General features: G+C 36.9%; 1 protein-coding gene and 1 pseudogene across 1 annotated transcript; one reads left to right on the top strand and one right to left on the bottom strand.

The window, feature by feature from the left end:
* Positions 1 to 25,072: 25,072 nt before the first annotated feature.
* On the bottom strand, positions 25,073 to 125,653 carry LOC129238438 (TWiK family of potassium channels protein 7). Its single transcript, XM_054873463.1, has 5 exons — positions 125,380 to 125,653; positions 124,149 to 124,305; positions 97,094 to 97,190; positions 96,077 to 96,203; positions 25,073 to 26,633 (listed from the first exon to the last, which is right to left on the bottom strand). Exons 1-5 carry the CDS (start codon positions 125,651 to 125,653, stop codon positions 25,876 to 25,878), a joined length of 1,413 nt encoding a protein of 470 aa, XP_054729438.1. The 3' UTR covers positions 25,073 to 25,875.
* LOC129237824 (protein aubergine-like) lies at positions 42,355 to 44,113 on the top strand (annotated as a pseudogene).
* Positions 125,654 to 144,179: the final 18,526 nt, after the last annotated feature.

Here is a 144,179-nt window from a genome sequence, read left to right as displayed (position 1 = left end):
TGCTTTGATTTCCTATAAATAAATACAAATTGAAACAGACACACTTAAATACATGCGCCGTGTGCCGTGTGCCATTTATCACTTGCGAAATTACTTTGGTGTTTAAACAAGTTGGTACTCCTGCTGCTGCTGTTGCTTTTGTTTTTGCTTTTTGAACTACATTTGAGCACAATCCCAACAGCGCCTTCAACTAATTTCAAGTAAAATTTTGTATTTCTGTATTAAGTAAATTTGTTCCAAAAGTGGTTATGAGTGTGTTTGTGGGCGTGTGTTTATGCTAATGAATTAGAATACATCGCCGCCTGGCGCATTCTTCTTCTTACCCCTGAGACAGCGATGTCATATGCATAATGATTTAACGAAGCGTTTAACAAAATTAGTATGCAATGAACGCATACACAAGCGCGCACACACACATAAATATGTGGTACTTCTTTAGATGCTTGCACACATACACATAAATCTTCACCAACTTTTACACCTTGCGCGAAATTTGTGTCACCCGTACACTGCTCAACGAAAAGGACTCAGAATTTCTCATTTAGACAGACGAGGCTTCAGATACGCTTAAAATATATTCTATTTGGGCTAGCACAACTTCCAGCGCAGTAAATGTTTCAAGCTTCCCCAACCAACCTACTTCGATTTAAGTCATGTATGTATCTGCGCAAGTTTTTCTCCGATTTCAAGGATATGTTGTGCGTTAGGAAAAAGTAAAAAAAAAAATTAGATGTTTTGAATACAAATCAATAAAATTCGTTCAAAATTTACAATGCTCCAAGTTTGCTCAGCTAACCCACTTCGGCAAAAGTCGTGTATCTCCGTGATTTCTCCGATATGTTGGCACAGTGTGCAGGAAGCCTTATGCGTTGGAAGAAAGTGAAAAACCAAAATTTGATGTTTTGGAAATAAATCCATAAAACTCGTTTCAGCTTCTTCAACTTTCTCCTACTTAAACTAACAACAAAACTAACTGCGCGCTTATTTAAAGGCCCTCATAGAAAAAATTTTGACTTGGTCATGTTATTTCGGAAGGAAAATTATTAGCAAGAACAAGAAATACACAAAAAAAACTTTAAAGCACAAAGTACATTTTCATTCCAATTCTAGGGTAGACTAGATGGTGGTCTCCACGTATAAGAGGGCTCACTCGGACGATAATTCCAATTAGTAAATTGTGGCAGTACTCTACTTGTACTTGTACTTGTCTACGTCATACATAGGGGTTGGTGTCGAAATTCTGTATGTACAAAATTCTAAAAACAAAATTCAGCTTTTTAAAATTCTGCTTTTTAAAATTCTGCTTTTTTAAAATTCTGCTTTCTAAAATTCTGTATTACAAAATTCTGTATTACAAAATTCTGTATTAAAATAATAATGTTAACAATGTTAAAAAAGTGCGCACTTTTCCAAAATAATTACATTACCTCTTTAACATTGTTAACATTATTATTTTAATACAGAATTTTGTAATACAGAACATTGTGGGATATTCATTGTCAAATTTAGGTATGGTTATTTGTTAGTTAAACTTTTTACACAATTTGAGTATATGCGCCCCATTGTTTTTAACATATTCGTACATACCTATGTACATACCTACGTTAATTATAGTTGACAACATTTATACATTGGTATGTACATAGGTATGTACATAGGTATGTTTGCAATCAAATATTACCTGGAGATGAGAACTTCTATCACAAATGAGGAATTACAATTTCACCACACCTGTCTACAACGGTTCTTATATTGTTTGTTTACCTTCTGTTAAGTGCTGACTTTTTGTGAAAGAGCGTGGTTTAATATTATATTGATAAAAATGTCCGAAATAAGAATTTTGAAAACAAATAAAAATAAGGAAATGTTGGGTGTTGATGGGTTTTTTTATTATTTAGAAAGAATAACAAAACAAAGGACATATAATTGGTCGTGTTCCAAGAGAATAGCGTGTCACTGTAAATCTCGATTGGTGACTGAATTAAAAGACGGTATCCATTGTGTGATTAAAAGGTCCGGTGTACATACCCATAGCCCTGAGGCAGTGGAAGGTTTTGTTCGCGATGCTAATATAAAGCTTAAAGAGTTATCTAAAAAAACATGCTTGCCGGCTAGCCAGATAATTCGAGAAACCATTGTGCTAACTCCGAGCGATAGCCGTGATGCTTTACCTTCTAAAATGGCCCAAAAAAGTAAAATAATGCGGACTAGAAAAAAGAAATGGAACATGAAAGAACCAAAAACTGTAGATGATATTGATATGCCACTTAATTTATATGTCCTTGAAGGCGAGCTTTTTGTCTTAGCAGAAAAATGGGTCGATGATGAACTTTTTATAATATTGGGGACAAAATCTTCATTGGAAATGCTGAGTAGCAGTGACTGCTGGGCTGTTGATGGAACTTTCCATGTTGTTCCTCGCGTTATGAGGCAACTTTTTTCCATACATGGCAGAGTACATGGCGAAATCGTGCCTCTCGTTTTTTGCTTGATGAGCAAAAAAACGTTGAAGTCATATGTCGCTGTTTTTAACGAGTTGCTGACGATTGCAGGTAACCATGAACTAAATTTATACCCTCAGCGTATAATTTGCGATTTCGAAATGGGTATCATATCGGCAATTAAGCAATGTTTCCCAAATACTGATTTACGCGGCTGTTTGTTCCATTTTGGACAAATAATATGGCGAAAGGTTCAGAAGGAGAGGTAATTAAAGCCTATTTTATGGTTGTGTATGTATACTAAGTATGTTCTTTTTATGTATAGATTGGCTCAAAAATATGGGACTTCGGTGGAATTCGCACTGCAAGTCCGAATGATTAAAAGCTTAGCTTTCGTACCGCCAAGCGAAATACCGAATTACTTTCAAACATTACTTAATAACTGCGATGATGAAAGTGTAAAAAAATTACTAGTTTGGTTTGATAAAAATTATATTGATATAAATAATAATAATTCCAAATATTCTCCCGAGTTTTGGTCAGTGCATGACCATAATGCATCGCAAACAGAAACGTTTCCTAGAACACAAAACAATATTGAAGCGTGGCATCGGCGGCTGAAAGTTATTGTTGGAAGAAGAAATTCGCAATTTTACCATCTTGTGCTAAGTTTGCAAAAGGAACTTATTTTAGCGAAAACTCAAATATCAAGAAAAGAAAATGGAGAAAGAGTTAGAAGAAAAAGGAAAATAATTAAAAAAAACAAACAGCTGCGAAGAATTATTAAGAAAACAAATGAATTAAGTCACACTACATATTTAAAAAGAATTGCAAAAAATATTGTAATTGGCTAAACTAAAATATTGTTATCGCTTAAACATATATGTATATTTATGGAATAAATGTTTATTTTGGTACTTCTTGTATGACGAAAATCACAAAACTTGAATAAAGCAGAATTTTTCGCATTAAACATGTAGAATTTTGAAAAAGCAGAATTTTAGAAAGCAGAATTTTAAAAAGCAGAATTTTAAAAAAGCAGAATTTTAAAAAGCAGAATTTTTTTGCAATTTACAGAATTCACAAAATTTTGTAATACAGAATAATGACACGCTCCCCATACATAGCAGTCATTAAGCTAATTATCATTTTTCCTATCTGTTTCTACGAGCGTTTAGAATTTGTTATAACTTTTCGACTTTCCACCTCTCCCATATACACAAACACGGCTATGCAGACGATTTCCTACATAATCTGTTTTCGTAGGTCTTTCACCCATTTCGCCTTTCAGACGCAGACATACATGCAAGTCAAGTATGTTTGCTGTCTTAGGCGCAGCAATAAAGTTGCATATAATTAGAAAGTGCAACCTCTGTTGATGGCTTCAAGTGCCAAGTTGATGCTGTTGCAAAATAAGAAGAAGCAGAACGAGTACAAAACGGATAATAGTAACAAGAAGAAGAAGTGTCTGTGCACTGTACTTGAGTAGGCAATGAAGGTGAAATTATGCCAAATAGCTGAAGGGGCAAAATGTTGTTGGCAATTGGCGTTGCGAACGGATGCTTTGGAAGTGAAGTGTTGAAGGGAGTGAGAGATATGAAAGGAAGAAAAAAATCAGTATGTATGTATGTATATATATGTTTCTATGCAATATGCTATTGAATGATTGGATAGTTAAGCTTTCACTTATTTTTTTCTATTTTTAATTGCTAGTCGAATGCTTGAAAGGAAGCTGCACGGTACCCATTTCGCTAACTAAATATAGCTACTGAGTTTGCTTGTGTAAAAAGAAGAAGCACGACGAGCAAAAACCAGCATATTTTTTTAAATCACTAAGGGCTCAGTTATATTTTTAACAATACAGTGTATTTTAAGCGCATCTGGCCAATCAATGCAAGCAAAAAAGGAAAGAAAAATAGAGCCAGCGTTTGGTACCAGAGAGTAGGGCTCAGCTCATCCAAGTAGTTACAGATATTTTTTTTGCCAAGATTAATGATCTTCTAAACTAATTCGTGGTATTTTTTGACTATTTCGTAGAGCCATTTTGAGTATATTCTTTATATTCTATTCACAATAAGTAACTTCATACATTCATACATATGTATGTATCTTAGTCATACGAGCGAAATAGTAAATATGTAAATTGAAGCTGAAAATTTTCTTTACAATTTTTTTCAAAGCATAATTTTTGAGGTTTTTAGCTTTCTGGAATTCAATTTTCCTCATGAAAGGTGAATATATAGTTATTGCCGTGAATTGCAGCTTGTTTTTTATAACACCCATACGCGCGATGTGCCGAAAAGCTCTTCTATTGCAGGAATTGCCACTTTTGTTACATTGCAAAAGCACAAAAACTGCATAAAAGGGTTGTTTAAACAAGTAAACATAAAAACAGAATAAATTCTAAGAAAAAATAAGTGATTTCTGGTTATTATGAACATTTACAAGGTGGTGCCAATTTAATCATCGGTTGTGTTTTGAGTGACGGAAATCCATTTCAACCTTCACGTGCTCCACTGTTTGTCTGTTCGTATACTGCATTTGTCTAGTTCAAAAGTATCAAATATGATTAACATAAAACGCCACTTCAAAAACTATAAATCTTTCAACAGAGTGACGAATTTTGCGCCACCTTGTACATAGTTATAGATTATGAGTTTATACCCGTGTTTGAGTATGTTTAAAAATGTACGGACTTATTTCAACGATATAACCAAATAAAAATTCAAATATCCTTCATCTTTAATATTAGCTTTTACTTGGTTTTGCAATATTTTAGTTTAATTCAGGCGCTTGAGTGTCTATTGCACCTCCAGGCATTCCTATTTTTACCCGTATGTGCGCGGTTGATTTGTACATCAAACCATGCCTTTGCCTGCCACCTCCATTTAACCCAACCCGGCTTTCGTAGCCAGTTCGTCAATTCGTCATTTCATAAAATGTCACTCAAACGCACTTAACTTGCAGTTCAATGTAATTATTACACGTCAGCATAAAGTAATGCATACTTTTGTGCGTAGTGACACACTAATGCCAGCTATCAAATGACATCAAAAACTCCTAATGTTAAAATTAGTTTTACAAAAACAACAACCTATTTAAATTCACTACTGAATTACAATTTTAGAAAATTACTTACCAGTCGAGTTAAATTTTTGTGTTTATTCAGCGGTTTTTGTGCTAATTGGACATGTCACCCAGGCCACCTGTTGATTTGTAGTGACACAAAATATGTCATGAAACCAATTTAAATGAAAGCGAAAATGGAAAATATTTAAATTATGCTAATAATTTGTGATAATTATAGACTTTTACATATATTTTTACCTACACAGATAAATATTTAGGTGTTTGAGCATTGATTATCAGGCAAATATTTCTCAAATTTCGCAAAGACCACACGCGAAATATTTTGGTAAGCGAAATATTTTATCTAAAGCATTCACTTTGATATGACGGTATATTCAAGAGTAAGATATTTAAACTTTTTTTGAACTTTTCATTTTTTTCTATTTTAATGAATTCATGACATTTTGACATCTTAGGATTATATTCAAAATTTCATGTCGGTCGGAGCAAAATTTACGGAGTTATAAGTGAGCGTCGGTTGCTCCAGGCCGGGTTACTTTACTTGACCGACCTCAAAGTGTTTTTCCGGAGACTGTTAGTTTTGAACTCTGCGCACGCCATAAATGAAATTTTACTCAGCCAGTGGGAAATTTTGCACAGTAATTCTTGTCATAATTCGCCCGGTATCAGTTAATACGAGCTTCAAGCTCGAAGAGCTTTTGTTAAAAACATGCCTACTATACGATCTAAAGTCATATCAATGTCCCCTACCTTAATCGACCCTTTGTCGGCTCACCGTATGCAAGCTTCCTCAAGCTTGCTTCTAGCTGGCTTAGTAAATACTCTGAAAATCACAAAGAACTGCCAAGCATCTTTAAATTTCCACTTCATGCACCTGCAAGACAAATGAATAAATAATTTAAAGAAACCACAAAAATGTAAATCTCTGCCTTTCAATTTCAATGCCAAACTGCGAATGGATGTAGAGCAACAAAAGCGAGGCGAAACAATGCAGAACGCAGCGGCGAGAAGCGAACAAAAAACAAATTAATCATAACAAAGCATCGTTGACGTTCCTTTCTCTTATTTGTTGTAGCAATTAAAAAGAAATTACGAAGCCAAAAAAGTTTTCATCTCTTTCTATGTCAGCAACTAACTTGGCGTGGCAGTAATAAAAATGCGCACATACACACATCGCATAATCGCACACTTATCTGCATATTTATCCGCGCCCACCCCAACCAACGCCCTCCAACGTTTGGCTGCATTCGACAGTTGTAATGCTGCCGAGTGGCGATTATTTGGACATAATTTTGTTGCTGCCATTTTTACCTACTCGTATTTTTCAATTTTAAGCTTCCAATTCCCAATTCCCAATTCTCATTTCACTTTTGTTTTCTTTTTTTTGTGTATTTTGTAAATTTTGTTTGTCTTCTTTACAATGATTTTTAAAATTGTTTACTTTCCTTGTTCGTAGAGAAACCAAAGGGAATTTATGCGTTGGCCAAGTTCTGCTGACACACAGCTCGGCTGCGCGACTGCGCGGCTGCCAAAAGCAAAGCATCAAACGAGCATGTGCTTGTTGTTGTTTTTTGCGAAATCTCAGTGAATTTATTTTTACATATACATGTACACTTATATGCAGAAGCATGATTTGCATGTGCAGAATTATGAGTGAGCTCTTCTTTAGTTGGCGAGGATGCCTAGAACTATTCCATCTTTGTGGTTTATACTTGGCAAGGAAGTTAACGCGAGTGCCCATTGAAGCGTATACTAGGAAATTCGCGCAGAATTGCTTACGAGTTTAAGCAACCCAGTGCCTAAATGCGGTGGCCGGCTTCGAGGTCAACGGAGGAGCCTTAAGGGAGTATTGCATTAGGTGAATAACTTTGAGAAAATTTTATTATAATTTTTAGAACTTTTATATATTTTGCACTGGGCTTAAAACTTGGATTAATATGATCTGTATTAGAAAAAGAACTGTAAAAAATAAGTAAATAAAAATTCAAAACTGGCCAATGTGACGTGCCGTTATAATTTTGTCTTCATCTTTATATTAAAGAAATTTATTTATTTATATTCCGGCCGAAACCCTCTGCTGCTAGTGCTGCGTTTGCTTTAGTTTATTTAATAGTTTGTTATTATATATTATATGCTTTATGAAATAAAAATAATAAAATTTAGAGACGGCTCTACATAACCTTATTTACACGCAGAGAGTTCACTGCACAAACAGGAATTTACTTTAGCCGCTTTCCTTGATATTGAAGGGGCCTTTAACAATGTCGAAAGAGGGGCAATTACTGCAGCACTCACTGATCTTGGGGTAGAACCGGGCTTGGTAGGAGAATCGGTGCTCAGGAGATTGGTAAGTAGAGGTACACCGCAAGGCGGAGTCCTCTCACCGTTTCTATGGAACGCAGTTGTAAATAAACTTCTTTTAATACTGGAATCGGTGGGCTGTAAGGTGATAGCTTACGCCGATGATGTTGTCATTGCTGTCTCTGGTAAATTTTTATCTACATTAAGAGACCTAATACAAAATGCTCTAGAAATACTTTCTAGGTGGGCAGGAAAGTGTGGTCTAGGAGTCAACCCAGACAAAACACAACTTATATTGTTCACTAGGAAACACAAAATCCCTCAACTAAGTCCAATTATGCTCAAGGGGGAAGGTCTTGTGATTTCGGAAGAAACCAAGTACTTGGGACTAATCATAGATAGGAAACTGACTTGGAAGTCAAACATCTTAGAAAGAGTCAGGAAAGCGAACCTAGCTTTTTATGCCTGTAAGAGAGCTTTAGGTAAGACCTGGGGAATTAAACCTAAGGTTGCTCATTGGCTTTACACTGCTGTCGTCAGACCCATTCTTCTATATGGAAATGTTGTCTGGTGGTGTGCTATGCAGAAAAAAACCTATTCTAATTTATTGAATAAGGTGCAGAGATCAGCGGAACTAGCAATATGTGGCGTCATGAAAACCACGCCATCCATGGCTTTGGATATCATACTACATCTGCCACCCCTAGATCTCTTCTGCAAATACTTAGTGGCCTGCTCCGCTGTAAGGCTCAAAGCGAGCTCACAATGGAAGACTGTCGGACAGGGACATTCAACCATCTTAGACTCCTACACGGATATACCCAGTGGCTGCGATTATCATCCTCCCATTCTCTGCTTCGAAAGGAATTTCCTAATGAAAATCCCTTCTAGACTGGAATGGTCTGAAGAAGATCCAACACCCAACACACCCGTTAAGATCTACACGGACGGGTCTAAAATGGATACCGGTGTAGGATCAGGGTTATTTTGCGAAGAGCTTTCTATTAGTGAATCCTTTAAACTACCGGATCACTGTAGTGTTTTTCAAGCGGAAATGAACGCTATTCATGAAGCCTTAAAATGGCTAAAGATAAACAGAATATCATCAACGGATATCTGCATTCTATCAGACAGCCAAGCTGCCCTACGAGCCCTGGATGCATTCCAAACAACATCAAGGAGTGTCTTACGTTGTCGCCAATCTCTAAATGAGATGGCCAAACAATATCGTATAATCTTGTGCTGGGTTCCAGGCCACAGAGATATACCAGGGAACTGTAGGGCAGACCAACTTGCAAGAGAAGGTACCTCTTTGCCAGACATAAGTAATTTTATGGAGATACCTCTCGCAACTTGTAAGCTTCTCATTAAGGACGCATTAATCAGGTCTACAAATCAGAGATGGATTAGCGTTAACACCTGTGAAATTGCTAGGCAAACATGGCCAAGGGCATTATAAAACTGAATAGACTTCAAATCAGGACCTTAGTAGGGGCCCTCACAGGACATTGTCTCATAGGAAATCATGCAAAGAGATTAGGCGTTTACACGCATGATTTCTGTCGTAGCTGCAGAAATGAGGAGGAGTTGGCAACAATTGAACACCTTTTTTGCACGCTTTGTCAAAAGCTCAGGATGGTTTAATATGGAGAGGGAAATGTAGCTCAGCCCCCGCGGCTTCACAACGGACCCATTTCGTGGTCTAAGTGGCATCGTTGTCTCTATGTGCGATGCGGCTGCCAAACCTAACCTAACCTATTTATATAAAGTTATTGGAGAAAAAAGTATAATTCTTACAAATGTGCAACTTTTCTTTTACCGTTTTCCGATAGATGGCTGGAGTGGGTTTGAGAGATAGCGTTTTGAGTGAACAATTTTAACGCCGGCTGACACAAAAAGGGTAAGTGAAAGCGTGGTGTCTTATCTCATCTTGGAGTCGATTAACGTCTCAGGGCTCCAAGCCAAGGGCATCGAAGAAATTTAGAAAAATCGTTGGATTTTAAAAATATGATAAGCCGGACTAAAAAAAGTGAGGAAAAAAACTTAAGTTGGAACAACAACTACAAAAGCAGACGCTGATGTCGAGGCAATTTTTTTGTTTTCTGCTTTTGAATGAGAGTGAGAATTCTTCAGTCATATCATCGGAGCGCGAGTTGTCTTAAATTGAAAGCAAAGCAAATGCGTTGAGTTTATCTTCGTCGATTGTGTTTTTAAATCATTTTTACATAGTTAAGCCTCAAACGATCTTGCATCGCAAAAACTAGTGGCGAACATACACAAATATATTCTCAGAGCAAGTTCAGAATTTATAGGCCACAATTAGTAGCCAAACACACATTTTATAATTGGAAGCTGAAACGGAATGTTATAACTGGCGCATACCTCTCTCTATCCATTGCGCCGTACTTTCATCTCCTTGCTTTTATTATAAACAGCGTTTTAAAAAGTTATTTAAGGGCAAAAAACTCTTGCTTTAGGGCATGCGATAATAAGACGCCGCTGCGGTGAACGAAATGGCAGGACCTTGGGGCATTTGGAATAAATTACCGGAGCAACTGTGCCAAGAAGAACGGAAACTGACAAACTTTCGTTTTTCTTATTCAAGGCGTATTCTCTCACTCGAAATCAGTTTGCAGGGTTTACTCAACACAGAATATGATTTGTCTTAACTTTTAGCTTAAAATATACACAAATTTCCTTAAATTCAGCAAAAAAAAATCACGCACACGCTCTTCAAAGTATTCGCACTAACGAGTCTGTCTACGGATGATTTGTTGATTTGAAATTTTTTTTGGCACATCAAAATTGCTGTTTTCCTTTGTCGCAACAGTTAACGTACTCAAATTTAAGCGTGTGTGTAGTCTTTTCATGATGACCTTGGGCGAGAAAAATACACAGAAGATGTAAGTCAAAGTGTTGAGCTAAGGAAAGCAGAAATAAAGTGCGAGTCAACACCGAATTAAAAACCAAAACAAGAAAAGACAAAATTCAGAAATACAGTTAAAAAAGACTGAGGCTTACGAAATGTAGAGCAAAAGTGCGCACCAGCCGCGAAATTAAAAAGAAAAGAATTTTGTGAGTCCTCTCGCACCGAGCGACGAATAGCAGTGAAGTATGCAACAACAAATAGAACAGCAAGTGAAAGCCTGAAACTAACGTCATGCGGCTGACAGGACGCCAGCACTTTCCGTACAGAGTCTATTAGACGCGCGTAGCCAGCGGAAGGGTGCGTAGAAGCGGCAACATGATATATGTCTTTCTTGTAAACACACACATACATACAAGTATATGACTACATACATGGCTTTATACATTATTGGAAAAGTGCGAGAGTCAGCATGCTGTATGTGTGTGCGTGCGTGCCTGTAGTTTGCTATACACTTTGCTGTTTCTGCACGCAACACATCTCGTTTTCGCTTGCCTCGGCAGTCACTTTGAGAAGTCGCTGTCGATTTCGTAGTGAACTTTATAGAGCTGTGTCAGGAAAAAAACTGCTGCTGTGCCTAAAGTTAAAAAAAGAAGCAGACGGGAAATAATAGATTAAAAATAAAAGGAGAAGAAACAAGAACAAGGAAAAGCGGAAATATTTATGAGCACAAAGTAAACAACAGAGTGAAGAAAACAAAGAAAACAGCTATAATTGTGCTTCTGAGTATGATGGAAAAACAAAGGAAGTGCGAAATCGTACAAATTGAATTTGACAAGCATGCCACTTCACTCGCCCAAGACTGGGGCATCATCAATTAGGGTAATTTATTTTATTTGACTCAATCTGCCAAAAATAGGTCAGTAGTTTGACCCGAAAAAGTTATTTTAATTGCCGAAGAAGCTGGCGGTCACCAGATGGACAGTAATTGGGCGCAGCATTTTGGCTGTGGGCCTGAACGCAATTTAGCGAACTTTAAAAATCAAAATGCTAGAAAAAAAATGTTTAAAACCGCTCGACGTCCGATAGGTAATGGAAGTATTGTGCAACTACTTCATTTCTAGAAAATTAAAAAAAAATTAAATTAAGAAAAAAGTAAATAAATAAATATTTCATTATTTATTATTTCATTAAATAAATGTTACATTTATTTATTATAATAATGTATATTACAAAAATACAATGGCAGCCTTGTTTGCGGCCTTTAATTAGCATAAATAGATTAAAGAAATTTCAAAATCATTAAAATTTGGAATATTTTCGAGTTCATCCCAGCTGTCAGAGTGACCATTATGCACCTATTTTTACTCAAACAGATTCCTCTCCCCCGTCATCATCTGGAGTATGGAATGAATGGCGTGTAAAAACTGCAGACAGAGTCCTGTGTATAGCTATACCGGGTATAAATCCGGATCGTTCCGATAACGTAGAACCGAGTCCCGTGGGAGCAATAGTATACCTGCTTTAAAGTTTGATGAGAAGATTATTACACTGGTATCCTGTAAGAAACTCCTCACAGAACTTAACAGTAGCTGCTGGCAAAGAAGCAGTCAGTTGGTAACTTTCTATAGATAAATGAGGTAGTATTTCAGCATGTGCGCGTCTGCTCTCCGATTACCCTGAGTTCGGGAGGCTAGGATTCAGCGCTATATCAAAAAAAAATATCATCCTTCAGAGACCTGCTAATTTCCTTACCAACACCTAGGATTTTCATCCTTCACAATTTTTCTGTCTTCATTGTTGGTATATAATTTTTATCCCTTCCCTGCAATTCTCTCTGGTTACTTTATTTGTTGGGGGCAATAAACATAAAATGGGTTTTTTCTTGATAGCGGTTGGCCTTTATAGGCAATGTTACATCTACGCGTATACTTTTATCATACAAAAGCTACTGATAGGAAATTATTTTTGCCCATCGACGGCCGGCATGAATATCCGAAGAATTTTGATAAAAATTGCTGTTTAAGATATGTATAGTAGAGCTTAAAGTATTCGCATTGACAGCAAATTGAATGTTGAAACTACAAAGTAAGACTTAACTATTTGATGGTTGCGAATGCCAGCTTCTTTTTACTCGGTTTTTTCAATACGGACAAAACCCTCTCACAGCTTGACAGAAGCCAGGCTTGATTTAATTTTTTAAATGTCGGGTTCCAAGCGCAGCGCTCAACGGCATTCTACAACAACTCGATTTCTAAATAGACATGTTTATATGCAACAACTTATTCGCTCCAGAATAGACACTGCTTCCCTAGTGAACAGATGCTATTTGTCAGGGTTGGGCATTATGCACTACCACTAAATTGCACTGTCACTAATTTTTAATGGTAGTTAAAACAAATGTTTCATTATCACTAAGTCTTTAATTGTTTACTGTTTTAAGTATCCGCGTATTGCATTAATTATTTACTGCACTATGCCCAACCCTGCAATTTATCAAGGTGAGCTCTTAGCCAAACACGACTGGGTCAGAAGCAAGATTTTTATTCGGAATTTTTCTGGAACTTGTCATGACTCAAATGTATACTGGCCACGTTAGAGTCAGCTAATATCAGAAATTCTAAACTTTCTTGATAAGCCAAGAAAATTTACTCACCTGTAAATTTAACTGCTCCTGGGTTACAAATAAAACTTTTTTATTTTTTAATTGTTTTTATTGATTTGAAAACTTTTAGTTTTATTTAAGATTTTGTTCTCTTTTGCGTATCTGTATTTTCCTAATTAACTTATTTACTGTTTTTTATTTTGTTTTCTACGCTAATATTTTTTTCACTTGAAATGCATTGAATTCCATTTCAGTTGCCATATTTTACTCATTTTCGCTATTCGCATTTTTTATCGCTTATCTGGGTAAGCAGTTTGTGTACTTTACAGACTTACCGTTAATATAAATGTGTGTTACTAAATTGAGCTTTAGTTTTATTCTTAATTAGACTATTATGCTAGTCATAAAGTTATTTGCCTAACTTATTTATAAACAATTGAATTAGCCTAAAACTTAAAAAATACTTCTTATTCAGTTTTCTTCCCCTTGAAATGTTCATTTGGCATTTGATTTCATAAATATATATAAACATTCATACACATATATGTATATATACTGCTAGGTTTTTACTTACATAAATCGAAACTGCTGAGTTTTTCATTTAGTGCCAAAATATTTATGATGATAATTTTTTTCATGCATTTCATTTCCACTTATTTTATTCTAAATATTATTTCCATAATTTGGAATAAATTTAAAATATTTTTGCTTTGGAGTCATGACATCTTTTATACAAATGCATAGTTTTCCTTATGCCTATTATTACTACTTTTTATTCGCAGTAATTACATTTTTTCCGTTCTTATATTTCACATAAATTTAATGATTTATTAACAACTTTGAGCTTTTGTTATTGTTTAAACTTTTTACTAAAATAGTTTTCATTTTATGACTTTAGTTTTTTTTTTTGAATTTTCATAATATTTATTACGGTGAATATTTTTTTCTCTATTTACATTTTCTTTTAAATTTTATAATTTTTTTATTGGATTTTATTTTATTTTACTTTAATTATATTTCATGGTTAGGATTTGTTTTAATTGGAATTTCTAAAATGTTTCTTGAATTTAATAAATTAAAAGAATATTAGAAAAAAATGCAATACACAAAAACTTTAAAGATGCATACATAATTTTGAGAAGCCTCTACTAAAAACTACCAAGAATATTATATATATATAAAATGATTTAAAAAGCGAGATTAAAAAATTCTGATAATAAAAAAAGATTTAATTGTGAAAATTTCGAACATCCCTTTTTAAATAAATTTTAAAAGGGATTTGCAATAAATAATTATTTCCAATTTTGAAGTATTTTTAGTTGAAAGTTCTGAAAAATCTGTTTAAAGTCTTTGAATTTCTTTTGAGAAAAGCTCTTCAAATTCTCAGAGACTACTGTTATATTGCACATGATTTAAAAAACTGGGAGGACAAGGGCATGCATGTACAGGGGCATGCTGGAGGAGTGACATTCCTTGGCCGGATATAATTCCGGGTCGTGTCGGTTACGTAGAACCGACTGTCTGGAACAAAATTTCTTCCACATTTCGCATTGGTATAAAAAATTTGCTACAGCAATTCCCAAATAGTGCAGATTGTTACTCCAGGTGGTTCCAGGTACCAATATTATAATATATATAAAAAAAACACTCACATTGTAGAAAAAAAAAATAATAATAATAAATTCAATATTAAAACTTAGTTTTCAACAAAAAAAGTTTTTCTTAATGTTTTCAAGCTTATTTCGCCAAAGCTAGTAAACTATTAAATATCATTTATTTGGATCCTTTTCGTATACTTCAATGAGTATGTTTTGTTTTTTTCATTTCAAGTCGTCAAAACCTATTCGCCACTAATACGGTGCTCCGGTATATTTTCAGATTTTTCTTTGTTTGCTTTTGGCAATAAATGAGGCATTTTGTTTGGTTTAATGCGATTTTTGTCATTTTCCCATTTATTTACCATTTAATTTATTATTGATATTTTTAAATTTTAATTTAATTTAATTTTTATACTTTTTGTATTCTAGTAATTCACTCACTCATATAAGTACAATCAATTTATTTTACTAGCTCATTATTATTGTTTAGTGATTTTATTTAAACTTAAATTTTTTTGTATTAAAATTTGCTTTTTTTCCTGCTCATTGACTAGAATTTTCCTACACTTTTTTACAATGATTTTTCCACATCCATTTGCTAAATACTCACCGCAATTGTTTTCACAAATATTTGGCTTAATTTGCACACATTAAATTCCTTTTTTTTATCTTAGACTAAAAACTGTTAATCTCATTTAATTTGCTGTTTTTTATTTTTGTTATTCGATTTATATCCAATTATTACTGCTATAAATTTATTTAATTTACACAAGGTGCTGCTGCTCTAATATTATTTTATGTATAGCTAAAAAAAAACATTTTTTAACTCTTACCTACACACATACGCTCGTACTCGCAAATACATACAAATGTAATACATACTCATTTGTGTATAGTATACAGTTATATACAGGAAAAGTATTATTTAACTTTACATTAACATATTTTTTTTCTATTTTCATTATTATATGGAAAATTAAATAATTACGCACACACATATACAAGTACATATTTAAATACACATATGTGTATTCAATGTATGTGTAAATACAGTTATGGTTTAGTTCAATCTCAACATTTTTAATTTCTATCACACAAATACACTCTCACTCAGCAACTCAAGTACGACAAAAGAAAATTTGAAAAAAATCCACAAAGTACTTTACAACAAAAAAGGTATTTTACGCTCTCTAGCATTTTAATTCACAAATTAAACTTTTTGCTTTTGTTATTTTTAAGCGTTGAAATTATAGCTACAGCTTTAAGCAAAATAGCCCAGTAAAGTTAGAGTAAAAAAAAAAAGTACAAAAAAAGTAGAAATGGCGTCAAATAGTCAAAAAAGTGTGCCAAAAATCTGCGAAAAAAATTTCCATAAGAAGGAAACTAAAACAAAAGCTGTCACACCAAACTACCAACATGTCCGCGAATAATGGTGCAAATTGTGTGCGTGGATGTGTGTTTTGTATTTCATGTTATGTGGTGTCTTTCTTTGTTCTGTTTTGCCACAAGTATGTATGTAAGTAAGCGCTCTTGTATCGAGGGCGTCTTCCGGAGCAGCCGCCACAGCAGTGACACACATAATTTCTCGGCTGTCGGACATCTGTCGTCGCCGCCAACTAAGAAGTAGGCGAGAAATTTATGTTGGTGTTTTTTTATTTGCCTTAAAGGATGGAACAAATTTGGTACATTGGCAGGGCGGTTGATTTTGTGGCTTTGCTGAGTTTTTTTCTTTTTTTTTTGTGTGTTTTTTCGTTTTTGCTGTGTGAATATGAAAGAAAGAAGCGCTGAAGTTGAGATATTGCTTTGCTTGGTGTTAACTACTTAGATTAAGAGAGAATAGTGAAAATAAATGTTTTCCGAAAAGTAAAAAATATGTTAAAAATCAGTTTAAGAATTATTTTCCTACTTTTTAATTGCAAAAATTATTTAAAAAAAATTTTTCTTGCTAATTTTTGAAAATATCAAAAAAATTAAAATTTTTTTAAATTAATTTGGAAAATTTACAAAATACGTTAATAGTAAAAAAACAACGATTTAACTGAGGAAGCTGCGCAAATTTGAGAAATACAAATATAGAATTTGTTTGAAATTATTAAAAAATTAAAATGGTATGATATTATTTGCAAAATTTGAAAAAATCGATCAACTAAATCTTGAGCAACTTTGAAACTCTGAAATATAAAAAAAGTTAAAAAATGATTGCTGAGCACCCTACAAGTGATTAACAAAAAATACAAATTTATTGGAACGAAATAAAACTGAAATGATTTGTAAATTCGTATGCCCGGTTCCACTACAGTATGTCAAGAACAAGGCGTGGCATGGAAATTAGAGTCCTTTTCTATCCGATCAAACAGTGCTTTTCTGAACTCATACTTTCAGCCTGCGTGGCCATCACCATAAATATTCATTCAAATGATTAAACTTTTCTATCACAGAGAGCGCCCAACCTGCAGCAACTGAGTCATCCCACTATTCAAGCACAATCTTGCATAGCTTCGGCAAACTTCAGTAACGAATATATTGGTGGTACGAAAAAACCCCATTGATATTTCGGGAATGTTTTTATAGTTATTTTAAATTTCTAGCCTCCAACCAATTTTTCGCATTCTCTGGTTTGGTATGCCAGCGTTCTTTGCTTGTTGTCTTCATATCTGCTGTCTGAAGCAGTGCATGCAAATTTACTCCAACTCTTATGACTCGTATTTCAGGCAGTAGCAATAGTAGCAGCAAAAGCATCAGAAGCAGTGGTAGCACATCACATCACATCACTTCACTCGTACTTCACCTCTTTTGCACACCGAAAATAGCAAAGAAATTGGAGCACTTCTGGTTTTCAGCAAGCACAATACCCTCATATAAGAATGCACGCAAAGGATTGTAACTTTACTTGTTCACACTCGCCAGGCACTTGCATTCGAGTAAACCTATTCCTCGCCACGTCCGTACGCCATGTCGTATACGCAATCAACAGCGAGCTTAGGTGTAGTTGTTGTCTCTGATTCTCAGTGCAGAAGTAGCCGCAATACGCTTCTACTCCCGCCGTCAACAGTATGTGCAAGTTTAGCCAAACCAAGCAGCTTTCATTTGCTTTTTCTTGAATATTTGTGTTCAGTATGTCGACTCGCAGTTGATTTTCTTGTTGTTGTTGCTGCTGCTAGTGATGTGGTAGTGTGGATGTGCATATCGCACAACCACTTGGAATTCGCTGAGTGTGATATTTTTGTCCTGAGTGGTATTGCTGCTACAGTGGGTCAAGGAGTGCAGTGGAGTGGTGAAAAAAGGAAGCCTCCCGAAGGCACTACCTCGGCTACTTATCGCAAAACTTTGCTGAATGTGGGAATTACGCATTTTACTTTACACCCTGATTAGGCTTTTTTGCGGAAGTTCTAATAAAGTTAAGTGCTTTTAAAGTAATAGATCCATTTTGACTCGCCTGGTTCAAAGTCCGAAAACTTAATTCCAAAAGGCTATGGAGAATAAACTCTTGCTGCAAAAAAAGCAAAAACTCATTTCGGACATTTGCCCCCCTTTTAAGGGAAGTTTGTGGGGGAGATAGGACACTATTTTCTCATTGAAGACTTTTTCACACTAACAAAAATTTTCGTAATATATTTCTAAATTTTGTTATGAGGAACAGACAATAAATTTTAGAGACTAACTTGTATATGAAAAGCCCAATTTGAAATTTGAGGCAACTCAAAATTTTTTAAAAGAATTGAAATGAACAAAAAAAACTATCGGGAAATAAACCAATGATAAGTTTACGAAAAAACTTTACTAAAAGATGCATTTGACACTTTTCTAATTATTACTATTTTGGCGAAATCCGACTCTCAAATTGTTGAAACTTGGAGGAATTCAAAACTTATCTTTGGAAAAATTTAAAGAAATTTTAAAACATATACCAAAGGCATTTAAGCAATCAATGTTATTTTTGCAAAAATACTTTGTTTGTAGAAGATTTTTACTTTTTGTTAAATACTTTCAACCTTTCGAAAAAGTTTCCTTTTGGTCTCTTCTAACTTATAATGTCCATTTCTTCTTCAAATCTAGGCGCTTCTCAGCATTTGTTTGCTGTGACAAATACAGCAAAGTTTGCATGAGGAACCATAATTAAATATTATTTGATATGAAAAAGTGAAATGTATAATTAATTAAAAAAAAACACTACACCGTACACATTGTTTAAGTCCTCAACAAATCTATTTTAAAACCATCTAAAAATACTGAAAACAAATTATAAAAATTTGCTTCATGTCACATAAAATTTCTTAAATGACCAGTCTTGCAAAGCTATTTAAATATATATCTTCTTCTTAATTGGCGCTATAACCGCTTACGCGATTTTGGCCGAGTTTAACAAAGCGCACCAGTCGTTTCTTTCTCGTGCTAACCGGCGCCAGTTGGACACACCAAGTGAAGCCAAGTCCTTCTCCACCTGATCTTTCCAACGCAGAGGAGGCCGCCCTCTTCCTCTGCTACCACCAGCTGGTACCGCATCGAATACTTTCAAAGCCGGAGCGTTTGTATCCATTCGGACGACATGACCCAGCCAACGTAGCCGCTGGATCTTTATTCGCTGCGCTATGTCTATGTCGTCGTAAAGCTCATACAGCTCATCGTTCCATCGTCTGCGATATTCGCCGTTGCCAACGTGCAAAGGTCTAAAAATCTTACGCAGAATCTTTCTCTCGAACACTCCAAGCGTCGCTTCATCGGATGTTGTCATCGTCCAAGCTTCTGCGCCATACGTTAGGACGGGCATGATGAGAGTCTTGTAGAGTGTTAGTTTTGTTCGACGAGAGAGGACTTTACTGCTTAGTTGCCTACTTAGTCCAAAGTAGCACTTGTTGGCAAGAGAGATTCTACATTGGATTTCAAGGCTGACATTGTTATCGGTGTTAATGCTGGTTCCTAAATAGACGAAGTCTTTTACAACCTCGAAATTATAACTGTCTACAGTGACGTGGGTGCCGATACGCGAGTGCGCCGACTGTTTGTTTGAAGACAGGAGGTACTTCGTTTTGTCCTCGTTCACCACCAGACCCATTCGCTTTGCCTCTTTATCCAGTTTGGAGAAGACAGAACTAACAGCGCGGTTGTTAAGGCCGATGATGTCAATATCATCGGCATACGCCAGCAATTGCACGCTCTTATAAAAAATTGTGCCTGAGCGATTAAGTTCTGCGGCTCGTACGATGCTCTCCAACATCAGGTTAAAGAAGTCACACGACAGCGAGTCACCCTGTCTGAAACCTCGTTTGGTATCAAACGGCTCGGAGAGGTCCTTCCCAATTCTGACGGCGCTGCTGGTGTTGAGCAACGTCATCCTACATAGCCGTATTAGTTTTGCGGGGATACCAAATTCAGACATAGCGGCATACAAGTAACTCCTTTCCGTATTGTCGAATGCAGCTTTGAAGTCGACGAAGAGATGGTGTGTGTCGATTCTCCTTTCATGGGTCTTTTCCAAGATTTGGCGTATTGTGAATATTTGGTCGATGGTAGACTTTCCAGGTCTGAAGCCACACTGATAAGGTCCAATCAGTTGGTTGACGGTGGGCTTCAGCCTTTCACACAATACGCTCGCTAGAACCTTATAGGCGATATTTAGAAGACTAATACCGCGGTAATTGGCACAAATTGCAGGATCGCCCTTCTTATGGATTGGGCAGAGCACACTTAAATTCCAATCGGCAGGCATGCTTTCGTCCGACCATATTTTGCATAGAAGCTGATGCATGCACCTTACCAGCTCCTCGCCGCCATGTTTGAATAGCTCAGCCGGCAGTCCGTCGGCGCCCGCGGCTTTGTTGTTCTTTAGCCGCGTTATCGCTGTTCTCACCTCGTCATGATCGGGTAGCGGAACGACAATTCCGTCGTCAACGATTGGGGTATCGGGATCTTCACTTTCTCGGTGACATGCGCAGCTGTCACTGTTTAATAGGTTCGAGAAGTGTTCCCTCCATAATCTAAGATTGCTCTGTACGTCAGTCACCAGTTCGCCGTCTTTGTTCTTACAGGAAAACGCCCCGGTCTTAAAACCTTCTGTAAGCCGCCGAACTTTCTGGTAGAATTTTCGGGCGTTGTTCCTGTTGGCCAGCATCTCAAGCTCTTCGCACTCACGTATTTCGGCCTCTCGTTTCTTCTTTCGGATAATACGTCTCTCTTCCTTTTTCAGCTCTCTGTAGCGATCCAACATGGCTCACGTTGCGCCCGATCGCAGCGTGGCTCTATAGGCGGCATCCTTTCTTTCTGCGGCAGCATGACATTCCTCGTCGTACCAATTGTTTTTTCGGGCTCGCCGGAATCCGATTTCTTCTTCGGCGGCGGTACGTAGGGAACGAGAAATGTTGCTCCATTGCTCGCGCATGCCGGGTTGTTGGGCAGTGCTCTCCGAGAGCAGGAGTGAGAGTCGAGTGGCGAATCTTCTGGCTGTCTGTTGTCATTGCAGCTTTTCGATGTCGAACATTCTTTGCGTAGGTAGATGTACGTTTTTTGCTGCACAGAGGCGGGTGCGCAGTTTGGCTGCAACAAGGTAATGATCCGAGTCGATGTTGGGAAATATATACTATATATACATATATATAAATGGCGCGTACACCCTTTTTGGGTGTTTGGCTCCTCCTCCTATTTGCGGTGTGAGTCTTGTTGTTGTTCCACAAATGGAGGGAGTTTCAAGCCGACTCCGAGCGGCAGATATTTTTATGAGGAACTTTTTCATGGCAGAAATATACTCGGAGGTTTGCCATTGCCTGCCGAGGGGTGACCGCTATTAGAAAAATGGTTTTCTTAATTTTGGTGTTTCACTGAGATTCGAACCTACGTTCTCTCTGTGAATTCCTACCATAGTCACGCACCACCCACTCGGCTACGGCGGCCGCATTTAAAATATACTTAACACAATTTATGAAAATAATTTCCATATTTTGGGTCGCTTTTAATAAACTACAAATATTTCGGCCAACCATTTTTCAAGTAATAAACTTGACTGGAACGCTCTATAACTCAGAAGCCAAGTCGACACACTCAGGCGCATTACATTGGAGGAACTTTTACGCACACACATACACGCGCACACGCGCACAAGTGCATACGTAAATATGTGCATGTATGCATGAGAGTAACGCTGCTAGCAGCGTCTTATCGCATGCGGTCCATAAATCTTTTCATATCTTGAGTTCAACTGGAGCCTCGTATGCACAACTGCACGTGTGCGTGTGCGAGTGTGTTTGTGTGACTACCAACTAATAAGACATTTCAAAAGACAGCAACATCATAAAATAACAAAAAACAAATGTGTCAAAACCACTACGGCAACAATGTAGACAGTGCGCCACAAAAGTATGTACAGACGCAAAGATGATGTAGTCACAGTACAGCGGCAAGGAAGCAGATGGATAAATATAATCTAGATATAAGTGTACCAGGGTATATGTATGTATGTCAACTCGAGCCTTTCATTATCGTGCACATGACTAACAGCCAGTTTGTGCGGCAACTCAAGTGGTCAGTTGGTAAGTGTGCGCCACAAAGTATGCTGCAATGGCAAATATATGCAGTTGAGTATAAGAGTTAGCAGATTTGCCAGTTCGAGAGTCAGTACCGCAGAAATATGCTTTCACAGCCCACTCTCGACTCTCGGCTGTCGCTAGCTCACCTCATTACTGGCATACAAATGGCACTAAAGCCGAACGGTCAACTAAGGCAACTGTGCTAACTGTCATTGACCAATCAGTTGACCGACTTCAACAACTTTTAACTAGTTTCGGTTTCGGTTTCAGTTATTCAATTTAATTTAATTTATGCAAGCATTTTTTATATGTCTGCCTCCAACAAATGGCCACGTGACACATATGTAAGTATATTTACATAAGTAGATATACACACACAGAGGCTTACGTAAATGCGCTTACATACATATGACATTGCTTTGTTAATACTAAACACATGGCTTTTTAATTAAATTAAATGTGGCAAGTTTAGTAACTACTAAATGTGTGAAGCGTTGCCAACTATCTCAGATATTGCTGCTTATTATTTGTGGTACATCATTCGGAAAATATACGAGTACATGAATTATGCAACATATTTCCATGTACGATTTCTCACTGCTCTAATGTGTGCTGAACAGACTCTAATTGCAATTGTAGTTTAATTAATTAAAAATATGCCTTTATCAAATTTTCAGTTTACATGATTTTCGTTAATTAGAAAATTGTTATTCAATTTTGGGGTGGGAATTGGCAGTTTAGAAAATTAATTGAAACAAAATTTTGGTTAAAAATGCGTATTTGGAAAATATGGTATATGCGTGTTTAATGAAATAAAAATATCTGCCGTTCAAGACGCACGCCACAAATAGGAGGAGGAGCTGGGCCAAACACCCAAAAAGGGTGTACGCGCCAATTATGTATGTGTGTATGGTTATGTAAAAATTAATGTATTACAAAAACTAATAGTTTCAGCTGTTCACATATATAGCGTTTTTCAATAGGTGCGCTTCAACTTTTTCCGATAGGGAGGGCGAACGACGCAATATTTTTTATTTTTCGCTTGTCATTTGTAAACTTCATTAGTATACATTTCATCATGGAACGCTACACACTTGAGCAAGGATTGCAAATCGTGCAAATTTTTTATGTTGCTGCTACTTTAAGACTACTTTTTTCCAAAAAATCATCTTCAGTGATGAAGCTCACTTTTGGCTCAATGGCTTTGTCAACAAGCAAAATATGCATTACTGGGCAGAAAGCAATCCACACGTGATTCATGAGGCACCGTTGCATCCCGAAAAAATCACTGTTTGGTGCGGTTTACATGCCGGCGGCGTAATTGGCCCATATTTTTTCGTTGACGAGAACGATCGCCACGTTACTGTGAATGGAAATCGATACCGCGACATGATAAACGATTATTTTTGGCCGCAATTGAATGGTATGGACTTAGACGACATGTGGTTTCAACAGGACGGGGCCACAAGCCACACAGCACACGCTACAATTGATTTGTTGAAGAGTAAGTTCGATGAGCGCATTATTTCCAGAAATGGACCGGTCGAATGGCCGCCGCGCTCGTGTGATTTGACGCCTCTAAACTATTTTCTTTGGGGCTATGTGAAGTCATTGGTCTACAGTAACAAGCCGGCGACGATTCAGAGCCAATATTGAACGTGAAATTGCTGGAATTTCGGCCGATTTATGCAAAAGAGTGGTCGAAAATTGGGTTCAACGATTGGACTTCGTAAAGCGTGCACGCGGTGGTCATGCAAAAGAAATCGAACTTCATACTTAAATGTATATATTCAAACTCGATAATAAAAAAAAAATAGTTGAAAAAGTCAAACCGTTTGTGTTTTATTCAAAAAAAAAAGTTGAAGCGCTCTTACTGAAAAACGCTTTACATACACATGCATAATCTACAATCCTCAGTGTGTGCATCGTAAATTAAAAATTTCAGTTCAAGTTGATCGTTGGTCGTTAGGCGCCATTAAACACAAACAAAAGCTGTGCCGCGGTCATTTTCTTTACACTCCTTGAAACAAAAATCACATCTTCAGTTTTCACTGTCAAACACGATTCAGCTGACAAAAATCTTAAAAATTATGCATTTCTTCCTCATAACTCTTTAATTAACTAAAAAAGTCATGTGAAGAAATTTGAAGAATTATTAAACATTATTATTCAATTTAAATTATTAAGCACTCCACTCAGTCACGTTTAGCTAAAATCTTAAAGCGTAGTTAATTTTTTTAGACTTTTCCCTTAAACCTGCAATTAAACATTTGACTTACATTTATTAGTCACCAACTTGTCGGTGTAGTTGTACGCAACTGAGCTTTGTCTACCCAAGCGTGCGGCGTTCTTTTCATTTTTCTTACTCCCTTACACTCAAACCTGTACTATCCGACCCCTCTCACATCTGCTTGACTTACACTAAATTGAGTCTGGAAACTTTGACGTAGAATGTCCGCTTATCTAGCTTAGTATAAAAAATGGCCTCACTCTCTATTGCGGCACATTCCACTCACACGCGTATCACATCGCCTGGTGTTGATTTTGGAAGTTCACCGATACTTCCAGTTAGCGAGTCACGCTCATTGTCGCTATCTAAGCCAGCGCTCAGCGCACGCGTGCCCGTCACTGATGTTGAAGTAGCTGTTGTTGCCGTTGTCGCTGTGATGCCACCAATTGCACCAGCACCTCCGATACCGTCGTCGAGCATAGCGGCGGCACCCATTGCAGCATATGCTGCTGCCGCGTCGTCGCTAGCTTTGTCGCTTAGCAGCAGACTAAGTGGTCACCGCAACGATTCGCGTCACATAAAAATATCTGCGCCACCGCCAACCATGCCGCCCGCCTTGCGTGGCGTCGTCGGTACGCCGTGTGGACAATGTGTCGCTGTGCTGGCGTTTGATGTGGTCACGCCTGCTGCCGCCGCCACCGCCGCTGCATTCATTGCCTTCGATTCATCCTCAAAGGTGACCATTTTTTCACGTGGCTTCATTAAAATCTGCATTTGCTGTGGCGGAGGTGGTGGCTGTCCAGTACAAATGAGCGTCTGTGGCGGTCCCAGCTGCAGTGCATGCGGTAGTCCCACAGCCATGCCCATGCCACCGCCGGTATGTTGTATAGTGGGTGAATAACGGCGCGGAGGAGGCAACGCCAAGTCGCCAACGCCTGACAAATTAAATTCGCTTATGCTTCGCGGCACAAAGTACTCCATGTGGTGTTCGGGTATGCCGGTGGAGCGGCGTATGGGTGTGTTGCGTTGAAAAGCTGATACTGCTGAGCGACGCGGTAGCGAACTGTATTGTGTGAGTGTATGCGCTGGTCCGAAAAACATGGTCTGATGATGACCCAGTGTGTTGCCGCTAAAGCCGCCAAGTGGTGCCGGTACACTTGAATTGACATTGCTGCCGCCGCCGCCGCTTCCCCCACCCATGGCAAGCAGCTCAGCAGCCGGCCGTTGTCAGGATGATTTTGGCGTAACCGCCACCGAGACGAGCGCAACATCCTCGCCCTGCGGCATCACATGATCCTGCACGCTGAATTTGCGCAGCCACATCACAATCTCTGTCTGTATGAGGCTGAAACACATCGCCACCACTGCCATGCCGACGAGTATGTAAGCGGAGGCAAGATATAGCGTGAGATTACCAGTGGGCGCCAACTCGCCGAAACCAATTGTGCCCAGCGACGTGAAACAGAAGTAGAGCGCCTCCAGTACGCTCCAGTTTTGCAACTTGTGGAAGAGCAACGCGCCCGAGGCGACGTAACATACCAGCACCATTACGCAAATGGAAATGGGTACGCTGGGACCATGCGCCGAAGAGTGGCTACCCATAGCCACTGAGCTACTGTGATGATAGGCAGACTTTGGCAGTCCATAGTGATGAGCAGCCGCAGGATGCAACTTCCCACTGCTGCCGCCGCTGTGATGATAATGCTTGTTTGTGCTCTTGCCGCTATCATTTGGTGGTAACTTACCATTGCCGCTATTAGAACCGCCATTCCCGCTGCCGCTACTACCACTATTGCCGCCGCCGCTGCCACTCCCGTTACTGACAGCGCTTTTGGATCGCGCTTTGCGAAAAAGGCAACGCATGCCGGCCGAAAGGCCCTCACCCATGGCGGATAGATAGAGCAGAACGATGGGTATGCCGAAGAGCGCGTAGATGAGGGCGGCAATGCGGCCCCATTGGGTGCGCGGCGAGATGCCGCCGTAACCTGTGGAGAGAGGCAAGAGGAAATAATGCCTTGATTAGTAACTTTGGAAAGTTTGAAATTTATGTAAATTTTGTGGTTTTTGCATAGCTTTCCTTTTGAATAGCCAACTGCCGTAGGCTCTTACCCCCACTTCATTACCTACAAGATTACGCTCGCAAATAATACAACGACTAGCATGCCATATGCCTGAAAGTATCTAATTGTGCGCTGAAAAGTAGGCAACAACGAATACAAATGTCAATGGTTGCTTTGGCACGTCCCGCTGAAGCACTACAAAATTCCCTATAAGCGCCAAGGCACAGGCGTGTGCTGATAATTGAAATAATATTTAGCTGTAGCCAACAGGAAATGTTTCACATTTGTTTAAGATTTCTTATATACTATGAATGTTTGTACTCATCACTATACAGCAAAAATTGACGCTAAGCGAGAGCGACCTCCTGTATTCTATAACACATCTTGAATTAAAGCGCGCTGGGGCCAGTGCCTTGATCGCTGCTTGAATATCGACCAAAATGGTAAGGTTTGACAAAGGTAAGTCCATTAGTCTTATCGTTAAACCGTCAACAAGACACATAATTTTTATTGTTGCCCGACTATCTTTGGCCAGACGTGCTCGAGGTGTGAAGGCTGAAATTTATTTTCGCTAAATTTACATCGCCAATAAATTTATCAGTTTCTCTCTTGATTCCCAAGTTACGTTTGCTTTCAATATCGGGATTTCCCTTGTGTTCCGAAACCCATAGATTAGATTAAATTTATTGAAGCTGTGCATTTCAACCTCATGGCCCTTTGTGCGCTCTACTCATCACAGTACCTCATCCAAAAGTTGCGTTAGTTGGTTATCACAGGAAAAGAGGGGCACTAGAATCCGAAAGCTATTTGTATCTCGTATCGTAAAAATTTCCAAACAGCCATTTATTACGTGTATGTGTGCCCTGTTTGTGGCTACCACAGTCGGTTGTCTAATCGCTAACGTGCACATACATACATAGTATGTAAATATATGTAGGTATGTTTGTGGAATACCATTTCAACTTCCAACGAGCTGCAGGCCCATTTTCGTCAGCGAATCTGCCACTTAAGCAACTGTTACTAAATACCATACTTTGCCGTAATTTAGCCACCGGGGCAGTACACTATGAACACAGCCAACAAACAGGCACACATATACACTTATATACATACATATACACATACATTTATATGCATATATTTGCATACCAGTGACTCTAACTCACACACACACATGCATACAAATTTGGTCAGTTGGGTATATTTTGATGAGATTTAACATCGGTCAACTGTTGCAAAGTTACAGTAACGCCGTAGGAGCAAAGTTGAGCACTAAGTGTTAAGCGCAATTTATGTGAGCCTGTATGTGTGAGCTGGTATGAGTTTGCACATATGAGTTGCCGGCACTTAAGCGCATCTCTGGCTCACACCAGCACACTGTCATGTAAACGCGGCCCTAACACGTGCGCCTCGAGGCTGGGACCGCACGTTCCACTATATCCGGACCCTACATTAGCTTTTATGCTAATACTTAATTATACATATTAAGTGTATGTGTGTGTACGCATGCGGCTTTGAGGAAAATTTTAGTTTCTACGTACGCCACTGGTGGATGTGTGCGTACACACGTCTCAATTGCTGTGCAATTCCGTATGTGGTGTGTCACTTCGAGAAAACTTTTGAACCAAATTACCTCTAAATAATGAAAAAGCCGGTAGAATGGATTTCTAGGAAATTTTGGCACTTAATACGCAAATTTTAATTTAACAGTTTTACGTACAACTATATGCTTGGAGTTTGACTCATATGAGCTGAACTATGATATCGGGTGTAATCAAAAGCTTGCTTAGAAAGGAGATCGCTTCATTCTCAAGCCAGTATGAACGACGTTGGACTAAAGTTGGACCTCTTGCTTCATGAAATTACAGCAAGGCCAGTGGTGTCTAGTGCAGTAAACGAAACGATTTCGGCACCTTGAGAAATTAGTTTATTAAAATAAGACAAAGGGGATACCGAAATACGTTTATATCAAAATATCAAAGCGTCTAGGTAAATCAGAAAACTGACAAAAGACTTTATAAAAAAGTGAGCTTTAGCAGCAGTGAGAATGTTGGATCAATATTACATTTTTTTATAAAATTCAAGCCACAAACTTTGATCAAAAACCCCATCAATGTCTATTGTTTTTTTTTTTTTTGTTTTTTAGATTCCCTGTTTGTACCAAAAAGTTCCCAATTTTATAAATTTTTTTTCGAAATTTTTTCTCTTTTTTTTAGAAATTTATTTTTAATAATTCTCTTATCCTCAGCCCATACATAGCAAAAGTCTATCGAAATCTTCTTTGAAGACTTTAATTAGCAAATTGTTAATCAAATAATTTCAGAAACTAGTCGCTGGTACGAAGTTTTGAGTTTAAACCAATCCATTTAATCTCAAAACACGAGCAGAAAAATAAAAATAAGTACAATAAAAATACAAAATTAAAAACTTTCTCCCGTAAAATATTCTTGTGGACTACATAATTTTCTGAGTTAGGTTAGGTTAGGTAAACGGTTGCCCATTCAAGAGATGGGCCCGAGCAATACAGATTTCGTTCACAGTGATAAGAGAGGATAGAAAGCAAAGGATAGGCGGAAAGGGGTTGTCTTTGAGACTTGTGGAGAAGACCGAACGATAACTATTTACGTTTGTATTAACCGCTTCACACCTCTGATGAAATTCGTCAGGTGTGTAATATCTAAACCTATCATGAACGCAGATGTATCATAAAAGCCGTAAAATAATTTTGCATTCTAAGAAATTTTTAATTTATATAACTTTTCATAAATAAAATATAATAAAATAAATTCAAATATTTATCTCAACAATTTTCCAGTGTATTTTATTATTTTCTAACATAACTTCGGAAAAAAAAATATTTCCGTTTCAAAATTTTTTCGGTTCAGCATAACAATATTTGTTACAAATGATGTATCAATGCTCCAATAAAATGTTATTTGTCCCAAAAATGCATGGAAAAATATATTTGAAGTTCTTACTTGTACTTAATTTTGAGAAAAATTTCTTGGAAAATATTTCCAAAATATTCCAAAAATATTTTATTAAAGTATAAAGCTATTGGTGCTAAAAGATTTGAAGTATATAAAATTGCCAATTTATAAGTATGTGTGGTACAAGAGTTTTTAAAAATTTTAAAAATCTATTTCTATCTATATTATCTATTTTTCGCTATTTATTTATTTTTTGATATTACAATTGTATTCTTGTAATTCCAATACATTTTCCTTGCTTTATTTTCGTAATAAAATTCAAAAAAAAAAAATAAGAAAAAGTTAAGACATAATAGCACAAAATATGCCTTTGCATACCAAAAATATTTTAGTAGAAAGGAGTGAACGAAGACTTCTGTATCGACTGCAGTGGGTGCCAAAAAGGGTCGAAATTTTCCAAACTAATATTTCCTCCAAAAGAGTAATACTGGTAAATTTTGTAAAACAAAAAAATCGAGTTATTCCCTCGAAATCCAAAAAACCATTAATAAAACTACTTCAAACTGGCCATAAGTTTACGCTTCACATGCCCTTCTGGGTTGCATAGCATAGTCCAAATAAAAAATGTTGCTAAATGCTTAAGCAAATAAATATGGAACTAAAATGAATTGTGCCTTTAGTTAGCCGGAGTCATTGGAAGGAGTCATTTTCGGCATTAAAAGAATGGCAATAAACACAACCACACCTAAATAGAATATATGCCGCACACCCTCACTCTCTCCCTCACACACACACATATACATTAAAGTGAGCACATTTCACAAGCTGCCCGCAAAGTAACTACTTTTTATATGCTTTTTATCACCTCTGCTGCCATTTCAGTAACGAATATAAAATATTTAGAAAATTGTTATAGTTGTTGCACTTGTTTTTTATTTCTTTTCTATGTGTTTTTGTTGCAACATTATTTGTGTAGTGGTTATTGTAATTGGAATCGCTACGCTTGTTATGTGTTTTTATAGTCTTTCCAATCTAGTTGGCTAACAATTTTGTGCCACGAAAACGCAAAAAACACGAAACTGGAAGGGAATTCAAATTCGTTTAAATAAAAACCGAACCTTTTCATAACAAAAAGTTTTACGACATTCACCGCTCCACTCATTCATTCATTACAGCTGCTCGTACTTTGATTTCAACAGCCAGTACATCTAAATTCTGTACCTATACACACACATACAAACATACGTAAACATATACATGTGTATAGTTACGAGTATCACATATCAGCAGTTGGCGCTGTGGTTGGACCCCTTTGGTTGGATTTATTTTTTGGGCTTTGCTGTTGTTGCTAGTTTTTCAGTTTTAATGTGTAAACTTTTATAATTGAGTAAAAAATTTGTGCGTCCTCAAGTTATCCAAACATGCGGGCATTTACACACACGAACATATTTATGTTCCCCGTCATTTTTAAGTTACACCAACAACTAAGAGATAAGAGACTCAGAAATTATGTAGACTACCTTTACGCCTGTATGAAAGGATGCTTCAAGTAACAGCCCAGTGAATAATTTAACTGTAAAAAGTGGTTAAAAAATGTTTCCTCTTGAATACGTAGCTGGGGGTGTACTTAAAAAAAACATAGAAATTGTAAAAAAGTAATTGCAATAAATATTTTTTGGGGCCGAATAGTGTTACCCAATTTTTTAATAATTTTTGAAAACTCTTTGGAAACTTTTTGTAAAAAATATGACAGAGAATATTTTTTGAACAAATTTAAATTCCAAACAAAAAAACAGTTTTTGGGGCATGTATTGCTTAGGACAGAAAAACCCTAATTCAGTCTTTATTAATAATTTGTGATAAGCTCACATTTGTAAAAAAAATTACAAGCAATACATTTTAAAATTCGTAATTTACACAATGTTAATTTAAAATGTTTTTTTTTTTTTAATTTTTTGGGACAATGTCTAATAATTTTTTTAATACTTTGTAATAAATTCGTTTTTACACAAAAAATGTGACAAAAAAAACTTTTTGAACCAATTTAAATCTTTATTAATATTTTGCGATAAACCCTTTTCGGTAAAAAGATATACATACGTACATATATATATATATAAATAATTTACGTTATGTACGGAGTAATTTACATTAAAAACACTTTTTTGGGACAATAGCTAATAATTTTTTTAACGATTTGCTATAAACTCACTTTTGTAACAAAAATGTGTGAAATAATACTTTAACTGTTTTTGGTCATCTAAAAATTAAAGCTTTTGAAATAAATATTTAATACAAATATATGTGTATTTAAGACAAACAACATTTAGAATACAATTTTTAAGTAATTTTTAGGGACAGACGAGTTTTTAAGACAAAAACGTTAGACTTATAATTTGTTGTTGCAAAAGAGTTTGTGTGGCAAATGAGGTATATTTTCCTCAGAAACTTAGGCAACTAGGACTGGGCTATTGGTGGGCTGGACAATCCTGGTTTCGTACCTGAGTCCTCTATGTGGGAAATCCCAAAAAACTTGCGTCTTCATCTACACCGTCAATCCACCTGAGCGGCGGACTGCCATTTCTTCTATTTCTGTGGCACTATCCAAGTAGTATTTCATGCATAAATATAATATTAAGATGGGTTATAATACTGGGTTACATATTTTTGTCAGAATTTTAACAACAATATTTTTTTGGATTAACTAAAAATTTTTGAAAAAAAAAAATAAAACCAAAAATCTTTACATAACGAAAATTAAAGTATTATAGAAATTCGTGAGAGCTTAAAATAAAAATTAAAAGTTGGTCTAGACGCCGTAATGTCTATTTCCGAAAAATTACTTTGGCCTAGAAGGAGTTTATGAAAATGAATTTCATATTTTAGCATTTGTTATTGCTACACATTTCATCACTGGGTTATAGTTTGACAAGCACTCGTAGAGAAGTAAAACTTTTCCAACGAAGTTCATATCAATGCAAATATTTGACCAGAAATGTACGACGATTTGGGTGTAAATGACAGCGAGCATATGTAAAGTGGGGACAAAAGCATGGCGAAAAAGCAAGCGATAACAGTATAAGGAGCACTGATAATGGCGTATGAACAAAGCAAGTTTACATGTGTAGGTGTGTATGTACATATGTATATATGTGTACTTTCATGTGCGCTAAGGACCTGCCTAGCAGTTGGCCAGAAATCCACTTACCAAACATTGTATGGTTAAATGGAAAATTCACAATTTACGAGAATTTGTTTCTGACGCCTTTTTCACCCAAAACTTACGTGAGTATGCGTTGCATGCGTACAAACCACAAAAAAGTATTTTTGTGCCACTTGCAGTGTTAAAAATTTAGCAAACCTACACTTATACAAAGGTACGTAGTTAAATGCCAACACAATGGGGCTATAATAATTTTAGAAACTTTGGTATTAAACTTTTATGTGAAGGCTTCTTTATTCTTCGGTTTTTTGTTAATTTTTATAATACTAGAGATTTTTAGTATGCAATTAAGGGTTGCCAGGTTTAGTTATAGCTTACATTTGAAATGACAAAAACTAATTCAGACCCAGAAAATCTGAATCGGGCAAGAATGTTTCAGTGCAGTTGAATGCGGAATGGGGATACAAATTTTGCAAAAATTTATGAGCTGCAATACATATATATTATATAATACATATATACAAGAAGATTTGTGTAGGCAGTGGGCGAAGCAAAATCCACTAACCTTGAATAAATGTTCACATCCATTCTTGGGCCGGATTGATTTAAATCTAAGGGCTATTATACTCAACTGCTTTCATCAAGTATTCAGATGCTCTGACACGGAAATGGACTTGAAGACCTGTAACTTACTTGGGCAGATAATCCAACGATAAACTGTAGGGCGTTAGCAGAAGGCCACCTTCGCCTTTTTAAGATAAGTGGGTAAATGTTTTATCGTATGCATACTTTATGATTCATACTTCTAAAATAATTTCAGGTATCGCCACCACATATGAGCAGCCGCCTAAGTTGGCCTAGCGCTAAATTCCGAAATTAATATTATATTTATCCACCAGCACCTTCTGAAAGTAGCTGAATTTATTTTTAGTCTTAAAACCGCGAAAAAGTTTCTCACAGACTTTATAACAGACAGAATAACTCAAAAGTTAATTATATTATGTGTCATAATATTTGTGATAAATTAACTCAATTATCAGTCAGAAATAAATTTCCCTCATTACGCACAACCCAATTTGCAAATGTGTGCTAAAAATTTATCAAAGCAAAAAAAAATACGGAAAAATTGAATATTTCACAAGCAATCTGCGAAATTTTTGTCAAACGCTCAGTAATATTAAACTATACATGCCATAAGTGCCACGATGACGCTTAGGTGTCAAGAAAAGCGAGGACGCCATCACTTATACGTTCTGTTGCTCCGATTTGATAAATGTTGCACATATACTAGTGTGTTAGTCTGCGTGAGTGAGGTGTTGATTTAGTAATAAAAGAATCCTTTATTTTCTTGGTTTTCTTCTTTGTGTAAGACAAAGCCAAATTTTGTCTAGACCAATTGCAAAAGAAATGCCTGGTAGATGGGCACAGACATTGAGCTACAAAAAAGTATACACATTAAACTATAGACTATAAATACAATACATATGTGTGTGTAAGCAACTGCTGCCGCGTACATGTTTGTCAATTGGCCGTCGTGTGTGTTTTCCAAAACTTTTAGGCTTACTTGAGTGCTTCTCAAAGGGTTAAACCTATGCAAGTGTGAACGACACTCTTCTTTTCTGCAGACGTTTTGTTTTCGCTTTCGTTTACCACTTAATTTTTTTCAATTTTCGCCTTACTTGTGCACTTTAGGGTTTTGTAAATATTTACAGTTTGACCAGAAGATGAAACTTGATTTATGATGCGAATCACTGAGCGTAAAAAAAGGAGAGATAACTTCAGAAAACAATAGACAAAATTAATACACATTTGGTCGGAAAATTCCAACATATTAATACCCAAATGAGTCAATGACTTAAAGACTATTTTTTTTTGTTTCGGCATAAGCTATTTTGCAAAAATTAGATTTGATAATAATTATTCATGTATTTTACTTTTATCTTTGTAAAATGGTGCAAAATTATTTAACATAAACTAAATAAAATAATAATATATAATAATAAATTGGGACACATAATTTTAGAAAACCGTTTTCTTTGTACCCTAGCAGCCATAAATATGCACCTTTATTAAATTCGCTCCAATTGTTTATACATTTTATATTTTGCAGAGGTTTATATAATTGAAAAAAGATTTTCGGGGCACCAGTATTAAGGATTTCAAATTTTTCGATTACGAAAGTGATTAAAAGCATTAAAGGTGTTAAATTGTTATTTTCAACAAAAATGTAGAAAAAAGTAAAAATTGTGAACAAAAATTTGTTCCAGAAAGTTTGTCACAATTTTTGTCCCAAAAATGTTCTTGTGTAGATTTCTTTGAGCAGTAAACATTCGGCCGCCGTAGCCGGGTTGGTGCGTGACTATGGTAGGAATTCACAGAGATAACGTAGGTTCGAATCGCGGTGAAACACCAAAATTAAGAAAAACATTTTTCTAATAGCGGTCGCCCCTCGGCAGGCAATGGCAAACCTCCGAGTGTATTTCTGCCATGAAAAAGCTCCTCATAAAAATATCTGCCGTTCGGAGTCGGCTTGTAACTGTAGGTTCCTCCATTTGTGGAACAACATCAAGACGCACCTCACAAATATGAGGAGGAGCTCGGCCAAACACCCAAAAAATGTGTACGCGCCAATTATATATATGTATATATATATATATATATATACAAAAAAAATATTGATCCAAAATGTTTGTTCCATTTTTTTTGTCCTTACAATTTTCTTGTATAGCCTTCTTTGAACAGTAATTTTTGTATTTATTGTATATTTTCTATCATACGTTTTGCAAAAAAATGTGTGCCAAATTGTTGTCCCGAACTTTTTTTAAATAAATTTCATTGAGCTTTCTTTGAATAGCAACTTTTGCATTCATTGTATGTTTTCCATAAAATTTTTTGCAAAAAAAAATTTTTTTGGGACAAAAAATTGGGGCAACCTTTGTTTTGCAAAAAGTTTTATTGAACAATAATTTTCGTAATCATAATAGGTATGGTTTTCAAGCTACCAAAAAGCATTTGTCTTCGTTTGTCCCGAATTTTTTTGCGTGAAACCCGTTGTGTACGTATTTCCTAACACCAGCCTACTCATTACAGTGATACTTTTTCTTCAAAGATTCCCCGGTTAGCTAGGACCTTGTCACAATTATGACTATATTTAGAATCCGTGCTATTGAGAAATTGGAGTTCTGAAACAAAATGCACTCTTATACGCCCTAACAAAGCCTTTATTCAATTATTATAAATAGTAGAGTGTTTTGACGACCTGAGGAATGGTTTCATCCAAAAATTTTACACAGTTTGAAAGAATAAAGTTTTGGGACACCCAAATGCCGAACTGAATTGAACGGTGTGAACGGTTGTCTCTCATTTTTTCTGCGCGCAAATGTTTTTGAAATTTGTTCATAATTAACTTTTGTAAAACTATACGCGCATTTACTTGTATAAGCAACTACATAGACATGTGTGAACAGTGTCAACTATTACGGTACCTAAATGCGTTGACACAATATTTTTTCAGTAGCATTCATCATTTTAGAAAATACTATTTTATGGGAAATGATATAGTTATGTAAAACCAAAACAAAAATCCAATAGTAGTCATTATTTCACTTTTTTTTTTGCAGTAAGAAAAATTATATTTTCAGTTTTAACAAATTAAGCATTTCTAAATCCCTACCGATTTCCTTCTACACTCTGCTCGCCAATTTTCTCTAACTTTTTATTGATAGATTTTTTATTTATTTTTTTTCATTTTTTTTAGTTTTATATACATTTTTACACTCTTAATTCGCATTATATGTTTTTGATTTTTGTTTTCTGTTGTTTTTCCTTTGGCTGCTCGGCTTACGCGTGCAATGCAAAGGATCAGCTGTCAACTGTGAGCCAAAATACCCACATCAATATCTAAATAACTGATACATTTATATACCGCGGCACTGTCGCTATTTAGCTTGACCTGCTGGCTCTGATTGAGAAAAGAGGCAAAATATTTTTTTATTGCGCAAAAACGCAGAAAATGCACTAAATGATTACCCACAAAGTGAAAGAATTTGATTTTTATCGCTTGGGTCAAAGCGCACAGCCATCGTTAATAGCATCTACATATTTCAACTGTTACACTCAAATATTTGCTTTCGATAAATATCTTTAAAAAACGACAATCTGCAGACAGCTCTAGCGCCCCTTTGCCCCTGCGCCTTCGTTAAGGCGACCTTAAATCATTTGTCTTTTTCTTCTTTGCGTCCTTTCAACTGCTTTGTTCTAACTTTGCCCAGTTATGCTATTATACAAATACATTTACAGCTCACTTGCGTCTTCAATTCACTGATACAATCGGAGCTGACACGAAACCGACAGTCAATCATAACTCAGCGTCCCTAATGGACAGTAAGGCAGTGAGTTGAGAAGATTTTCACTTTTGTTTGCTTTTGGTTTTGCTTTTTGTTTAGTCACTCTTTAGCTATTGTACTGTTTAGCTAAGCATAAAGGTCGTCTAGCCGCCCCTGCTGACTGCGCACATTGAGGTCACATACTCATGTCAATTATACTTCTTCAAATGAGTGAGAGGAAGTATTAACCAAATGGTTAACTGCTGGTATGTTAAGCCTGCTTTTTCATTTCCCACGCCATACTCATGCGCACATCTATTATCGGTGCATAGGTATCCCGCGAGTCTCTTTCTTATTTCGTTTGCAGCCCCTTGAGCTCCGGCTTATTTTTGTCGACAAAGTCAGAATTTTTGCTCCTTTTTTGATCACTTTTTTTTTTGGTATTTTAGTATGAAAACCCAATATATAAATTTAAGGCCGGAATTCAATCAGGCTTGCCATACGACGAAGCCTTAAATTGAATTAATGCCTCATTTTCTGATGACCTGCGAGAGGATAGCGGAAGAAATGATGAAGCGAAATAATGAAAAGATTACTGTTTATTACTTATTGGACATGTATGTGTGTGAGGGAGAGCAGAAAGCACAAGCAAAGCGGATGTATAATCCTCGAACGAGCAGTGCTTTATGGAAAACCTTTTTCTTGTAATCACCAATTAAGGTCAGAGAGAAATATGGTCATTAATTGATGGCAGTAGGCTAGTATTAGGTTGCATTTTCCTAATATTTTACACTTCTGTGATGTGGGGCATTTTCTCTTAATTTATGATTCGGGTTTTTTTTTTGTAATGCAAATTTTTAAATAATTTAAAATTTATTTTCCGATTTCCCTTTATTTTGCTGTCTTGATTTTAAAATAACCTCGTAAGTAATATATTTTACAATGATATTAAAATCCTTGCGACGCCTGATTTGTTCTTTGTCAATAAAAGATAAAGAGGGGCTACCAAACAAATGGCGCCACTTCTACATTAAAAGGAAATTTATTACGTTCTTTTAACGCTCAAGGTCACATAGTGTTTTGTGTTTGAGTTATTGCGTGCATTAAGGCTTTCCAAAATCACCAAAAAAAGTATAAACTGATATGTGATACCGCCGAATTTGAGCATTTACTTTATATAAAAGAAAAGGCGTAAGGCGTGTATTTACTTAAAAGTTGAAAGTTTTGATAAAACCTTCAAGAAATTTTAGCAATTTAGCGGTGTACAAACAGATGTTTTTTATGGTTTAAAATCAATAACTAGTTTAATTTTTTAATTATGTTATTTATTTATTAGAAGTAGCCGAGTTGATGCGTGACTACCATTTGCAATTCACAGAGAGAACGTCGGTTCGAATCTCGATGAAACACCAAAATTAAGAAAAACATTTTTCTAATAGCGGTCGCCCCTCGGCAGGCAATGGCAAACCTCCGAGTGTATTTCTGCCATGAAAAAGCTCCTCATAAAAATATTTGCCGTTCGGAGTCGGCTTAAAACTGTAGGTCCCTCCATTTGTGGAACAGCATCAAGACGCACAATACAAATAGGAGGAGGAGCTCGGCCAAACACCCCAAAAGGGTATACAGGCCAATTATGAATAATTATATTATGTCACGAAAAGCATTAGTAGCTGAGACTAATTTTCAATTAATTAAAATTCACGTTCAAATCATACAACTAAGGCTTGAGGTTTCTGTCTTTAATCTTCTAGTAACATGGCAAAGAGACTGACTGAATCTGTTACAGTTTTCACAGCTAAATTCTTGTGCAGATATTCATTACGCACCTACCAGGGAGCTTAAGCGATTTTTTAACGTTTTTTCTGATAATGATATATTAATTTTCTTTGAGTTTATTAAACAAAAAATTATTTTGATGACACTTATTTTAACTAAAACCTGCCAGGAGTTTCATGTTAAAAAAAATGTTATGATTTTTTTGTATTTCTTATGCGTTTCTGATGAAAATATTATTAGGTGTTCCACTAAGTTCTCGCTGTTTTTTTTTATGAAAATACAACTTTATTCTGAAAAAATGGTTACAAGTGAATCATTGAAAGTATTGCCCATCGCTGGCTACTACTTTTTTCCATCTTTCTGGTAGATCTCGTATATCGTCGCGGTAAAACTATTCACCTTTTGAGGCTTTCTACGGATCAAGCCATTTTTTGATGTCTTCATATGAATGGAACTGCTGGTCAGCTAGACCATGTGCCATCGATCGGAACCGGTGATAATCGGATGGCGCAATATCTGGAGAATATGGCGGGTCGGGTAGGATTCCCCATTTCAGTGTTTACAGGTAGATTTTAACGGGTTTGGCAACGTGAGGCCGAGCGTTGTCATGCTGTAGAATCACTTTGTCATGCTTCTCGCGCAGTGCTCGGCTCAATCGCATCTATTGAAGTCGATACCGATCCCCAGTGATGGTTTCGCTTGGTTTTAACAGTTCATAATAAATAACGCCAACTTGGTCCCACCAAATACATAGCATAACCTTCGAGGCATGAATACTTTGCCGAGACGACGACGTAGAAGCATGACCGGGCAGTCCCCATGACTCTCGACTTTCTTTATTTCGAATGAAAGAAGAAAATCAACACTTCCCGCAAATGACGATTATTCGGCACAAAATCAAACATTTTCACAAAACCAAAAGTATATGATACTAAACCAAAATCACTACTGTGTCGAAGCAGCTTGTTTACCATATGTCTAAGCTTGGTTTATGACGTTTAGGTTATGTTAGAATAGACTAACACACACTGCTGGCGGCATCTATTGACAAACAGCGGGAACTTACTTGCGCACCTAATACATTCTTTATATATTAATTATTTAAATTGAGATTTTCTCAATGTTTAATAGAAGTTAACGTGTCCCGCAGGACATCGTTTAAAAAATTAAAGTTGGTTGGCCACCACTTGGCCCGTTATGTTATACTTACTTTCCGGATCCTGGAATTAATTGTCCGTTCTTTGTGTATTACAGTTTACTTTATTGTATTCCTGAATATTAGCTGGTTGAAGATTACCGGTTAAAGCCCACTGGTTCAAGACTGCCCCCGCGGCGGCACACTCAGAACCTTTTATACTTAAACTAGCCTTATTCCTACCCTAACTCTGCTGACACAGCGGTTCCCACGATGTTGTGCATTTCGGGTGAAGTTGCTGTCTGCCGGATGCGCGTGTGGATCACGTTGCATTAAGCAGACGCACTGTCAGCATATTTCAATACACGGGTGTGCTTCTGCTGCAGGTGAGCGAGTTAACTGTGGTGTTAACTGCCCCCCTCTAAATATCTGCGTCCCGCAGATTGACATACGTATTCCGGACATTCACTTATTATGCCGTACGTTTCTTCCTTGCTGACCAACATTTTCGTGTAGTTTGCCACTACCCTCATACCTGCATGAACCGCAGCTCTTGTCATCAGAAAGCGGAATTCATCTGTTCTGACCTTAGGGATTGCGAGTACATAAAGCAGCAGTGAGCCGTTTGAAAATAAGGAGGGCTTCGCATATTCAATTGCCTCAATGGCATTTTGATAGGGTAAAGCCTCTTCTTCAGAAATTAGCTGATGTAACTCAACCGGGTTTAAGAGGTTGGTGTTGACTATGCCCGACTTTGCCATTTGACATGCGCGTACTACCGCACTTATTTCTTCCTTGAGGATCTGTATGCGGTTAAGCAGTACGGTTTCAGCAGCCGTAGTGCCAAACTCTTTCCCAATAGTGTTCACGTAACGTGTCATCTGATTGATCTGGTTCATAGATTCCCGAGTGGCATTGAAGAGTTCCTCATTTATTTTAAATTGGTGGTTGCTGTTTGCGATTACATCATCCTGACTTCTGAGGATTGTGTCCCAGTCTGTTGCGTCAGGCGAGCCGGCAACCCATTTCCAGGCCGATCCAAGCCAATTGATTGACCGGATTTTACGGGGTTTAGTGGCCCGAAGTTCGGCGAGGCGTTGGCTAATGTGGTTCAAGTTGTATGCCGCGAAGGATTTTGCGACATCATTCCTCATGCCCTTTGCAGCCGTTTCGAATTTCTCCAATGCTTCACTGAAGAGATTCAAATCAATCTTATGTATCAATTTAAAATGGCCATTTACTATCCAGCCTTGACCTTGATTTATCGCTACCAATGGGGCATCGTAGCCGAAGATGTTGAATCCGCAAACGCAGGGGATTACGAGTAATCTAGCTTGATAAAATTTTCAATAAAAATGTACAAATTTTCTTAGTGTGGCAATAAAATAACATAACAAAAATCGGTAACTTCTTGTTTCAGCCTTAAGTTAATATTGCCAGTTGCGCGTGTTCTTTTCTTGAAAGCAACTTGTTCCTAATCGAATATCTTTCGAAAGGAAAAGGGAGAAAAAGCATTTCATCGTTTATATTAAAACAAGTGGCTTTTAGGAAAAGAGGAGCGTTACAGATATGGCAAAAAATTTTTTTTTTTTTTTTTTTTTTACAATTTACAACGCCTTACATTATTTGAATATATTTGGCGTGTTTTTTCCCCCTTTTTTCTGTCTTTTTTCAGTTTTTTTCTCTTTTTTCTTAAATATAAAAAATTATTTCATATAAAAATATTTGTTTTTCTTCTTTTTTTTTATATAAAAAATTGTTTCATATAAAAATATTTGTTTTTCTTCTTTTTTTTTTAAATATAAAAAATTGTTTCATATAAAAATATTTGTTTTTTAAATTTTAGTTTTACTTTATAATTTTGTGTATTAATTAATTAATTAAAATTTTGTGTATTAATAATAGTTACAAAAAAAAATTTTAATTAATATATAATTTTTTCTTTCTTTAAAGTGCCATTCTTTTTCTGAAAAGCTCTCTATTCATTTCATCATTCCCATGAAGAGTCGAACCCCGATATTCAAAGAATATCCACCAATTTTATGGGTTGAGAGAGTTATTTTTATTGTATTTATTTTTTATTTCAACGTCGCAAAAAATATTTGTATTTATTTATTTTTTTTTTGTAAGTGCCATTCTTTTTCTTAAAAGCTCTCTATTAATTTCATCATTCCCATGAGGAGTCGAACCCCGATATTCAAAGAATATCCACCAATTTATGGGTTGGAAGACAGCTGCTTTTCTTTGTACTGTGCCTCCCCCCATAAAAATCGTGAGGGTGAAACTATCCAAAAATTAAACACGTTGGGCAATTGGAGGTGACTGATTCACAGCAGCTACAAGTGCTAAATTTTATTTTACGTCGTGCTATGGCAGGGCTGAATTTAGAACTTGTTGGGCGTAGTTTCTTTGATCCGAAGGCAAAGCATTGTCTAAACAGTTTTTACCTCGAATTATGACCTGGATATCAAACTTCAATACGACAACATGAGCAAGACATTCTCTTATGTGCTGAAATTGCTCATAAAGTAATGCGCACTGATACGTTATATAAAATTCTACAAGATTGCGTCGGTAAACCAGACTACCATGATGCTTTTAAAAGAGAAGTCGTTGGAACAATAATCCTTACCGACTATAATAATAAAACATATTGGATAAATGACGTGGATTTCCAACAGTCGCTCAAGTCGAAATTTCAAACCAAAGACGGAGAGATTTCGTATATTGACTATTATAAAAAACGTTACGATTGCAATGAATTTGCAGATTGGACGCGATAATTTCGAAATAATTCAATGTACAAACACGTTGACATTAAGAGGTGGTACGTGATTACGCCATCACGGAATTTACGTGAAGTTCAAAATTTCGTACAAATGTGTATAAGAGCGGCTAATGGAATGCGTATGGGCATTGCAGAGCCTATATATCAACAAATTAGTGACGATCATAGTGGATCTTATTCACAAGCAATCAGTTTTCTACTGGAGATCCTCAAATCGTGATGGTACTTCTGGTATCTGGAAATGAAGAAAAAATATGGTTGCGTCAAAAAGAAGTGTTGCGTTGACCGTCCAATGCCATCTCAGGTAGTGACACTACGTACTATTGCCCCTCATGGAGACAAAGCCGCTGGTTTGATGTCTATAGCCACTAAAGTTGTTATACAAATGAATGCAAAACTCATGGGAGCACCTTGGTTAACCGAAATTCCAGTAAGTGGTCTAATGACTGTTGGTTTCGATGTTTGTCATTCTCCCAGAGATAAAACTAAATCTTACGGCGCATTAGTAGCCACAATGGATCTGAAGTCGAAGCCCATCTACTTCTCTTCAGTTTCAGAGCATGTGAAAGGCCAGGAGCTATCAAACGAAATAGCATTGCGCATGGGCTATGCTTTGAAAGCATATCAACAAGAGCATGGTATGTTACCAAAGAAAATCCCCTTCTATCGTGACGGAGTCGGTGATGGGCAATTGCATCAAGTTTTCAGCACCGAAGTGAAATTTTTGATAGAAAGGTTAAGCAAAATGTATTCTGATTATGAGAAGAAACCTACGATTTGCCCCTTGGCGTTTATAGTAGTATCGAAGCGAATTAATACTCGTTACTTCATTAATGGCAGGAATCCACCTCCAGGTTCCGTGGTTGAGAAACTCGAGCAAGAGTATAAGCGTGTGGGCTCTGAAAAACCACCTATGTTTGCATATGTTGTGGTACCAAAAAGTATTAATACCCGACTCTTTGCACGAGGCCGAAATCCGCCTCCTGGTACAATAGTCGATGATGTAGTTACGTGTCCAGAACGTTATGACTTTTTCTTGGTATCTCAGTCTGTGCGACAAGGAACAGTGTCCCCAACAAACTATAATATTGTATACAGCAATATTCGTTTAACACCAGATCAAATGCAGCTTTTAACATACAAAATTACCCATCTGTATTATAATTGGAGTGGCACTTGCCGTGTACCTGCCGTGTGCCAATACGCGCACAAACTTGCATTCCTTGTTGCTGAGAGCATTCATCGTTTGCCAAGTAAAGCTTTAGAAAAGCAACTTTATTTCCTTTAAACAGTTTGAAAGTTTATATATTTTATACATAATGAGATAAACTAAATTTTATCCATTTCAATTTTTCCTTGGGACGATTCCTTGGGACAACTACCTTATTAAAGGTGTTAGCGTGGATAAGGGTATTCCAACATTAAAAAGAAAAATTTGTTTAAATTTACTTTATATTGTTATTACAAAAGTTTTCATAAATAAAAATAAAAAGGAACAAAAAATTAGGAAAAAATAAAAAGGTAAATATGTTGGGTTTTTTCCTCTTTTATGTTTTGTTGATAACGATTTTTTCGTTTTTCAAAAATTTTTTTTTTTTTTTTTTTTTCTTTTCTTCTCCAACGGATTATGCGAAGGAGGCATTTTAAATTTTGTTTAGGACAGAGGGCCATACTGTTCTCGAACCAGCTACGGAGAGATCGCCAGAATCCCGTTTGGAAGTAGTGTAGCCATTTGTCAAATTCGATGGCACTACGAGCCTACTAAGGCACGATTCATCCCACTAACAAGCCCGCTCTTGTAGTAATGACCATTTCCTTTGTACTAAGTTTACTTTCTTATTTTAGTTTATTTCAGTATAATTCTTTATTATTTTTTATTGTAATGTTTTTTTTTGTTTTATTTTATTGGTTAAGGTCACGGAAGGGACGCGGGAACCCTTTTTAGTCGTCCTACAATCAGATTGCAGGCAACCTACTTAGGACGCTTCCTTCACACGATTCTCGGAAGCCTAAACAACCTCTAATTTAGCTGCCAGAGGCCAGAAATAGTTGGCATGTTCCCATGTGAACGACAACGTGCACCCAGATAGGGCGTATCCAGTCCACTGGCTGCAGCTGCTTTATCATGCCGAGATCGTTGACGTTACCCAATTTACTTATGAACATGGCTGTAATTACACTAGGCAATTAACATTTTTCCTTTTTTTTTTTTGATATTTACGAATCCGGGCAAGGAGTCGAACCTTATGCCAATGGCACCCACCAATTCGCCACAGATTTAAAATATGTAATTTTTCTCAAGCATCTTTTTGTATTCTTTTTTATTCTTTTTATATTCTTTCCTTCTGACGAGGAGTCGAACCTTGCACTATGAATGTATCACGGTGCCCACCAATTTGTCAGGGATTTTAATACGATTCTCTGCGTAATTATCTTAAAATTTTTTATTTTTGCAGCCTTAAAATAAGGCATTTAGTTAATTTACAAGTACTTGGCCCCATGCAATCTCCAATGTGGAAGGTGTAGCATGACTACTATTGCGGGCACACAAGACTGTAACCGACCGACATTATAGTCGTAGGAGTCCGTCCTCGTAGGCGTAGGCATACGGCCTCCTGTGGCAATTCTAATGTCACCGAGCGCAGACGAAAAATTGCTGTGGTGCAGTAACAAGTAACATTTTGTTTTATTTCCTTGACAAATTTTAGCCATCTTCTTTTATCCTCGTGAGTAAATTGCCAGGAGGGTCCCCCCGTAGGTAGTGAATCGCTGAGCAATATCCTCCGAGTTTTATATTTATTTATCGCAGTAGTGCAGTTATAAGTAATGTTTTATTTAATTTACAAATTTTAGAAATTTTTTTTTTTCATCCTCGTGAGTAAATTGCCAGGAGGGTCCCCCCGTAGGTAGTGAATCGCTGAGCAATATACTCTGAGTTTTATATTTATTTATTGCAGTAGTGCAGTTATAAGTAATGTTTTATTTAGTTCACAAATTTTAGAAAATTCCTTTCATCCGCGTGAGTAAATTGCCAGGAGGGTCCCCCCGTAGGTGGTGAATCGCTGAGCAATTTACTTCGAGATTCGTATTTATTTTATAATTAATTTTTTTTTTTTTTTTTATTTGAGCATTCACCCTTCACTGCACCTCACAAACCTTTCATCCTCGTGCTCCGCTCCATTTTGCCGGATATTCCCTTACTAAACAAGGGAATCCTTTGTGAAGCTCGCATTGCGGCTGTTATTCTGCACAAGTACGGCTTCACATTGTGGAAGGGCATTTTCAAGTGATTGTTCGTTTTGCGCCGTGAACCGTCGGGAATTTTTTTCAAACACTTAATTTGATTTGAATTTATTTCAAATTCAGTTTTAATTTCAGTTTATTTGGTTAACTCCGTTTTTTAATTTATTTATTAAATTTTATTTCATTTGAACTTAATTTATTTTGTGTTAATTTACATTAAAAAATTTAGCTATGATCCCAATTTTGGTTTCTTGTCTAATTTTAATTTAATTTTAGATAAATTTGATTTATTTTATTTTATCAGGTTAAATTTTATTTTACATTTTTTTTTTTTATGACACGGCGCACTCACTTTTTTATTTTAACTTTTTTCCCACTTCCACTATAGCATAAAGACTCCCTTGCGGAGATCCTTGTTAGGTACCCCATCTTTTGAAAAAAAGAGGGGTCCCTGCTCGGGCGCCAGTTAACGTGTCCCGCAGGACATCGTTTAAAAAATTAAAGTTGCGGGCCAACCACTTGGGATCCTGGAATTAATGGTCCGTTCTTTGTGTTTTACAGTTTACTTTATTGTATTCCTGAATATTAGCTGGTTGAAGATTACCGGTTAAAGCCCACTGGTTCAAGACTGCCCCCGCGGCGGCACACTCAGAACCTTTTATACTTAGACTAGCCTTATTCCAACCTAACTCTGCTGACACAGCGGTTCCCACGATGTTGTGCATTTCGGGTGAAGTTGCTGTCTGCCGGATGCGCGTGTGGATCACGTTGCATTAAGCAGACGCACTGTCAGCATATTTCAATACACGGGTGTGCTTCTGCTGCAGGTGAGCGAGTTAACTGTGGTGTTAACTTAGATAATACCATTGGCACTTGTTTTTTTTGTACATCTATTGCTTTTATGCTATTATTTGCAAAATATTGTAGAATAAAATATCACAAACAAGACAACTAGAAATAAGAGGAATTGTAGTAACAAGACAATTTCCGATAAAAACTTCCTCAGATTTTTTCTTAATCTTCTTTAATTTGAGATCCGCATAATCGCATCAAGACCTTTTATAAATTTATAATTTTTCTAATTATGGATTCAAAGTTAAACTAATCGCATTGTATTTGTATTAATTTCATACCATAAAAGAGTTCATATTTCAGTTTTCCCCGCAAAAAACTATGGCCTATTTTTACTACTTTTAAGCCCACCCTTGTATCAGCGCATAGTAGTCGACATACCCTATTCCTATGCATATATTTCTCATAGCATTTATTCAAACTCAATCTCTAGGAAGTCTATTATTCCACATAGAAGCTGCATATTTCCGGGCCCACATTTTTGAAGCGAAAAGAAAACTTTGGTATTGATATAGTCGAGCACTTAATAATTAATTTACTAGAATGGTTCATTCTCCATTATTTTCGCAAGTTGAATATAAGTAAATATAATCATTACTAAATAGCTGTAAATACGAAGCTGTAATTTATTTAAAAACATAATTATAAAACTATTTTTTCTTATTGTAAGCCCAACAAACGAAAAATGCTGCACCAAAATATAAGAATTCATATGCATTTGTAAGTATCTGCATATATTCCACGCCCCCATTGATTTATGAGTCAATGATTGTAAATCAACGCATGACTTTTCTCCTTCGCGCTCCACATAAAATATGGAAGTTAATAGTGAAATTTAAATGATAAGTGCATATATGGATTGTATTTTATTGCACATATCTATACAAGCATATCCGCACATTCGTATGGACTTTATTAATGCACAAGTAAAAGGGAAAGTCACTGCGAAATATGGCAGAATTTAGCGCTGCATATAGAGGGTAAAGAGTACGAGTAAGTAAGTAAGTAGCGCGATGGCGAGTGTGGAGCTATGGACTGCCGAACCCAGTCGCAACCATACTTACCATTTTAAAGATATCCAGCGGCCACAGTGAAAAATGTAATTGGCTGTTGTTCGCGTATTTCTTGTAGCAAATAAGGGAATCTGTGCTTTAAATGGCAAGCGAAAGATGTGAAGTCTATTTGGTCAATAAATATGGCAGCATAATCACGTATCGTTAAAAAATATGTATGTGTGGATATGCATACTTACAGGGGCCGTTGAGCCATCAGTGAGTTAAGGGGAATAACATGCTTTTTTTGGAGCGTGCCGTAATTGACTCTCTGATGGAAGCCTGAGCTATCACCTCCACGCGGTAACGGCTGGAAACTTCTGTGTATTTGTTGGTTGACGTAGTTTGTTATTTTGTTAACAAATGCTTTAATCGATAAATACGCAGAAGGCTAAGATAGACAGACTCCTAATCCAAGGCGGAACAGCATATGCCGAGGGATGCGTGGCTAAGAGGATGCTTAGTCGTGAATATGCGAACTCCGGATACCTGGTGACCTCCGGTTTTAATTAAATGCCTTCCCGCGGTACAAGGGCTCTGCCGTGGGTGACCTCCCTTCCCTAACACTCGTGGGAATCACATGGACACAAAACAAGAAAAAACAAAAACCAAACACGACGAATCTGCTGCTGGGCAATCGTCGTCGGTTAACTCGACCGAATCAGCCATCGGGCTGAATAACCCTCTTTCGGCTGCGCGCAGCGTTGTTGGACATGCGCCTAGTCAACCTTCAACAGCATCTACTTTGGCAGGTGTTGCTGATAAGAAAATTCCCGCATCAACATCCACACAGTCTAATGAAGACCGACCTTTCCTGGCTCCTAGGCCAACGTCGGAACATTTAGAATCCGGTCATGAGTCAATGGACTCCTCTGATACCGACACCCTGTGTGGAGACAACAATAGTGTTGTCTCAGAAAAATCTGGATGCACGGTCATTGGTTCAGACCTTGGTAAACTGAACCTAACATCTGGCTTCGTCAAAATGAAGTCAGCTGAGAAAAGGCGTTTCAAGCAAGCGATGGCAAGTGGTCACTCTAGAGAGAAGGCTCTGGAAATAGCAAGAAATGCCTCCACGGCGAAAAGAGTGCGCTCGGAAGAGTCAGCCAAAGAAACGCCAGGTGGCAAAAAACCCAAAACGCACGTGGAAAGGCCAACTTTTAGCCAAGTGGCTAGCATTGTTCGGCTGGGTATTGTCCCTTCTGATCTAGCTAAGTCACCTTTTAACAAAGAACAATTGGTTCTCATTCAAGAAACGGTTATTGACGTAATGGTCGAGGTCGACGACAATAACAAGCCAGTATTTGAGGGTGCAATACACAGGAACGGTTGGTTGCTGTTTCTTTGCTCCAATAATGACACGGCCAAATGGATACGAAGCAATTTCGATCTTATTAAGAAGAAATGTGGGTTAGAAATGATGCTCGTGGAGGAAAATGATTTTCCTAAAACGTTCATCGTGAGGGGTTTCTTCCCACAGAGTATTGAACTCTCTAACGAGAAAATTCTTGCGACCATTGGGGTCCAGAACAATCTGGCAGCCAAACACTGGAAAGTGATTCAAAGGTCGACCGAAGGTGCCTCACTTCACCTTGTCATGACGGTTGACGACGAATCGCTGAGTAAGCTAACAGAGCTGAAAGGCAAAATTGCATATCGCTTCGGCCATGTGCGCCTTATTCTCAAAAACAATAAAGCGGGGGTAAAGGCAGAGGAAAGCGTTGGTACAGCAGAGCCACTAGGCGCGCAAGAAGTACCTGCCGCAACATCCATAAGTAGTGCTGTTGGGCATACTGATGAAACGGCACCCGAAGAGGTGGAGAAACCCTCAACAAGCAAAGCGGCGTTAGAGCGACAAAACGCGATAAAGGTCGTGAAAAAGGCTACCGCTGCAGCTCGGCACACACAGGTGCCAAAGCAAGCAAAACCACGGCCGGTGGGGGTCATAAGGACCACAAAAACAAGGGACCTCGGGGCGCAAGGCTTCAGCACGGCAGAAAATAACCAAAAATGAGCACATTGAAGGTGCTACAGGCGAACTTGCACCATGCCACAGGAGCATCAGCCACCATGTGCAAGAGATTCGCCGAAGAAAAAATATCCATAGTGTAGTATGATTATAAGTCGGATATGCCTTAACATTAATATTCATAAACATTTTGTTTTGGTTTTTATTTTATTGTCCACTTATGCATTCACTGTGCTGTGCCGTTTAAATAAAGTATCATATTTCTTAAAAGGTTCATTACACTTGAAAGTAAACGCAAATATAGCTAACGTAATTATTATATGCGCGGCGCGTGAATGCTAGAATCATATTACACAAGTAAACACCGAAAAATTGTTGTTGGCTTGCATTGATAAAAGTTACTATAAAAACGCTTGTAATTAGTATGTAAGACACAATAAAGAAAATAGTCGTTCGCCAAGCTGGATGCCTAGCTTGGAACGACAAATAAATATATTTAACAACTCAAATAAATATTCTTTCATTACATGGCGATCCTGCCAGCTTGGTGCTAAGATTTTTTTGCACAAGTGGCGGAAAGCTCAAATGCTTATTCCAAAGTCCAGCTTGGTGCTAAGATTTTTGCACAAGTGGCGGAAAGCAAATACTAATAACAAAGTCCTGGTATTGATCAGCCAATAAGATCTACCAGTTGCGTGAAGTTCCTGGTCTGGCCAATAGACCAGAAGATAGATGACCACAGAAGGGCCGAAAGCTATCTCCATTGAGGAGTACAGGAGAAGAAACCATTTATTAAAGAAACCAGCCGATCAAGAACCAGTCATCCCAATCATAAAGAAGCCAAAGCGCAGAGGCGGCTATACCCAGCGCATTAAGCGAGAGATTGGATATCTCCTCCGAGAAGTCAACACTCAGCCACCACCACCTTGGAAAAAGGCTTGCTCCATTTGGGAACGCATCTCAAAATTGGAATTCCTGCTGCAACAGCGTAAGCAAATTAAATAAATAAAAACAAAAAAAACTGTGCGTGTTTCACGCAGACAGTATAGGCTGACAAGCGTTAACCGCTCGCAGAAAAAAAAAAAAAAAAATACAATAAATTATTTCTTTACATGGCGAGAATTAAACCACTTTGGTTTCTGTTGGTTATATGTTTGCCTTATAAAAATTTAAAGATGAAACTGTAAATGAATATATTAAGCAAAAAAAAAAAAAAATGATTCGGAAAGTCATTTTAAATTATGAAAATGTTTGAATTTGATATAATATACTTTCTAATATGCTTACTTAATAAATGAATTAACTTGAAAAACAAAAAATTTTAAATCCAATGTAAAAAAAAAAAAAAAAAAAAAAAAAATTTATACATACATTATATACATATATACATTATACATTATTACATTGCATAAATTATTTGATTTACGGTATAAGGTCCCCAATAGATAATCTTTCAGAAATGGGAAAAACCTTATCAAAAGTTGATAAACCCAATGCCAATGTAGTAAACGAAGTAGTCGTTAACACTGGCTTAAATTTAGTAGAAATTTGCTTAATTGTAATCACAGTCGTAACCTTATTGATATTAGCATTAAAATTATATGCTATGCATAATAAAAAACTAAAGAAAAAGTATATGAGTAGATCTAATGAGTTAGACAAAATATGAACAAATGGTCCGAAATTCATAAAACTTTACTGATAGAAAAGGAAAATTTCAAAAAATCGTTTAAATGTATAAATAAAAATATACAAATAAAACAGGAAACAGTTAAAAAACATTTAGAAAATTTAGTATTAGCATTAGAATCAATTAGAAATTTAACTTATATAAATTTCGAGCGACTCACAAAGGATCATCAAAAAGAAGCTCTTGACATATTTTGGCAACTACGAGATCAATTAGTAAAAGTTTTAGCCAAATACAACATCCAACAGGAAGTATCTCATTCAATTAATGAGAAAATTTCAATAAATATTATTGAAAACCCACCAGCTAATCTATTAACAAAGCTTGAAGCAGTTTCCTCAGAAACAGATTGTCCAATTACTAATTCAGAAATAGAGTCAGAAGAAGAAGGCGAAATGACACAAACAGTTGTGGAATTTCTCAGCACGGCTGCAAAGCTAGTGACTGAATTCGATGGTAAACCAGAAAATCTACGGTCATTCTTAGATTCCTTAAAATTAGTTGAAGTGATCAAGGGTGAGCACGAAACTGTTGCTGTTTCACTCATAAAAACAAAATTAAAAGGGAATGCCAGAAATCTCATAGACACAGAAACAACAATCTCTGAAATAATCACAAAACTTAACAGGTCAGTTAAAGGAGAATCGGTAGAAGTATTAGCTGCAAAAATAATGAGTATCAGACAGAACAACAAACCAGCTAATAGTTATTGTAATGAGATAGAAGCTCTTACAAAAAACTTAGAAAATGCCTATATCACAGATGGGTTGTCGGCAGAACTCGCAAGTAAATACTCGACACAAACTGCAGTAAAAGCATTGACCAAAAACTGCAGCATTGAAAAAGTCAAATTAATAATGGAAGCCGGCCATTTTAACAATATGAACGATGCGATAAGCAAATTCATTGGTAGCTGTACTGAAGCTACAGGACAACAAAACACAATACTACATTTTGGTCAACGACCATTTAATGGACGATTTGCCAGAAATGGAAGGTTTCAAAGAAGAAACAACTTCCCTAGAAATCAAAATCGTTCAAATTTTGATAATTTAGGAAATAATAATCAAAATAGATATCGTTACCGACAAGGCAGACCAAATTTCAACCGGAACATGACACACAATGTACGAGTTGCCCAATCGGACGAAAACAACTCGGAAAACTAATCTATTCCTCTAAGATACATACGCTTAACCTTAACTTTAGCATTTTTGTACAACTTAAAATAGCAGATTTAAATACAAACATTACACTACTTGTAGATACTGGCGCAGATATATCACTTTTAAAATTCAATAAATCCACTTTTCAAAAAATAAACACAAAACACATTACAGCATTAAGCGGTATAGGGCAAGGCAAAATCAGTTCTATTGGTACAATATTTTTTGATTTAAAATTTACGAAATTTTTAATTCCACATAAATTTCACGTTATCCCGGATAACTTTCCAATTCCATGTGATGGTATAATAGGCATGGATTTCATGAAAAAATTCAATTGTGTATTAGACTTTACTCAAAATTACGATGCTCTAATTCTGAGACCAGATAATTTAACACAAATTATAGAAATACCAATAACAACAACATGTAACGACGAAATAATCATTCCCGCAAGGTCAGAAGTTATACGAAAAATAAACTTACCTAATACCTTGGATGAAGCACTGATTCCAAATCAAGAACCACACCCTGGAATATTTATAGCCAATACCTTGGTAAAACCTGACAACGCCTATATCCGCATTTTAAATACAAATTATAATACAGTATCTTTAAAGCAAAGCAACATTTTAACTGAAAATGTTTCTGATTACGACATAATAAACAATAACACGGGAAATGCACAAAGAAAAACGGACATTCTCAACAAATTGAGAAAAAATTTTCCTAAAACATATGAAAAACAATTGACAAACCTATGTTCCGAATACAGTGACATATTTGGGTTAGAAACAGAAACAATAACAACAAATAATTTTTATAAGCAAAAGTTAATGGTTAAAGACAAACAGCCGGTATACATAAAGAACTACCGTATACCCCACACACATAAGGATGAAATTGAGAGACAAGTAAACAAACTTATAGAAGACAAAATAGTCGAACCATCATTTTCAGAATACAATAGTCCAATACTATTGGTACCAAAAAAGTCTCTACCGAACACAGTAGAAAAAAGATGGAGATTAGTAATCGACTACAGACAAATCAACAAAAAATTAATTGCAGATAAATTCCCGTTGCCGAGAATAGATGACATTTTAGACCAACTCGGAAGGGCAAAGTATTTTTCATGTCTCGATCTAATGACTGGATTTCATCAAATAGAACTTGATAAAAATTCAAGAAATTTCACATCCTTTTCAACCAACAACGGTTCATACAGATTTACTAGACTACCATATGGCTTAAAGGTAGCACCTAATTCATTCCAAAGAATGATGACAATTGCTTTCAGTGGTTTAAAACCAGAGCAAGCTTTCTTATATATGGACGACTTAGTAGTCCTTGGTTGCTCTGAAAAACATATGCTTTCAAACTTGAAAAATGTTTTCGATTTATGTAGAACACATAATCTAAAATTACATCCTGAAAAATGTTCATTTTTTATGCATGAAGTAACCTACCTCGGGCATAAATGTACAAACAAGGGGATACTTCCAGACGACAATAAGTACTCGGTAATAAAAAATTATCCTACACCCACAGACGGAGATAGTGCAAAAAGGTTCGTCGCCTTTTGCAACTACTACCGCAGGTTTATTAAAAACTTCGCTGAATATTCAAGACACCTAACAAGGTTATCTAAAAAGGGAGTTGCTTTCGAATGGACAAAAGAATGCAATGATGCATTTGTGTACCTCAAAAGAGCATTAATGAGTCCTACATTGTTACAATATCCCGACTTTAAGAAACCATTTTGCTTAACAACAGACGCAAGCAAATACGCGTGTGGTGCAGTACTTACTCAGGAATATGAAGGAAAACATCTACCAGTAGCATATGCCTCCAAAAGTTTCACAAAAGGAGAAAGCAACAAGTCGACAATTGAACAAGAGTTAGCTGCCATACACTGGGCAATAACCCATTTCAGACCTTATGTCTATGGTACAAAGTTTTTAGTTAGAACCGATCACAGACCCCTGTCTTACCTGTTCTCAATGAAGAATCCAAGTTCAAAACTAACACGAATGAGACTTGATTTAGAAGAGTATGATTTCGTAGTAGAATATCTTAGAGGAAAAGATAATCACGTTGCGGACGCTTTGTCTCGCATTACAATAAATGACTTAAAAGATAATCACGTCGCGGACGCTTTGTCTCGCATTACAATCAATGACTTAAAGGAAATAAATGAAAAGAATCAAAATTTATACAAAATAGTGACTAGATCAATGTCGAAAAATAACAACAGTCCAACTACACAGCAGCACATTAAAACATATGATAAGCCCAAAATATATGTCCCAATTAATAACACTGACGTCAGGAAATACAATAAATTAAAGATTACACCCACGCGATGTTACATCAAACGAGGAAAATCTATAATGGCATATATAAAAATTGATGACTTATTTGTTAATGGGAAAATTGACTTAGGACAATTCTTCTCTAGGCTCGACGAAGTGGCCGACAAATATGGCATTAATAATTTACAAGTGGCACCTAGCGAGAAAATTTTCGAATTTGTCTCGATAAATGATTTTAAAAATAAGGGCAATATGATATTAAATAAAGTAAAAGTAGCGCTACTGAATGAGGTGACCCAGATCAATGATGCTAAAACTGTAATGGACATTCTAAAAAGATACCACGATGACCCTATAGAAGGCGGTCATTGCGGAATTTTCAGAACACTTATGAAAATTAAAAGACATTACTTCTGGAATAAAATGTCAAAAGATGTTGCTAAGTACGTAAAAACTTGCGAAAAATGCCAAAAAACCAAAATAACAAAGCATTTAAAAAGCCCAATGACTATAACACCAACACCTACAGGTACATTTGATACAGTTATTGTAGACACGATAGGCCCACTACCTACAACAATTAATGGCAATACTTATGCAGTCACAATAATATGCGACATGACAAAATATTTAGTCACGATACCCATCCAAGACAAAAACGCCAAGACAGTGGCGAAAGCAATATTTGAAAAGTTTATTCTTACCTACGGTCCAATGAAGACGTTCATTTCGGACATGGGTACAGAATACAAAAATTCAATACTAACAGAGCAATGTGAATTGCTAAAAATAGAGAAAATTAATTCAACTGCTTACCACCACCAAACATTAGGAGTAATAGAAAGATCACATAAAACTTTCAATCAATACATAAGATCTTACATATCGATTGACAAAAACGACTGGGATGAGTGGCTACAATACTTCACATACTGTTTTAACACCACTCCTTCTACAGTACATGACTATTGTCCGTATGAATTAGTTCTTGGAAAAACACCAAACATGTTTCAGCAGTTCAAAAATGTAGACCAAATTACTCCATTATATAACATAGATAACTACGCTAGAGAAGTAAGATTTAGGCTAGAAGTAGCACATAAAAGAGCTCGCAATATGATAGACATAGCTAAAATTAAGCAAAAAAACATTTTATGATGAAAATAGTTTAGATCACAATTTTAGCATAGGCAATTTAGTTTTACTTAGAAATGAAGTGGCCCATAAACTGGAACCCCAATATTGTGGGCCTTATACCATTAAAGCAATAGATGATAAAAATAATGTTACTATAGTCGATAAGTTATCTTTAAAAGAACAAATAGTTCACAAAAATAGGCTTAAGATTTATCAACAATAAGTAGTTTTAAAGACCGGTCTAAACTTAGAAAATTAATACAATATATACATATAAATAAAATTAAGATTACTCTTATGTACATTTTTATTTTAACAATTCAATGTAAAAGAATGTTCATACAAAAAAAAAAGTTGTATGAGCATTCTTCCGAAGAAGGGAGGTGTAGTATGATTATAAGTCGGATATGCCTTAACATTAATATTCATAAACATTTTGTTTTGGTTTTTATTTTATTGTCCACTTATGCATTCACTGTGCTGTGCCGTTTAAATAAAGTATCATATTTCTTAAAAGGTTCATTACACTTGAAAGTAAACGCAAATATAGCTAACGTAATTATTATATGCGCGGCGCGTGAATGCTAGAATCATATTACACAAGTAAACACCGAAAAATTGTTGTTGGCTTGCATTGATAAAAGTTACTATAAAAACGCTTGTAATTAGTATGTAAGACACAATAAAGAAAATAGTCGTTCGCCAAGCTGGATGCCTAGCTTGGAACGACAAATAAATATATTTAACAACTCAAATAAATATTCTTTCATTACAATAGCTCTACTACAAGAGCCGTGGGTATTTGGTGGTCAAGTTAAAGGACTATCTAGCAAGGAATGTAAGTTGGTTTATTATCATTGTCCGCGTCCAAGGGCTGCGATAATGGTAGACAATAACACTAACTACTTTCCACTTTCAGAATTTACCAGCCAGGATCTGGCAACTATCCAAATAGAAATCGCAACGGAAAAGGGGGCACAGGAAATTGTTTGTGCGTCTGCCTACTTCCCGGGCGATTCCAACGATATACCTCCTGTAGAGGTGCAGGCGCTTATTGAGCACTGTCACTCACGGAACATACAGTTCGTGATCGGATGCGATGCAAACGCGCATCACTGTATCTGGGGCAGCTCGAATGTCAACAATAGAGGTGAGTCTCTCTTAAATTATCTGTTAAGCAAAAACGTAAACATTAGTAATAAAGGTACTAAACCTACGTTTATTAATGCTATTAGAGAGGAGGTACTAGACCTTACTCTAACAAGCCCATACATTGCTAACTCTCTAACTCTGCCTCTTTGTCAGACCATCTACACATAAGGTTTGATCTACCAGGTAGAAATGATCTCAGAAATGAGGTCTTCGATCCTAAAAGAACAAATTGGAAACGATATCAGGAATTACTAGAATCAAAGGTTGATTCACTGCCTATCAACATAAGTTCTGTTGGTGAACTAGATGAGGCAGCGTTTCAACTAAGTGATACAATAATTTCAGCATACCACGAAAGCAACGTAGTCAAAACACGTAATGTGACTAGAAAGGTCCCATGGTGGAATGATAAGCTTGCCAAAATGCGTAAAGCAACAAGACAACTTTTCAATCGTTGTAAACATACAAAGGTATGGGACGACTACAGGGTTACTCTAACAAATTACAACAAAGAATTGAGAAAGTCTAAACGCGAGTCATGGAGAAGATACTGTGAAAGTATTACCGAGGCGCCAGAGGGCGCCAGGCTCCATAAAGCTTTGTGCAAGGAACACTCAAACGGTGTTACAACTTTAAAAAGACCAGATGGGTCGTATACAAAAAATCGGAAAGATACTTTGGAATATATGCTTCAAGTACACTTCCCGGGATCTATAGATACGTCATCGACAGTGAGGGATGATCAGTTAACACCAGACCAAGGGGTCGTGGCTAACAAAAAATCCTGGAGTCTGTCAGGACGTATCTTTACCCCAAACAAAGTACGGTGGGCCGTTGGGTCCTTCCAATCATTTAAAGCACCAGGGGTAGACGGTATTTTTCCAGCCCTCCTCTTACGAGGGATAGAAATACTAATAAAACCACTTGTTGCTATTTTTAGGAATAGCTTTAGTATGGAATACATACCAAACGTTTGGCGTAAGGTCAACGTGATATTTATTCCAAAAACGGGCAAGAGGTCCAGTGAACTTCCAAAGTCATATAGACCTATTAGTTTAACTTCGTTTCTCCTAAAAACAATGGAAAGATTGGTGGATCTTCACATTAGAGAAAATCTAGAAAAGAACACACCTTTGCATAAATCGCAATACGCATATAATAAAGGGAAATCTACAGAAGGAGCTCTTCACTTTCTCGTATCAAAGATAGAGAAAGCTCATTATTCCAAGGAAATCGCCTTATGCGCATTTCTAGATATCGAGGGTGCATTTGATAATACAGATTATCGCTCGATTGATACAGCATTACAAAATAAAAACATTGACAAGCCGACCATAGGGTGGGTAAAGGCAATGCTGGAAAGCAGAGAAATCAGCTCATCTCTAGGAGATGTATCAGTCTCAGTCAAAGTATTAAAAGGATGCCCCCAAGGTGGTGTTTTGTCACCTTTATTATGGTCCTTGGTTATTGACGACCTCCTAGTCAAACTAAGTGAGTTAGGCTTGGAGGTAATTGGCTATGCTGACGATATTGCAGTGATTATTCCTGGCAAATTCGACAGAACAATATCCAGCATTATGAATCAAACATTAAATTTCATTCTAAACTGGTGTCGTGCAGAAGGACTTTCTATAAATCCCAGCAAGACTATTATTGTACCTTTCACAAACAGATATAAGTTGGACCTTGGTTCAATTACTGTCGAAGGAACAAATATAAACTATTCCAATGAGGTCAAATATTTAGGAGTTGTTCTGGATAAAAGATTAAATTGGAACTCTCACCTTAAATCGGTGATAGATAAAGCCACCAGAGCCATGTGGGCATGTCGCAGTCTCCTGGGGAGAACATGGGGTATTGACTCCAAAATGATTCATTGGATGTATACAATGACGATTCGACCAATCATTACCTATGCGTCCCTTGTTTGGTGGCCCAAAACCACACAAGAAACAGCCAAGAAATTACTGGCAAGTCTTCAAAGGCAGGCCTGTTTGTCTATAACAGGTGCCATGCGAAGTTGTCCTACAACTGCAATTGAAGCGATAGTAGGATTATCCCCACTGCATATATTCATATGGAAATGTGCAGCTAGAAATGCACTAAAAATGCAAATCTTGTCAAATAAGGAATACAGTGACTTTGGTCATATGAGTATTCTAAGAAAAATACCGGATAGGGATATTAGCTGTTCAGTAACAGACTACATGATTCCGAAACGGGTCTTCAATAGAAATTATGAGATAATTATCTCAGACCGTGATGAATGGGAAATTGGAGGACCTTGGGTTAACCCAAAAAGTCTGAAATGGTTCACTGATGGTTCAAAAACAAATACTGGAGTCGGTGCCGGGACCTTTGGACCCAACACAAAAATTTCAGAACCCATGGGCAAATGGCCCAGTGTCTTCCAGGCCGAAATCCAAGCGATTTCGATCTGTGCACTGACAAATCTAAAAAGGGGTATCAAAGGGGCCCATATAACTATATATTCGGACAGCCAAGCGGCACTGAAAGCACTAATGTCTCATTCTTTGGAGTCGAGACTAGTGGAAGAATGTGTAAACAATCTTCAAAAATTAAGTACAAAAAATACGGTTGTACTTTGCTGGGTTCCAGGTCACTCTGGAATCGAGGGTAACGAAATTGCTGATGAACTGGCAAGGGCTGGATCGACATCAGACCTTATAGGACCAGAACCATATTGTGGTATCAACTGGGCGGAAGCTAAATCTAGGGTAGACCAGTGGGAACATACTCTCAGAATAGCTTACTGGGAAGATAATCTGAAACTTCGTCAAGCCAAGAGGTTGGTTAGACCTTTTACCTACAAAAAGGAACTGATTAACTTACGGAAAGTAGATATCAGGAAAATAGTAGGCTTTCTTACGGGCCACTACTATCTAAACTATCATCTTAACAGAATTCAACTTCTCAGGGACACTGAGTGTAGACTCTGTTTTGAGGATGATGAAACAACGGAGCACTTATTGTGCGAGTGCGTTGCACTGGCTAGAACCAGAATGCAAATTTTCCACCGTGATCAACTGGATCCGGAAGAAATAAAGAAAGCTCCTATTACAGATATACTAAGGTTTATACGTATAGCAGAAAAATTGTTGGAAGAACATGGCTTTCAACCAACTCCTTTCCAAAGGCAGAGAACAACTAGGCAAACTAGAACCTGATGTAGTGGTCGGGTAACTTTCGCGGATGATCAGAAGGATCATCCATATTAAATTAGGTAGCTTGACACAAACGATCTTTTAGGTCGCAGTGTCGGTCATTGGACCACCTACTAGGATAAATTATTTTTTTTTTTTTATATGCATACTTACATATCTTTTGATTTAATAGTTGTAAACTAGACAAATTAACTTTCTGAAAGACAACACCTGGAACAGCATTTCCATAAGTAGAATTTTGTTTATGCAATTTATTTGTTTGAATAAAACTTTAATAGTAATAATAATATTTTTGTGACCATTTCAATTCGAAACCGCGCGATTTCTTAATTTAACACATTTTCAGAACGAAGTAAGTTAATTTTTTTACATACATTTTATTTCATATTTTTCTAATTTACTGCTAAAGCGGACTTAAAATTGTAGAACAGAACGGATTGGGCCAGAATTTCCATCTCACCACGTCAGCGCCCCACACATGCTTTGCTTGGCCGAGTCGCTTCGCTACACTCATTTGTTGCCACTTTGTTCATTAATCTCAATTAATGCTATCATGTCAGCTCAATTAAAGTTTTTGATGCGAGTGTTGGCTGCTTTCGACATTTTTCACTTTCCACCTAGCGCGCTTCAATTATTTTTTGTGGCGCATTTACCAATTTCAAGCAAAAATGGTCACAAACTCTAACCCAACCACCGATTTTAATCACTCATACGCCATGACGATCGGCACGTGTTGGTCTAAAGTTGACCGCAGCAAATTAAAGCAGAAAAATGCTTAGTCAAAATTAGAAGCAATACGACCAACCCAAAACGAGCATGAAAACGTGATGTGTGGGCATAACATTGTAAACCATTTCAATGAAACAAAATTCAGTAGCCATCCATAGCGTGGGCGAAAATATTCTGACGCATTTCAACTGCAATCACACATACATATGAATACTCCGTATATTCAGGGGGGAAGGGACCAATATTAATACTTAGAGTTGTTTGTGTGGACCATTTTTCCTGTTTTGTTTTTGTTGCATTGGTGCCACAGGTTTCGAGTGAATGTGCAATATATACATTTTTAGAATTTTTTCTCAACTTTTTTAAGTTTGCACAGGCAATGCCATTCAGTGTTAATCTGGCGAGTTTTTCCGCATACAATTTTTGTTGTGAACTTAATTTATAAACACAATATTTTCTAAGTCTATTTTTCGCAAATTTCAAGCTTTTCTTTGCTTTGCTTGTTCTACCACAATTTGCCACAGCTGGGACTCAATTGTATAAGTGAATATCAAATGCCAGGGACAATACTTGTGGTATTATTCTATAGAGACCACACCCTGCAGAGAAACAGCTTTCAAGCGAGTTGCTTTGCTCTTCGGTCACAATCATTTCTAAACACAAATACTAGTCGCTGGATTCATATTCTTAAGTGCCATTAAGTGCCATTTAAAATGGCTGGACACGAGCAAGCGGCACTATCAGCATTGAAGTTGCTCCTCCTAGTGCAACCTTGGAGTTATTGTCGTTAACTTTAAGCCATACAGGCATACGTCAGAAGGACACTTTTGATCGCTTCAAATTCTAAGAATTCTATAAAGAATTATTTCACAGTGTATTGATGAACGCTTACAAATCTTACATCTAATAATTTCCGTTGAGAACATTGGGATGAGAGAAGAAGGGAATTATATAAAACAATTGGAGTGAATTGCTCTTCTACACGAACTGACATTTTTGTAAAGACTTCTATGATTTGAAGCCTAAAAAATTCGAAGCCTTCTGAAATCTGTACTAAATCCCAACTTGGTTTAGGTAAATAGAGGTAGATAGAGCAGCTCCTTCCTCCTAACCTAAACTACGTGGGGTAATGTAAATAAAAAAAAAAATAGAATTTCTGCTGCTCTTTTCTTACCCAAAAGTTCAATGGAATATTTGGAATAAGTAAAGAGTTCACTCCAACGACGTTTACAGAATCTGTAGGCATATAAGCATATCGTTTACTCTGCGTGTAAAACTAGTGTGGTGAACAGTAAAGAATAGAGTAGAAATCTAGCTAAAGTGAAACCGCCCACATAGATCTGTGACTTTAGAAAACTTATTGCTAACTGAAATATAAAATACTGAATACCAGCTCATCATTTCCTACTGGCCAACTGTGAACTGATGTGTGTGTGTGCCATTGATTTGTTTCAATAAGCCACAGCTGATGTTAAGTCCACTTTTTTTACAATTTTCTGACATATATTTTGTCACAGTTTCCCATAAGCTGTTTCCTTTTTTGTCACATATTTTCATTTTACAGTTTTTTGTTCAGACTTTTGAAGAATTTTTTTTTATTTTCCTTTTAATTTTGCCCCGTCTACATTGTCAAAGTTTGAGTTACGTTTGAGTGACCAGTGTCATAACATAAAATATGCCACAGCGGCAGCTGACAGCAACACTGCAGTTATGGAATATTGATAGTTGGTGCCTTCGGTCCACCCTTACTCACTGCACAGCAGCGAATTCGATAACTTATTTATATGTGTTGCATAAATTTAGGCGATAATAGTAGACGAGGGTCACATATAGGTCGTTAATAAGAGTCACATAGTGACAGAGGGTCGAATCGTGAAACAACACTGGGCGCGTGAGTGTGAGAGTGCCTGTGTGAGTGTGCGATTAATGTAGCGTGATGGTGCCTTCACGTGAATGGGCGCCGATAGCTGTGCCGCCCAAACGCGCGCCACGCTTTCTTTCCATTTACTCTGTTACCGCTTCGAACTTTCCTTCCTCCTCTCACACTTCCTACTACAGACTGGCAGATGCCAGCTTCGTACGTACGTGATTCGCTTGTGCCATCTGCACACACGGTTTCTTCAACTAACCGCACACACACATGCAGGCGTAATCTATGCGAATATATAAACTTGCTATGCATGTACGTACATATATAGGTTTAGGCCATTGTATGAGGGGTACAGTGTTCGTATGTCAAAGGTCGATTTGATGTGCTTTCGAAAGCCAAAAATTGCTTGTTCGCCCACTTGGTGGATGGCTGACCATTTTACGCTGATAATCAGTGAAAAAAGACTAACAATAACAACAGCGCCAACAACGATGATGCAGTTTGCAAGACAAACAAAAACAAACATGAAGCAGCGCTGATATTGATGTCAAGCAATTTTAACTTAAAAATCAACAACTATCAATGCCGTTGCATAAATATCAGCATATCAGCATGTCAGCATAGCTAAAAAGCCAACAACAAAAGTGTCAAGGCAAAACTCGTTTAACAAATTGCAGCACTCCATCATAACAGTTTCTATAACACCAGCCTCATTCTTCAGTGTCCCCTTCATTGTCCTTTTTCACTTATTTCCTGCAAATACGATCCCCGCCTATTCGGCTGCTCAATTGTGTCCTGCCTACCGCTCACGGACTCTATACTTTTTGTTCCTGCTTTCCGCCTACTTCTCGCTTCCAGCTTGTTAATGATGTTCTCACATTGTCGAACCGTATCTGTGTGTATGTGTTTGTTTGTGCCGATGTGTTGGTGACACTTCAAAAATTTATTGGCCATTTGATGCGTGGCATTGGACAGTGGCAAATTAACATACATACACACAAGGCACACACACACACTCTCAAATTTAGCGATGCAACGGGTAACAGAAGCCAACGCTTTAATGCAATTGACAACAACCTACACCCCAGTAATGCCTCCAACTGCCCATAACTCTTCCGCAACTGTATCAGACAACTCTGAAAAATTCATAGTTTCAGCAATTTGAAGAAAACTAGTAAAATTATCAATGTGGAACGCTGGTCTCGCAAACGCCGTTGTTTCCACACTCTCTTATGGACTTCAAAGCAAAGAAATTTTCAGAAGGGAAACAAATTTTGAAATGCTTTTTTGTTGCCCACTTCTAGCTGATCACAAATTTTTTAAAAACTTTCGCGCAACTATCACAGAAATGTATTCATTATTAAGAGTCTTGATTTTCCACTATAACAAGAGAGCTTTTAGATAATTTTGAAAATATTTTTTTATGCAGGCTTGAATATAAAAATTAATATTTAAAGAAGAAACAATTTAGATCAGTAATTTTACAAAATATTTTCTCGAAAGCGTGGATTTCTCGTCAGTAAAAATAAATTTCTTGGTAGATTAGGTTATATTGAGCGGCTGTCACCCGACACACTTAGGCCTGAGTACTCCCATCGTGATACCACTGGAAGTCATCCTTTACACTCCAGAGTCTTCTCTGAACCAACTTTTGGATTCGGCAACAATATTTGAGAAATCCTTTCAATGCTGTGAAAAAAGGCAAATCCGAGCGTGGAAAGCTTTGTTTTTGTACAGAGCAATGCATGTTCACAGGAAGTGTTCTACTAATTTTTCTTCTTCAGTATCTTGACAGCTTCGACCAAAGTCATGAGGTACCCCCGTATATTTGCATGCCTTCCAATTAGACAATGCCCTAATAGTACCCTTAAGGGGGCAGATACTTGTAAACGGCCATATTTTCCCTGATTTTCATTAAAATTATTTAAAATGAAGAAATCAATATTATTTTTTTAATTGGCATATAGTTTATTTATACATTAAAATAATAGAATTTTTTTTTATCTTAATCATTTAAAATGAAAGGTCACAGCGGGGCTTCTCAATCAGCATCAGCATCAGTGACCTGAATACAAAAAACCAAAAAGTTTTTTGTTTATTAATGTCTTAATTTCTATATAAATTGAACAAAAATGGAAAAAAAATTCGCGGAATAAAATGCTTAAAAAAAATGAATTTTGGAGTGAATTTTCCTACTATTTTGGCTTCGAAAAAATTATTTGATCGAAAAATTGCAAATTTGCATAAAAAGTAATATCATAGAAAAGATGTGTGCAAATATAACTTTTCGAGTTATCGTGTACGCCAACTCGAAAAATATAGTTTTGAGAAAAATGCGTCTAAAGTTTGAATACATAACCTCTCCCAGCCCTCGAACGCAAAGAATAAAGTCGTCCCGGTTAACGATCTATAATATAAGAAATACTCAAAGTTACGTTCTAAAATTTTTTTGACATATTCTTAAAGGATTATATTAACATTTTGAGAAAAAAACATTTTTTTTCGGAATTTTACTAGTATCTGCCCCCTCTTAATGTAATTCTCATATACTGTCTCGGCCGTGGTTCCATTCTGACTAAGTTTGCCTGTTTATTTGGCAAAAAGGTGATTGTCTTCAATTAATTAATTTTCGATAACCTTAATCCATATTGGGTATATTTATTTATCCAGTCGCGAAAGCTAAAACTTGTATTTCGAGAAATTAACTAAATTGAAATTGAATTGAATGAATTAAAAAAATTCAAATTACTAAATATTTGGCAAGTTTAAAAAGATGGGAAACAACAATTTTTTCTATCAAATACCAGCTAAGTATACCTATATGTGCTTAGATTAGGATGGCTCAAAAATATTTTTTTCGCTCATGACACAAATTTAGGGGATTTGTTCTATGCCAAAAATGATACCCATGTAATTTTCTTTTAATTCATTATTAACTAATTCCGCCAACGCTTTGAGAATGACCAATGAATTCTTATGGAAAAATGCAATTCTTTTCTACAAAAATTGTCTAAAATCCATTTCCTTTCCCTTGGACACCTTCACTTCAAAAACTTTTTCATAAGTTATTCCCTTCAATTACAATGCGCTCAGTATTTTATCATCTCACCCACGACTGGGTTTACGGATACAAGCAGCCTTATGCATACTCACGCATTTATAGACATACATATGTACAAATAAGGTTATTAATGTACACATCCATGTAAGAGCCACCGGAGGCCAATTGTGTAGTTGGCAATATATTGGCTAAGTACAGAGGCAAATACATGCAAACAGACATTCACGCACCCAGACACACAGAAGCGCGCACACTCAATCATTTTCAGTGATGCATAAACACATACACACACACAGTTTTATTATAGTAAATAAGCAAATTTCACTGTAGTAAACATGAGAGTATTTATTTGTGAAAATCCTTAACGCCAATATAGCGGCATATTCATTGGTGATTGGTTTATGGCTTGAGCACTGCTGTTGCGGTTATTACATCATGATTTAAAATTTATAATCATAGCATGCGGCCGTTGTTGGGAATTAATTTTGAATGCCCATAGGTGTATTAATATTACCACAATTGTTGTTACTATTATTATTTTTCAACACTTCTATTAGAGGCACGTCCGACAAAATTATTTTCCTCCAGCAGAATGATGGCTATGCTAAGCATTTGAGAAGCTGGCAGGCCGGTATGCACCACAAAAGGTATGAATTTAGATGGTAAGCGCTCTTAACCAAAAAACACTATACGCTTCTTAACGAAAAGAGCATAACAAAGCCAACAGTGATGAACTTAACTTTGAGAACTCTAAATAAATAAGAATTAGACAACGGGGGAAAAAATTGAAAAAAAATAAATAAAATAAATACCTACTGCAACAACCAGTTTCCTAACTAGTTATAAAGTGGGTAGTTTTCAACTAATTTTGGTTTATACAGGGCCCGCCATCTATCGTTATGGATTTGAACTAGGTATTATTTGAAGAATGGTTACACTTAGCTGTTATCTGATTTGACAGAAAATTAGTTTTATTCTTCCGCTGAACGAAAATGGTTGTGTATACGCTCAAAGGACCGACCACCCAATGCGTTTTCGCTTCGCTTCATGGGCTTGGAATCGACTTGAAGAAGATGAAGACTTTTACCGAAAAATCATCTTTTCGGACGAAGCTCATTTCCATCTCGGTGGGTATGTTAACAAGCAAAATTGCCGCATTTGGGGCTTAGAAAACCCGCACGCACTCGAAGAAAAGCCGATGCATTCACAACGAATCACTGTTTGGTGCGGATTTTGGTCGAGAGGCATCATTGGTCCATTTTTCTTCGAAAATGGGCGAGGAGTGCCCATAACCGTCAATGGAGAGCGTTACCGGGCTATGTTGAACGAATTTTTGTTCCGATAAACTGAAGAGGAGGATATTGGAGACATTTGGTTCCAACAAGATGGCGCTACTTGCCACACAGCGAATGCTACGATCAATCTTTTGCGCACTGTCTTCGAAGATCGCATTATCAGCCGAAATTCTGATATCGTTTGGCCGCCTCGGAGCTGTGATTTGACGCCGTTGGATTATTATCTTTGGGGTGCCGTCAAAGACCAGTGTTATGCCAACAAACCAGCAACAATTGATGCACTGAAGACCAACATACGCGATGTAATAGCTGAAATACAGCCGCATACAATCGAAAATGTGTTGAAAAATTGGACCAATCGTATGGGATGGTACATAGCTAGCCGCGGCAGCCATATGAATGAAGTTGTGTTCCATCATTAACCGGAAGGATTGTACTTCAAAATAAAAAAAACAGTTTGGAAAAATATTGAGTAGTTTCTTTTTTAAAGCATTTTTAGTTCCGTAAAGTTATATGGCGGACCCTTTATTTGCGTTGGCAAAATTTTTTAAATCACGAGCTAACTGATTTCTTTACTGTCATAAGCTTTCTCTCGAAATGTTGCTTACCCACTTTGACCGCCTCTCGTTAACTAGAATTTGCGTTTAATTTCTGATACGTAAATATTTGTCTACATTTTATTTTATCAATAATGCAATTTGCTTTTTTAAACGGATTTGCTTAATATTCATTTATTTGCTTGTAAGTAACTTTTTACTGCCTTTATTCTAAAAAAGTTATACTAAACTTTAAATACAGTTGTAGAATATTTTACTGCTGGAAATGTATACTTTTTATGGTTTTTATTGTTGTATACATACAATATATTATTTATTTTATATACTACTCACACTGCTTGTATCTGTAAAATAGCTTATGACATCAACGTCAAAATTGTTCTAATGACAGTTCAATACATATACTGTTTATAAGCCATCAAAAGCATTTGCGTCCTAGGGTTTTTGTTTTTTTTTCTGTGATGGAATTCAAACGTAATAGTGTGATTGCGTTATATTTGGCTGGAAAATCACAACCAGCCATTGTTCGTGAGCTCAGTCACCTCAAAGTGAATAAAATGTTTGTGTATCGCACTATAAAATGTTACAATGATATTGGTAGCATTGCAAAACGCTATGGAGGTGGACCAAAAAAACCGCAACAACGCCAGAAATGGTTCGGAAAGTGAAGGCTCGACTTGAACGAAACCCATGTCGAAGTGAAAGAAAAATGACCAAAGAACTGAAAATATCGCAAGACAGCATTCGACGCATATTGAAAAATGAGCTCAAGGTCAAGGCTTACAAGTTCCGAAAAGCACACGATCTTTCACCCCAACAAAAAAAAGCTCGGTGCGGAAGAGCAAAAGAGTTGTTGCGCTTGCACGAACGTGGCGAATTTCCTAACATTGTGTTATCTGATGAAAAAATTTCCCAATTGAGCAGTTCATAAACACTCAAAACGATCGTGTTTACTTGACCAAACGCTCATACGAGAATTTGAGCCTACGTATAGCCACTCGAAGCAATTTCCCATCGCAAGTAATGGCTTGGGCCGCAGTGACCGCTGATAGACGCTCCAATCGTTTTTATCGAGCCTGGTGTCAAAGTGAATGTGACTTATTATCGGGAAAATGTTTTAGAAGCTGCTGTAGAGCCGTGGACACGCAATCATTTCAGTCGTAGACCATGGACGTTCCAACAGGACTCGGCACCGTCTCATAAAGCTCGTGTGAACCAAGAATAGTTAAAAAATCATGTCACACACTACATTTCGTCCACTTAATGGCTTTCGAATTGGCCAGACGCAAATCCGATGGACTATTCCATCTGGTCCATTTTAGAGAGCAAGGTGAGGACTAAAAAATATGCCAGTATGGATGCGCTGAAAAAAGCGATTATACGAGAATGGGTCAAAATACCTCAAGATCATATGTCTTTGAAATTAATAAAATCTAATTTCACACAAAAATGTTATGGTGTTTTGAATAGGTAATATTTCATATCGTTTATATTGTATATAACATATCCGTATATACGAACATGAGGCGCAAAACATTAAAGAAATTAGACCTCACACGGTTGGACCAACCAACCCAACCAGACCTCACACACTTATTCGCGTTACCTTATAAATAATTATTATTATAATTTTTTTATTGCGCATATTCACTCATGTCATCTCCCAATACCTGTTTCATGTCACGTCGTTTTTTTGTTTATTATTGTCATATGCATAAAGCTTTAGTACACTTATCAGCACCCAATAATGTATCTTGAGTTTGTAAGTATGCAAAGCTACCCACAACTTGGTAGCTGCCATTTTATATATTTTTTGCCAAAGATAAAAACAAAAATGTAATTTGCTCATTTGATTGCATGACAGTGTTTTTCGTATGCGAGTTACTGCAATCAATTTTATATTTTATTTTCAGTTCTTTTTTCATTCAGCAAAATATACTTATCAGCGACAATATCCCGCACCTATTGATGAGGTCATTAAGTCTGGCGGGCAAATATATTTTCATTTCATTTAGTATTAATTTAAATTTTATTGTCACATACAATAAACGAAATGTTGACATTAAAAGTAATTTATAGCTAATTACATTTTTAATAAAATTAAAAAAAAAAATGTTAACTAAAAAATGCCAAAATAGCACATTTGGTGAAATTGCACTTCTATGTCAGGCAATTAAGCGGGAAAATTATACCCACGTGCCCTCCAGAAACAAAACAAAGCGCTGATTTACGCTCCAGAACACTCATCAAAAAACCATCAAAGCAAGTCAGGAAAGGCGAGGGCGGCATGAATGCGTAATTGGCTGCTTGCTTGTGAAGTGTTACAAAATATTCGCATTTTTAGTATCCGCGCTGGCAAAGTACTCGTCTGTTAAAGGCACAGTTAAAGCATCGCTAAGTGTGAATACGATACCAGCCAGGGCGTATGAGTAACAATTTAAAAATTCTGACTTCGGTGATTATTGCACTTTACACGCGCAGGGTATACTTATTTGATAAATAGATAATTTGATAAATAGATAAATATTATATCCAGAATATTCAGTTTAGCGGACGAAAGCGTCTTTGCAACGTTGCCCGCCATGCATTTTATGACGACATGCCATTTCCATGCCGCGTGTACCATTCTCGGTATACAGTAAGAAGTTTAATAATTTTATATATTATAAATACCTATTTCTCCTTGTTTTTGAGAGAACTAACATATATTTAATCAAATGTATAACTAAAAATATTCAAAACGTGCTTTAAATATCATTACGTCATGTAAAATAATGTTACCGTGCATTAAATTTTAGACGAAACCATTTTAAATTCAAAAATTCCACTTGGCATACAAATGCCGTTAAGCGTCTGCTGAAAATGGCCAGATATGGAAGGTAGGAGAGTAGGTCTGCCGCGAACCACACAGGCCGAAGACGTAAACTTCGTTAAAAAAAACTCCCTCAACCCAAGGTGTGATGCGACCCGTGCTTGTTGGGTGGGCTTGGCAGCCGGGGGACTAAACAAGGTTATCTTCGAACGGAGCCCTCCTGATATCAGGCCGCCTCAGGTTGTAACGGTGGCCTTGTCATGGTATGGGGCGATGCCATGGTCGACCGGTTATTTCCCCTAGTTCCTCTTTGGTCACCGCGCATGGCGATATGCGCAGCTCCCTGGGCGGGGCAGGTGACCGTATGAACCAGAAAAAAAATGAAGCCAAACAAAAAACAAAAATCGGTTAGTGGCGAGAAACAGACGGACACATTCACAGCACAGGACAGACGAACGAACACACGTACTAAGCGACAGGACAAAGACAGAAGCCAAAAAACGTAACCGTTCGCAAGACGAAAACAAGAGGGCAACAAAGAAGCACAAGATCTCAGATCAGGGTGCGATTGTCCCCAAACTTACCAAACAATACAGTGAGGTGGCACGGGACCATCTTCAAATGGCATTGGTGGACGAAACTTCCAACCGCGGTAAACCTGTGCTTGACAAATGGTCGGAGATTGAGGCACGGTTGTCTCGCATAATCGTCGACCATGTCATGGCGAACCCGGAGGCTCAATCCCCAGGTTTCGACTCGGTGGAAGTGGTTCGCGGTTGCCGGGTAATCAAATGTGATGACCAGTACTCATTGCATTTCCTGACAAACGCGATTGGCGAAATTCAGAACAGCTGGGAGGGCTTGAGGCTCAAGCTCATTCCAGCTAGCGAGATACCACGAAGGCCGCGGAGTTTGAAGCCAATCAACTAATTCCCTATCTCCAGGCTCACAACCGCTCAGTGCCGATGACCAATTGGTCGATCATCAAAGCAGAGGCTCCGCAGAAGCACAGCGTGTCGTTCCTTCTTCAAATCACAGAAGAGAGCCTTGAACCACTGCAAAAAGTGGAAAATAAACTTCGGTTTGGCATACGGAAGGCCTACCTGAAGATATTCCGTTTTGCAAATCCGGAGGAGGAGCAGCATGAGGTAGATGGCACCAACGAACTGCTGACTGGCATGCAGTTAAATGACGCCGAACGTGCGGAAGCAAACCAATAAAAAAAATGGTTTTAAAGGTGGTCCAAATTAGCCCGCAGCATTTAAAAACTGCAACGGACAACCTAACCGTTCTCCTAGGGGAGGAGAACGTTGACATAGCCTTAATCCAGGAACCCTGGGTGCGGAGCAACGAGGTGAAGGGGTTCCCGGAAGAAACTACAATCTGTACTATAAGCGTACTTAAGGTAATCCTAGATCATGTATTGTAGCCAAAAAACACTTAAAAATTTTTTTAATCCCATCATATAGTTCACAGGATGTGACGGCCGTTGAGGTGGAAGCCGCTGACGGTGTCAGCATCACACTTGCATCCATCTATATGGCACATGATCGGCCAGCACCGCTCGAGGAGGCTTGTAGGCTTGTGCTTGAAGGAACCAGAAACAAAACCCTGCTACTCGGATGCGACGCCAACGCGAGGCATGCGTTGTGGGGAAGCTCTGAGACAAACGACCGAGGTGAGTCTTTATATAATTTTATTATTAATACTAACTTATCAGTATGTAACATGGGTAACACTCCCACTTTCACTTTTCCTAGTACGGAGTACTTCAGAGGATGGGAGGAAGTGATTGATGGTACTCTACTGTCTGAAAATAGCTCAGTAAGGGTAAATAATTGGAGGGTATCCAATGAAAGGTCCTTTTCTGATCATAGTTGGCTCCTCTACGATTTGGATCGTAAGGTAGATCCACCCTTACCGTATCGAAATCCTTTAAGAACCAACTGGAAGAGGTTCAAAAATGCAGTAAACAGGAGGATAGGAGAGATTCCTATCCCTCAAATCACTCTCACGGAAAACCTTGAGAGTAGGGTCATAACACTGGAAAAGGCATTTAGTAGGGCCTACAAAACGTCCTGCCCCATAAAATTTAGTAAAAAAACTCACCCTCCTTGGTGGAGCAGTGAGCTCTTAAAACTAAGAGAAAAATCTAGATCAACGTTTAACCTCAGCTACTCGACGGGAAATTGGGAATTGTACAGAGAAAGTCGGAGCCAATATAATCCACTGCATCTTGCAAATGAAATTATTACCAAGGAAAAAGTTGCATGGGCAATCTCACCCTTTAAATCTCCGGGGCCAGATGGGATCATTCCAAAGATGTTACAGGAAGCCTTTGACTCTATCCTACCATGAGTAGAGGAAATTTTTAAAGCGTGTTTAAACTTAGGCCATATTCCAGATAGTTGGAAACTAGTCAAGGTCGTCTTTATACCAAGAGCAAGGCCAATAAGTCTTTCGTCTTTCCTGTTAAAAACTTTTGAAAGACTTTTGGATATGCACCTCAGAAGCTCTTTGGAGAGCTCTGGTATATCAACTGCACAACACGCATACCTTAAAGGCAAATCTACGGAGACAGCGCTTCACGAGGTAATCCGAACAATAGAGGGCTCTCTAGAGAGCAAAAATTATACCATGGCGACATTCTTGGATATCGAAGGCGCCTTTAACAATGTTAGCACAGATGCCATCCAACGGGCGTTGATAGACCTAGAGGTGGACAGTTGCATCAGTAACTGGGTCATCTCCATGCTAGAAACCAGGATCATCAAAGCTAATATGGGTAACATCAACATAACCAAAAAGGTCCACGGGGGCACTCCCCAAGGGGGAGTATTATCTCCACTCCTTTGGCTATGTGTGATCAGCAAAATCTTAATACAACTTAATGGAGGTAGGGTAAAAGTGGTGATGTTCGCTGATGATGTGGTGCTAATGGTGTCAGGACTGTGTCCCAATACGATCAGTGGGATCATCCAAAGGGTGTTAGGCGAGCTTAACTCTTGGGCCACAGGATGCGGCCTAAGTTTAAGCCCGCGTAAAACAGAACTTATGCTTTTTACCACCAGATACAAGGTACCAACTTTTACCCTACCAAATATCAGCGGACAAACTCTGTCACTATCAGCCAGTGCAAAGTACTTAGGGGTAATTCTGGACTCCAAACTTAGCTGGAAGTTAAACGTCGAAGAACGGGTAAGGAAGGCAGAAATTGCTTTATATGCCTGCAAGCGTATGCTTGGAAGAAGATGGGGTCTTCAACCTAAGCATACATTATGGCTGTATAAGGCGGTTATACGACCTATTTTATCGTATGGTTCGGTAGTTTGGTGGAAAGCTCTAGGGAGAGAGTACAATTCCAAATTACTCGGCAGAATACAAAGGTTAGCCTGTGCAATAACGGTCAGTGCAATCAGATCACGCCCTAGAGAGGCTCTCAATGCACTGACACACGTTATTCCAATAGACCTACATATAAAGAAGACGGCAACCATGAGTGCATTTAGGTTAAATGAAGCGGGTCGCTGGAAAGAAAAAACTTATGGTCACGCTAGTCTATTATTGTGACAAGCTCAGTTAACCTCGGTGAAGACTGACTACATCGTCCCGATGGTAACGTTCAATAAGAATTTTGCCACACTCTTTCCATCTAAGAAAGAATGGAATAAGGGATTATCTCTAAAAAACTTCGATACCACAGTCTATACAGATGGCAGTAATATAGATTGTGGTGTTGGAGCTGGTATATATTCTCACAGACTTGGAATTGAAAAATCTGTGCGTCTCCCTAATACCAGCAGTGTCTTCCGGGCGGAAGTACTAGCAATTGGGGAAGCCTGTAGGTTACTAATCGCAGATTTCTCTTTTAAGGGCAATATCGCTATTCTTTCGGATAACCAAGCTGCAATCCAGGCACTGAACGCGGCTATAACAACCTCTAAAGTGGTGGAGCAAAGTAGGAATAGCCTCACCAACTTGAGTGAAAACCATAAAGTAACCTTAATTTGGGTCCCGGGACACCGGAACATAGAAGGTAACGAAAAAGCTGATGAACTGGCAAGAGGGGGATTTGCCATGAATAGCGTTCTTGCAGTACCAGTATTCACTCCATTAGGTGCGGTCAAGAATGCAATTTCCCTAAAATACCTTCGAATTGCAGATTGTAGATGGAGAGATCAGACGAAATGCAAAATCAGCAGAACGTTCTGGCCCACTTACAACCTCAAGCAATCGTCGACATTGATAAACATGAAACGACGGGACGCCTGTAGACTCACGGCAGTCATAACTGGCATCCCTCACAACACATACTGTCATAGTTGTAAACAACCGGAGAAAAAAGAAACAATCTTCCATTTCCTCTATGAATACCCTGCCCTATGGAAGGACAGAATGATAACCCTGGGCAAACCGCTGTTCGAGAGCCTCGAACAACTGTCTGGCTTAGACGTTAACAACTTAATAAGGTTCCTAAACCGCACAGACTGGATATAGTCTTGCTGTAAATAACTGTTAAACAATTTGGTAACGAGGATGTGGCAACAAAATGGTGCGGAAGCGCTAGTTGGATTCTGGATCATTCACCACTCTAACCAACCAACCAACATCCCACTAACAGCAACGCACCTAATATCAGCTCTGCAAACATTTCTCGAACTCCGTTGGAATATTTTTGACTTGATCAAACAGAAAAAGTCGCAGGGAGCCATGTCAGGGGAATACTATACTGGTGTATGATATTTGTTTCTTTCTACGTCAAAAATTTACAAATTATAATGGTAAAGTGCGACAATACGTTATCATGATGCAAATTCACGAGTTGTTTTCCTACAAATCCTTCATTTTTAGCGAAACGTCTCATCACGCCCAAATAATATTTCTTATTAACTCTCTGACCTTCTGGCAAAAAATTGTGGTTATAAAATATCGTTATACTCCATAAGACCGTGAGCACTTTCTTTTTGTACTGAAAACTACATGGTTTGTTGGAATGGTTCATTCGGAGGCAAATTTACTCACGACGGTGTAACTTTTACAAACGTCAAGCAAGGGCGATATAATTCTTGTAGGAATGTTAATGTAAATGTGGCAACCAAAAAAAAAAAAAAAAATACCAGTCTAACGGTTAGACGGGATAGAAGTGAAACCTTCCGTAAGACAAACTGAGAGAGAATGAGACGAAAGCAGCATTAGGGGCGGGATAATTATAGGTTCATTATAATATTGCTATAAAGTTCATATTTTATTTTCTTCATTTTATTATTATTCATCCTCAATGTTTTCAATGTCAACAAATGATACGAGTGGCTTATGATAGCTAAAATATGATACAAATGCTTTGGTTTCGATGTTGTCAACATATCTTTGAAATACCGCGTCAATTGTTGTTTTTGATCGTGTTGTCGGTTCAGTGCGATTGTTACACATTTTTAAATTGAATGTTGTATTGAGAAAGTCAATTGAAGGAACCGCTGTGTCTAATGCAAAATTTACGTTAAAATCGCCACTTAAAATCATTGGAACTTTATCGTAATCTTTTCTAAGTATCCGCGATACTTCTGGTGTATACTTTATTAAATTTTCGTGAATGAATTCCGTGATGCTATTTATTGATTTTTTTTTCTGTCGATATTCACGACACTTTTCTGCATTGTTTTTCAGCATAATTGCGGTAAATATTTAAAAATGAAAATATTTACGAATATAAAAATACACACGCGGTTGCTATTATGAGCGTCCCCAGCAAAACCTGCGTGACCGAAACTCTAACACAATTACATTTTTTTGAATGTTACAAACACATATGCACGCAGGTTTTGCTGGGGCGTGACCGAAACTCTAACACAATTACACATATGCACTCGTATTTGTTTGAAAATCGACTTTTTTTTTGGTTCTCCGTCACCTTTGGAAAATGTGTAAACAGTAAGCAAACTTTATTCAAATATTTTCCCTCATTTTTGCATCAGTAAAATTAAACAAACGCCGTAGCCGAATGGGTTGGTGCGTGACTACTATTCAGAATTCACAGAGAGAACGTCAGTTCGAATCTCGGTGAAAACACCAAAATTAAGGAAAACTATTTTTCTAATAGCGCTCACCCCTCAGCAGGCAATGGCAAACCTCCGAGTGTATTTCTGCCATGAAAAAAAGCTCCTCATAAACATATCATAAAATAAAATAAAATATCTGTTTAAAAAAAATTTTTTTCTTGTGATTCGAACCAAGGATTTTGGATCGGAAGCTCACATTGCTAGTCGCTCGGCTACCGCGCCATGCTGTCGTCGCTGGCCTAAAAGTTATTTAGTTCGTCGCTACGTTTATATCAACATATAATATAACGCTTCGTAACTAAATAACTTTTAGGCCAGTACCTACAGCATGACGCGGTAGCCGAGCGACTAGCAATGTGAGCTTCCGATCCAAAATCCTTGGTTCGAATCACAAGAAAAAATAAAAGTTATTTTTATTTAGTTCGTCGCTACGTTTATATCAACATATAATATAACGCTTCGTAGCCAAGTTGGTCGCTTTTTTCGTTTCACTTTTTCCCAAATCACTCCTAACGATTCTAAAGAAGTTTTCACTTCAAAAACAGAACTAAAACCAGGTGAACTAGAACGTACCCTGGTGGTTGTTCCGGGAAATTTTTCATCAAGGTGAAGTAAAACTAATGAGAGACACTTTCATTTTTTTTATAAATCTAAATAGTTGATCAGAGACTAAAGGGACTGAAACTTGAAAAGTGCGAGTATAAAGGCACGAACGATCTCTATATTGCTTTAGTAGGAAGCACATTTGTCCAGTGTTCTCTCTTCAGGTGAAAATGCTTGCCATCAGAGAGACTTATAAAAAGGGATCATTCATCAAGGCAGCACTGGTATTGCTACCTATTCAAGTGGTCAGTCCACAGCAAAGCATTTTGCCTCTGTAATAGTGGCATCGAGCGTTGTAAAACAAAGCGAAGTAAAAGAAATTAGAGGAAATAGGGCAGAGGGACGGCCGCCGCAACCCAATGGATAGGTACGTGACTACCATTCGAAATTCGGATAACGTAGGTTCGAATCTGCGTGTACCACCAAAATGAAGATAAAGTTCAATAGTGATAACAAAAAATAAATTTCTAGCACTCGGAGTCGGCTTAAAGCTGTAGGTATCCCCAATTGTGAATCAACATCAAGACGCTCACTACAAATAGGAGAAGGAGCTCGGCGCAGCACCCAAAGAGGGTAAAAGCGCCAATTATATATATATAAGGAATCCAACACCATTCCCCGTACCTGTATGCTACAACAAAAACAAAAACAGAGAGATTTATAACTTCCTTGTAAATGGTAAATTCTCAAAATGTCCACCAGTATTCGAGTTTGTACATTTGTTTTAACTTCCACCAAAAATTTAGTTTTAAACTACTTTAAAGCGCTTCAATTCACTTACGATATAATAAAAAACAATGTATTTCATTTGGTGTACTTGCATATAAGTAACAATGTGTTTTTTTAGTATGTACGGACTTGCACTCTGCATTACTTTTTCTAGCAACGTTTTCCCAAATTCATAAAGATAAAAAAAAAACCTGAATTTCTCGTAACTTTTCAGAATATCCGAAGATGTTATCTCATATCTGCTAATATCAGCTAAAGGCCGTATAGCAATACAGGGTGGGCCATATAGCGTTTGCTTTTTGAACCACTTATTTTTTTGAGAATGGTAACACAAATGACATGTCAAATGTGTTCAAAATTTACTTTAAGGTTTGACATTTACGAAATGCGACGATATACGCTTGAACAAAATTGGGAAATATTGAAAACCTATTTCCAAAGTGGTGAGTCTTCTGATTTTCACATCGGTGGCTACGTCAATAAGCAAAATTGTCGGATTTGAGGCTCAGAAAATCCACACGTTACTGTAAAGAAGCAAATGCATCCAAAACCAGTCACTGTTTGGTACTGTTTTTGGTCTGGCGGCATCATCGGGCCATTTTTTTTCGAAAATGAGCGAGGAGCCGCGGTTACAGTAAATGGAGAGCGTTACCGTGACATGCTCAACGAGTTTTTGTTTCCACAAATTGAAGGGGATGACATGGACGACATTTGGTTTCAACAGGACGGTGAAACTTGTCACACTGCCAAAGTTACACTCCAACCGATATCAATTGGCTGCCTCGGAGCTGTGATTTAAGCCCGTTAGACTATTTTTTGTGGGGAGCCGTTAAGGACAAATGCTATGCGAACCATCCAGAGACGATTGATGCTTTAAAACATAAAATCGAAGTTGCCATTCATGAAATTAGAGCCCAAACAATCGAAAATGTGCTTAAAAATTGGGTTGATCGAATGGCCTACTGTAAAGCCAGTCGTGGAAGTCATTTGAACGATATTATTTTTCATTCATAAATGACAATGTTCAATCTTCAAAATAAAAAAAAAGTTTGAAAAAGTATTGATTAGTTTTTTTTTATAGCCGATTCAAAAAGAAAATTGTACATGGCCCACCCTATATATAGAAAATATGATTATGAAATTACATAGCGAAATGAATTGATATTTACAAAACATATGCAACAGAATATAAAGGGAGGCAAATAAGCAGCATAGACGTCGAAATACAACTGCTCTAACAGTATTTAACATGAAAATATTCAATGTTTTCGTTTGATTTTTCCAACATTTTTCGAACAGAAGTCTTAGCCCAAGTCCTGTTATAAATAACATTCGCACTTAATCACCATAAACATGCAGCTTAAAGCGCGTTTAACTGCTTCTACAACATGTCTCTTAACGAAATGTGACGGCACTTCACTAAAAGCAAAGCTATAACAACAAAAACAACTTAAATAGGCAGCTTATTTACACACTTGCATACCGAACTGCTTTCCTTGTGGCATTTCACATTGATTAGCAACCAAACTGCTATCCTTATTGCTGTTCATTCTTCAACCTCAGCTGAAACCCTCAACACTGGTAGCCAATTACTGACCAAATATGCCACGCTCTGGCCTGTTTACTTCGTATGAGTGAATTTATGCGCTGGGACAGAGCCTAATGTGCTAACAAGATACTACAAATGATTATTAAATGCTTGTAAGTTCGAGTATATGTATTTGCATATGTGTGAGTGTCTGATGATGGAGCTTAGGTCACAAAGCAAAATGCGAAAAGTTTCGCCTAGGAAAGTTCAACAAAATATATTTTGTATATCAAAATATGACTTTTCCATATTCCGCATTTTCGGAAATTCTCAATTGCTTAACTTTCTCATTGATTTGACTGCTGGCTGCTCGTTACTCCACATGGATTTCTCATTCCCAGAAATAAAATGCCTTAAATAAGTGAGAATAAGTGAGTTTACGGGTAGTTGTGAATGTATGTGTATCCGTTGCTTGTGGCAGTTGAACACGTGCGAATTGCATAAATCCTGGTAAATTGTTGATTTGTTCCGTGCTGTGATTATGTGGGATCACAGGCAATGGCCATTCCACTCCATGTATGTACATATATATAAATATTTGAGTGTGTATGTGCAGAGTGTTAAGCAATTTTTTGCGCATTTTGCAATCGATTTTCAGATAATTACTGGGCTGAAGATGCAAACTGTAGCAATACCTTAAATTGCAGAGTAAGTCGGAGGGTATGAGTGACAATTGGCTTATTTTGAGTTGTACGAATAGTTTAATGGGAAATGTATTCGAGAGCCTGAGAAAACTCTTAAATGCTGATGATATGTAGAATCAAGTGTATTCAGTACAGTTATTTACACGACCTTGAATAGCGTACGTATAATTTGACACGATAGGATTATTTTTTTCCTCATTCCACATAGAATTCATATTGCTTCCGTCAATATTTTAAATTTGATTTAAAACCAAAAAACCAGCTGCATTTCCTTAGAAAAAAATGCTCCTTAATTCTTTATAAAAGATTATAAATATAATATGTAGTTATTTGACAAATAGGTAGTCGTATTGTGCACACTTTGCCCTTTTGCAGGGTGCTGTGATGTACGAGTGGTATTTGCCTTATTTAACTTTCGCTTTATGAATCGAGCAACGATGTGTGTGCCACTTTCTCGTGCGTAAACAGAATCTGGTATTTGGCCAAAAAAAGTCATCACGTACCTGATACGATGTTCCCATTTTAGAAACAGCAGTAGGATCACGTCTCCCACATATTGTTTTAATGCAAAGAGTTACAGTTTTTCAAACAAACGTCTAAGATATATATTTAAACGTAAGCGAGTGTAAACAATTCACGGCTCAGCTTATTTAACACAATTTCTCCTCAAGCTCTCTCAAGGCCATTTTATGTAAATCTAAAATTGAATTCAACAGTCAGGATCCCCTCTTAATATCTGTAAAAAAAAATTGCTTTATTTTACAATAATTTTTTTCATTGTGCGACATGGCCTATAAGTAACTTTTGCTCCGCATAGAACTCAATCCATAAAATTACCTCTTCGCACAACAAACTATTTTCGCATTTTCGCATTGTCTGCTTAAAATTATCATTTCTAATGTCGAATGGCATGCAACTGAAGTAGCTGTATATTTTTAGTTACTTCTCCTGCAACATTCTGCTTATTCGTCTTCCTACCCCTCCTCCTCTTCCTCCACCTCCTTCTGTTCCGGGTGTAAATTTGCAATTCCAAATTGTTGGGCGAAACTTACTCTTCATGCAATTGCAATTTGTAACTGAATTTGAAGTGAGTGAGTGCCTTGAGTTAATGCTTGGTTTGAACTTATGTTCAAATGCTTTTACATGTGTATATGTGTGAGTATGTGGGTATGTGTAAGTGAAAGCGAATTGGTGAGTATGTGTTTTGTGAGTGCGCGCATGTGTGGCGGCTGCACGCAACAATGCGAAGGTCATATACATAAACAAGACGGGGCACTAAGACTTTTAGTACTTACTGTATGTATGTATATGCACTTATAATTTAAGCTCTAGTGTGTGTGTTCGTGTCAGTGTAAGTGATGCGCACGTACTACAGTCATTGCCAAATTGAGTCAACCACACACACGAGGGAGATGTTGCAGCAAGGAATATCTTACAAGCGGAGCAAAATAATCGCCTGTGAAAGGGAGCCCCGCACCAAGATCAAGCGAACAGGAGCCAAGGGTAAGTGAAATCGGAGTGAGATAGAGAGCAAGTGAAAGGATGATGACTGAGCTTTATACGTTACTATGAGCCAGATAAACAGAGATCAGGACGAATGTTCACTGTTGATTTGAATTTACAACATATTGCATGGCTAAGAACAACAATAAATACAACAGTCACTTGCAATTTTGCTTCATCCGCTGCATTGCAGCAACAGCATTGCCCTTACTCATACCATCAAATTTTGCTCCAACAATAACAACTTTACCAAACAGCAACATTGCCACAAATGCACTTGTCACCGATTGTATTATTAGTTGAATGTCTCTGCGCCATTGCCGCCGCAGGATGTGAACTGTGCAGGATATTAGATACCAGAATCTTGTGATAAATGCAAATTAGAAATATGAGTATGCAACGGTTAAGTACGGGGCCAACAACAATATTCAGTATCATTTGTGTTGGAAGCGAATTGTCTGTTTGGTGTGGCATGGCATTGGTGTTGGTGTTGGCAGTTGAGCTACGCATTTGTGTGGCACAAAGCAATTATAGCTAATGGAATTTTTCCTATTTCATTTTTCGAAATCAAGAGAGAAAGTTGGCTATGAAATAGGACTCGAAAGTGCACGACGAAATGAAGTATGAGAAAAGTTAATGGCATATTGACAGTACTGCAATTGATTTATAAAAAAAATTAACTCTCAAAATTAGGTCGATAAAAATACACTTTTTCATTTATCGTCTCTCGATGCCATACATACAGGGTGATTACAAGTATGCTTACAGGGTGCGTATTCTCCACGCTTATCAGTGTAAAGTCAGTCAAGTAAAAAAGCGTCGACATGGTGTAAAGCAATGGCACGACAGTCGGTGATTGAACGCGAAGCTGAGCGGTTGAAAGTAACAGGCTCTCATCCAATCGAATAATATACAAATAAATTCAAGATAATTACTTTGTGTAATAAAATATTACTATTAAAATAATAAAATGTTTCATTGTTGAGGAATTCGCATGACCGTGCAGCTACGAGCTACATAGTCCATTCGATCAATCCTATTTTATGCTGTTTTTGCCAATGCAGCTGACAACTGACCGTATGGAGTCAAAGGTGTCTTGAGTATTGGCTTCCAATGTTTCAAGAGTTACTGTTTTGTAGATAACTTGTCAAAAACTGCACTAACTGTTTGTTCACACTACACCGATTGTGTTGACCGTAAAAAGGACGAGGTGCTCTATGGACCATACCTGTCAAAAAATAGTTATCGATATCACTAGTTCTCATACAGCTAAGAAACACCCGATACATGTATACAACATTCGTACATATATACATATGTGCCCATATATTTAAATGTGTGTGTATATAAGTACAAAGTGCACATAAAACCATTTCCATCAAATAGAAAAGAGAAAAATTGATAAGGTTTTGTAGGCGGTTGAAGATAATCGCATGAAAAATTAAAACCAAAATTGCTGATAAAAGCCCTGGTGCACACGCTGCTAGTCAGCCGGCAACCCGGCCAGCCATCAAACATCAGAAATATAAAGGAAGTAGAAAAATTAATGTGTGCCAGCGTGCCTAGCTGCCAGGTAAATGTTTGCTGAATTGGCTATGCCATGTGTGTGGTTGCTTCCTGCCAACTACAGTTAACCGCAACATGCCACTTTTATATATTTTAATACTTTTTTTCTTTTTTTGCTCCTGCAGGTCAAAATAGCCACAATACAAATTTGTGTAAGTTGTGGCAGGAAAAAAATATTATATTAATATGTAGGTATGTACGCATTTATGTGTTAATATTATATGAGACGTGCGCACGTGTTGTCCTAGACACACAAACTCAATTCCTGGCATGCATACACACACACATTTGTATAAATTACATTGGCGGGCAATAAAGCGACAGAAATCAAGCTGGGACTTCAAAATGAGAACAGAACAAAGCACGCAGCACGCAGCAAAAACGCATTTATTTGTCGCATGAGAGTAACTTAATATTTTTAATTTAACTTCAACAATTTTTTTACATTTCTTTTATTTTTTATATATATTTTTTGCTTTTTTTATTTTTCTTCTGTTTAAATTTTTCACTGTCGCAACACATCTGCGTTTGCCAGTTTAATTAATTAATTTTCATTTGCCATTTTTCTACTTGCTTTTTGCGCTATCTGGGCAGCGTTGCAGTGTCTGTGTTTCTTTGTCTCGCGCTTTTGCCTGTCTGTCTATCTGTGCAAGTGTGTGTGCTAACGTGTGCTGCTTCGGGCTTCCATCACGAATGACAAACAGTCTAAGGCATTTCTACAGAAGCAACTTACATACACTCACACACACATACATACATCTACATTCGTTCGGTTGTCTTGTCCTGTTGTGTCGCCTATTATCTGGCCATTCGCTGTGATTTAATATTGCATGCGGCGGCGTCGTCGTCTATAGTTAGCTATTAACTGTCAGTTGCTTAGCTGCTCTTAGCTTTTCGCCTTTTCCGCAAAGCATTGCACAGTATACGCTAAGTTTTATGTACGAGTACAAGTGTAAGTGTAAGTGTGTTGGTGTATTTGCGGTGTCACATGCAAATAGCGAAGCGCACAAAAGAGCAGCTCAAGCTTGTCACGCTGATACTTGAAATGTTTATCCCCAAAAATTTGAGCCGCTCAAATGTGGTTAAGGGGGGACAAACGAAAGGCCAGAGCATTGCGTGACAAAATAGCGAAATTCAAGCGACAAACAATTTTGTGAAGAGGAACAAATTTGATGGAAATTAAAAGAGAATTTGAATAAAGTCACAAATAAGTCTAATTTTATCAAAGCAGGCGCGCAACTGAATTTCGTATACCAGGCGTATATTGTAAGTGAAATTTAAAAAAAAGACAAAGGGAGACAAAATGAGACAGCGGGTATATTTCGTGCCAAGCCCTGAGTTCTCATTGTGGTTCCCTGCTTACATTTCCCATAAACTCAGCTGGCGCCGGCCCATACAACCGTCTATTGTTGGAACTAAATCCTTGAGGCGCAACTAATGTCGCCTTATAAGTAAAATAATATATTATAGAAGTACAAATACCTATTTAAATAAAATTACAATTACAAATTCATTCCCATTGATTTACACTAATAATTAACACAATTCTCAATTTATATATATTATACGTAAGTGTACGAGTACACAAAACTTAACTCAAAATTCAACCTACCAGCTCTTCTGTCCGCCTAATGGCTATAGAAATATAATTAGCAATATTTAAATGACTATTTAATCAAATTAATTTGATTTTCCCACTACATTTGCTTTTTCACTCTTTGTATATTTATTTACACATACCACTCATACGCTCAGGTGCACATAGAATTTCTTGCTCCAACATGCATAGCAAATATTTTCTCTTTCATTTTTCGTCATAATTTGTTTGCAGACTGCAGAGCTTCTTAAAAATTCGCATGAATTTTTAATTTGTGAATACTTACAAAGTGATTAATAGCTGCTTATTTGCTTTTCCAGTTATTTATTGGGAAGAGCTGTTAGTGTTTGCTGATTTGCGCATTATATTTGTTTAATTAGCCGTAAATAGAAATGCAGCTGAAAATTGTGTAGGCTTTCCTTTGATTTTTTATCTTATTTGGTACAGTGAATTGTGTTTTTGTGCAATGATGCGGTATAGGGACTATTTTTTAATTGTTTAATCAAAGAACTAATTTACTGAAGAGAAGTGTGGTCTGCACAACTAAATATAGAAATAAGTAAAAGTTGATTATCTAAGCTACTGGCCGACACACACTGACTAGGTGGTTGATTAGCTAGCTTAAAAATATGACTTTGCTAGATTGAGATGTTGACTTGAACGTTAACTAAACAACTTGACTACTGATGGTGACATATTCGCGAGAGCAGTTGACTAGTGACTTATTTGTCACAGAAACAGATGGCAGGTAATTAATAGAATTGACATATTTCCTAAGTAATTTAATAAGGAAATTATCTCTTAGTGACTTGCTATGCTTTTAAATAAGAGATTTGATTTATGACTAAGCACCTTAATAAGGAATTAATCTCTATGTAACTTTCGATGCAAGTGATTGAAGGAATTGACACATTGACTAAGGAACTAAATAAGAAATTAATCTCTATGTGACTTTCTACGCAGTAATTTATAATATATATAGAATTGACTTATTAACTAAGCAATTAGATAAGGGAATAATCACTAAGCGACTTACTATCCATTTGATTGAAAGACTTGACACATTGACTAAGGAACTTAATAAGGGAATAGTCCCTCAGTGACTTACTATCGATTTACAGTACTATCTCGATAATCCGGACACCCTTAATGTTAGGGGTCGTCCGGATTATGGGGGTGCCCGGATTATAGATGATTTTTTTTTTCAACTAAACGTTGTTTTTTTGAAATGAACATAACGCAATTAAATTTTTTTTTTTTCAACTAAACGTTGTTTTTTTGAAATGAACATGACGCAATTCAGATATATGTACGTACATAAATAGTTTTATTAAACACAGTACAATCACACCTACATAATAATATGTACATCTGTACATAATCAAACATTTTTTTTATTTAGTATGTACTATTTCAAAAAAATTATTAATATTGGTCTGCTGCGAGTTCGCCAGCAACATTTTATCTGCAGTTTTATCTGCAGTCTTAAAACTAAAATATCCATAGCCGAAGCGTCAATTTGTTCTGCCCATTGTATAGCCTTGGAAAAAATATTTTTTACTTCACCGCTACTTATAGTATTTACCGCTTCAACTATGGTTCAATCAGAATCAGCTTCTTCTATATTATTATTTTCCTAATAATAATGTCCACTCAATTCAGTTTGTCACTAAAGAATAAACACAACGCGTGATTAATGCTGTTGCATTTCGTATACATATACCATATTGTTGTTAAAGTACCGCTATTTTACGAAAAACTCACAAAGCAAACTAAAAATTAAAATACATATGTATGTACATATTGCGAAGCAAATTTGAAAAATGTCCGGATTATAGAGTAAAAAATGTTAAACTGTCCGAATTTAGCAGTTGTCCGGATTATAGATGTGACCGGACTACCGCGTGTCCGGATTATCGAGATAGTACTGTAATTGAAGGAATTTACGCATTAACGGAGGACCTAAATAAAATGTTAATCTCTATGTGATACAGGTAATCAAACAAATTGACACCTGGACTAAGCAATTAACTTAAATATTAAAATCATACTGATGTGGATGACTAGCTGTATAATTAATGATTGACTGATTCAGAAATAGCAAGAAACTAATGCATGATTAAGACTAATGGATAGACTACCTAACCAACTAACAGACTGCTTACTAATAAGTTATTCAACTAAGCAAGTGACTGCTTGACTAATGCAATGATTGTACTAATCACTGACTACTAGCGTGCATGAATCACTTTGTTAGAGATCGACTAATTTTAATTTGATCTCGAATTGATTGCTTGGTTATTTGGCAGTAACCAGTGAATTAACCGACTGCTAAATAATTAATTGAATAAATAAAGAAATCACTGACAGACAATGACTCTGACAGCCGCCAGTATTGCACAAAAGTGTCAACCACAATCATGGAAACAATAACAGCAAAAACAATCAAAACACAGTCACATTAATATTTTTAGTGCAATGCAAAATATTTGATAAATCATGCCTTGCAACACCACTACACAAAGACAGTTGCACAAAATTGCGTAGAACGGGGATGCATGCAAGTGAAATGAATTGAAAATGTTTAATCACACAAAGGGTCATCGGAATGTGAAGGGGCAGATGACTCTTATTGAATGGAAGAAGAAGAAGCAGAAACGGAACAAGAACAGTCTCCAACCCATGCGTGCATCGTCTCTCTCACGTTCCACCCGCTGAACAATAGCCGCCTTAATCACAATCCTTCCTTGGCCACCCTTTTCATCAAACTCTTTTTCGCTTCCCCCCATCAGCTAATCACAATTCAATACGAAATTCATTTCTTATTCAATTTATGCAAACCTTTGTTTGTATTTGTTCGTTCTTCTTTGTTTCATCTGTTTGTTTCACCCTTCCTCTCCGGGTAGATGGCGGTTGGTCGCTTTGTCGATATATTTAATTATTGTAAAGCTTGATAATTTATGACTTTAACACAACGCTGACGCATAATAAATTTTCCACTTTGGTTGGAACCAGGCACCTTAGAGAGTTTTTTCGCATTATCGAAAAAACTTCTACTGGCTGCTGGTTGCTATTGGCTAAGAAAAACTAAATCCAATTTTATTGATAAAAGTGGGCGAAAAGGAGTGTAGTCAGTGAATAGCAAGTGAATTGAATTTTTGACAGCATAAAATTGCCACAAATCAATTGTGAAATAGCTTAAAATCACAAAGGAAAAATTTTAGGATAGCGACTTAAGGGGACTCCAAAAAAATTGATAACAAGGGGAAAGAATTTATATATGATTGAATATAAAATTAAATAAAAAAAACGTTCAGATAATTTTGAATTTTTTCAAATGGCCATAAAGGGAAAATTGTATGGTTTAAAAACACACTTTGTGTATACGAGCATATGGAGCTTTTTAGTCTCTATGTTTCGAGCAACAAAATTTTAGTTCCTACTTGAAGTCCTAAATGCTAAAGACATTTGTAAATGTGAGTTGACAAATAAATTTTTCAAATAACCAACTGAAATATTATTTTTGTCTAAACCGAAACGCATGCATTTAATTTTATGTTCTTGCAATCTTATATTTCACACGTCAATAATACAAATGAAAACTGTCAACAAATATAACTTAAATAATGCTCGCACTAAATTAGAAGTTAATTGTAAAATAATTTTTAATATGTGAAAGAATTTAGACACAAAGCCATTCCGACATCTGAATTAATGGCCAAATTGTTAGAAACTTCAAATAGCTAATTTTATTTTGCGGCTTTTGAAATTTTCTCTCCATAGCAATGCTTTCGTTAAAAAATGAAAAACAGATAAACCTGACATCTTAGTTAATAACTGCTTACAACCAGCTAGCTTCATTCTACTTTAAGGCTTTTGAATTACTTTTTCTTCAAAATATTAAAAAAAATATAAATGATTGCACAGAATGAACATGAGCTTAAGAAAATTTATATGCGATTGAAAAACACAGATACTGCGAACAATATATGGTCCTTCCCGGCGAGATGACGGAACGTATCGGATAAGATACAATCATGAGCTAGACACATTGATACGTAATGGAAACGCAATACGCTTTATAAAAAGTCAACGAATCAGATGGCTGGGGCACATGTACCGAATGCCCAAATGGAGAGCTGCCAATATAGCGTTCCATAGACAACCAATTGGACGGAGATGTCGAGGGAGACCAAACAAACGCTGGGTAGATGAGGTCACAGCCGACCTGCAGAAAATGGGTATCACAAACTGGAAAGGAGTAGTAGAGAATCGATCGGAATGGAGAACCGTAGTTGTGGAAGCAATGGTCTGCACAAGACTGTAATGCTAATGATGATGATGATTAAAAAAAAATTATCTAAAAAGTTTTGTTTTCAAATGCCAATTCTCTGATATATTGGGGAACCCAAGCCATTCTGCCATACCTACTCGGTTACAAACATCCTGATTTTATTTTGGACTTTCCAATTTTTGTTTTTCTTTACAAACATTTTTGTTTGTAATATTTTAAATAAGAGAAAAAGATATCTGATCCAATAAGTGCACAGTTACTAATTTGTTTCAGTTTACAGTTGAAGGTTTTTGACTTTTCTTTTAAAAAAAGTACAATATATTCTTTAAAATTAAAAAAAAGAATTGTTTCAAGTCAAAAAAAATTCTTTTCTAACAAATTTAAATTTTTTTTTCACGCTACAAAAGTTTTGTTTAGCTTTTATTGGTTGGATTCCAAATTTTTTCGACTTTATTGGCTAAAGTATGCGCTTCTCTTGACTTCGCTGGCTGACCATTTAGACTGACCATTTTGAATATTATTATATTATACTATTTTATATTAGATTAAAAATCTTATAGGAAAAAAAATTAAAAGAATGGCTTAGATGTAGGCTGGTTATGTTGAATTTGTAAAAAAAAAAATTTAAATAAAATAATAAGTAAAAATAAATAAGCATAATAATAAAAAAATTAAGGAAAGAAAAAAAGGGTTTGAATTAGATAGATAGATAGATATAAATTTTAAATATTACATTTAAAAAAATTTAAAGAAAATTGTTTGGAGTTAAAAAATTTTAAATTCAATACCAAAAATTCCTAATTCCTTAAAAACTTATACTGTCATGAAAAACTTCGTGATTTCACTTTAGAATGAAGGCCAAAATGATAAGCCAATCAGCGCAGTTTTGACCTTTGTATCACTTTTGTTTTTGCACTTTTCGTAATTTTCCCTTTAAATTTTTCACCTAATGTTTCTTCTTTTCTCTATCTTTTCACTCTTTTTCCATTATTTTTTGCTCCTTTTCATTTTTCTGTCAAACACTTTTCATTCCTAGCTTTTCGTTTCTGTGTCACATTATTTTTTGTTTCTCTTTTTTTAAGTTATTCTTCTTTTTTCCTCCTTTTCTTGCTTTTATAACGCACTTAGTTCTTTCCTGGTTCTTTCTCTCACTTCTGCTCTTCCTTTCTTTCTTTGTTTTTACTTTTCATCTTTTTATTCTTATTTTCTGTTTCTCTTTCATTTCTGATTTTCTTTTATTCCGTGGTATCCCTACCTTCACTGCTTTTTCAGTCCTATTTCACTTAAAAACTCATATCAATTGAAAAATATTTGTTGAACATCTGTCATTTTTTCTTCTTCATGGCAGCTTTATAGTTATTGTTTTTTTGCCATTTTTTCTACCCTTTCCTATACTTAAACGGTCAGTTATGATTCAGCACAGGCCACAAGATTTACACTCAATTTATGCGCGAAATGTTTCCCTTGACATTTGGCCCGCTGTTGTTGATACCGTTGTTGAATTGCTTCTTTCTGGTTGGTTTGACTTGGCTGGCGCAGCTGGCTCGAATGGCTCGAACGGCTTTCCAGGGTATCAGTAAGTGCTCAGCTTAATGATGTTCAATAAACTTAGCCATATCGCAATAATTCAACTATCACAACAACAGCAACAAGAAAATAAGTCAAGAAAACCTTGAGTTATATAAAAGGCTGTTGAGCCCTTACTTGTATATAGAAAAACACTGAGGTGATAAGGGACTTTTTGGTCTTTTAATCATTCAAATTTACAGAATTTGACATTTCATTAATTTTTTGTTCTAATTTTTTATTGAATTACTCTTTGCTCAAATTTGATTTGTTAATTTTTTTTGACTGAAGTTCACTTTTTTAGTTTTTCCAATATTTTTTGCTGAGCAAGTTGTTGTTGAAATGTTTAAATGAAAAGTGAAGAAAGTTTTGAAATATTTCTCGATTTTTATAATTTTTTCTTTCATTTCATATCACTTCTAGTGCCACTTTTATTATTATCTATCATCATTTTTCATACCATCCATTAAATCTATTTGTGTGTCACATATCATTTATTTATGTGTGTAAGTGCATACGTGTATGTACATAATTGTGCTGTTACAATTTCAACGCTCCATTTTCCAATATTTTTCACTGTAATGTCTATATTGATATTCAGTTTTTTATACTCATCTCCTTTCCCTCCTTTCACCCCTGACCATTTAACGATTTATTGCCTACTATAAAATTTTCGTTGTAAATTTGACGCTTGACTGCTAGGCGTAAAAGGTTCAATACACATATAAAAATACCACCACATATAGCCAATTACATATATAGATAACCATTTGAAAAATAGCTCAGTTGAAATAAATTTTCAATTTCTTGATTTGCTACTTATTTGCGGCTGAACATTGGGACTTTTCAAGCAAACAAAGAACTTGCACTTATATGTGTGTAAGTATGTACTCGTGTATATAGTCAATACTTTATTAATACAATATTAGAGTATGTTGGGTTATGCGATGAATTTTATTTTCGATGAGCTCTTATGTCCAAATATTTTCTCTAAATTATCTTCTATAAAAATGTGAGTGATTTTCCTGTTAAGGCTTAAAATCTCTTACCCCACAAATATAATCAGTTGTCATCTTTTGCCAAAAAATCAAAACGCAAAACGCTCTCCTGACGAACAAAAACCAAAAAGGCACTCCAAATGCCTCTCCTATTGAATGATGCGAAGGCGGCTGTTTGAGTATTCTGAAGAAAGACTTTGCGGAAGAGTTATAGGCCCATTCACGTTGGTGACGGCGCACATTGCAGATGATAGAACGATGGGCTGTACAACCCTAAGAGAGGCATATAAATAGACCAGGCAATAAGGATCCGGCAGCTCTGTGGGCTAAATCATATCATGTAAACGAACCAAACGCACAAGTACTCGATGCAGTGTTGGCAAAGGAACAGAAACAAGAAGATCCCTCAGTGAAGAAGGACTTAGTGACGTTTCTTATTGTGTGTCAGTTAGCCAGATAGCACTCGCCGGCGGCTACTACGTCAGTAAAGGAGAAAAGGGAGAAGTAAGATAAGATGCTAGCCCATTCTCCTCTTCCCACTGCGTAAGAACACAAATCCAGTAATCAATTAGCAGTAATTTCCCAGGCTCGGAAAAGTATTTCAATTGTATTGTATCGGATTAGTTAATTAATTACTCGTACGCCTTGTTGTACAACTCAACAGTGTTTGCTTGCCTTGCTCTGTTTACGAATTTAATCAACTCACACTAAGAAGTTTTGTGCATTTTTTACACAAATAAAGCACTAATTGCCTTCCATTTAATTGCTCATAAGCAGTGTGACACTTTTCTAACACTAAATACAAATTAATGAACACAAACTTTTGTGAGAATATAACCACTTGAGAGACTCACTCCCTAACTATGTTTTCAATATGAAAACACAATTTTCAAGGGTTTTCAGTACATTTACTTAAACAACTATAGAAATTATTTAACAAACAAAAAAATGCAAAAGTGCATTTGCACACACTGCACTAATACTTATGAATCCCCGCCACTTGGAAAAGTATTGCCTATTCGAACAATAAAACAATTTTAATATTAAAACAAATAGCCAAGAAAAAAAGTATATTAACATAAACTGCTCAGCTTAGCCGATATGAAGCACAAATTCATTTCAATTAGCCCAAACATGCAATATCAGCAAATTCGGGTCGCCTTTGTCTACGCGCCGCTACTCAGGCACGTCTGGCTTTGTTACCGTCGGCAGCATCACCATTAACTAAATAACCAGCAACCAACCACTTTGCCTTGATACACCCTCGTATGTGAAGGTGATTTCGTTTTCTTTGTTTCTTTCCTGTTTTTCTTTTATTGTCTTCTTTTTTTTTTTGACCCCTTCCTCTCAAACTTTGTATTATTTTGCTGATTATTTTATTATTAAGCAGCTAGCGATGTTGCTGCGGCAGCACAAAATGTATGGCAAGGATAATTTTCTATTAAAGCCACATCAAGCCACATGGTTGGTAATCTTGTGAGCCTTATAAGCATAAATAAGTAATCGGAGTATTAGCGTTACGCAGCAGTTTAAGAGGTTAGCCAGTGTGGTGGTACAAAGTTGCTAAGTGCAAAGAAATAGTGTAGAAAAAGATGTCATCGATTGGCGAGCAATTAAACGCAATATTAGAGATAATATTTTATGCATACGAGGGTAGGTCAAAAAGTTCGCAAAATGAAATTATTTTTCGTTCTTAGTGGTAACCAATGCGGTAGTTTTTGAATTCCAATAAAACAGTTGACATCATCTTCGCAACTTATTCTGAGAGCTTCTAAAAGGTTTTTTAATTGGCGTGGTTCGATTTTGGCGCCCTGTGGCAGCCATTTTGTTTTGGTGACATCTGTCAAATCTTTTGTTTATTATTCAGTTGTTTATGCCAAATCATCAGGGCAAGTTACACGATTGAATAGCACGTTCAAATGATAAAACTTTATTAACCAAATGAGTGTTCATTAACGCAAATGTTGCGCGCATTGCGCCCATTTTTCGGTAGATGTGGGGGCCCTTCCAATTTCTTATGGCCCATATTGAACCATATGGACCTAGACGACATGTGGTTCCAGCAGGACGGCGCTACGTTCCACACAGCAAACGCCTTTTATTCCAACATCTACCCACCCTTATTGAAAAACCCTTTATTAATTTAGCGCTACTGCAACTTTTTTGAGCCGTTGCAACGACGACTGCTTCAACCCATGTTCATAGTCTTGAAGTTAAATATGGTATCCACTAACACACCAATTCACGTTTAAGTGCCTACCTTCGCAGATCAGCGCACTGCTTATATTGCCTCAATGAACCAAACAACTTACCAATCATTACTTTCTCTGGTCGATGACTCATATAAAGAGATTATATTTCTTTCAAAATGATCTGTGCTATTTTTCTCTGCTTAGTAGAGCATTGCTAGACTAAATTTACTCCATAGTTGATATTTTCTATTTGCTATTTGATATATTTCTCGGAAAAGATACAGCCCAGAAATTTCAATCGAAAATATATCATCAAAGGGATTCAAAACACTCCGAAACATTGCCAGGCGAGGTCATGCCATGTCGGAGTTTTTACACATTTTCTAATGATAAAAATTTGTGTAAAAAATATTTGTTAAAAAACCAAGATCCCTTCATGATTACTGGCTCAATAAAATACAATGGAAACTAATTAATAAAATATCAATACTTACATATATGTTAAAGCTGCTTCCTCTGTATTCTGTTTATGAAACCATTGCAACTAATTGTATGGCTAATCAAACAACCGCTCATCATACGCCATGGCGCGATGTAGTAAACGACCGCTTCTACCATTTCAAAGTATATACTTTCAAATGCAAATCCTACGAAAATCATAATTCCCACCAGTTTTTTGTAGCGAATTTCAACTTCATTTCATATGTACATATTTACATAGTTAGCGATTCTATATGCACATAAGTTCCACGAAAATGCTAATTGGCACAATATTCATTCATTTAAATGGAACTGAAGCGTGCGTATACAAAACTATACTGGTGTTTTGCTAAGCTACATAAAATGTCGCAAATTGTATGGCAACTCTAATATTGATAAGCTGTTTAAAACGCGAAAACAATTATTGCAATTTATGGCTCTTCTCTGGAGTAGCTGATATGCTTAATAGAGCTCTGAAAACGAAAATTTGACTAAAAGTTTATCTTTCAAAATTTTTCTCATTTATTAGTATACGCATAAAATTGATAAATAGTCACTCATACGCCCTGTGAAACAGCGATCGCCAACAATTTGTGCTGTGCCTTTCCAAAGATCTCTTCGAATTGAAGCATGGAGGATACCCAAAAGGCTTGCACGAAGTGCTTGAAGGAAATTTTGGCTGATGATCTCAAACTTTTGTTCGCATGCTATCTGATTTAAACAAAAAATAAATTTGCCACATAATAGAAACTTTTTATTAAAGAAAACTGCTGTTTACCTGCGAAGCTCTGCTCGTTTATTAAAGTTACCGGATGATTTGAAGAGGAACACGTAGGGTAAGGATAAGCTCCAGTGGTATAATAATGGGCCTGTGAAAGGTGTAAGTGTGTCGCTATGACAACCACCCAACCTACCTACCTACCTGGCAACGCTGCTTATCTACCAAAATTTGCCACTTGGCCATACCATCTATCTTATTTTTTCATTATCTATAATGTTCTTCACAACATCATTAACTCATTCTATCTACAATCGTCCTTCCTGCTGTACTCCTTCCCACATAATTAAACCACGCCAACGACCACTCAATCTCACTCCCACACTTACAACAAATTAAGCACTTGAAAGGTCGTTTAGCGTTGACCCTGACGAATGAGTAAGAAATTAATAGATAAGCTCGCGTCACGTCCTACGGCAGTGGAAAACTACTTGCTACGCAAAAGATTGCAATTCCAATCAAAGAACAAATCGTGTTCAAAGAGACAGGCCCATTATTTATCACAGTTCTACACTTTCGTATGAATATATAAATTGATGTAGACGTATTTATATCTGTATATGTGCACTCACCTATTGTTGTAATTAAAGTTAATGAATAAAGAAACGCCGATGCATAAGTCCACTTGTGTGTGGGTGGATTCATTGGTTCGCCAGGTTGATAGAGTTTCGATTGGCGTACGGCGCGCAGCAAGGTCTCCTGCGGAAGAGAAGAGACAGAAACATGTGAAGAAGCAGATAAGAAATAAAAATGCCAGAAGAATGAGTGCGAGTCCAAATATTCATGTAACTGTGCATATGCACATATGTACGTATGAATAATTTAATGCAGCAACAATGAGTGCTGAATTTTTTTTAATGAAAGGGAAAATGGAAATGAAATTGAGAACGAAAAGGGAAGTGGAACTTGTTAAGTATATATGATTGCCAGCACATTCGTACAAATACTTAGCACCACTGAAAATGCTGAAATGTGCTTTGCATGTTAACATACACACGCAATAAAGCGCCTTGGCACTACCAAATGTCAGTGGACACGTGTGATAACAACCACAAAGCAAAAACAATTGATGAGTATATGAATAGCAAAAACCAGTCAAGCTGAAATAATGAAGTCGAGAGCCAACAAATTATGTGAGCGCATACTTGCATACGTACGAGGCTATGTTTAATATGTAAATACGTGCATGTGTATGCGTGCGAGTACATACAAAGTACACAAAAAAAATGTTTGTGCAACCATTAAATAAATTACAAAGTGAAACAAGCAAGTCATGGCTGGCATGTAACAGTCCATAAGTTCTATGTGTGTGTGGCTCTGTGTGACAATTTTTTGGCAGCTGGACACTCGCACAAATGAAGTCAGCGAACAATGGCCACGTTTCGGGCATTCGCACATCGAAATGGATATCGTCAATGAATACATATGTATGTATGTGTGTATGTGCGTGCGACAAAGTATGGAAAAGTCAACATGAGTCGTTTGTGCATGTATTTATAGCTTAATATACTTATATGTAAGTATCAGTATCAGTTCGATTTTATATTTATGCCTTTATTTGCTATTCATTTGCAAACGCCGACACTTACCTGAAAATGTTGCACCTCCTGTGCGGCCAAACGTGTCCAATTCTCTTTGTATAAAATATTCAAATCCTCGGTAATCGACCACAAGCGATCAACGGTGCTAAAATGAGGGCGAAGAAAAAGAGCGAGGCGAAAAAAATTACTTTGTGCAAATGAGTGTAAAATTTCATAGCTAAGAACAATAACTAGGAATGACAAATTTAACCGGGCGTATACCTATGAAACCGGGATTTTTTAATAAAAAAAAACAGGGTTTAATATTGGAATACACATTTTTAAAGAAGAAGATGCTAGTAATAAATTACTTATGTATATCTATAAAACCGGAATATTTTATAAGCAAAGTTTCGAACTTTGTATAAAATTTATAAAAATTCGGCAATTTTTTTACTCAGAATTAAAAATAAAATTTCGGATCTGCAGTTCTGTAGATTACTGAATTTTGTTAAAATAAAGCGCAAGTTGCAAGTGGTTCAAAAAAAAAGCGTTGATATTTGGCAATTTTTCAGCTGCCGTATAAAAGGAAAATGGCATTGTTGTAAATACAAGACAAGATTTTGGAAGAATAATTCTACTTTATAGAAAAGGATGAGAGTGAAGGAGACACGGCTAAAATGGTAAGATAAATTTGGAAAGAAATTGTATAATATCCTTCTACTTTTTTTTGACCTCTTTTAAAGTTTGGGCAAGGATGGAAAACGCGGCAGTCACTTTTTTCTTTCGCCGGCGAATGCCGACAAGAAAGACCAAGACGACATTATGCCTTTTTTACTTATAATACTTGCCCAACAGCACGTACTCTGAAGTAATGAGAAGACTTCTTGTTCTACACATTTACCATTTAATTGCCTGAACTCATACAGTTTGTCCTGCCATCACAAGCGAGCTAAGGTGCATAAGACTTCTAGAAAATCCGTCTTGGTATCTTACAAGAAGAGTCCAAGAACAGCCTCGACGCATTCTCTCAGCATAATAGAAAGGTTGCCATTAATAACTGTCGATTGGAGGCACAGCAAGCTGAACTATTATTATTATTGATTGGCTATTTGTGCACCGCGACCTGAATAGATCTATTGTGCAGCCATGTAGCCTACTCGAACAGTTTTAGGCTATTAATAAATCCTAAAACTTCGGCAAGCTTAATTTCTACCAGGAGTTTTGGATTTATAGCCCCACTTCCCAGGTAATTTAATCTGCGTCGTGCCACCGCTGGGCAGTCACATAGAACGTGTTCTGCTGTTTCTTGTGCCTCTTTGCAGAGTCTACAAGAATCGTTTTCTATCACACCTATCTTTTTCATGTGATAATTAAGTTTACAGTGTCCTGTTAGTAGTTCAGTGTAAAATTGTATGTACTTTCTGCTTAGATTAAGGATTGCTTCTGCCTTTATCCGTTCCAGATCTAGGAGTATTTTCGATTGCCACAAGCCCGATCCGGCTCTCCACTAATCGATTAGGCCTCGTTGTTCCTGCTCACGTAGAAAGGCACTTTTAAAGCTGTTGTTTACCCAGAAGAAAACAGGACCTATTAAGGGAGTGTTTGTCCCCTTTTTCGCTAAAGTATCCGCAATTTCATTCCCTTTATGCCCCTCATGTCCCGGAACAAAGTTTCTTGATGCTAGGGTGTTGAGGATTTTAAAACATTCCCAGATCAACCTTGGATTGGAATGAGCTGGCTAAGAATTAAATTAGCACATACAGGGGACGCTTTTAGAGCTGACCAGCCACGAAAACCAGTCATTTTAAGACCTTAAACTCCACTACATCATTCCAAAAATAAAAACAGTTTCGTTTAAAATACGCCGCACATTTGAAATGCAAATACTATAAATTTTATACAATTATTTTATGCCGACAGCAAAAACTGCAGGTGTCGATGGCAGCACGTTTCGGCGCCAATTTTTATGCAAAACACCAAATTAAACCATAAAACTAAAAGGTTACAAAAATAAGAGTTAAAAAACACTAAAATGCAGTTGAAACACAAATACATGTAAAGGGTAAAAGGAGAAAATCATTCTGATGAAATTAAAATCAATTCACATAAAAAGTCACATACACAAAAGGAAGAATTCACCCAAAAAGGAAACAAAATATATTATCGCAGACACAGCCACACGTTTTTGTAGGAATGCACACTTACAAAACTACATTGCGCACTACTTGGAAATTCACCAGCAGCATTTACTGCACTGTTATGCAAAATGCGTAAGCGATTTTCAAATACACCCACAATTACATACAAACACACGAATACTTTTGGCCAAAACGGTCAGCAGGTAGGCGGTGAAAGGATTGACCGCCGCGCCACGCCACCTGCGTACCATCGCACTCAAGGATAACGGTTTGCGCTCATTAATATGCAATACTGGCTGCTGCCGGTTGAAGTGTATGTAAATTTTGTAGTTTTATAGTTGTTGTTGTACTTTTTATTTAGGTGCAAAACGTGCTCGCCTATTTGCTTGGTGCACTTCAATTGTTTCGAATTGTGTGATTTTCCTTTATTTTATTTCATTTTATTTGTTGCCATTTCAAAGCTTCTTTGTTTTACTAGCAGAATTTATTTCTATTTTATTTAATTTACTTTTAAATATTACTTCTTTATTCACTGCTGCTGCATATAATAGGACTATGAATAAGTTCGTGCGGTTTTTTTTCGAAATTTGAAACTTTATTGACGTAAAATGGTTACAAATTTAATATTCAAAGTATTGTCCATCGCTTGCTACTACTTTTTCCCATCTTTCTGGCAATTCACGGATTCCCTTTGTGAAAAATTCGGTCGGTTTTGCCGCAATCCACGAATCGATCCATTTTTTGACTTCATCGTAATTACGGAAGTGCTGGTCAGCCAGGCCATGTTGCATCGATCGGAAGAGATAGTAATCGGATGGCGCAAGGTCTGGACTATACGGCGGGTGGGGTAGGACATCCCATTTGAGCGTTTCTAAGTATGTTTTGACCACTTGTGCAACATGTGGCCGAGCATTGTCATGTTGCAAAATAACTTTGTCGTGTCTATCGGCGTATTGCGGCCGTTTTTCTCGCAGTGCTCGGCTCAAACGCATCAATTGTCGTCGGTAGACATCCCCCGTAATCGTTTCATTCGGTTTCAGTAGCTCATAATACACAACACCCAGCTGGTCCCACCAGATACACAGCATAACCTTCAGGCCATGAATATTCTGCGCCGACGTCGATGTTGAAGCATGGCCAGGGTATCCATACGTTGCCCGACGTTTTGGATTGTCGTAATGGACCCACTTTTCATCGCCAGTCACAATTCGATGCAAAAAACCCTTTCTTTTGTGCCGTTGAAGCAGTTGTTCGCATGCCATAAAACGGCGTTCAACGTCTCTTGGCTTCAATTCATACGGCACCCAATGGCCTACCTTTCGGATCATTCCCATGGCTTTTAAACGTTTGGAAATGGTTGATTGATCAACTCCCAAAGTTTTTGCAACCTCTTCTTGCGTTTGAGCCGGATCTTGATCGAGCAATTCCTCCAATTCGGTATCCATGAACTTTGGCGGCGCACCCTCGCGTTCTTCGTCTTCCAAGCCAAAATCACCACTTTTAAAGCGTGCAAACCACTTCTGGCACGTTCGCTCAGCTAGAGCATGCTCACCATAAACTTCCACCAAGATACGATGACTTTCGGCTGCTTTTTTCTTCATATTAAAAAATTCCCCGCAAAAACACATTATTTGGCACGAAATTCGACATTTTCAAGTGTGGTAAAAATATTGTTGTTTACGCTTCAAATAAAAAACTTATACTGACGTTTGTGCCTTACGACAGTAGCTCTCCAATGAATGTTTGGAAATGTGGATCGATGGAATAATAATCAAGTTACGCCATCTGTTGTAAAACCGCACGAACTTATTCATAGTCCTATTAGCTTGCCAAACTATAGTTACAATGCTGCTTTTGATTACTTGCTTTCTATTGTAAATTCCTAATTTTTTTCAATTATTTGTAATTGAAGTCACTTTGTGGCCGTTGAGGCGTGAAATTTAACGATAAAAATAAATGCACACAGCACATACATATAATCGCAATTTAAAGCAGTTGCTATTTTGAAACAGTTGTTGTGACCACGTGGCCACAATAAATTTTCTGATAATTAATTTGTAAAACTTTCAATAGGGCAAAAGAAAATGTATGTATACCAAAAAGTGGAGAAACCCAATTAGAAATTTAAATTTTTTGAGTTTTTCTAAGAGAAAATTTAAAGAGCGTGATTTCCTTGTTTTGCCTAAAGTTTCCTAGAATTTTCCTGGAAATTTAGCCAAGTTAGTGGGCATAAATACGGAGAAAGTTCTAATCGCAATAGAGCAACCAAAGAAGCAACCTGACATGTCGAAGAATTATATTTCGGCAAATAGAGTATGTGTAGAAACTAGCGCAGATTTGCAAAGTATCTAAGGAGATGCTCAATTCGCATGCGGTGTAATATCCTGCAGCTTGATATCCTCGAAACCATAAGTAACGACTTCTATGGCACACGAAGTGAGAATGAAAATTCTTCAAACCATTTATGTGCTGTTGACGGACCTTCCCACCCGATATTGGGTAACTATGTCGTTGGCAGCATTGCTATACATTATACAACCACTGGATCTTTCTTCGTTGCCTATATCTGTGTCGTCGTAAACCTCATACAGCTTTTAGACTTTTTTTATTTTTAATGTCAACATAATACCTCAAAAATATTGTAACAAAATTCTGATCGGAGCAAAATTTACGAAGACATGAGTATTTGAGCGTACGTTGCTCCAGTCCGGATTCCCGTACCCGTTCTATTTTCAGGAATTTTTCTGAAACTTCCATTTTTAAACCCCGCGTACGCCATAACTTATACTCTACTGCAGGAATCGCTATGAAATTTTGCAAATTCAGCACTTTCTCACATAAATCACCAGGTGTCCTTCACGTCGCATCGGAAAGATCATCACGGCACGTGCGACTCATCACAAATGTCAGACACAATCGAATTTTTTGCTATTTGCTACGAAAATTTTAAAAATGAAAACAAATCCTTTTTTTCAGATGATTCTGTTTCGAGTTATGAGTTCACCGGAAAACAAACTTTATTTCAAGCCGGCTCCATCGATTCCTTGTTAACTGCTTCAATTTCATATATTTTTGAAGGAAATCTTAGAAAAACCTTGCACAAATGATGCGTTATTATATGGAAAGTGCCTGAGTAGCCTAACGTTATCTGTATCGCCAAAACTTAACTCTGAAAGCTAAGCTCTTAAGCATAAACATCTGAAAATATTCACCCTCTTAACATCGATTCATATCTGTTAGAGAACCCTTCATTTAGTTTTTTGTTGGCGAAAGTATTTTTGTGCAATTTTAAACTAATTGGTTGTTATTCTTCTTCTCATTTCCTTTTTGCTTGTAATCCAATTCGTCCCTTATTTTTTATATCAAAACATGTCGTTGAAATGTTTTTTTGTAACTTACGTTTTCATACCACAGGCAATACTGTCTTATTAGAAGAATAAACTGAATTTGGCCAAAGTATAGTGTCTCATATTCTGTCATAAAATCACTTAAACGGTTAGTATTGCTATGTAAGTATTTTATCATATTTTCCAGCTTTACTTAGTTTGTAAATTTTAATACAGCGCCCACTGTCCTTCTCTTCACAACTCTTAGTTATTTATGCCCTCACACACTGGCGCATACCAACAAATGCGGTTGTGAATGACACAAAGCTAGAATGGTCATAAAATAGACAAGTCACCAAGAGGCAATAATGTTTTGGTTCGTTGAGCAACCACGCATGCTGGACGCACAACGGACCAACGGCATTCTTTAGACAGCCTCTGCAGCCACTCAACCCAAATGTCAACACATCAAACTCTTCGCAGCAAGCCCAGTCTAACTGCTGCCGCTGTTTACCGCCCGGCACGCTGCTATTGCAAAATATTTATGCATCTTTCCACTTTGTTGAAGTTCAAGTACGTACAACAACAACAATAACGAGCACAATACCGGCATTCACAAATTGACAGACAGAGGCACACAAAACATCAGGTAGAACAAAAGCGCTGACTGACTATGTAGCCAACCTTAAACCAAAGTGCCGACAGTCTGCCAGAATGTGCTCGGTAAGCGAACCCCGACAAACAATCTTCAGCTCTTGACTCACAATCCCTCGGCTTCGACTGTCCTTCACAATTGTTTCGTAGGCTTGCCATTGAGTGCCCTTTACGCAACGTGGCATGCAGCTATTTATATGCGTATATGTGCATGTTTGTGTGTGTGTGCCTGCTTTCTCTGCACTACGTACAAGTCGTGGCGTGTGCTAGTTGCGTTCGGTCATCCGTTTAAATTTGCTGTGAGTCGGATTAAATTTAATTACTTTATGGACCAACGTGGGGGACAGACGGTCAACTGTTTGCAGCTTGCGACTTGGCTACGTGGCTGCTTGGCTGACTGCTTTTATGAGTGGCTACGTGTGTGAAAGATTGTGTTGGTCGTTACTTGTACATATCTAGCTATATTAGCTACTTAGATTCTGTACCTTAATGACCATTGGTATCTGTTGTCCATGGGTGCCTCGACATGCGCAAATGAGAAGTAATTCCTGTTTTAATGAGAATGCATTTTCGTGTTTAGTTCTTGTGTTCGAACCAAAATGTACTAAAAAATTTTTGTTATAGCCAACACAATGGGGGTTAAGTAAATTTTAGAGCTTGGGAATTGTGTGTGCATTGTATTACTAAAATATTTGTTTCATGTAAGATTTAATAGTCATCACGTAAGATTTTGTTGCCATTGGCTTTGTGAGATTGCAGGTCCCTTACCTTCAAATATCACAAATCCACTTTGACAGAATTGAGTTAATGTTGCAAATTTCTGAAATTTATTATGCTTCTTAGTTAATGTAATAACCAGCCCACACAGGTAAGTATATTCTGGTTTGGACTAATTGGCACCGTTTGGAAATCCCAGCGTTCACCCCATGCGATCGCCCCACAAAATACCCTAATAGTTGCCTAAATGCTCCAACTACTCAAGCGTCGAATTGGAGCTTCACAGTGGGTCGTACACAGATGGAATGTATTAGCGACGTCGATAGTTGTGTTGTGAAAATTCGTAACTGAAAAGATGAAAAGGTACTCGATTTTAATAGTCGATATTACTTGTGGCATAGCAACTGTTGCTGATGCTTCCGCTGGCGTAGGGCATACGTTTCACTAGAAGAATGGGTGCGGAAAAGACATGGTGGCCTCGTCTTTAACAGGGCCCAAGCCCTTCCTTACTATGGAACAACACACCATCGAGGAGAAACTTAAAAGTGAAGAGCAAATACTAAGGGATGTTAGCTGGCACCAAACTATGGAACTAAATCAGACGAAATCCTTACTTCCGGGGTACAACCAAACGAGGTTTAAAAACCTTATAAAGAATAAACTGAGAAAGCGGGCATTTGATTTGAGGCTTGGATCTGTATGAGTCATCGTGAGTTGGATTAATTTTGCACTGTATCTTTTTATGTTTTGGTTGTTACTAATGAGATACCGCACAGCGGTGATTTTTTACCCATTTTGTTAAAATACAACGAAATACAAATTATTGACCAATTTTAATAATTTCTTTTTAAAGCTCGTAAATGGCTTCGGAAGAAATTGTCTTGCCCCGAATTTCAATAATTCAAAACATATCCTCGAATAGAAATATTTTTATGAGAAAATTTGTGTATTCAAACTCGCTTTGGCATTTTTTTATTGTAGTTCTAACACTTCTTAAGAAGCGAAATCATCCCCTTACTACCTAAAAACTTAAAAACTCATTTTTTTCAAGAACAAATTTAGAAAAATGCTGAATTAAAATTTGTTACCCAATTGTCCTTGCGAAGTTAAATTGAAGGCCAGTTCAAGGTAAACACAGATTATTCACCGTAAAAATTAAAAAAACAAAAAATTATATTCACGTTTTTGAGATTGCTTGTCAATACGAAGTTACGAGATGTCTCACCCCATAAAGCATTTACCGAAATTTCTTACTGATTCACACATGAATCCTGTGTTCCACAGTCCTCTCCTGTAAAATGCATTTTCTATACTTATTATGGATGTATGAGTGAAATAGTTTTTAAGAACTCTTATTTTTCTCTTTTTTTCTTTTTCTTTTTTTTTTTATTTTCTGCACATTCGTGCGCCGAACCACTTGTCAAAAGATCGTCCACTCAAATATATTGCTTTGCATTTCACTATTGTGTGATGGGTGCAATGGGAAATAACGAAGCATCAACAAGACTTGAAATTCCCTTAAAAAACAACAAAAAGGACAACAGAATACAAAATACAAATTCTAAAAGAAACAGAAACAGAATATTTAAAGCATTTCTTTTAAACGAAAATGACATTTCACAAATGCACATTTGACAAGGGCTTTATCAGTGCCTACATATACATACATACATACATACGCAAACATACTATACACAGCAGACATTAATCATTAATTCAAGTCTGCTTTGTGCATATAAATGTAAGCAAATACATATATGAATATGCATAGATGTATTATATATTTGAATGTATACAAATTTATGCATGTATGTGTGCGTGCGTGCCATACATGCAAACGCATATTTGTTGCTGCTTGCTTATTTATTCGCATTCAAATGTGCTCGAACTCAAAACTCAAGTACTCCACCCCACTCGCACTCTCACACACACTCACACAAACCAAAATTGCATGTACTTATGCTAACACACACATATATGCAGCTCGATATGCACTGTACGCCACATTTGCATTGCAAATAAATAGTAAACAACAATTCCAACAACAACCAGTTGATTGTGTTGTATGTGTTTATGTTTATGTATGCGTGCGCAGCTCTAAGCAGTTAAATCAACATGGGAACAGCAATAACAACAACAGCAGAAGCAGCAGGGCAACAGCAGTTAACATTTGGAATCTGAACAATACATAAAATAGCAGCAACAACAACGACAACAAACTATAACTACACAATATTTACTTTTGCAGCAGCTACAGCCCAACAACAACAACAACTCATTCAATCCACTCGCCACTCTACATGCATTACTATGGCTGCTATGGTTGCCATTGTTGTTGTTGTTGATGTTGTTATCATTGTTATTGCTTTTGTTAACATTTGTTTAATTTTTGTTGTTTTTTTTCGTTTCTTCGTATTTCAGTGGAGTTCAACAATCAACACAAGTATACAAATAATAAATTTACTTGTGCTGCCATGGGGACTGCTCCACCGTTGCTGTTATTGTGGTTGTTGTTCTTTTGTTATTCGCGTATGTACATCATTTGCAAGCACTTGTAGTGATGCCAAAAACAACAGCAACAACAACAGCAGTACAAGGAAAAACAAATAAAAATTTGCACGTCAAATGGAAAGGCAGGCGGGCAGCCACACAAAATGAAGTGGCGCTGAGCTGAGCTGAATGGAGTTGAGTACAGTCGAATAGTAGAAATTAGTGTGAAGCGCCCCATAAAGGTGGGTCACTTCAACGCTACAGCACAGCTGTCAGTGGTAAATACTACAAATAGTTTTGCCAGTTTGCTCATTTGTTTTTTGGCGCCAATTCGCTGGTTTTACGCTACGTGAATTTCTGTTATCCTTCCTGCTTTTAATGTTGGTATGTTTATTTAAATTTGTGTGTTACTTCTACAGTTCTGGCATAATAATTTCGCTTTACCATGGACTATTTTCTATGAGCTTTAGCCGTTACTCACTGGACAGTAGTTTGTAGAGACCAATGCAGGAGGAAGAGATTAAGTTCGGGGCATGCAGTGCAAACCAATGAAGATTCATTACGGTTCACTCCTGACGTTATTTACTGTTGATTCTGTTCAAAATGTTGGGTGGAAAATTTTAAGCGACAAACCTGTTACATAAGATTAGATTTCGTTAGAGGGCAGCCGCATACAGCCTGCGACAAATGAAACTGGTATAAAATCTTGAGACACCATAGATTTGTCGCGGGCTGTGGAAGTGCAGCGCCCCAAGTGGTATTACCTAACATGATGAAGGGAAAGGGAGCGAAGAGTGGAGATCCTCCTTAAGAGTAGTTGAAAAATTAAGAAAAAGTTGCTAAAACATTAACCTGAATCATAGGTTGTAATAGTTACCGCTCACCTATTTAGTTGTAATATTTTAATTTTGTACTAATTACAAATATATTAAATAAATATTATTCGCGAAAAAGTACATCTAAAGAGTTCTTTAGAAGATAATCCAATTTATTTTGAGTCCATTGTCCAAACTAACAAATTGTACAGCGCCTATTTGGCAACATTTATGTGACGCTGTAAGTTTGAATTTTGCCGACCATTTCATTAGACAGACTGTTGCAGGCAAAAGCAACAATGGCTCAAAATACGAGGCTTCCGAAATTATAACAAACAACACTTTAAGTTCACTGTATTTTATTTCTTGTTCATGAAATATTTTATAAGTATTTTATAAGTATATGTATTTAATGTTTATGAAATTAACAAAGTTTAACAAATTGCGTGAAAATAGAAGTGAGGTTTTTATATATTGTCGCGCCTCGTACGCGTCTGAATTTCCGTAAGCAACTGGACTTTTAAAGAACGCTTCGGTCAATTCAATGGCGTTTACAGTTAAGGCATAGTTGCATTTTTTGGTAAAATATTACAAAGGAATTTTTTAGTATAAAGTGATAATTCAGGTTTAGTACATAAGTATTTGAATACAGTTTTCGTCTAATTAGTACAAAAAAACAATTTTAATTGGGATTGTATTATTAATCGGTAACATCCTCCCCCCCGTGATTCGCATCACTGGTGAAAGAATCACTACCAACGTCGAGCACTGCAATTTTAGACGCTGGTCTCCGTAAAATTCCTGTTGACGTCTTGACTAAAACAGATCTAACTTGACCATCTGAGGCTGGCTTTGCTTCTGTTACGATACCCCGTTTCCAATGGCCTCGGCTCTCGTTGTCGTCGCAAACTATAACGATGTCACCTACAGCTATTGGCTTCACCCTCTTAAACCATTTCGTACGCCGTGTCAAGGTAGGGAGATACTCCAGTATCCACCTCTTCCAGAAAGTCTGCTTCAGCTGCTGCGCTATGTGCCACTGCTTGCGTAAACATATCTTCTCTGACAGCGCAGGAGTTTGTACATCATTCGCGCAGCCTAGCAAAAAATGATTGGGTGACAGAGGCTCGGCGTCGGTACTCTCTACCGGCACATGTGTTAATGGACGCGAATTTATTAAATTTTCTGCTTCAATCAGAAGACTTTGCATGGTCTCCAACTGTGGCGCTCGTTGCTTCAGCGTGAACATCAAAACTCGTTTTACGCTTCTTACCATTCTTTCCCATATGCCCCCGGCAGATGGGTTGGCAGGTGCATTGAAAACCCACTCTACACCTCGAAGATCACACTCTGATTGCATACCGCTTTGAACGTTTACCCAATAATCGGCGCGCACTAGGAATCCAAAACTTTCGACGTATGGCGCACAACGCTGACTCAAAGTTGTGGTGATGAAAAAGTTCGTGATAATGCTTAGCTACAAGACGTGATATAGGATGACTCCTTGGCAATATTATTGGTCGCTTTGTTGACATTGGTACGCATTCGGCATAGTCTATCCGACCCCCTAGTCGTATAAGGCCCTCATTGTCCAACATCGGGCTTAGCTTAAATATAGAGCTGCATTTCGTAATTGGCGCACCTTTGCGCAAAGATTCAAATTCGTCTGCAAAAACATCTTGTTGTACTAATAGGCATATCAGTAATTCAGTTTGTTTGATCTCGTTCGCAATAATTAGCTTTGATGCATATACATTTCTACGTACGTCAACCTTACGGAATTTCATTATGGCGTATGGTACCCATGTCATCACCCTTAAAAGTTTATAGTAATTTGAATACTTATTAAATGGAATTACTCTATCCGCTGACGATATCGTATATATTTGCTTGGAGCGTCTCTCCTCTTGGCATTCGCTATTATCAAATTCGGTTGGCATGGCTGGCCAACTATGTTCAAGCAATTTCAAAAAAGGCGGACCATTTAACCACTTACCATTTTGAGAAAAGGTTTTTATGCGTGTAGCATCATCAGCTGGGTTTTCTTTACCTGGTACCCACCTCCACTGACTGGCTTCAGATGTTTGCAGGATCTCAGCTATACGGTGTGCCACGAACTGTTGTAGCACCTGGCGTCAGACCTTATCCACTGGAGAACTATTTTTGAATCTGACCAAAATGTTGACTTACGCGGCTGTACGTCATGGCTGTTGATGACAGCTTCCCTCAACTTTATTCCCAAGACGGCTGATTGTAACTCCAGTCTCGGAATGGACAATGGCTTCAGCGGGCTGCACCGGGATCGGCCAGCAGCGAATACGATGTCTGTATTATTTGCGTGATGAATTCTCCAAAAGGCAACGACAGCAAATGCAATCTCACTCGCATCAACAAAAATATGTAGCTGTATATCGGCATTCGGATTCAAGAATTGTACGCCATAACATCTTGGCATTTTAAAATTTTCGATGGTATTCAACGTTTTGTACCACTGCAACCACTTCTTATAAATGTCTTCGGGGATTGGCTCATGCCAATCTATACTCCTGGTCCACAGACTCTGCATCAAAACTTTTGCCGGCAGCACCAACCCACACGCGAAACCTAACGGATCAAATATAGACATAATAACGCTCAGCATCTCACCTTTCGTTGACCGTCTACTACAGTCTAAAACTGCTTTGGGCACTTTTGAAAACAGCAATTTGAAGAAAAAGTAATCTTTGTTTGGGTTCCAGTGCATTCCAAGCACCTTCTCGGTAGCACTTTCCCCTCGGCATATACATATAATTTCTTTGTTGCTTACACGGTTGTTCGTTGTGTAATACAGCTTACAGAATGTCGCACGAATTTGACGTCAGCCCTCTTAACTGGAACCCGGCGTGGCTATGGATATCGATGACATCCTTGGTAACCTTAATGCATTCTTCGACAGTGTCGAAACTGTCCATATAGTCGTCGACATAGTGTCGATCCACAATGGCATTGACGGCTCTTGCATTCACATCACGATATTTTTCTGCGTGCACGTTTTTTACAAATTGTGCAGAGCATGGTGAGCTAATTGATCCAAATATCATGGCGCGCATAACGTAAATATCTGGCGGTTTTGATCGATCGCCCCCTCTTCAAAGAAAGCGCTGTACATTTTGATCTTCGTGGCGAATCAAAATCCGGTGAAACATCTCACATATGTCACCACATACTGAAAATTTGCCTTGTCTAAACTTACACAATATTGCCAACAGCGATTTTGGTTGATACTCCTCCGGTCCTTTCATAAGGGCGCAATTCAACGACATATTATTTATTTTTGCTGCGGCATCGAAAACAAGTCTACGTTTGTTTCCTTTGTTTACATTACATGTGGCGAAATGTGGTAAATACCATGTGCGATCAGCATTTACATTAGCTTCATCAGGTGAAAGTCGCTTTGCGTATTCCTTTTCGATGTACTCGTTGATTTTTGCTTTATACCATTCCCCGTAGTCTTTTTCCCGTTCCATTTTCATTTCTATTTGCTCTAAGCGCTTCATGGCCATGCTGAAACTTGTCGTCTCGTTTAATAACTTTTCCGCCCTAATATCAGCTTCTGAACGAACGCTTGGCAATTGCTTTATTTCAAACTTTTCTGCTGCAAAATATTCTGTAATTTGTAAATTAATTTTGTTTAATTGTGTGCTTTCAATATTGACATGACCAATAGTGCCATCACTCAAACGATATTCGTTCGAACCAAATAATGTCCACCCTAACATTGTCTTGTGGATTGCAAAGCCATCGTCCAAATTCACAGTTTTTATTGTTCGTATTAACTCTGTATGCGACAGTCCAATAAGCATTTGCGGCACTGCATTATTGTAATCGGCGATTGGTATATTTGCCAATTGTTCGTGACGTTGTATGAAGTCGTTCAAATTTAACGTCTGCTGTGGCAAATACAACTTTTTTGTTGTACGCACTCCCCTCATTTCATAACTCGTTGCTGCTTCATTTGCGCCGGCAATTTCAAATGACACTTGCCGCGACTGTTCGCTCATGCTTTGATTGCCTATCCACTTCAGGCGAAGTAAATTGGATTTGCCTTTGAGGCCGAGAACGTTCGCTATATTTTCCTCCAATAGGGATATTTTTGCGCCTTCATCAATGAAAGCGAAAATGTTGATACTTTGTTGGCATAACATCTATTGCCATGGACACATACATGGCGGTGTGCTGCAACCAATTGCTAAATTCACGCACAGTGGGATATGGCTTTTGCATTTCGAAGATGTGGCGAGTCCACTCTTCCCTCTTGTTCAGCGGCAGTTTGCTGATTAATTCGTCGAGCAACATTGGATTATTTAGATGTGGTACCGCACCCGAATTTTCTAGAAAGGCAGCTAAGTTTGATACCATCGTGCTAAAATTGAGTATATCGGCGATTCGTCCTCCGGTAACGGGTGGGAACGCTCGAACTTTCGCTATTTGGCTTCTAATAAGTAGCTCTGGGCGACCGTAATGAAATTCTAATGTTTTCATGGCCGCATCTACACTGGATGGGTGGATCAACAACGACTCCACCTGTTGTCTGGCTTTCCCCTTTAGGGCTTTCTGGAGACGTAACAGATTCTCCAATTGCGAATATGAATTCATTTCCGTGGTTTCCTTAAAGGCCACAGAAAACATAGGCCACTCTTCGGGCGAGCCATGAAAATCTGGCAAATCTAAAATTTTACGTACCTGGGTTGTGCTGGGTGCTATTTGAGCTTTTTGATTGATGAGCTGCGGTGTGATTTGTGGGTTGGACACTGCAGGCATGTAGCTTGCTGGCAGAAGATTTAGGCAATAAGGGTTGGTGTGGCTGTACGACTGCATTATTGCTGGCGGGCATGTGGCAGACCGGATATAGGGGCCGAAGGCAGCGTCGGGATTGACGTTGGCAGAAGTAACGCTGGCAGAGGTAGCGTTGGCGTAATTGGTGGTGGCAGTTGTAGCACCGGCAAAGTTGGCGTTGGCAGAAGTAGCGCTGACGTAGGTAGCGTTGGCATAATTGGTGCTGGCGGTTGTAACACCGGCAAAATTGGCGTTGGCATAATGGTTACTAGAAGAATAAGTCTCGGCAGGGATAGCGCTGGCTGAAGTAGGGCTGACTGTTGTGAAGCTGGCAGAGGTAACTTCGGTTGGCTTGAAGCTGACAGGAATAGCTTCGATGCTAGGTACGTCGGCACTGATGACGTTGTTAGCGGTTTGTTGATTTAGGGCTTCGATGTATTGGACTTTTTCCTTTTCCGATGAGGCTAGCGACTTTTGCAAGGCTTTTATTTGCTCGCGTAGTTCTTCGATCACTTTGTCTTGCTGAGCTATCGCGCAATCATTTTCGTCGTCACTCGAACTTCTTTCACCATTTTTGTCGGCCATTTTGGCTTCGCGAACTTTCTCGACAATTTTCTTATGACGGAGGTTATAACGCGGTACTTCTTCGCCGGATTTTTCGTAGGCGCGATCACCCGAAGATTTCATGAACAATTATTACGGTTATCGAAAATTTATATAAACGCGATTTTTTTAACATGTATGTACAGGGTTGGCCATATTAAACTGACCCATTGAGTAACCCTATAACTTTTTACTGTAATTTGAAATCTAAGGTTTACGTCAACAAGCCAAAGACACTAGGCGCACTTAAGGCCAATATCCGACGGGAAATAGCCGCCATATCGGCCGAGACGCTGGCCAAAACTATGGAAAACGCCGAAAAACGGGCACATTACGCTATACGAGCTAAGGGCGACCACTTGCGCGATATCATATTCAAAAAGTGATGTAAACGAATCTCCTTGAACTAAATTAAATGTTTTTCAGAATGAAACACAAAAAAATGTTTCTTTTTCCATATTTTTTTAATAATCACATGGGTCAGTTTAAGATGGCCAACCCTTTACATATCCAAAAACGTGCTAAGGGCGACCACTTGCGCGATATCATATTCAAAAAGTGATGTAAACGAATCTCCTTGAACTAAATTAAATGTTTTTCACAATGAAACACAAAAAAATGTTTCTTTTTCCATATTTTTTTAATAATCACATGGGTCAGTTTAATATGGCCAACCCTGTATATGCAAAATTAGGACAATATATAAAAAGATGTTGCAGGCAAAAGCAACAATGGCTCAAAATACGAGGCTTCCGAAATTATAACAAACAACACTTTAAGTTCACTGTATTTTATTTCTTGTTCATGAAATATTTTATAAGTATTTTATAAGTATATGTATTTAATGTTTATGAAATTAACAAAGTTTAACAAATTGCGTGAAAATAGAAGTGAGGTTTTTATATATTGTCGCGTCTCGTACGCGTCTGAATTTCCGTAAGCAACTGGACTTTTAAAGCACGCTTCGGTCAATTCAATGGCGTTTACAGTTAAGGCATAGTTGCATTTTTTGGTAAAATATTACAAAGGAATTTTTTAGTATAAAGTGATAATTCAGGTTTAGTACATAAATATTTGAATAAAGTTTTCGTCTAATTAGTACAAAAAAACAATTTTAATTGGGATTGTATTATTAATCGGTAACACAGACTTTTGGTTAGAGATGGCCACAGAAACAAGATTTGGATGCAGAGATAAGGCAGAAAGAATAGATAAACCTAAAGTTGCGAAGTCGTTATTTTTGTTGCTCACTCTTTTAACTGCATAAACAAAGTAGGAAAGTTGCAGCGATGTGCTGAATTTATGCCTTTTAATTTTTATTATTATTAATATATATATATATATTTTTTTTTGATAAAAAGTCTACCTATATACCCATATATGCATGTTCGAGAATATTTGTATGTACATATTTATCATTCTTAATTGCACACACATACATTCATATTTACAATATCCACGTACACGGCCATAACAAATTGTATCGCATATATTTTCTATTATTTTCGCATTTAATTTCATGTTGACTCAGCGCAATTTATGAGGCACGGCAGTGACATGCATAACTTAGGCGACTGCCGTGCCAGATCTATGTAAATGTATAAATCCGAATTCACACACCCATTTAGGGATGTATGTATGTAGTCACGAGCTCACACAAATCAAACACTTTGGTATGTAAACAGCGCAAAATTTATTTTGAATTAAATTGTTACGCACACACATACATTTAGATATATATTATATATAAGACAAACACATACATATATAAATACGAGAAACCTTTTAAATCGTGATGAAATATGTGCGTATATTTACGTAAATTTGGCACGCTGTTCACACCGCAGGCGAGAGAGTTTATACGTGACTAGCACAAGGCATGTTCCGTGTTCGGAGCGCATGGCGAACAGGAAATATTAAAAAATATAAAAGAGGTTATTCTAAGTCTGGTCATGCATTGAAAAGGATTCGCGTTAAAAATGTATATGCCCGCTGATAGGTAGTACCAAACTGGGGTTTATCTTAAACGGGCAAGGATTAATATCTTTCATAGCCTATTTTTAAACAAGTCTTTCTTGTCGATAAATTATATGCCAAGTTCCACGAAGGTAATTACAATAGAATATATTAATCCTCTACCTTCTTCGCACATGGGGGTACATTTTACCTAGAATTAACAATAACTTCTTTAAAAAAAATTAACCCCCTACCTCCTTCACACATAGGTGTCTTTGTCCCTTTCAGAGAACTTAGAAAAAATAATCAGCTTTAAGCTTAGAAAAAAATGTTAGTCATAAAATTTCAACAGATATCTCTCTTTAACGGACAAAGGTATGTTCTATAAATATAAATAAAATACAATGTACTCTCTCTTAATCGGACACCTAAGGGACTGAAAAGAGTATCCGCCTATGGGAGGGGTCCGTTATGAGACATTTTAAGCCGTTATACACCTGTTTTATTTGTTCTTTATATTTTCTCTAAACACAAAGGGGTAACCACCTGGGGAGTAGGTTGAGGGCTTATATATTCCAAAACAAAATATAATTTTTAATTCGAGTTTCGATTACCGATCTGGTTTTCTCAAATGTATGGGTTAAACCACGAAGTATAAACTCTGTAAAACGGTCACGGCAACCATAAATTTGACGCCCCTTAAATCTTGGGCGAAGTTAATATTCATTTTTATAACAAATTTTATCAATTTGAATTTCTTGATTGGCGGGATAACTGCTTACGCGATTTTGGCCGAGTTTAACAAAGCGCGCCAGTCGATTCTTTCTCGTGCTAACCGGCGTCAGTTGGACACACTAAGTGAAGTCAAGTTGTCTCCATTTAATCTTTCCAATGCATAGGAGGTCTTCCTCTTCCTCTGCTACCACCCCGCATCGAATACTTGCAGAACCTGATCGAAGCGAATTTTTTTCGCTGCACTATGTCTAAGTTGTCGTAAAGCTCATACAGCTCAATGTTCCATCGCCTGCGATACTCCCCGTCGGTAACATGCAAAGGTCCAAAAATCTTCGGCAGAATCTTTCTCTAAAACACTCCAAAGGGACGCCTTAATTGATACTGTCATCATCCAATCTTCTACACTGTAGGTTAGGACGAAGACTATGAGAACCTTATAAAGTGTTAATTTTGTTCGTGGAGAGAGGATTTTACTATTCAATTGCCTACTTAGTCCAAACAAGTGTCACTGTTAGCAAGAGAGATGCTCCGTTGGATGCAGAGAGATGCTGCCATTGGCTGTGTTAATGCTGGTAACGGTTAAACTATTTTCACTAAATTTGACTGCTTTAGCTCTACCAAGGTGCCCACTTACACTCTCAACGATTGAGCGCGCCGTTTATATGGAAATATGGGAGTATATGGGTGTGTACTACACACCTACATACACACAGCAAAATGTAAGAAGAAACAAAAATAAAGTCATTGTTTTCCTCAGCTCTAGTAAAGCATGACTATTAACACAAACTTTCACAGCAATACTAGCAAATATAAAAATAAAAACAGTAATTAAAGTTTCAACAGCAACTTGGTAATAGATGAAGTACACCAACAACAACACTAGTTCCATCAGCATCAGCATCATTAAGCATTCGTAATTTGTAACGCTTCGGTTATTTATAAATTATACAAAAGTGGCAACAAAACTAACAACAATAAAGACGAAAAGCACTAGCACCATGCACAGCCATAGTAATCGCAGGCATAGCTGACGTTACAACAACAACGACACTAATTTTTGAAAGTAGTGTGAAATGTGGCACGTTGGGATATGACAATAGCATTTGGTGGCTGGGCAGTACAGCGGATGGAGAGGTATTTTACACTGAACGAAAAATTTCTAGAGATGCTTGTAGAATAAAATTATTTGAATATTTACAAATATTGCTGCAATTTGATGCTATAACTGGTAAGAAAAAGGTTGTCTACAAATAATTAACAGAAATGTGAAAACTTCATAAAATCAAAAAAGCAACATTTGAGCGATATATTACATCTACCACATCTCCTGTAAACTTAGAGGTTATAGCCCACAGGCTGTACCTGTACCTTCTCAACTGTAAATTGTACTATGGAATCGCTAGCATCGGTTGGATGACCTAAATTTCTATTTTTGTCGCTCAAACCCAATTTTTGAGTACTATTTTTGCTCCACTGTTTTTCAAACTTATTCTTATCTTGCAGGCATAGATTCACAGCCCTCGTTTAGCTGACGGGCAAAGTCCAATTCGCTCCAAGATGCCATTTTCTAGTTCAACTAGGCTTAAACTTGCTTGTTCAACAAGAAAGCAATGTCAAGCTTGCATAGAAAACTGTCACTCCAAAATCTACCATATCAGTTTTTTTAATTATATTCCCAGAATCGCAGTCCCGAAAAGTATACTAAAAATGTTTTTGGAGGTAAAAGGCTCTTTGGATTGGCGTTTAAATAACATTTTTCTATTGCATCCTTTAGTCCCCTAAATTTTAATATTTTTTTTTTTGTTCTTATTCAGCAAAAACAATTTCCCAGTGTATGTCCTCGTACTAAGCACACGAACTGTCCCCATTTGTCTAGTGTCGGAGGTGCTTTGCGTTTGCAGTTTATTGGAGGTACATTTTACTAAGAGTTCTGAGTTTTTATCTCGGCGCACAATGGCGCTGTCACGCAGTGGAGTGTGAACCCAGCCATATAGCCAAATGAATAAAGGAAACTCAGCCGACCTGAGGGCAAAGGACAGCTGAGAAAGTGAGAAACTACAAAAAAGAGGAAAAATGAAGTAACTATTTAAAATAAGACAAGGCGCAGTAGCTGCAGAAGCCACAGGCTCACGCTTGCAGAGCTGGTGCTAGCTAAGGTAGTTAAGTGGGTAGCCCGTACAACGGCATAATGGAAGGAAATAAAAAAGGGCAGTTGGCGGCAAAAGGAAAACGAAGTAGCCGCAACAAAGAAGACAATGTACGTTAGGAATATTAAAACGATGAAAGGGTACGAATAAGATTACAAAATGTGAAAGGGTGGAAAATTTCATGAAAAATGTAGGCTAGTAGCAAGCAACAAAAGTGGCGCGTAAGTTTGGATGAATGAGGAGGTAAGTAAATACTCGTAGGCAACGGGAAAGGAAAACAAAAGTGAGCCAAAGGCAACTTACAAAACGAGCAAGACTGGTTTTGGAGATAATGCAAGTAGTGCACTGATAGTGTACTGATAAACGGTGACACAGAGAGCAGCAACATTTTAAGAAACATTTCAGAGAAGAGGTAAGAGGTATATCTACCTTAGCTGTCGAAACACCAGCAACATAAGCACTTGAACTGGTTGTGGTTTGCGGAAGCTTTCGAGGTGCGCCGCATTAAATACTCGTATAAGGAAATAAAAACCAAGAAATAACAGGAAAAATAGAGAGTAGTGTGGCGAGCCGGCAACGGCCGCTGAGGTAACTGAGGCACAACACAGGTTAGCATTAACAAATGAAGCAGAAACGCAATGGGATTAGTGAAGTTGCATGGATTGCGGACACTGCGTTTTAAGGTAGGAGTAAAGGTGGAGAGAGGAGAAGACGTGAAGTACACTGATGCACCAGGGACACCACAGCACACATGGATAGATTGACATGCCGTACACGTAGGCATGTATACCCGCCTGCCTGCAGAAGGTTTTTACTTTTTAACCTTAGAATTTTTCACTAAACGGCCGTAGTTATTTCGATTATTTTTTCCACGCAGACTACTCTACTCCGACATCCCGGGCTAGATGGAAAATAGAATTATTCGGCCCTAGTCATATAAAAAAGGGCAGCGAGCCTCTTTCCTTCAAGATTCGTCCATTTTTAGTGGCTTAAGCTAGTAAAATGCGTCTTCAGCAAACGATTTTCATCACAACTACCATGACAGTCGAGTAAATCGAAAGCGTGGAGCATTATCTTTGCTTTAACTCACTCAAACGGGAGTTAGACGACGGTTCTGCTTACATCAATGTTTCTCTGAAGATGTGGTAAACATAAATTCATGGAACATTCCTTAACTTATTCACTTTATTAAAATAACAAAAGTACCGTTATTAATCATTTTTCTGAACATTTAAATGGCATGCATCAAGCCCTACTTGGAAAAGGGGACATCGAAAACTTGCAACACGACTCCCTCTCATTACTTTATGTGTTTGTGAAGAAATATTGCCTATTTTCCGATCTCCGCGCTAAATATTTAGGCCCGGTTACAATGCAGGCTACACACAAATGATAAAAGGAGTTAAGATGTCATCGTCATCATTGTTGGCGTGACGCTTGTGTCTTAATCTTGGCCTCCTCAATCAATCTCTCAGAAAATCAAGCATTCCAGATTTACTAGATTTCTTACTCATATTTTTGTTTGTGTCCAATTTCATCTGCCTAGAATTATGCCCACCTCACAAGTAAAAAATGACTTGACCTGAGCCTCGGTATCCCTCTCAAGATGTTCCTCTTTAATTCTGTTCACTACTAATTGAAATAAATTAAATGTGATTATTATATTTGGCAAATTTTCGTGGCTGCTGGTTATTTATTTTAGTCCCACCCCGATTGTAATGGACAGCAAACGTGCTTTGCACAACAAAATTTTAAGTAATATTTGGCTACGATATAGACTGGCTGAGAAAATCTAAAAGCAGCTGAACGTATTTACTTGCCTGTATGAGTATGTGTTCGTATATGTGTGTGTTTGTTTGCCTGTGAATTTAAGCTACCAACCGTCCCCGAACGACATAATTGCCCTACTAAATAACCACACTAATAATACCGTTTTGTACACTGCAACAAAAACAACCATCAGAAGCAACCCCACTGTGGGCTTCGCAGCGACGCATCAACCGAACTCACTTCAACTTGACGTAAACATAATTCAAGGTGTAAAACGTGATTTGTGTTGACTGGAGATGAGTGTAGATGCGTGTGTGTGTGTTCGGGTTTGTGTGAATGGATGAGCGCATGCCACTAACAACATTTGTTTGTATCGGTTGTATTTTGACCTACTTGTTACCTGCCTTGTTAATGCTAGACTTATAACAGTTCTATCAGGGTTTCATGACGGATTTATTTTCGAGTAATTGCTGTACTGTGCATTAATAAATTCTCCTGTAATTATTGTGAATCAAATTATTATATGTTGTTGTTGTGGCTGTATCTGTTGTAGTTGACGTTATGTTATGCAGTAAATATTTGTGTAATTTCAACAGTTATGTGTTTTGATAATTCGCTACTGAATATTTGTGTTTATTATCATTGTTCGGTATTGTTGTATTATAGTCGGCTTACAATGCGTATACGCAATATTTGTAGTTGAATACGAAAACAGTACTGGAGGATAATTTAAAGATTGGGGTACAATTTTCCCAAAATCACTTTCCCAAAAAAATTTTTTCCCAAATTTTTTTTTCCCAAAAAATAATTTTCCCAATGCCATTTTTCCCAAACTAAAAATTTCCCAATAAATTTTCCCATAAAATATTTTTCCCAAAATATCGTTCGTCTGTAAAATATCGCATATACATTTGCAATGAATGGGCGAGTACATTTTTTATTATTTGAAACAAGATTTCAGTTTATTTCTGAATTTGTATGTATACAATCACATGCGAATATAGTATCCTAGAGTTTTCAAGTATGTGACAATATCATTGTTATCAACATATTCGTGATATTTCGAAACAATGTTAAATATTCTCTGTTCATGTTTCAACCTCTTGGAATCTTTATTTTTCTTAACTTGCTGTCCTGATTGCAATTGTCGCATCATTATTTCTGTGTCCGATTGCTCTTTCTGCAACTCGGAAAGAAAAATGTAGAAGCTGGGGTGATCTTTCCCTATAACAACTTGAAGCCTGTTGTGCCATCCTTCGGATATATTATTCGTTCTCGCAGTTTGTTGAATGACTGCATCATATTGACACCACAAATCTGGAGCATAGCGAGGATGCACCTGTTTACGTCGGCCTTTTGCAGGTTTTCCTCGGACGTACGTAGCGTCAAAGTATTTTGAAATTGGTCGCATTTCCTCCGGTATTTCATTTTTTAAGGTTTCGAATTCTCGGGCGATGTTTTGATGTGGGACGAAAGCAAGGGCACATATCATATGAGTGGCTACTTTGACCGATCGATCTTCAGGATCGCAATACATTTTCTGAAGTCCTTCACTTTGGATATGGCGGTACATGTTTTGACAGAGGTGGAAAAAACAGCAGCGTGCCTTGTCTTCGCCCATTACGATTTTTACAGCATTGATGATAGCCAACTCAAAATCTGTCATCACTTTAATCGGAAGAGAAATATCGATACCTAGACGTTCTGCCTCTTGCAAAACAACCGAGAATACTTTTTCGTATACTTTCTGCTCTTTGTTTTCTAATAATGCGTAGACAAAAGGTAAACCAATAGTTTGTGGTTTTCCTCTTGAATCCGGTTGTGTAACTGCTCCGAGAATTGCGAAAACTTGGAAAAATATACTTGGCGCAGTTTTAAATGTTCCGTCGGCAAACCACAATATGCTCCTGAATAATTGCCTTAAATTTTCAGGCGTCGCGAACACGAGTATTCTCCCAAATTCTGAGTCTTCGTCATTTTCATAGGAGTCGTAAATTAGAAATTTATCTCCATTCAATGAATTTTGATAAAAGCCTGGAATATCCTGCAATTCTCTCAGCGTTCGCGGGTTCAAGGGAAAATCTTTTAATCTTTCACGACTAAGACTTTTTCGGGAATTAATTCTTTTTGGCATTTCCGCTAATACCGCTAAAAGAGAGAGTTATCATATTTTGTAATTATGAATCGAATGCAATTTCGTTTTTTTGTTTTTACCTGGTGAAACGTTTCGCAATTCAGTTCGTAATATTTGAGCTGGAGGAGCTTCAGGATTTTCTGTAGCTTTACGTTTGATCCTATTCATGACTCTTAACGCTTCGACTTCTTCGGGGTTTGGTGCATGAAGGATGTGTTTCGATTCATCAAGTCCCTTCAGAACTCTGATATTGTGTGGTCCTCCGTATGTTGTCACTCTAGCATTACACTCAGGTTTTCTTCGGCAATTCCAATACGCAGTTTCTCCTATTCTACCTGAGTGTTTGTAGTACAAATATCCGTTAATGTGCAAAAGAAATGATTTTTTGCATTCAATTAATTCCGCCATAATTAGAAATTTTGACTTTAGGCAGCAAATTTTGGCTCATGAAATTTTGACACGAAAAGAATGACGTGAAAAAACTTGTTTATATGAGTGAAGTTGGATACATTCGTTACCTTGTCTTTTTATCCGAATTGAAAAATGTATATTGAAAAACTTTTTCGAATCTTTTTCGATTACTTAAGTATAAGATTTTTGATTATTATATACACTCATATTGTCGGAATCGTCGAAAAATGTCAAATAGTAGAATAATAAAAATTAATTTCAGTAGTATTTGTTCGGGAAAGCTATCTATTGGAAAAAAGTTATTTTGGGAAAACATGCATTCGGGAAAAAACAATAAAGCGGAAAAAAATATTTTTGGGAAAAATGGCATTGGGAAAATTATTTTTTGGGAAAAAAAAATTTGGGAAAAAATTGTGAAAAAGTGATTTTGGGAAAAATGACCCCCCACCGAATTTAAACAATGCATGCTGCGAGATAAATTAAATACAGTTAATTGCACATGAATTTGATAATTTGATTTTAATAACTTCTGCATTTTGAATATAGAGTTGAATCTTTGAATTTTCAATTTTCAATTTTTACCTTAGAAATTTACTTTCTAAATTTTGAACTTGAATTTTCAATTTTGATTATCTTAATATTAATTACTGAATTATGAAGTTTGAGCTTTGAATTTCGAATTTTCTTATTTTTCTATTTATTTTAAAAATTAAATTTGAATTTTGATTCCCTTAAATTTAAATATTGTGAATTTAGTGTTTGAAATTTAAATAAATTTTCAAATTTCCATTTTTAGTTTTAAAAATTTTAATTTTTAACTCTAAATTTAGAATTTCAAATTTTGAATTTCTAAGTCTGAATATTTGAATTTTAATATTTGAATTTTCAGTGCTCAGCTCAATTTCTGAATTTGAACAATTGAATTTTAAATTTTAAATTTTGAGTTATGAACTTTGAACTTTGATTTCTAAATTTCAATTTTGTATATCGAATTTAGAATTTACAATTTTGAGCTTTGATCTTTTGATAAAGGATTGGTTCAAAGACAGATTTTTATAATGCTGAATCCGCTAATGGAACGTGATCGATTGTGGCCAACGCCAGGTAATATTTTCTATCTGTTGATATTTTCTATTCAGTATGAAGGGCACCCGTTTCTCCACAGTTGAGCTTCAGTCACACTGGTACGTATTTTGTTAAGATGTGCAGAGAATATCGATTTCTATACTGTCATGACTTATACGAAGAAGCAAAGTACTCTTAAATAACTGGCCGGCAACGAATAAGATAGTTGTGTCGCCAGCAGGTCACAGCATTTAATATAATCATATGTACACATACTCACACAACCACATGCAATATACGTCTAAATTGAAATATCCAAATAGACTGATGGGTGTGGAATGGAAAATTCCAAACACTCAAAAATGGTGTTATCATCAAAATAAATGAATGTGTTAATCCTGAAATTCAGTGCTTATGATTCAAAAAATATATGTAAGAAATCTCAAATTGCAATCTTCTTCGTATTGAGTTCAAGGCAAGCGATTCCAATATGCCCCACAGTTACTCAGTTGTCTTATTTAATTTTTGCAACACCAAGCCCAACATTAAATTTCTTTTAATAACAGAAGCAAATAATAATAAAATAAATAATGGCAAACAGACAAAGCAGATAATATTATAATGAAATGGTAATGTAATAGAAAACGGAAGTGAGCGAAAGGAAGAATTTAGCAAACTAAAAACAAACAAAAAAAACAGAAGGTGGCTAAGAAGACAACAGGCGACGGACATCAAATTTTATCACTTGACCCCTATGTACAGGGCAATTCTCTACGCTTACTCTAGTCGATCTCCCCCAACAGCTAGCGGCTAATACCGTCACTTATACGCTATGTTGGCTGGTCAAGCACCAACCAACTATGGCTTGCCAATGCGTTTATTGGCTCTAAAATACTTTTGCCATTTTGTCAATTTGTAATCGGATGCCATATTTAGGTTGCTTTTAAAAATAAATTACTTTACTAAAGTTTAAACACATACACAGTTAAGAATTCCTTTATAACAGGCGAATGGCACGTATACGCCCCGGCAACCAAACCACTTTTGCGCGCTCATCTGCTGTCATTACACATTTTTTTATAGTCGCTTTTTGAATACAGTCGAAATACCAACAACGCTGTGCGAAATAGTTGTTTTAGTTGTTGCACAACAACCACCGGAAAACCTTGCTTTTTCGTGCTTAACTGACCAAAACGTGACTGGAGAGTGCAGGCAACTCAGTGTGGCGCTGAATACATTTTTTTAGTTCAGCTTTTGTGGATAAGCGAAAGTCATTTATGTGGCATGGGAACGTAAGTCTATATAATATTATATTAATAACTAAACAAATGGGATATCTGCTCACCGTGATCTTATTTGTTCATTGGCGAGTTCAGTGCGTGGGAATTTTTTCGACGCTGCGACTGCTGTTTCAAGCGAACTGGAATCCTCCAATTCACCTTCTAGTGTGACAAAAATAATGGATCCCATGGCGGTGTATAGAAGTAAGAGCAGAAGAACACCTATGGAGAGCGAAAGAATAACTGGGTAAGATAAAATAATGGGTGGAGAATTAAATGAAATATATTACTTGAGAGTATAAAAATATTAAAAACTACTTTACTATAGTGAATTCATATTCATTGTAATGCATTTATTTATTTTCACTTAATTTGTCACAATACCTCACCAGTCGGCTCGGCGCCTAGACACTTAAAAAGAATATACACACCAAATATTATACATATTTACTTGACTGTGTAGATATACTAAATATATTTTTCCCCACTCTCTTCCTCTCTCGCTCCTTTCTCTTTAAATAATCTTCCCTTTCTATTGCTATTTACACTTATTTCCCTACCCCCATCGAATTTTTTCTCTTCCTTACTTGTTTCCTTTTTATGATTTCTGCTTTCCCTTCCTACATATTTTTATCTTCAATTTTTGCCACTGCTGCGAGCTTTTTTGAATAAACTTATTACTTAAATTTATGAAATATTATCTAACTTCCGACTCTCTCTCTCTCTCTCTCTCTCTCTCTCTCTCTCTCTATCCCCCTCCTCTTCTCTCCCTTTCTTTTTTCTTCTAATTATTTTTCTATTTATTTGCCTTTTTCTATTATTGCTTGTTCCCTTCATCTTCTAGTTTCTCATTCTGGTCGCGTTAACTGTTCTCTTTTTCCTTTTCAACTGACCCTTTCTCTTCTTTCTACTGATCCTATTTCCTTTTTTTCTCTCTCTATCTTTCCCGTTTTCTATTTCTATCATTGAATTTTTGGTGTTTTGCCAACTCTTAGTTTACCTATAATATTTCTTCATCCATTTCATTCTTTTACTTTTCCATTTGCCTTTGTCTCCCATTTCCAGCTTTCTATCTCATTTCCAATCCCCTCCTTTTTCCTGCCTTTCTCTTTTCATTTCTCCTCTCCGTTCTGTTTTCCTACTTCTTTCGTTCCATTCAGTTTTTCGTTTATATTTATTTCTATATTTGTTCCACTCCACCCATTTCATTCCCTCTCTCTCTCTGTCTGCCTCTTTTTGACACTTTTCCATCTCTTTCTATTAATCATTACTCTTTTTCTTATATTATTCACTCACCTGTCGCCGATATGCAATGTGATTTGGGCGCCTTGTGACAGCCGCACAATCCTCCTCCTCCCCCATCATGACGATCCCGCTGTTTCTCCCCCGAGCCGCCACCTCCACCAACACCGCCGCTTGCGCCTCCACCACCACCACTTTTACTGCTAGGAAAACACATTCCACTGCCAATGCTGCTGCTGCTACTCGAACTGATCGCCGATTGAGAAGCGTGGATGAGCGTTGGGCCACCAATGAATGCCGTCAACGGCAATGGTGGCTTCTTCTGCATAATAACGCCCCGATGTGGGCGTGCAGCCTATGGGTCAACACTAGCCAGCACGAAAACTGTGGAGTGGAGTGTAAGTGGTTGGCAAAGAGGGAACCGAGTTTGTATTTTTGTTAAATACCTCGCGGGGCACTTTCACTAAACTTTCGCTGCCACTGAGATCAGCGTTATCACTACCAGTTTACTCTTCCCAACAACGCAGTATCAGCTGTTCGATAAATAGCTAACGCTGCATTTTATGTCGCTTCTCCTAATAAGTTGTAGCTTCAAGTGAACTTCTTCTCCTTGCTTGCCGTCACTTTTCTTAGCAACTTTCCTAGCTCATTTTTGTTAGTATGTAATTAAGTTAAATTTTTTTGCTTTATATTTTGCTGCACTAAGAAGTAATTTCGCCCCAGAATGGCTTGTTGCTTGCCGCTTGCAGCTTTTATCGACATTTGTATATATTTGTAATGCTTATTGCGGCATTGTTGTTGTCCTACTAAAACTGGTGTCTGGTAGCAGAAGCCATCTGTTGCAGTTGTTTTTTCGCCGCCGGAAGCTGTAATAAAAATGAAAGTAATGAGGAACAGAGTTAAATAACATTTTATTAGATAAGTCCGCGTTTACATAGGGGATCAAAGAAAGTTGGGAGGTCCACGAAAAAAGAGGAATACTTAATTTCGCTTAATTTAAAAGCGTTTTATTATATTGGCAATAAGCTTGTAGAAACTGTGTACGCGTATGTGTGTGTAATAAAATTTAAGTAAGTATAGTATATTAAAAAAACAGCACAGAAATTAATTAAATGAATTTTTCGTTTGCTAAAGGGGAAATGAGAAAATTATATTAGATAAAAGTCTTTTTCTGCATTTATTTGAAGAAGAAAAAAATTGACAGGGAAACATTACTCTGACAACAAAGAGTGCAAGAAAAAGTAAATGGAGCCAGAAATTTTGAATAAAAAAATAGAATATAAAATAAAATAATTAGTAAGAAGTAGTAAAGTAAAACCATTTTGAAGAGTTAACCGCTGTTAGTCTTAATTAAGGCATATATTGCGGATGACGACCGAAAGATGACCGAGTTACGGGTCTTTTAACCGCTTCATGCCCCTGATGAAATTCATCATTACCAACCAATAAATCTAGAGTATATTCCCTGCTCTGTAGTGTTTTTTAGTAAGAGCTTAAAACTAAGTACTTTGTCTAGAGTTATTTCAAGATATTTCACTTCACGGGGGAGCTCACTTTAAATCCTACCCAAATGGGATTTATTACTTCATCTTTCCCTTTCTTTGGGAGAAGAGGGACTAGATTTGTTAGTAGATGCCTTTTGGTACACAATTGTTCAATTCCCATTTACAATATAGAGACAACCATAAAATCAATTGGAAATATTTCGAAAACGTTTCGTACGGAGAAGCTCTAGCTTCCAGCGAAATACGCGAGAACCAGGAGTCAACCACCAGCCATATCAATATTTTTAGAGCAAACTCATGTATGTACAAAAACCTGAAAGAACTCCACACGAAATAGGCGCTTGAACTATTGAATTCTAAGAAAGATAACCCGCTGCACAATCTGCTGAAGCTTTTTGTCGCTAATTGCTGTTCCTCAAATGGAGTAGCGTTTTTGTTGTCATGTAAATAAGTCACAAACAGACACACACTCATTAATACAAGCACAGGAAAACAGAAATATGCACAAATCCGCAAGTGACAGTGTGCAATCAACAAACAGTGAGCAGCAGCCAGCAACCAAAAGCCGCCAGCGTCACAACATTGCAACGGGCTAAGAAGCACCAACAAAGTAAAGCATCGGCGAAGTGAAGCAATTACCAAATCGAAGTAAGCAAAGCAACAAACACAAGCACAAAATATGTAGTACGATAGAGTGGGAATGACTCAAAAGCAAATGCCAATGCATACATTTTTTCCACCACTTCCCTGGCGCTGAAATACGAACACATTGGCGTATACAGAAACACTTCAGCGGGCACGCACAACAAACGCAGTAGCCCAATATTTTTGTTGCTGCTGTCAAAAGCAAACAACCGCATGTGGTGACTAACAATGTGGCAAACATGTCGGCTTTTTGCAGTCGCGCAGCATCTATTTGACATGGCGGTAGCTTCAGGGCTGTCGATTGGGGCTGTTGGCAAATGCGCCCATGCACGCACACTCCTATACTCAGCGCATTTCCGCTTATTGTTGGTATCAGTGCATGCATGCATTGTTAAATGCCAGAAATTGTATTTACGCTTGGCTTTATTGAAACAAATATAATGGTACTCTGTGAATTGGAAAACTTAAAATGCCATGCAGATCCAAGCAAGCAGGACTGTTGGTGGTTATAGGCATAAAGACTAGAATGTGCACAGTTTCATATACTTGACCATACACATACATATATACCGTTATGCTTTGAGTTTTTGTTCTCAAATAGTGAATTTTAGTAGATTAGGATTTTGTTGGGCTGAAAACTTTGAAAAGCTAAATGTGAGTTTCTTCAATGCGACCTAAATATTCCAATACGGTATAGTTCTCACTCCACTTTCAAGCATTGGCAACTCATGTGGTCAGCATAAGGCCACCATTTGAATCATGGAGGACCCGATTTGCCTGTCTTGCTTACAGGAACCGGATGGCACTGAGCATTTTCTCTGCGTCCCGCATTTGCTAGAGCAAGGCTATGAATTTTGGGTTCCAATGAATTCGTTCTCTCAAACTGGATGATATTTTCAGATTTGCCAAAGAATCTGGAAAATTCTCACAAAATTCTCAGTCTCTATTCTATCCTACCTCTATCTCTCTGTCGCTTCACGCTTTTCCTCCTTGAAAATCTCCCCTTTTACTTTCCAGAGGTTTGAATGCGATGGGTTTTTTAGCCTGAGTGTTTTAGAGAATCTCGGTGCTTCTTGACTCACCTTTTTCAAATTTCAATTTTTACCTGTGTAATAATTTTCAGAAAGCTTTGCGAAATGATGTTCCACAGCTTTTTTTTGTATTGTTATACATGTTATACATAAAGCATAGAGTCTGGTGAATAAGCCACCTATTTCTTCCATAATTTTTCAGGACTTGGTAGGATGTTGCGTTTTTATCAATTTGCGGTGCTACTCTTGATATTCTATGCATTTTTACAGTTTGGTTCGATTGATTCCTGTCGGTGGCATTTACTTCTAAACATTTCAGAAACTCCCGTAGGTTAATAAAATTTTCATTGTGCGCATGTCATAGTTTGGAAGCACCCGAAGATTTATAAATTTCGGTTTCATGACAATACAACTGTGAGCACCTTGGAAACTAACCTCACATTTAAATCTGTATTCTGAGGGCATCTGGGCTGAACTGAACCATCCATGAATGAATTCTGGTTTATATTTATGTTACTGATAGGTCTTCGGAAACTAACCACACTATAATTGTCTATCTGTTCAGTCAATTTCTTTGCGCGAATTCCGGTTTCATAGGTGCGCGACTGAAAGGGCGTAAGCCGTCTAACAGCGTCTATTTACTACATATCTCAATTTGCTTTTTACACGGGTTTGTCGAACTGACAAGAATGGACTTCAATGGATGAAAAAATTTATTTTTTTGTTGCTTCATAAAAATATTCACTTCTAGACGTATCTACATAATTTTAAGAAAAATATATTCAACGAATGCTGCGTTCTTATTGATATATGTCTGTACCTTTCCTTTTTCCCCATTCTCTTCTTCCTAATTATCTCCTTAATATCTTCTAATTTTCTTCCCATGCAATTTGTAAGTAGATTACATATTTTTATAATTTAGAAAAATCACAAACCAAATCGGCCAAATGTGTGTCGTAATACCTATACACCTATACCTTTAAATATAAGTAAATATGCGCTTGTGTGTATAACTGCGCTTGGTTTCCCTAGAATACTCTGATTTATAGTTATTGCACAGATACACTCACACGCATCTATACCTGAGCGCGCTTATGTCCAAATTGTATACTTAAAAGCTAAGCGTATTCGTACCACAACTCGCATTTTTCTAGTAATCCGAACCATCCATTTCGCTCGAGTTAACAATAAAATGTATTACAAGTGTGCAGCTGCTTTATTTTTCTGTAAGTGTAATTGCACTTGAGCACATACGGAGGCTACCGTTACTGTCAGGTGGCATACTCCCATATGCAGATATTAAAATGCGGTCATTGGTGCGCCCATAATGCGAGCAGTAGCAGGCAGCATGTACGGCCGAAGTCTCGAGTATTGGTGAGGCGATTGGTGACCTAAACTGCAGTGTGCGAGTGAGCTTAACGTTGACCGTCGCATAGCCGTTAGTTAGATAGTTGAATACACACACGCAAATATATACAAATACATATTTGAGGTGGCCGCGCTGGGTCAGGTTGACCTAATTGCAGCGCAGCTAAGGCTTAGCGCGAGCTTGTGAAGTGGGCGGCGCTTTGTGGCATGTGGTGCTCGGTTATAGAGCTTGCCATGTACACACATCAATATGTGTGTTTAGCTTTGGGAAGCTGCAGAGTTGTTGTGCATTTGGCGCGTGTCTGCGCATTTTCTATGGTTTCACGTATTTTTATGTACAGACATTAATTTTATTCCTTTCTTTACCTTCTTTGCTCGATTTTCCTTTTTTGTGCCATTTGTTTCAATTTTCGTGATTTTCCAACCCCCACCACTTTGCATTCCTTGTTGTCTAACCAGCCAATCAACTATCGTCTAAGTATTTCCGCTCCTGTTTGTTACACATGTGCGAATTTTCTTCGTACTTGTATTATTTTAAATTGGTCTACATGCAAAGAAAAAGCAAAAACAAAAAGAGCACGAAACAGAAAATAAAAATCAACATGTAGCCACTGTAAAAAATGACCATAAAATAACTGGGCTTTGAAACCATAAAACGAAGTACTAAAAATTTAAAGCAAAGAGCGCGAAAATATCACGTATAAGCAAGTTTTTGTTGGAAATATTTATAGCCGACACACTTGAGAGTTCCTGGAGAACATATAATATTGTAGTGACCGGAAATAACAGAAATTTTTCGAAACGGCAGCCAGGATGTGAATAGGACAAAGCTTGTGAATCAAGACAAATAAAGGCAAGGAAAATTAGAGGTTCGCTTGAAATTTTATTTGAAATTTGACATGATTCGGGTATGAATATGAATATGAATATGAATATGAATATGAATATGAATATGAATATGAATATGAATATGAATATGAATATGAATATGAATATGAATATGAATATGAATATGAAAATGAATATGAATATGAATGTGAATATGAATGTGAATGTGAATATGAATATGAATATGAATGTGAATGTGAATGTGAATGTGAATATGAATATGAATAGGAATATGACTACAATTATGAAGACGAATAAGATTATGAATATGATTATGAGTGTGAATAGAAATGCGAATATGTCACATTCGAAGACGAATCGGAATGCGATTATAAATATCAGAATGAATATTAATAAATATGAATGAATAAGTAGTAATGTTAATAAATATTAATATGAATAAGATTATGAGGGCGAATACTAATAGGATTACGAATATGAATAGAAATAAGTATATGAATGTGATAATGAATACGAATAGAATAGGAAAACGAATATGAATACGAATTTGAGTATCAGTAACGTGTTCGATTGCCTGAAGAATATCAAAAATAACTTCAGTCAGTTATTTAAAATAATTAAAAACTCAATTTTTTCAAAATTAAAAGGACGACATGTTTTTCCCCCCATGTCACTCAAAGTAAATTATTTTCCTTTTAAAGTTTTGAAAACACCCGGAGGTCTTGAAGACAAGCAAAAGACCGATTCTAAATATGGCCGAGTGTAGTTAGTTGCCTAGTTCCCTCAAGCCATGTCGCTCTTTTCTTATTTATTGCTTAACGCCTACACTCACACTTGAACGCATTTATGTACGCATGTCACTGACACACTCAGCAAATAACACTCTAAGAAAACAAAAACATGTATTACATACACATAAGTAGTAGGCAAGACAAGCAATTTAAAAGCTGAATGGTGCAACTAACACTTCAGTTAACCAACCGCATCCAATTCAATTGGTGCCTGCTTGAGCTTCTTCGTAAATTGTGTGGGCACGCTTGTATTGTCCACTTTGTTTGGGTTTTTAATGAGATTTTGTGTGGCAAATATTTTCTCTCATACTTTTAGTAGAATAAAGAGTACGAGCATGTACGTATGTATGCTGCATTTTGAGCAGGTGAGCGCTCTGGGCAAAAATTGTCCTGCTCCACCACACCAGTGTCAGCTCTCCACGGTGGCAGGCAATATTCCAAATTTACTACTTCCACTTAGTTGAATATGCCAATCATTCAACGATTTGTGCAGCTGTGCGTGTGTTTACATTGGCCTTAGGAAATTTTTTATTTCCTATTGTTACGCATATTTGTATTTATTTTTATTTTTTTCATTTTTATTACCACTTTGCCTTTACGGCACGCTGCGTGCAGGTAAAGCACTTGCAGGCAATAATAGAATTCTTTGAAGTGTGAAAAAATTGAGATTTTGTAATTGAAAATATCCATGAAAAGCGAAATCGAAACATTTGCAGCGGAAAAAATTTATTTACTACGACCCCAAGGCTAAACATTAATTTCATTTTAATAAAAATAATTTAATTGAAAAAAAATTGTTAAAAAGTTTTCATATTTGACATACACAAGCAGAAAGTAAATTTATGCATTTGCTTATTTTGATATTGGACATGAAATCGCAAAGAACACGCAAATATTATATTTAAAATTGTGGAAAAAACATTCACAAAGACACCGAATTTTACAAAATAATCTCCTTTTGCCTTACACAATATCAGTATGAGTGAGAACTGTTAGGTCTACGACTTTTTCTAGTTTCTATAAAGTATTTTTAATTCATCATGGCATTGAATCTTAAACTGTATCTATATTTTTACAAAACAAAACGCAAGGCTTATTAAGTTTTTTATTTAATTATAAGAAAAATAAAAGGGTCCCGAAATCTCGGGATTGCACATAATAATATTGTATGGTAAAAAATTTATATTTTTCAAAAAAAAAATAAGTTTGGGCTTTTACTGAATTTATGAGAACTATAACGTGGGACGGATCCCGGAGTTTCGGGATTGCATATCAAAATTTCTAATATTTATAAAAACCACTGGGCTTATGAACTTTTACTGAATTTTAAACATTTGTAGCACATGATAGATCCCGAAATGTAGGGATTGCATAGTAAAGGGCGATCAATTTAGATGTATCAGATTTTAAATTAAAATAAAGCAACAAAAACTTATAATTATTTTATTTTTTGATTTTGAGTATGAAAGGTTCATTTAGTAGTACAGTATTCATTAATTCCTTTAGTTACGCTGAATCAATTTCAATATTAAATTTTAAATCAATTTTTTTGTTTTCAAAAATCGCTGCAGCTTTTCTTTTATTACTCAATCAAAAATTTAGTCACAAATTGAGTCATTTCATGTCAGTGTCTTGTCAATACGTGACAGAAAATAATACAAAAAAAAATTAAGGCAGCATAAACAAGAAGAAGACAAAGCATCAGGCAGTGTAGAGTGCAAACAAAAGCAAATTGTAAAGAAGGGGTAGACTTTTCATTGTACCACTCATCAAAAGCGCTGATAAATCACCAGCTGAATGACATTACGGAGTCTGTATACAAATTTGGCCTGTACATGAGATATCTCGCAGCATAAAAATATATTTTTTCCAAATATCTTCATTTTACTTGCTTGCTTAACTCTATTTAGTTTTTTTTATTTATTTGCCATTCATTTTTCTCTCTCATCGTTTGTGGGGTAATTCTGCTACATTGCATACTAGCACAACATGAAAATTCAGTGTGCATGAGTTTCATTACGATAGAGTCATACACTGGTGCAGTAGAGACAGGACGAGCGAAATGGAGGGTAAAATAGAGGCATTAAAAGAGCTGATTCAAAAAGTAAATCAAAAAGCGCACAGTAAGCCTTCACTATTGACAGGGGCTTCGCTACAATTTCGGACAACTGTAATGGAAGTATAACATATTTAAAATGCCGAAAAATCGGCGCAAGTGCTCAAATGAAAAGCTTGAAAAGCAAAAATAAAAACCAAAACTATAAAAATGGAAAATGAAATACAAATAAATTTTATTCGGCTGGCAAATGGAAAAAAAATCGTCAATACGCGGTGATAAAATCAAAGCCAACGAGTGCCACGGAAAACGCATGCTCTACACGTATAAATATTGTAATAGTATTGTAGTTGCAATGACAACAAAATTTAAAAAAAAACAAAAATATTAAAAGGTTTTCACTACAACCCACGAACAATTGCAATCAAACTGCCAGCACAACAAACAACAATATCAATCACTCCACTAACATTTAAATATGAAAAATAAATCAAGTAAATAAAATAAATAAAAAGAGCAAGCGCATACCAGGCTGCTAAAATGTGAGTGGGTTGGGCGCGTACGGGTAATAAGCGCGCACCCCAAAACTATGCTACGTTTTAAGTAAAAAATTGCTATGGCAAGCAGCATACACACACTTTTCTATTAGTGTACTTGTGCGGATTTATAGGGTATCCTTTTCATTTTTGGCATTTACCGTTTATTTCCTGCCTTTGGTCGTTTACCTTTCGAACTCACTTAGGCGCTGCCCACATAGCAAATTAAACTCGTTTGATTAGGTAGCAATATGAAAAATGTGAATCCCGATTTTCAATTTTCAACCGCATTTGAATCAAACGTGTGCGCTTAAGAGCCATAAAGTATAACCCTTCATTTGCCAATGGCTGTCCTTCGTTGATAGTATTTTCATACCTATTTTTACTACCTCTTTTTCTACGGCCTTGTGCCAACAATAATTTTCCTTTGCCATATTTGCAATAGCTCCCTGACATGTTTGTGTTGCTTTTAGTTCGTATGCAAAGCGCGTGCATGGGACATGGTACGTAACTATACTCACGAAAGCGCAGAATTGTTTGAAGTCATATAATATTTTATGTGGGGGTTATCTTATAGTACATTCGTTTGAGGAGCAAACTGGTTTGATTTTCAGTGAAAATCATTTAAGATAATAAAAAATATATATATATTATTTACATAAAAATATTTGGGAACCACCTAGAATGTAAGGTCCTTAAACTACTTCCAAACTAATTAAATGCCTTAAATACTAGAATACATAAAATAGTTGAGAATTACAGTAACGTAATAATGAAATAATCCAGCACGCCCATTCGTTTCAACTACTAACTCATCTTTGAATTGAAAAGCGAAACTTTCTATTCCAAGGCTCTTTCAAAAGCTTTCTTTTATCACTCATCATCTTTCAAATTACTCAGTGAATACTTTAGAAATCCACGAAATATCTTAAAAGTCTGAATTCAAAGGGTAGTGATTAATTGTAGTTATTATTAAAATAAATGAGCTGACGCACTTGAAGTTTACTCCTCGACAATTACACTAGACTTTCATTGGCTATAGACATATCCGTTTCTTCTCTAAACCTTATCTTCTCTCAACTTAATATTTCCAGCCAGCAATCCTTACTTGCACTAACTCTGCTTTCTTCATTCACTATGTCTCTCTTTTTTCTTTCCCTATCTTTTCCTCAACTGTCTACCTGTTCTTAGTGGCCAAAAATAGCACCTCTCTTTTAGAAGCTACAGGGATGTTCTTTGTATACCTAAATTGTATCTTCTCTTACAATAAAACCCCTCTCATATATTCTCCGTTTTATGCTTTCCCCTCTCAATCTTTATTTTTCCTTTCGAAACGAATGATGTTTTATTTAGGTTAATGGCCTTTTTGATGCATAGAGTCCAAAAGATCTACTTTTGCCAGTTGAAATTATTATTATTACTTACTCAATTCAATTCTGCTATAAAGTAGAACTCCGGATAGCTGTAAAATCTAATATATATATATATATATATAATTGGTGCGTACACCCTTTTTGGGTGTTTGGTCGAGCTCCTCCTCATATTTGTGAGGTGCGTCTTGATGTTGTTCCACAAATGGAGGGACCTACAGTTGCAAGCCGACTCCGAACGGCAAATATTTTTATGAGGAGCTTTTTCATGGCAGAAATACACTCGGAGGTTTGCCATTGACTGCCGAGGGGCGACCGCTATTAGAAAAATGTTTTTCTTAATTTTGGTATTTCACCTACGTTCTCTCTGTAATTTCCGAATGGTAGTCATGCACCAACCCATTCGGCTACGGCAGCCGCCTGTTAAATCTAATAGTTGAGATAAATATCCACAAAAAAAGTTTGGTAAATGTGACGAACTCAACAACTGCATATAAAAGACTGTATACGAGCCGTGAAACAAGTGTGAATTTGAGAGGAAGCAGATAGCGGACGGTTTATGAATTTTATTTCCAGAACAACTCGAAGTCTGAAATTATGGCAGAGAGAGATGTCTTAGTATAGTGCCAACCTAGATACCAAGTCAAATAATTTCAACTGAGCACTATTTTTACTTCTGGTGACTATTTATTCTGACTACTTTTACGTAAAATAGTGGTGAATAAAATCTTCCATTGCACAGATATGTATGTGCACTCCCGCTTCATTAAATCAGACTGTCTCAAGGTTATCTTAACAAACACAGTTTTGAGACGATATCTGTCCATATTCAATGTCCAATAGGGCTTGCAAATATCCACTTTTACCTCATAATGCTACTAACTGCGGCGATTGTCACCCACCGCCTACTGTACATAGAATACTTTGCCCTGAAAAAAGAAAAAAAAAGGCTCTTCAGCCATTTTGCACCAGTCTGAAGACGGTTAGGAAATGGCTGAGTATGGCAGTAGTGATTTAATGAAACTGGCCCTCAATTTACTACAGTTTATGTGCATATGTGAGGTTTTGGGGTTGGCATACGCATGGGTTTGCCGCCTACGTGCGGGGCATTCACATTAGAATACCAGCGCTCTCGGTTACTTTGAATGACTAGCTGTGCTACTGCCATGCTGTTGATATTGCGGTTGTCTAGCTGATACTCATGACCAACCGCAGTTAAGCCTAACACATTTGCTACGTGATAAACTTAAAGTGCGGTCGCAACACGTTTACGGTGGCGCACCACGTATGAATGGACGCTATCGCGAGCTGGGATTTTGGACCTTTTTGGAATGGTAAGGCTTCAGATGATTTGCAGTGGACGGCTTATGCTGATTATACCACAGTAGCTAGGCTCTACAACTCCACTTTCCTGCTTTCCGCACTGAGTCTAGTCACATACGTCTTTCACTTCACACAAACCCTTGGCTTTTACTGCGACCGCTGCGCCTCTGGTGAGTAATCTCCATCAGCAACGCATTTATATCCACTTTACCAAAAGGATTAACCACATATGTTACTCCTAGTCCTCCTTCTGCCTGATGCTTCAAATAGTTTTTTCTTCCATTTCATTTATTTCTTCTGTCACATTCTTCAAGTTCTTGGTATTTTATTTGAGTGTAGGTTTCTTTCCTTTTATTTCTTACCCTCATTGTGGCTTGTTGACTTCCATATAATTTGTTATCTAAATTCAGGTTGTTGTACGCATACTTGTCGAAATGGTTGGAAATGTTTATCTGATTAGATTTACATTAGGGCAACCGTAGTCTGGCGATGTGTCCTTGGCAAGAGTGCGTGTAGCTGTAATACATATCCGAAAAAACTATCAGGCTTGTTTATTTGTGTGCTCACATTTCGGTATCTAAATAGATTCATTTTGCGTAGCTTGATTTCAATTGTTCACAGCCCATACCTCTTGCCGGTTTGACTTAACCTGCGCTGACTGCCAAGGCATTAGTTTTGTGCTTGGTTCGCAGCTTCACTCCGCTAGCTCTTTGATAGAATTCCCTGGCTACGTATGAGTCCCTGTCACGTCCAACATTTGTGCACAACATTAAAGCTGCCATTTGAATATCTAATATATATTTTTTTACTATTTCTTCACACGAAATTTTCTTGCTTCGAACCTTTGTGTGGCGCTGCAATGGCGCTCCGGTATGCGCTGGCGTATGAGCAACTACTCTCATGAAACATTTTTACATTTTTAGACATAACTCGCGTACATTTATGTGTATGTGTAAAACTGCTTTACCGTTGGGAGTTTTGTTTGCTGCGATGGCGTGAGTGCAGCATCCAGTTTTCAATTTCCAAGAAAAGCAAAAGCGCATGAACGCAATATTTTATATTATGAAAAAATTATGATAAAATGGAAGAAGTTGAAAATAAAATACTCACAATGAAAAGAAAATTTTTTTAAATTGATTTTAAAGTTTATTAACGCTCTAAACTTAACAAAAATGAGTAGGGAAAATTAGATATTTAAATGCAGATATCAATACTGAAGCCTCAGCCAAATTAAACGGTAAAAATTACAATTAAAAAAATAAACCCGAACACAAAAATATGTATATGACCGCAGGCGCTTAAAGTACACATGAAAGCAGATATAAATATTGAAGACTCAAGCAAATTATGTAAAGCAGAAGTAATTATTTAAAACAGAACATTAATTCTAGAAAAAAAATTACAAAAATATAAAGTCTAACCGCAGGTACTTAAAATACATCTCAGTGCTGGTATTAATACCAAAGGCTCAACCAAATTAAGTAATGAGAATTACAAAAACAATATTGGAACATTAATTAAAACAAACAAACAAACGAATACACACAAGATATATAGTCTAGCCGTAGGCGCTTATGGTACATATGAGAGCAGATATCAATGTTGAAGGTTCAAAGAAATGAACTGCCGAAAACTGATTATTTAAAGCGGAGCACTAATTTTGAAAAAAAAAAAACAATTACAAAAGTTTATAGTTTAACCGCAAGCGCTTAAGGTGCATATACGAACAGATATCAATATTGAACACTCAAACAAATTAAGCACGCATAATTGATTATTCAAAGCAGGACACTACTTTTATTACAAAAATCTATAGTCTAATGGCAGGCGCTTAAAGTAAAGCGTAAATTTTTTGGAACAAGAGCTTTATAATAAAACTTTTTTATAAAAGTTGAGCATCCGAGTTGGTTGAAATCGAGTTTCTAAAATAAAAATCATCGGCGACTACGATCAGACATTCTGCAAACTTTTTTAAGCCCCAATTTAAAATATTTCTGGGAATAAAAACTATAAAATGTCGAAAAAGATACGGCACGTAGAATAAAAAAATATTTCACAGAAATGAAGACCCTTTTGTTCTACCTAAAGAAAAATAAATACAATAAATTTGATGTTACCAGCGTGAAGACGAAGAGTATTATATGTAAAAAAATAAGCTACTTTCAGGCGCTTTACGTGTTAAGTACTCATATCCCTGTCGGTTTTTTAGGTATATCAATGGAATTTGCGGAAAACTTTGCATAATAGACTTGTCGTTTTTGCCTGCAATTTTGTAGCTCGTCTTCTGAGTAATTCATTTAACTGTTCTACCCTTTTGGAAAGATTGACTTTCAACGTTCCTATAATTAAACTGCAACGGGTGTCAATATTTTAGGTTAGAGTTCAAAAGTGTAGTCGTGACAAATTCACTCCTTTGACTTTTAGAGTCCTATTTGGGTTAAATGGTGTTCCTGATTTGGGTTCTTCTCTGGCCTATTCTATGATTATTTATAAGTAATAATTAAGTAGTTTCGTCCAATAGTAAGTAAGCATTTTGCCCATTTGGCAAATTAAATAAAATAATTTTTAATGATTTCAAAAATTGTTTGTAAAATTACAGAGAGTACACTGTATGGAGGAGAGAGTACTACTTGAGAGAGAGTACACTGTATTAAAAAATTAGCCTACTTTCAGGCATTGAGCCGCTGAAGTGCACATATCTCAATTTCTATGCTTTGGAGTGGAAGTTAAACATTTTTTTATATTTGGAGAGAACTTTCATAATTTTTTTATTAATGCAACTTATCACGTGTTTATACATATGTAGTATTATTATTCTATTTCAAAACAAATAACATTTCCTATTGGGTCTGCCTAACGCTATACATTTCGCACAAGCAGCTGCCGTAAACCTGCTTTTGTTTTTCTTGTTTGTCCTCTTAATATTATTTCAAATTTCTTTTGGTACATGCCCTAATACAATATTTTGATTTGATTTTGTGCATTTTTCAAATTCCTTACCCCATTTTTTCTACTTTATCAGACGCATATTTTCTTAGCGCTGCTGTTTACATTTCAATGCAATGCTGAAATGTTTTTCGCTGTATTACTTCTTGCGCGGCATCGCTTTGCCATTTTTATTGCCTGTATTTTTTGTTTTTTGTATGTGCAACGCATTTTCTCATACAAAATTACATTTTATTTCTCACAAATTTTGCAATCCTAGAGCGCATCAATTTCATTTTCGCAGAAACTCCCACTCAAATACCTGCACACGCAAACATACATACTTAGAATATGTAAATTGGATTTGCTTTCGCTAACCATTTCTTGGAAATGCCTGCCTCCGTCCCTTTGCTAGCACTCGGAGTGCACCACTGGATAACTCCTCTAAATTCTCCTTTATTTGCTACTTCCTATGCCTTACCCGCTCACCTCCTCCATGGCCTTTATATCATTTGTGTACGTCTGTCATTTTACATAAATCGCACAAAAGGCCAGCATATTTTACTGAACATCTGCAATTTGTGCAACTTGTTGACTTTGTTCTTTTTTGCTGTTTTTATTTTCTTCCTAATATTTCGCAACATTGCTAGCTGCGCACAAATCATCAATTTGTTTTCTTTTCAAATCATACCTTTCTGCATTAATGCAAAATTAGAAATTCCTCTGCAAACTCTGCAGCTCTTCAACTGCCAGCACGTCGACTCTGGAGCACTCCCTGCAGGGGTTTCAAACATTTATTGCACTCGCTAGTATGTGTAAAAGCTGTGCGAAACTGATAAGCATGATGGAGTAAAAAGAAAAAAACAGCAACAAAAAAACAATGAAATTGCTTCGACGTCTCATTGGTTTTTGTGGAAGTATAAATTCATTTGCTGCAGTTGATATGGATTTTGGGCTGGCAAATAAAACTGCTCAGCCACGTACGTATGCACACGTACACACACATCATCGTCATAAATGACCCAATTACTAGAGCATACTTTCAGGCGCATATACGCAGATTTACACAACTATCGAATGTCTTTATTTGCAAACGTGCACACATATACACACATGAATTTCAATAATTGCATCACTGTGCGTTTACTTGTGTGCGTGAATTGAATTTATTGAGTTTTTGCAACTGATTTTGAGTATTTTATTATCAAAAAAGAGGAAACGTGAAATAAACAAAAATCTTTCAGTGAATAAGATGTAATATTTTATGTCAAAATTATTATGTCACATTTTTGCTTACGACATGTAAGAATTGTGCTAATCAGGGCGCTACTGACTCCTTACTTTGACTTCCTAAAAGCATCAGCTTCTAAGCATGAAAATCGACAAACTGATCGATTAGAATTCGGTTTTGCTACAGATAAGTCATATAATATTTTCCAGAGGGAAGGCTTAACTTTTCTTCAAAGCATAGGAACACAGCCAAATACTAGTTAAGCTCTAAGTGCTTCCAATATAGGCCTAAATGGACTCCTCGATCTGACCACAAGGGATCGATTCCTACTTCCTTTGCCTAAATGAGTCTCCTTTCAACAGCTACCGTCTAATATAACATCAGAACACCTAGCCTGATGCGTTTTCTTATGAAGCCTCTCAGCCCTTTAGTTCCATTTATCCTGCTAATAATTTTCACTTCTTTCACTTTCAAAAAAAATACCGTACCGATGCGCGCTCAGAAAAGTTGTGAAAGCAAAAACAAAAAAATATTTCTAAACTAATAATTTATTCAGTGGCCTTATTAAAATAAACCAGTAACACTTTATTGGTTTCCGAAAAATAAAAAAAACATGAAAAAGTAATATTTTATTTTTAAGCTGCAGTAAATTTTACGAAAATTTGTTATGCCAGGAAATCAAAGGCACAATTTAGCAGCATTTTCCACCACATGAATTTTTTATTTATGGCAGCTTGCGAAATAAAAGGAATTTTGAATTTTAGTGCAATGCGGCAAACCATTCAACAATTTTTCTCTCCCTCTTCCCCTATCTCTCTCTCTCTCTCTCCCTAAGCACACACATCATTTGCGCTGGCACGTCAATTTTGTGTCATTTTTAGCTTCATTTTATTCTTCACAATTAATTAATGCACGCACACTTTTTTGTAAGCCGATTACAGCGTATTACAGCTCGAAATTAATAAATTCGCAAATCACTGTGTGGAAGCGCGAAAGGCAAAAAAATTATTCTGCATGTGTTACATATACGCCATGGCATTGAGCTCGTTGACAGCGGGCGGTAGGTTTGAATAATTTAAGAGCTGTGCCGTAAACTGATACCTACTTAGCAGCAGGCTGGTTGGCAGTCAGTAACAAAGGTATGTAAATTAAATTTCAATGAAATGAAAAGCGGAGGGGCGAGGATTAATGAAAATAAAAGGGAGAGGAACTAAATTGATAATTGTTTTCGCGTGTGGCAAAATTTGTGAAATTTTATAGTCCGCCACTCAGTTGCAGAATTTGTGAAGTTTTATTTACAATATTTTCATGACAGACTTTGAAAAAAAACAATAGGCCGCATCTTCAGACTGTTGGAGCAATTCAAATGAATATTGATGTCAACTAGGCTGCTGGGGTAAAGGTTAGTGGAACTTGGCTGATCAACAGTATTTCACGTTTCGGCTTAGAACTCCTCTAACGCAGCTTGATCGATTAAGCCTTATTGGTGGGAAAAAGACGGAAGCGTCAAATAATGCGGGTGTCCTGCATATAGGTTAAAAACGGAACCTTTCTGTCTGAATATTTAAATACAGTTAGGTCCCGTGTCTTGAAAATAGTTTAAAGTGAAGGTTGGAACTTTACGGCTATGGCTATGGTGAAGGTTATGGATTATATAGTATTAAGATTAAGAATACGTTTAAAGTTAAAGTTGAAACAAAATTCGAAATCTTCATAAGTTTAATGGCTGGAACTAATATTTATATTTTTTTATATTATTTTATTTTTGAAAGAAAACTAGAGCTACTCGCAATCTCGAATTTTTTTTTTAATTTTATGACTTCAACTGATATATATCTAATATATGTATATGCATATATACATATATATATATTTTTTTTTTGTCGTTGTAAAATTTGTATGCAGGATTTCATTAGAAGCTCTTAAAATGCAATAAACCTCTGTTGATCAGTATATACTTAAATGAATGCTTCATTTTTAGTTTTGTCCCTCCTCTATTACTTTTGATCTTTTCTTCACATCCTTTCCACACCCACTTCCCATCCCCTTCAAATATCCTGCTTGTCATGCTCATTTTTCAGCCCATTTACTAAGTTTTAAAATACCTTAACTTCTCACACTTCAGCATTAGCACCACCACAAACACGTCATTGCCTCATATTATTAGCATCGTCTGCAACTTACTCTCCCTCTCTCCTAATTTCACCAGTCATTATTAAATGTTAATCATACGACGTGTTGCACCATGTTGTGCTGGATATTCATTAATTAGATGGTATTAGCACGGAATTTTCGCTTACATAACATTCGAACACACATACACCTAAGTTAGGTGTGCATGCACTGTAGGGAAAAACAACAAAACTAGCTTCGAATTGGAGCGGTGCTATTAAACTTATCACCAAAACTAGTTTGCGTGCATTCTTTTTCCATATTCGGAACTGATTAATTTTTCATAACTACATTTTAAGTGACAAAATTAGTTGGTGCGTGACCACCATTCGGTAGGGCTCGTGCTCGACTAAATAATAGAAAAGGTTTTTTATATATTAGCGAACCTCCGAGCGTTTTTCTGACATTTATGGAAGAATATCAAGGCGCTTACCACAAATTGGAAGAGCTCAGCCAAACACCTGCATGCATATATACATTGTAAGAAGTGTCAAATTCGCTATTGGCGACGTGATGAGGCTACGTATAAAAAGTTCGCATTGAAAAAAATAACAGTAATTCTGAATCGACAGTTTATTTCACTAAATTAGGTTTTCTCTGCAGGGTAGTAATAGTATCAGGCACATACTTACACCCACTAAGGCCATATACCCTAATTAAGGTATTTAAACGCAATTATGAATGCTTCAAAGGACGAAGAAAAAGTCAATGACTAGCGAAAATTCAAATAAATACAAAAGCAAAGAAATTCCAACGCTTCCCCGCAGAGTCTTTCATACACCAGCATTGTACGTACTTAAGTATGTGAATTTTTATATTTAGGTAATACGCACTAATTTGTTGCACCATTTAATACTATAGGGGGAAAGGATGGTAAGGTTGAGGGGAAGGGAGGCTAATGGCTGCCAGTGGGTGAATGATGTGCCGAAAAACAAAGTAAAACAAAAATGTATAGAAGATGCGGAAGAGATTATTTGGAACAGACATCTTCTTATGACAAGCAATATTCAAACTGACAAGCTGATAAGAATTTCTGAAGCTGTGAAAGAAAG

This window comes from Anastrepha obliqua, chromosome 2, assembly GCF_027943255.1.
Source record: "Anastrepha obliqua isolate idAnaObli1 chromosome 2, idAnaObli1_1.0, whole genome shotgun sequence".
In the NCBI taxonomy this organism is placed as follows: domain Eukaryota; kingdom Metazoa; phylum Arthropoda; class Insecta; order Diptera; family Tephritidae; genus Anastrepha; species Anastrepha obliqua.
This window is presented reverse-complemented; position numbering and strand designations above follow the sequence as displayed.

Coding starts and splice junctions, on each gene's coding strand:
- LOC129238438 (XM_054873463.1), bottom strand. CDS start 125,653: ATGCAGAAGAAGCCACCATTGCCGTTGACGGCATTCATTGGTGGCCCA. Junction 124,306..125,379: donor ACATTGCATATCGGCGACAG/GTGAGTGAATAA, acceptor CGCTCTCCATAG/GTGTTCTTCTGCTCTTACTT. Junction 97,191..124,148: donor AATGAACAAATAAGATCACG/GTGAGCAGATAT, acceptor CCCTCATTTTAG/CACCGTTGATCGCTTGTGGT.